At 47.2% G+C, this 144,179-nt stretch overlaps 5 protein-coding genes across 6 annotated transcripts in view; 1 reads left to right on the top strand and 4 right to left on the bottom strand.

Annotated features, from left to right (window-relative positions):
* GTF2H1 (general transcription factor IIH subunit 1) overlaps window positions 1-4,530 on the bottom strand; it is an 18,725-nt gene extending 14,195 nt beyond the window's left edge. The window contains exons 1-3 of the mRNA XM_040409775.1: window positions 4,395-4,530; window positions 2,671-2,843; window positions 1,501-1,693 (exon numbers count right to left, since the gene is read on the bottom strand). Coding sequence (XP_040265709.1) covers window positions 1,501-1,693; window positions 2,671-2,824 — 347 coding nt within the window. The 5' untranslated portion in view covers window positions 2,825-2,843; window positions 4,395-4,530. The remainder of the gene's footprint in view (window positions 1-1,500; window positions 1,694-2,670; window positions 2,844-4,394) is intronic.
* Window positions 4,531-35,266: 30,736 nt separating this feature from the next.
* Window positions 35,267-44,295, top strand: LOC120980599 (L-lactate dehydrogenase A chain). Its single transcript, XM_040409774.1, has 8 exons — window positions 35,267-35,420; window positions 38,487-38,618; window positions 38,707-38,824; window positions 39,671-39,844; window positions 40,056-40,229; window positions 40,604-40,721; window positions 42,658-42,781; window positions 43,657-44,295. The coding sequence occupies exons 2-8, from the start codon at window positions 38,493-38,495 to the stop codon at window positions 43,819-43,821; spliced, it is 999 nt and encodes a 332-aa protein (XP_040265708.1). The 5' UTR covers window positions 35,267-35,420; window positions 38,487-38,492; the 3' UTR covers window positions 43,822-44,295.
* A 5,758-nt stretch (window positions 44,296-50,053) lies between these two features.
* On the bottom strand, window positions 50,054-74,717 carry TSG101 (tumor susceptibility 101). The gene is made up of 10 exons (XM_040409773.1): window positions 74,565-74,717; window positions 68,307-68,391; window positions 60,088-60,153; window positions 59,214-59,377; window positions 57,782-57,905; window positions 57,494-57,554; window positions 56,961-57,064; window positions 52,724-52,926; window positions 52,162-52,401; window positions 50,054-50,904 (listed from the first exon to the last, which is right to left on the bottom strand). Exons 1-10 carry the CDS (start codon window positions 74,604-74,606, stop codon window positions 50,815-50,817), a joined length of 1,179 nt encoding a protein of 392 aa, XP_040265707.1. The 5' UTR covers window positions 74,607-74,717; the 3' UTR covers window positions 50,054-50,814.
* Window positions 74,718-81,160: 6,443 nt separating this feature from the next.
* Window positions 81,161-93,639, bottom strand: UEVLD (UEV and lactate/malate dehyrogenase domains). The gene is given in 13 exon segments (XM_040409771.1): window positions 81,161-83,106; window positions 85,580-85,703; window positions 85,781-85,871; window positions 86,103-86,276; window positions 86,412-86,582; window positions 87,474-87,582; window positions 87,743-87,843; window positions 87,920-88,055; window positions 90,449-90,556; window positions 90,558-90,613; window positions 91,321-91,386; window positions 91,769-91,853; window positions 93,498-93,639. Coding segments are annotated over 13 exon segments (1,431 nt in total). The 5' UTR covers window positions 93,540-93,639; the 3' UTR covers window positions 81,161-82,938.
* Window positions 93,640-98,851: 5,212 nt separating this feature from the next.
* SPTY2D1 (SPT2 chromatin protein domain containing 1) lies at window positions 98,852-111,018 on the bottom strand. Of its 2 annotated transcripts, none has more exons than XM_040409769.1 (7): window positions 110,820-111,018; window positions 106,741-106,855; window positions 104,444-105,745; window positions 104,078-104,347; window positions 101,250-101,403; window positions 101,028-101,105; window positions 98,852-99,334 (listed from the first exon to the last, which is right to left on the bottom strand). In XM_040409769.1, the coding sequence occupies exons 1-7, from the start codon at window positions 110,874-110,876 to the stop codon at window positions 99,226-99,228; spliced, it is 2,085 nt and encodes a 694-aa protein (XP_040265703.1). In that variant the 5' UTR covers window positions 110,877-111,018; the 3' UTR covers window positions 98,852-99,225. The 2 variants fall into 2 exon arrangements, with proteins under 2 accessions (XP_040265703.1, XP_040265704.1); XM_040409770.1 differs by having other exon boundaries at window positions 104,078-104,362; window positions 104,459-105,745.
* Window positions 111,019-144,179: the final 33,161 nt, after the last annotated feature.

The following is a 144,179-nucleotide window of genomic DNA, read 5'->3' as shown; positions in this document are numbered from 1 at the left end:
AGTCTCGCGAGACTTCGCAAAGCAATAACTTTGGCTCATCAGAGCCCATACATTATAATACTGTAAATACTGTACGGAGCTCCTGCTCCATACAGTATTGGAACAAAGTTTTATGCGAATTGACTTCGGATGTTTCATCCAAAGTTGATTCGCTCATCCCCAACGTAGACGTTCTTGTCTCCTGCACAGTCAGGTAAAAACATATATATATTTTTTTTGGAATGGAACCTCTATGGTGAACGGATGCCACTGTACGGCATCAGTCTGAGGCATCCGTTTAACGTATACGTTTTTTGTATATGTTAAAAGGATGGGAAAAACGTGACGTGAACCCAGCCTTAACCACTTTGCGACATGCACCATATGCATTTGGCACTGTCACCAGGGACCATTAGGAGATGATCCCGCACCGGGAGTCGACTAATATACAGCCAGGCATCAGCAGCAATGGTGATAACTCAGATCCTGGCCTTTTAACCCCTTACGTGCAGTCAGTTTATTACAGAGGAAGCTGTCTCTCTCTGTCACCCAGTCACCCCTCCCCCTAATGTAATCAGAGGTGGACTGGTCATAGACCTTGCAGAGAAATTTCCCAGTGGGTTGATGCCTAGGGGGCCACCAGTGCCCACCTCACAGCTGCTGCTTGGGTACATAATGATCTGATGCTCTAAGGGTACTTTCACACTAGCGTTTTTATTTTCCGGCATAGAGTTCCGTCCTAGGGGCTCTATACTGGAAAAGAACTGATCAGTTTAATCCCCATGCATTCTGAATGGAGAGCAATCCGTTCAGGATGCATCAGGACGTCTTCAGTTCAGTCGTTTTGACTGATCAGGCAAAAGATAAAACTGTAGCATGCTACGGTTTTATCTCCGGCGAAAAAAACTGAAGACTTGCCTAAATGCCGGATCCATTCTTCCGGTCTGTGCATGCGCAGACCGGTAAAAAATTTGAAAAAAGATACAAGATGGATCCATCTGTCCGCATGACAAGCAGAGAGACGGATACGATCTTGCAATGCATTTGTGAGACGGATCCGCATCCAGATCCGTCTCACAAATGCTCTCAGTCACAGCCAGATTGGCGGATCCGGCGGGCAGTTCCGACGACGTAACTGCTTGCCGGATCACACTGCCGCAAGTGTGAAGGTAGCCTAAGCGTTATAAGGGGAATCTGTCAGCTCTGAAGTCCGGTTATGTAATCTTTAGCTTCACACTCACTCGAGCTCCCACAGACCAGCAGTAAAATGCATTGAGAGGACTCCTGAGCTCACGCACATAATGGGGAGGACTCAAAGAGGAGTTGTGTTTTGGAGCTGACAGATTCCCTTTAATTATTGCTAGGAGCATCAGGTACTCACACACCTGGCCAATGATTGCAGGAGCCATGAAAAAATAAAATAAAATAAAACCAGCAGAATAACTGCTTTAATAGAAAGCTGCAGAACCTGACTGGGGGCCCCGCGCAGAGTGCAGTCCGTACGCTATTTAGGGCCCTCACCTGTTCTTTTCCTCCAGTTCCTTGTTCGCCTTTCGCTTGAACTTGGGGAGCAGCTGCTGCAGCAGCTCTTTCACGGCGTCCCTCTCCTTTATTGCTGTGCTTTCATTGGAGAAATGTAAGTTTGTGTTCTCTCCCGTGTGCAGGACGAGCTGGAGCTGGACTTTTGCTTTGCCATCGGGGCTGATCTTCTGACCTGGAGAAAGTAAACAGGGGAAAGGTCGCATGTGAGAAGAAAGATGGACGTCAAGATCTTAAAGGGATTGTTCACTTTCAGAGCTTCCAATTTTCTAAAGGCCTCATTCGGTCGGCCGTTTTCAGATTGGCAAATTGCGGATCTGCAAAACAACGGATACTGGCACAGATTTGGAACGCACATGGCCCCAACCATAATGCCTATTCTTGTCCACACTTGTGGACAAGAATAGGACATGCTCTATCCTTTCTGCGGAGCCGTGGAACGGAACCACAGATGCGGACATGGTGTGCTGTCCTTATCTTTTGCGGCCCCATTGAAATGAATGGGTGCGGACCCGTTCATACAGCCATCTGAATGGGCCCTAATGTGGAGGTAAAAGGGAGGGCGGGAGCAAAGCCTGAGGCTGCACTACTGATTCTGCCTCCTTCTGGAGCAGTATGGAAGCAAAGCATGAGGCTGTACTACTGATTCTGTCCCCTGCTAGGCTCGTGTGGAATCAAATCCTGATATCGCCTCCTTGTACAGTAGAAAGAGATGAGACCCTGAGGCTGCACACCTCATTCAGTATCTTTCCAGAGTAAGGTGGGATCAATGCCTGATGCTGCACTACTGATTCGGTCTCCTTCTAGAGAAGGGATCAGCAACCTCTGGCATGCCAGCTGTTTTGCAACTACAACTCCCAGAATGTTCCATTCACTTTTATGGGAGTTACAAAACCAGCTAACCAAGAGTGCATGCTGGGAGCTGTAGTGCCAAAGGCTGCTGACCCCTGTTCTGTAGTATATTGGGATGAAAGCCTGAGGCTGCACTATGGATTCTGTCTCCTAGAGGAAGATGGGCCCAAAGCCTGAGGCTGCACTACTGATTCAGTCTTCTGCTTCTACTCACAATACATCAGCGACAGACGCAGCAAAAGTCTTAACAGTGGCCCAATCCGGACACAATGACCACAGGACCCTCCGTCACCCACTCACATTTGATATCTCCGTACATGTGGCTCACAGTGAACCGGTCCTTCCCCTCAGGGGCCCAGGCAATCCTTTCCGCCATCAAGTAAAGGGCCCCATCTTGTTTCTTCTGGCGCACCTTCTTGACAATCAGTAACACTTCTTCGGATGACGTAGCCATGGTGGAGATGGCTCGGGCGCTGCGGACATAAGGTGACAGTGACGAGACCGATCACACGGAGCGGATAATCTGATGAGTCACATCACAGTAAGAAGAGGGGATAAGAGCTGCGTCAGCAGGAATGCAGGCAGGATGGTGGGAGTGATGGGTCAGGAAGTATAATGGTCTATTAACCCTATAGGCGCTATCCTAATTGTACCTGTTCAATACTTCTGGGACTACAGCTCCCATTGGGCTTATCACCCAGCATTCCCAAGCTCCTGGGTGGCAAATTTACCACGTTACTCATCCTCTACCCCTTGACTGCTGCCTTAAACTAGAGCATTTTGTGACTCCCCCCCCCAGCCAGAAAATAATGACACCCCCACAGGAAAGCTTTGTGACCACTACCTAACCCCAGAAAGCAGAGTGATCTGCATGAGGTAGGCAATAAATGTTAGACCTATGCCTCGGGGGGTCCCGTGGGTGAATTAACCCCCCTCCATTCTAACATTTCTAAATGCTAATGGATGGAATACCCCTTTAGCCATGACGCTGCACTGATGAGAGACTATCGGTGGCCTGGATCCAGGTACATTACTTATAAATAAAGCAAATCCTAATCGCCGCTCCCTATTTTCTGGCCGTACGTCAGTGCCAGCGATGAATGAATCACAGGCACGTGATGAAGTGAACGGAGAGGTTTATAGGCAGCAAGTGCTGAGTAACCACCATCTATATATCCGTCTGTGCGGCAGGATCCTCTGGGAAGGAGGGCAGAAATGGACTAAAAACGGGTGTAAGGCAAAAGTGGAGCAATCGCCTATAGCAACCAGTCAGATCCCAGCTGACTGGTCGCTATGGTGACAACTACAGATACGGATCATTTTTAAAGATCTCTGCTTGCTGTCACTTTTGATTATACAGACCACTAACTCTGACAGCCCGGCATCTGTTACAATCGTATCCGGCCTAGACAACCTGGCCTTCAGGCTGATACATTGTTGCAGGCTCACAGACTGGAAACAGAGTAACACAGGATGGGGGTTTTGAGCCTTTGATTGTAAATGGTCTGATTCACTGACAGCAAGCAGAGATTCTCAGAACTGGGGAGGGGGGGGGCGGGGGGGACATAAAAGCAACATGCACGTCAATTGGTGCGGCCATTGCTCCGGCGGTTACATCTATGGCGCCCTACTAATATTTGGCAGTCAGCAATGTTGCAAAACTAAAATTTAGGGTCTCCGTTGCATATGCATAATTCTCACCCCAGCTACACAAAGGCTGGTGTATTAGTATATATACGGTATGGAGGACTCTGTAGTATTAGGGTACAGAGCTGACAGGTGTAGGGGCCAGTCTATTACCATATATAAGGGAGGGGTCTGCACTGTATAAGGGCACACTGCAGGTGTATTCCAATATATAAGGTAACAGGGGCTTCTGAGGTGTTGGCAACGTAAAGGTGCAGTCACTGAGCACAGAGGTGTGTGTATTAGCGTATATAAGGTAGGGGTCACTATGGATACATATGTACACGGTGGGTCTCTAGGTGTGTACACGCAGGTAGGTGAGGAATGGAGACACGTACCGCTCCGGTTAGGCGCACACAGGCAGCAGCTCCATGCTCCCAGGCGGCCCCGCTCACCGCTTCCTTTTTCCCTTCCTTTGGCTCTAGCTACGGAGCTTCGCGCAGTCCAAACTAGCCCGTGCGTAGAGCAGTTCACCCTCGACCACTGATTGGCTCGATAGAGTCACATGGGCCCCGGTGACAGCCGGCGGCCGCTAATGGAAGCTTATTGGTCAGTTGGCAAAGGAGTTTCAGATTGGTTGTTCCGGGTCACGTGGTACGTGCCACAAACGCGTCAGTGGAATCCCTTGAGCAGAGGAGGGATGGGCTAAAAACGTAGTAACGTATGACGCTTACTACGGAAGCCGATCCCACCAACAAAATGGCTTCCTATTCAGTACTTACTGGTAATACGTCACAGCAGTAAACTTCCCTGCCTTACGAATTACACTAATTTTTAAATACTACATTGTAATGTAATGAGAAGTGCTGTGCTTCGCATTGCTTCTTTTATTTTGTACAAAGAAAACTTTATTTGTAAACTCCACTTTAGACAACGTTGCACGTCCCATCTAGGCTAGGGCTACGTGGTGCGCCACGTAAGGTCGCAATGTCGTGCTCCTAAACTCGTAACTAAACCCGGCAGGTTTGGACTTCCGCTCAATGTTGTGTCGTGGTAATTGCGGGGACCGCGTTTGGTATTATCAGTTACGTTGTAGCAGTGCGTCCTTGCAGGTCGCCATGTCACCCTACCTCATCATGAAGATGGGATCCTAGAAGGACGAGCGGTCCAGATCCAGTATTGCCCCTCACATTAGGGGAGGGTGGCGGCCGTGGGTTTTATGGTTTCTTTTTTTCTGGATATTGTGCATATTGACCAACATTTACAAAGTCAAAATCGTGACTTTTAAGCCGCACCCAAAAAACCTGGGCGACCCCCGATGACAACCACTTTTGGGCAAGATTTGCGTCTCGTGAGATTTTCCTGGCAAAATTGGGATAGTTGGAAAATTTGATATGGTGCAGCATTGGGTAGTTTGTGGTGCCAGGCTGGATTTACATTTACAAAATGGGGGGAAGGAGACTCACTGGGGAGCTTACTATGGACTATATATACAGCTGCCAGAGAGGGAAGGATACTGACTAGGCAACTTAGGGCTGTTTCACACGAGCGAGTCCATTGCGGAATCGCGCTCCGTGTGTGAGTGTGATCCTCCGCTCTGGACTTGCAGGAGCGCACGGCATTATCATGATTTATAATGCTATGTGCCTCTGCTTGACCTTATTTCTACAGAATCATACTGACAGCTTTATGTCACTATGATTCTGTTGAAAAAAGGCCATGCAGAGACACATAGCATTATAAATCATGATAATGCTGTGCGCTCCTGCAAGTCCAGAGCGGAGGATCATACTCACACACGGAGCGCGATTCCCGCAATGGACTCGCTCGTGTGAAACAGCTCTTACTGGGGACTATATTTAGTGGGGACTATACTTACAGGAGGGGGAAGGAGACTGACTGGGGGACTTACAGAGCACTATATTTACAGCCACCAGAGGGGGAAGGAGACTGACTGGGGGACTTACAGAGCACTATATTTACAGCCACCAGAGGGGGAAGGAGACTGACTGGGGGACTTACTGGATACTATATTTACAGCTACCAGAGAGGGAAGGAGACAGACTGGGGGAATTACTGGATACTATATTTACAGCTACCAGAGGGGATAGGAGACAGACTGGGGGAATTACTGGATACTATATTTACAGCTACCAGAGAGGAAAGGAGACTGACTAGGGAATGTACTGGATACTATATTTACAGCTACCAGAGGGGGAAGGAGACTGACTGGGGGACTTACTGGATACTATATTTACAGCTACCAAAGGGGATAGGAGACAGACTGGGGGAATTACTGGATACTATATTTACAGCCACCAGAGGGGGAAGGAGACAGACTGGGGGAATTACTGGATACTATATTTACAGCTACCAGAGGGGGAAGGAGACTGACTGGGGGAATTACTGGATACTATATTTACAGCTACCAGAGGGGGAAGGAGACTGACTGGGGGACTTACTGGATACTATATTTACAGCTACCAGAGGGGATAGGAGACAGACTGGGGGAATTACTGGATACTATATTTACAGCTACCAGAGGGGGAAGGAGACTGACTGGGGGAATTACTGGATACTATATTTACAGCCACCAGAGGGGGAAGGAGACTGACTGGGGGAATTACTGGATACTATATTTACAGCCACCAGAGAGGAAAGGAGACTGACTGGGGGACTTACTGGATACTATATTTACAGCTACCAGAGGGGATAGGAGACAGACTGGGGGAATTACTGGATACTATATTTACAGCCACCAGAGGGAGAAGGAGACTGACTGGGGGAATTACTGGATACTATATTTACAGCCACCAGAGGGGGAAGGAGACTGACTGGGGGAATTACTGGATACTATATTTACAGCTACCAGAGAGGAAAGGAGACTGACTAGGGAATGTACTGGATACTATATTTACAGCTACCAGAGGGGGAAGGAGACTGACTGGGGGACTTACTGGATACTATATTTACAGCTACCAGAGGGGATAGGAGACAGACTGGGGGAATTACTGGATACTATATTTACAGCCACCAGAGGGGGAAGGAGACAGACTGGGGGAATTACTGGATACTATATTTACAGCTACCAGAGGGGGAAGGAGACTGACTGGGGGAATTACTGGATACTATATTTACAGCTACCAGAGGGGGAAGGAGACTGACTGGGGGACTTACTGGATACTATATTTACAGCTACCAGAGGGGATAGGAGACAGACTGGGGGAATTACTGGATACTATATTTACAGCCACCAGAGGGGGAAGGAGACAGACTGGGGGAATTACTGGATACTATATTTACAGCTACCAGAGGGGGAAGGAGACTGACTGGGGGAATTACTGGATACTATATTTACAGCTACCAGAGGGGGAAGGAGAATGACTGGGGGAATTACTGGATACTATATTTACAGCCACCAGAGGGGGAAGGAGACTGACTGGGGGAATTACTGGATACTATATTTACAGCCACCAGAGAGGAAAGGAGACTGACTGGGGGACTTACTGGATACTATATTTACAGCTACCAGAGGGGATAGGAGACAGACTGGGGGAATTACTGGATACTATATTTACAGCCACCAGAGGGGGAAGGAGACTGACTGGGGGAATTACTGGATACTATATTTACAGCCACCAGAGAGGAAAGGAGACTGACTGGGGGAATTACTGGATACTATATTTACAGCCACCAGAGGGGGAAGGAGACTGACTGGGGGAATTACTGGATACTATATTTACAGCCACCAGAGGGGGAAGGAGACAGACTGGGGAATGTACTGGATACTATATTTACAGCCACCAGAGGGGATAGGAGACAGACTGGGGGAATTACTGGATACTATATTTACAGCCACCAGAGGGGGAAGGAGACTGACTGGGGGAATTACTGGATACTATATTTACAGCCACCAGAGGGGGAAGGAGACTGACTGGGGGAATTACTGGATACTGTATTTACAGCCACCAGAGGGGATAGGAGAATGACTGGGGGACTTACTGGATACTATATTTACAGCTACCAGAGGGGGAAGGAGTCGGAATGAAGTTCTCGTCTCAGTTCGTTCTCCACAATTTTTCCACCAGTCTCTGGAATAAGAGACGACTCATTATCAGCCATATTAGCTCCCGGCTCCCAGAGTTACGAGCCCCAGCATATCGTGTCTGCTGTGACATGCTGGGAGTTGTTTTACATTAGCTAGAGAGCCCCAGGTGGCAGAGCAGTTTTTTAACCCTACATAGAACAGCATTTTTTCCTGTGACCACAAGATGGCGAGCACACTCCGTCCTGTCACATAGGGACAAGACAAGCTCACCCAAGGCAGGGGTTTGATATTGGGCTCCTGAAGTTCAGCATGATAGCTGTCCGATCAGTCAGTCCGGCGCTATCAGCCCGGATTCACCCAAAAAAGGCCCAGTTCACACTGCAGTTATTTGGTCAGTTATTGTGAGCCAAAACCAGTAGTGAGGTCTACTCAGAGGTCAAGTGTAATGATTTCATTTAGACTTGTTCTGTGTTTATGACCCGCACCTGGTTTTGGCTAACAACAAGGCCTCGTCCACACTAATGTTTTTTACGGACAGCATACTGATCCATTCATTTAAATATATGTTTGTCCACATTTCCGTGATTTTTTTTGCGGTCTGTGTGCCCACAAAAAATCCACGGATGCATGCACTACTTTCATCCATGCCCCGCACTGCACATGTCCATTGAAGTCTACGGGTCCGTGAAAATCCCGGACACAACACGGACACAGCATCTGCGTTGCATCCGTTTTCCACAGAAGCCAGATAGAAAATGTTAATGAAATAATGTTCCATCTGTGCAACGTCTTTGGATTACGGATGCCACGCGGAGAGTAAAAGCTGACAGACGGACCAACCACAGATCCTTCACGGACATCTTCCCGGATTATATAAGGACATTTTAATTCGCATATGTCATACGGACACGGAAGCGTGGACGAGGCCTAACTGATGGAAATAACTGAAGTGTGAACTCTGCCCAACGTGGCACATACATAGAATGTCTATAGACTCGAATCATAGACAGATGACAAAACTGGGACCTTCTGCCGTGCACCTTTTTTTTTAAATAAAAAAAAGCAAAAAAAAACAACAACATAGGAACCCTGTTGTTCTCCCCTATAAAGCAGCACCCCGCAAGAAAAGTGTACTGTGCAATATACAATGGAAACCTGGGTATACCGGGGCAGGACATGGGAGGCTTTCTCCTACGGTACATGCCTAAAGTCTAAATTTCTACTAAATGCTAAAAACACCCCCCCCCCACCTTACATGTCGCTCGCCCCTGATATCAATTTACTAACTCGGCCATGTAATATGGAGAGTATTGAACCACCAGATGTATACATGTATCCAGACACTTTTCTGGTACCCCACCTATTACATTTTTTTCCATGACCCCCCCCTAAGGCCCAAAATACCCCAGTCCTTAACAGGTAGATGATTGCCTTAGCCCTCTATGGGACATTTCCGCCGCTGTCTGCCAGCACAATGTACAAAATCGGATGGCGAGCTGATGTGGCGGGCGAAGCCCCTTCCGCTTGTTATTTTTCTCCTTCATTAGAGGAATAAAATTAACATTCCTGACTAAATCCTTCCAACGAGGAGAAAAGGCGGAGAAGCGAAGCTGAGAAAACGTGCAGCCAGGCGTCTAATCGTATTATCTACACGAGAGCACGGAGGGGCCCCATGCCCGCCAGGGGTGGATGCTGGACGCTGTAGGACGAGAACACAAGGATGATGGGGATTGTTGTTGGACATTTTTGCTACACCATCAGATGCAAAGTCCTAGCAGAATACAAAGTTCTAGAAAAACATGGCTGCTTTCTCCGTGACACAGCGCCACTGCTGTCTACAGGTTGTGTTTGGTATTGCGGCCTGGTTGCAATCTCCTACTTGTGGTCAGTGATTGGCAGAAGTAGCAGTTGCAACTGAGGGGGCCCAAAGTCACCAGCACTTGGCAGGTGGGGTCCCTGGTACAAATTTTGAACTGTGGCCCTTCTGTGAAATGTTGTTATGATATTGGTGCAGTTGGAGGAGACTGCGGTTCTACGTGTGGAAATCAAGAAAACCGTGATGTTAGCTATAGGTGGGTCTATAGAACAACCCATACCTATGGTTGACCACCAGGGGGAGATGTAACAGGTCGATTCCCATTTCTTACTAGATCACCATGGTATCAGAGATCCCGGAGATACATCTTTGGGATTTCCCTTCCCTGTGGCGGCGTGCACTGCTGATGGCAGACCTTCTGATCGCTATTAAAAAAAAAAGTGTATGTACTCAATGACTGGAGGCACTACTTGTCTGGCTCGGCGTGGCGCTTGTGCAGCTGGGCGTGCAGTGACCTTTGGGCTTGGTGCTTGTGTTAGTAATTGGGATTGTGCAAAGTCCATGTTGAAATCTTGGGTGAGATCCAGGGGAATCCAGCGCCGATGTTAAGCGCAGAGGACGGAGCTGTTCCTGTGTCGGCCGACGGCAGTATTATATGGACCTTGGGATCATTTTATAGGGGTCTGCCACAGACACACACTGGGGGTTGTAGTACAGTGCGGCAACAAATCAGAACCATTAACCCCTTAAAGGGGTTGTCTCACTCCAGCAAGTGACGCTTATCATGTAGAGGAAGTTAATACAAGGCACTTACTAATGTATTGTGATTCTCCATATTGCCTCCTTTGCTGGCTGGATTAATTTTTCTATCACATTATACACTGTTCGTTTCCATGGTTACGACCACCCTGCAATCCATCAGTGGTGGTCGTGCTTGCACACTATAGGAAAAAGCGCCAACCTCTCTGGTAGCTGGGACCATGGGAGCGCACATAGGCTGGTGCTTTTTCCTATAGCCTTGAAGCAATGAAGTCCTGACTGGATCCAACGAGGACATCGGCGCAGTCTGTATGTTCTGTGGGGGCTTGGATTTCCTTTGGGTGTTGAGAAGATGATCCCCCCCCCTCCCCCACCTTTCACTGCGTCTCAGGGTTTTATTAAATGAATTATCAGCGTAGTGAATAATGTATGAGGAGTACAAGTAGTGGAGGATGAATAGTATGAGAATCATTAGAATCACATTAAAGTGACTTTGGAATTATATTCTGTTACTTATCCTATAGAGATCACCAACAGAATAGTGAGTGCAGCTCTGGAGTATAATACAGGATGTAACCCAGGATCAGTACAAGGTAAGTAATGTATGTACACAGTGACTGCACCAGCAGATTAGTGAGTGCAGCTCTGGAGTATAATACAGGATGTAACTCAGGATCAGTACAGGATAAGTAATGTATGTACACTGTGACTGCACCAGCAGAATAGTGAGTGCAGCTCTGGAGTATAATACAGGATGTAACTCAGGATCAGTACAGGATAAGTAATGTATGTACACTGTGACTGCACCAGCAGAATAGTGAGTGCAGCTCTGGGGTATAATACAGGATATAACTCAGGATCAGTACAGGATAAGTAATGTATGTACACTGTGACTGCACCAGCAGAATAGTGAGTGCAGCTCTGGAGTATAATACAGGATGTAACTCAGGATCAGTACAGGATAAGTAATGTATGTACACAGTGACTGCACCAGCAGAATAGTGAGTGCAGCTCTGGGGTATAATACAGGATGTAACTCGGGATCAGTACAGGATAAGTAATGTATGTACACAGTGACTGCACCAGCAGAATAGTGAGTGCAGCTCTGGAGTATAATACAGGATGTAACTCAGGATCAGTACAGGATAAGTAATGTATGTACACAGTGACTGCACCAGCAGAATAGTGAGTGCAGCTCTGGAGTATAATACAGGACGTAACTGAGGATCAGTACAGGATAAGTAATGTATGTACACAGTGACTGCACCAGCAGAATAGTGAGTGCAGCTCTGGGGTATAATACAGGATGTAACTGAGGATCAGTACAGGAGAAGTAATGTATGTACACAGTGACTGCACCAGCAGAATAGTGAGTGCAGCTCTGGAGTATAATACAGGACGTAACTGAGGATCAGTACAGGATAAGTAATGTATGTACACAGTGACTGCACCAGCAGAATAGTGAGTGCAGCTCTGGAGTATAATACAGGATGTGACTCAGGAGCAGTACAGGATAAGTAATGTATGTACACAGTGACTGCACCAGCAGAATAGTGAGTGCAGCTCTGGAGTATAATACAGGATGTAACTCAGGATAAGTACAGGATAAGTAATGTATGTACACAGTGACTGCACCAGCAGAATAGTGAGTGCAGCTCTGGGGTATAATACAGGATGTAACTGAGGATCAGTACAGGATAAGTAATGTATGTACAGAGTGACTGCACCAGCAGAATAGTGAGTGCAGCTCTGGAGTATAATACAGGATGTAACTCAGGATCAGTACAGGATAAGTCATGTACAGTAATTCTATATATAAGTGGAATGTACTCCTTGTGAAAAATATAAGACAAATATTTCTATCACCTACATATGAAGGATATAAAGCTGCTGCAAAGCATAGAATACTTCCCATAGTTTGGTCTGTATGAGCGGTTAGTAAGGTCATGTGTTCTTCGCTGTCACTTGAAAGGTTACATAAGCCCCTTTTTGGCCGTGTCCTCGCTCAGTCTCTGAGGAATGTCGGGCATGTCACTTGTATTTTTATAGCTGACGGGCTGTATGGTCAGTTTTCACAGATGCCTCCAGATCCCGGCTGCATTTTACAGACGCTGCATTAACATCTAAATACATTACGCTTTTTACTTGCATCATAGGCCCTACTATGGTCATTGCACACGGGTCAAACCATCAATGGGTTAATTGGAGATCACCCAAAGGTGAAGAACTCCTGCAGGGGTGAAGGCTGGCTGCATGTCTGGATTTTTTTGCGATTGTCGTGTTGCGACACCATAGAAATCATTACATGATATGTCGCTGGGCACATGTCACTGTGTCGCCGTACCCTTAAGGCTTGTTCATACGACCGTGCCATGTTTTGCGGTCCGCAAATTGTGGATCCGCAAAACACGGATTCCGCCCGTGTGCCTTCCTCAGTTTGTGTAACAGAACAGGAGGCCCATTATAAAAATGCTTATTCTTGTCCGCATAACGGACAATAGGACATGCCTCATAATTTTTGCGGACCACGGAACGGAGCAGCGGATGCGGACAGCACACAGCTACATCACTGGTATGACATCAGTTCTAGATTCGGCATAGCCGGATGATGTTGCGTGCCCGCTGGACCACATAGACTATAATGGGATCTGGTGGGAATCTGGCTGCTCGTCGCCATTTACGTTGTCCGGATGACCCCTGCATGTATGCCAGCGGCAGCTCCCATTACAGTCAATGGGCTCCGGCAGTGAACAGCAGTATCCGGCTACACTGGATCCGGAGAACCCCGGCAGAATGTTCCTCTTCCGGATTGCTCTGCCGCTTGTCTGAAACTAGCCTTAGCAGATCCACCTCACCACGTGAGGACACGGCCGGATAGGCAATAAATGTCTGATCGCTGAAAATCCCGAGAACAGAAGGAGCGCTATGCACGTGTCAATAGCAAACACCGTACTCGTCAGTCCCATAGCGGCTTAGACTACTGGGTTTGTCCTACCGCCCCTACATGGAGCTGAGGCATGTGAGGAGGTCCAGGGGTCAGTCAGTGACATTTGTAGGAGATCACATTTGGCACCAGAGACTCCTATCTGACCTTAGGAGATTGACCTTCCTGCGACTTCCAGTGGCCACCAAGCCTCCCAGTCCCATCAGTCTCGGTCCATCAGCTTCGGACATTTCAAGGAGATAAAGGTCATGAAAAATCATTATAAAATAGGGCTTTTCCAGGAATGATCAGCAGCTCAACCTATAAAGGGAGCTACAAGGTATCTGTTGTGAATACATGTCAGTGTGTCAAAATGTGACATCTACTGCGAATGGCAAGAATTACACCATAAGACAATATTTGAACTGTAAGGCTACTTTCACACTTGTGGCAGAGGATTCCGGCAGGCAGTTCCGTTGCTGGAACTGCCTGCCAGATCCGGCAATCCGGATGCGGATCCGTCTGACAAATGCAGGTCCTTTTCCTGCACACAGCTAAGATGAAGACAGAAGAGAAGACAGGCTGCGCGAGCAAGTGGATTAAGGTGAGTTAAATTATTATTTATTTATTTTTTAACCCCTCCAGCGCTATTGTACTATGCATTCTGTATTCAGAATGCTATTATTTTCCCTTATAACCATGGTATAAGGGAAAATAATACAATCTACAGAACACCGATCCCAAGCCCGAACTTCTGTGAAAAATCGCGCATGTTCCCGCAACGCACCCGCACCTTTTCCCTCAACGCCCGTGTGAACTTAGCCTAAGAGTATTAATCTGTTATATCTCATGGTATGCCGTCATGGAGGATGAAAGGGAAAAACCAAATTACTTACCGGTAATTCCCTTTTCATGAATCCTCCATGACGGCACGGATTTCCCACCCAAAAGTACGTATATGGATAAATATATGCAGGGATATGTATATAGAGACACACATATAGGTCAATAAATAGGTGAAGGAGTGTGTGGGTGTGAATGTAAAAAAATAAAATAAAAAAATGTACGTAGATATATAATAATCCTTTTATATGAGGATGAGACTCTCTAGGCTGTCGGTCCAGAAAGACACTGAGGAAGAGCTGAAGGAGGGTCTAATTTATACTTCCCGTCCCTACCTGGTTGGAGACGGGTCATCTCTCATGGTATGCCGTCATGGAGGATTCATGAAAAGGGAATTACCGGTAAGCAATTTGGTTTTTCACAGATTTAAAGGTCTGCGCATGCGCGGACCGGAAGAATGGATCCTTCAATTGCCGGATCAGGCACTAATACATTTCAATGGAAATGGCCAAAAAACGTAAGAGGGACTGAACTGATGCATCCTGAACAGATTGCTCTCCATTCAGAATGCATTAGGATAAAACTGCTAGGACGGAACTCAATCCCGGAAAAGAAAAACGCTAGTGTGAAGGTACCCTAAGGTCCCCTGCACACCAACGTGTGCTTCCTGTTGCCGTATTGCGGCCCGCATTTGCGGATCCGCAATACACGGATGCCGTTCCGTGGGCATTCTGCATCACGGATGCGGACCCATTCACTTGAATGGGTCCGCAAATCCGGAGATGCGGAATGGTGCGGAAGGGAACGGTTTCGTCCCGTACTTCCGTTCCGCAAAAAGATAGAACATGGTCCTATCTTTATTGTGGGACGGCCGGATTGCGGACCCATTCAAGTGAATGGGTCCGCGATCCGCTGCGGCTGCCCCACGGACTGTGTTCGCGAATTGCGGCCAGCAGCACGACCACGGGGTGCACAGATTCTGCAATTGATTTAATCACCTGCAGAGATTGTCTTCTACAATATGTAGGTTACACTACAAAACAAATAAAAAGCAGAATACGCAAACATTTGTCAGATATACCATATTATGAAACAATGTATCCGCAGCCGGTTTTCACTTTGTCCCTGTGCGTTTTCTGTTCAGTGAGTGGAAAGGGTTACTCTTCCCATTAGAGGAGGAGATCACAAACGAAAGCTCCTCAGCCGTCAGGCATATTGGATGTTTGAATTTGGAAGTTGCTTTCTCACAGGTCTGAACAGAAAACACAATCTGATTTTACAATATCTTTGGGTGTTGGTTTTTGGTGTCTGATTAGTTCTCCTTCCCCTTTGAGCCTGTGATGCCGCAGTTTTGATTACCCGCTGCACCACGTGTTTAAAGAGAGGTGAACATTCACTTTTCTGTAAGGACCGAGATTGTGGAGTCCGAAACGCGTAGACATTGTGGATCTTGTATGTGATTTGTGTTTGGATAACAGTTTTTTATTGTTATTAATAAAGCTGCAAGTTTTTATGGGAAGCTGGACCACCAGCTTTTTCTTTGGAGTAAGTATACGTTTCTTGTGTCCAATGAGTGGTTGGTGAGCGCTGCGCGTGTCTTGTTTCTGACGGATATCCATGTAGGTGTAAATTCTGCCACATGTATGTTTGTGCATTTTACTGTGACTGTCCGCCATCATACTTCATCTGCAATATTTCTGTTATCGCTGTAAGTGCTGAACACGACCGCTGGATGTTTTGCAGTCTGCAAATTGCGGATCCGCAAAACATGGATACCGGGTGTGTGCATTCCACATTATGCGGAACGGCCGGCCTCTAATAGAACCGTCCTATCCTGGTCTGTAAGGCCGACAATAATAGGACACGTTCTATCATTTTGCACAACAGCCATGCGGACATACAGACGCAGAATGCACACTTTTTTTTTTTTTTTGCGGCCCCATTGAAGTAAACAATACAGACATGGGAGAAAAATAAGTTATTGTGCAGGAGCCCTAAGGTGTGCCCCCAAAATCAGTTACACTGGTGGGCCATAAGTACCCCAGTCCGACACTGAGTGTGAGCCAGAAACACAGAACAGGAGCAGATCTCCCCATTACACCTGATCTCTGCGGAGGCTTCACTACTGGTTTTGGCTCCCAATGACTGATGGAAATAACTGAAGTGTGAATTGGACCTCACATTGCATCAGAGCGCTCCAGCTGGACATTATCAAGACAGGTTTTCAGCTTCTGGATAGAAACAGTGTTTTTATTCAGAGACAGCAAGACATCTTGAAACTGTCTAATATCCCTACCTTAAAATTCTGCTCCATTCTTCGGTAATCTTTTTTTTTTGTCTCTGATGTTTACCTGTCTTAAAGGGGTTGAAAGGGATTAGAAAATAGTTGCTTTTTTTCCCACCTGTCCCTGGTTTTGGGCGGTACTGCAGCTTAGCTGCCTTGAAGTGAATGGGGATGAGCTGCAATACCTCGTACAACCTGCGGACAGCTGTGGCACTGTCTTTGGAAGAAAGCAGCCATGTTTTTGAAATCCTGTGCTACAATTATAATAACATTGTATCCATGTGACGGTTCCTCCAGATGATACATTATTATTTATGACGTCGGCGCCGCACACCGCAAGGTCACACAATTGATTTTGTCGACCTTCAGCCGGGGTGCAGCAGAGAGGATTCTCTCCTCCTATCATTATCCATTGCTGGAAGATGCTTCTCCCCTAATTAAAGCAATTTGTGCATCGCTCATCAAGTTGGGCGTCCCATTTGAATCCCCCCTCCCCCTGGACTGTCTGCAAAACAGAGAAGAGGTGGGGTTTATACAAATGTGTGCAAAAGGGGCGTGTCCTGTGACAATACTGGTAAAGGGACCCTTTTGTTTCTATGGTAGCGGGTCCTGGGGGACGACAGAAAATTACAGTGGTTCTCCTTGTTGCAGTGGTTCTGCAGTGGATAATTACAGTGGTTCTCCTTTAAATCAATTAGAATTTAATTACTTAGTTACTTAAAGGGGGTCTCCACTGTTAGTGGAAAATATAGGTGGTTGTCGGTTCCCAGAATGATGGGGGCAGTAATGCACTGAGCCCTCGGGTACTGGATGAGGTGTAGGAATCGTACCCATAGTGCAGGTACAATGAGGCTTCATGGAAATTGACGGATCTTCTGGAGCAGCCGCGAGTCAGATGAAAACTTACAGATTCTGAACAATAAAAAAAATATTATTGAGGGAAGTGGAAAAACTGACGGGCGGATTAAGATGGAAACCAACAGAGATTTTCCAGCTATGACCAGTAATGTGACCAGTACATGACCACTATGTGTCCAGTAATGACCAGTATACAGCTAGTATGAGTCCTGTAAATGACCAGTATGTATACAGTACATGACCAGTATGTGTCCAGTATATGTCCAGTATGTATACAGTACATGACCAGTATGTGTCCAGTATATGTCCAGTATATACAGTTGAAACCAGAAGTGTACATACACTATATAAAAAGACACATCTGCATGTTTTTCTCAATATCTGACATGAAATCAGAATAAACCTTTCCTGATTTTGGTCAATTAGGATTACCATCATTTTATTATTTGCCAAATACCAGAATAATGAGAGAGAGAATGTTTTAAGGCATTTTTATTACTTTTTGCAAAGTCAAAAGTTTACATACATTTCATTAATATTTGGTACCATTGCCCTTAGACTGTATGACTTGGGTCAAACGTTTTGGATGTCCTTCCACAAGCTTCTCACAATAGTTGGTCGGAATTTGGGCCCGTTCCTCCTGACAAAACTGGTGTAGCTGAGCCATGTTTGTTGGTCGCGGCCTTTTCAGCTTTGCCCATAAATTTTCATTAGGATTGAGATCAGGGCTTTGTGATGGCCGCCCCAAAACATTGACTTTGTTATCCTTAAGCCACTCTGTAACCAGTCTGGCGGTATGCTTCGGGTCATTGTCCATTTGGAAGACCCATTTCCACCCAAGCTTTACCTTCCTGGCTGATGTCTTGAGATGTTGCTTCAGTTTTTCCACATAGTCTTCTTTCCTCATGATGCCATCTACTTTGTGAAGTGCGCCAGTCCCTCCTGCAGCAAAACCACCCCACAACATGACGCTGCCGCCCCGTGTCTCACAGTTGGGATGGTGTTCTTCGGCTTCCAAGCTTCTCCCTTTTTCCTCCAAACGTAACGATGGTCATTATGGCCAAAAAGTTACATTTTAGTTTCGTCAGACCACAGGACATGTCTCCAAAATGTACAGTAGGTCTTTGTTCCTGTGTGCATTTGAAAACATTAATCTGGCTTTTTGGAGTAATGGCTCCTTCCGGGCAGAGCGGTCTTTCAGCCCATGTTGATACAGTCCTCGTTTCGCTGTGGATACTGACACAATCTCACCAGCTTCCGCCATCATCTTCACAAGGTCTTTTGCTTTTGTTCTTGGGTTGATATGTAGGTGTCGGACCAAAGCACGTTCATCTCTGGGACACAGAACCCGTCTCCTTCCTGAGCGGTATGATGGCTGGACATTCCCATCTTGTTCGTACTTGCGTATAATTGTTTGTACAGATGAACGAGGCGCCTTCAGGTATCTTGAAATTGCACCCAAGGTTGAGCCAGACTTGTGCAAGTCCACAATTCTCTTCCTGATATCTTGGCTGATTTCTTTAGACTTTCCCATGACGCTGCAGAAAGAAGCAGTGGGTTTCAGGTGTGCATTTAAATACATCCACAGGTGTGTCTCTAATTAACTCAGATGTTGCCAACAAACAGAAGCTTCCAAACACTTGACGTCACCATATGGGCAGAATTGTATAAAGGCTCAGTAATCTTAGTGTATGTAAACTTTTAACATTGCAGAAAGTAATAAAAATGCCTTAAAACATTCTCTCTCATTATTCTGGCATTTGGCAAATAATAATAATTATGGTAATCCTAATTGACCAAAAACAGGAAAGATTTATTCTGATTTCATGTCAAACATGCATATGTCTTTTTATATAGTGTATGTCAACTTCTGGTTTCCACTGTAACCAGTATATGAGCTGTTTCTGCCCAGTATGTGTCCAGTGTTGCTGCAGCTCTTGTAATTGATCTGTTCTGATTAATCCGCAGACCAGTAATGTGATTACTTGAGCTGCTTTCTGTCCCTTATCACCATGGCCACACAATTCCAGAAAGATTAGGGCCTGTTCACTCTACTTCTTCGTCTGTCCAGGCAGGGACCCGTGTACAACCATAAGATGGGTCTATTTTATGATGAGATAGTAGAGGAGCTTAAAGGGAACCTGTCATCAACTTTACGCTGCCCATACTAACAGCAGTATAAAGTAGAGACAGGCGAGTTGATTTCAGCGGTCGGTCATTTATAAGTTAAAAGTAAGACCTCTTTCACACGGGCGAGTATTCCGCGCGGATGCGATGCGTGAGGTGAACGCATTGCACCCGCACTGAATCCTGACCCATTCATTTCTATGGGGCTGTGCACATGAGCGGTGATTTTCACGCATCACTTGTGCGTTGCGTGAAAATCGCAGCAAGCTCTATATTCTGCGTTTTTCACGCAACGCAGGCACCATAGAAATGAATGGGGCCGCGTGAAAATCGCAGGCAAGTGCGGATGCGGTGCGATTTTCACGCATGGTTGCTAGGTGACGATCGGGCTGGGGACCCGATCTGTATTATTTTCCCTTATAACATGGTTATAAGGGAAAATAATAGCATTCTGAATACAGAATGCAAAGTCAAATAGTGATGGAGGGGTTAAAAATAAAAATAAATTAACTCACCGAGTCGACTTGATCGCGTAGTTGCCGATCTCTGTCTTCTTCTGTAATGTTGAGCTGCCGGCTAACGACCTGTGGTGACGTCACATCACATGATCCAATCACATGGTCCCTCACCATGGTGATGAACCATGTGATTGGACCATGTGATGAGCACAGTGACGTCATCAAAGGTCCTATTCCTGTGCACAGCAAAGAAGAAGACAGAAGAGAAGCCGGCTGCGCGATCAAGTGGATTAAGGGGAGTTAAATTATTTTATTGTTTTTTTTAATCCCTCCAGCCCTATTGTACTATGCATTCTGTATTCAGAATGCTATTATTTCCCCTTATAACCATGTTAAAAGGGAAAATAATACAATCTACAGAACACCTAACCCAAACCCGAACTTCTGTGAAGAAGTTCGCGTTTGGGTACCAAACATGCCAATTTTTCTCACGCGCGTGCAAAACGCATTACAATGTTTTGCACTCGCGGGGAAAAATCGCGCATGTTCCCGCAACGCACCCGCACCTTTTCCCACAACGCCCGTGTGAAAGAGGCCTAAGCGGTTGCCGAGAACCAACATCACAATCATGGCAGACTGGGCCTGAAAAAGAGTCACGGCCTCCTGAGAAGAGTCATGATAATTCATGAATTCCTGCTCTCCCTGCTGATGATTGACAGTCTAAGGGCTCGTTCACACGAATGTGTGAAGCCCGTGCTGAGGACCGCAAATTGCATAGGCACCGTCCGTGGGGCAGGTGCATGGGGATCCCATGTTCTATCTTTTTGCGGTGCGGAAGCCTTGAACGGAACCCCAGAAAGCACTCCGTAGTGTTCTGTACCGTTCTTCCGTTCTGCATCTCCGGATTTGCGGACCCATTGAAATGAATGGTTCCACATCCGTGATGCGGAATGGCCATGGAACAGTACGGGCATCACACGTTCGTGTGAACGAGCCCTAATACTGAGTTTTCTCTCTTTCTCTCTAGGAGAGAACTGCCAATCATCAGCAGATGGACGGGAGAGCAGGAGATTATGGATAACCAGGACTCTTCTCAGTTAGATTTGACTCTTTTCCAGTATCGGGCTGCAATGATTATGATGCTTGTTCTCGACAACCACTTACTTTTAGCTCATGAGTGACACACCGCTGAAATCAGTGCATCCGTCACTATTTTATGCTGCTCTCAGTGACATCAGCATAAAGTTGATGACAGGTTCCCTTTAACCCCTTAAGGACCTAGGACGTACCGGTACGCCCTATTTCCCGAGTCCTTAAGGACCTAGGACGTACCGGTACGCCCTATTTCCCGAGTCCTTAAGGACCGAGGACGTACCGGTACGTCCTGACTTAAAATCTGTATTCCGGCGCCCCAGGGGTTAATTGGAACGGGATTTCGTCTGAAATCATTCAGCCGGCATCCCGTAACAATGCAGGGGGGGGTCATTTGACCCCCCCGTATCGGCGATCGCAGCAAACCGCAGGTCAATTCAGACCTGCGGTTTGCTGCGCTTTTTGCAGTTTCTGATCGCCGCGGTCCCTGACCGCGGGGATCAGAAACTTTAGAGTGGCTAAAATCATTATTTTTCACCCCCCCCTGCACCCCTGCACGATTTTATGCCGGAGGGTGGTGCGGGGGGGGTGTCGCAGGCGGTGGGGGCGTTGCGGGAGGCGGGCGGTGCGGCAGGCGGGATCGCGATCCCCCGCCCGCCTCCCCATGAACGATCGTTGGCTTCTAGTGGGTATACCAGGGTGCCAGCACATTGCTGGCACCCTGGTATAAACGGCTGACATCTGTGCAGATGTCAGCCGTTTAACCCTTTCCATACCGCAGTCCGTACGGACCGCTGTATGGAAAAAGTTAACTGTCATCGGTCAGGGAGCTCCCTCCCTCTCCATCGGGGGGCTGCTGTGGCTTTGCAGCCCCCCGATGGAGAGGGAGAGAGCCCCCAGAGAGCCCCCCTCAGCCCCGTGCTTACCCTTCCCCGTCTGCGAAGTTCTGAGCAGACGGGGAGGGTTCCCATGGCAACAGGACGCCTGCTCAGGCGTCCTGCTGTCCATGGTGCTGAACAGATCTATGCTGAAAGCACAGATCTGTTCAGTGTAAGTAAAATACAGTACAGAACAATATATATTGTTCTGTACTGTAGTATACAGACATCAGACCCACTGGATCTTCAAGAACCAAGTGGGTCTGGGTCACAAAAATGTAAAAAAAAGTGAAAAAAGTTAAGATAAAAAAAAAAACATTTATCACTGAATAAAAATTAAAAAAATAAAATAAACTACACATATTAGGTATCGCCGCGTCCGTAACGACCTGATCTATAAAATGGTCATGTTACTTTCCCCGCACGGTGAACGCCATAAAAATAAAAAAATAAAAACTATGAGAAAATTGAAATTTTGCCCACCTTACTTCCCAAAAAAAGTAATAAAAGTGATCAAAAAAGTCGCATGTACGCCAAAATAGTACCAATCAAACCGTCATCTCATCCCGCAAAAAATGAGACCCTACTCAAGATAATCGCCCAAAAGCTGAAAAAACTATGGCTCTTAGACTATGGAGACACTAAAACATGATTTTTTTTTTTTCAAAAATGAACTCATTCTGTAAAACTTACATAAATAAAAAAAAAGTATACATATTAGGTATCGCCGCGTCCGTATCGACCGGCTCTATAAAAATATCACATGACCTAACCCCTCAGATGACCACCGTAAAAAAATAAAAATAAAAACAGTGTAAAAAAAGCCATTTTTTGCCATCTTACGTCACAAAAAGTGTAATAGCAAGCGATCAAAAAATCATATGCACCCCAAAATAGTGCCAATCAAACCGTCATCTCATCCCGCAAAAAATGAGACCCTACTCAAGATAATCGCCCAAAAACTGAAAAAACTATGGCTCTTAGAATATGGAGACACTAAAACATTTTTTTGGTTTTAAAAATGAAGTTATTGTATAAAACTTACATAAATAAAAAAAAATGTATACATATTAGGTATCGCCGCGTCCGCGACAACCTGCTCTATAAAAATACCACATAATCTAACCTGTCAGATGAATGTTGTAAATAACAAAAAAAAAAAACGTGCCAAAAAAGCTATTTCTTGTTACCTTGCTGCACAAAAAGTGTAATATAGAGCAACCAAAAATCATATGTACCCTAAACTAGTACCAACAAAACTGCCACCCTATCCCGTAGTTTCTAAAATGGGGTCACTTTTTTGGAGTTTCTACTCTAGGGGTGCATCAGGGGGGCTTCAAATGGGACATGGTGTCAAAAAAAACAGTCCAGCAAAACCTGCCTTCCAAAAACCGTATGGAATTCCTTTCCTTCTGCGCCCTGCCGTGTGCCCGTACAGCGGTTTACGACCACATATGGGGTGTTTCTGTAAACTACAGAATTAGGGCCATAAATATTGAGTTTTGTTTGGCTGTTAACCCTTGCTTTGTAACTGGAAAAAAAATATTAAAATGGAAAATCTGCCAAAAATGTGAAATTTTGAAATTGTGTCTCTATATTCCATTAAATCTTGTGCAACACCTAAAGGGTTAACAAAGTTTGTAAAATCAGTTTTGAATAGCTTGAGGGGTGTAGTTTCTTAGATGGGGTCACTTTTATGGAGTTTCTACTCTAGGGGTGCATCAGGGGGGCTTCAAATGGGACATGGTGTCAAAAAACCAGTCCAGCAAAATCTGGCTTCCAAAAACCAAACCGCGCACCTTTCACTCTACGCCCTACTGTGTGCCCGTACAGTAGTTTACGGCCACATATGGGGTGTTTCTGTAAACGGCAGAGTCAGGGCAATAAAGATACAATCTTGTTTGGCTGTTAACCCTTGCTTTGTTAGTGGAAAAAATGGGTTAAAATTGAAAATTAGGCAAAAAAATGAAATTCTCAAATTTCATCCCCATTTGCCAATAACTCTTGTGCAACACCTAAAGGGTTAACGACGTATGTAAAATCAGTTTTGAATACCTTGAGGGGTGTAGTTTCTTAGATGGGGTCACTTTTAGGGAGTTTCTCCTCTTGGGGTGCATCAGGGGGCTTCAAATGGGACATGGTGTCAAAAAACCAGTCCATAAAAATCAGCCTTCCAAAAACCATATGGTGCACCTTTCACTCTACGCCCCGCTGTGTGGCCGTACAGTAGTTTACGGCCACATATTGGGTGTTTCTGTAAACGGCAGAGTCAGGGCAATAAAGATACAGTCTTGTTTGGCTGTTAACCCTTGGTTTGTTAGTGGAAAAAATGGGTTAAAATGAAAAATTTGACAAAAATATGAAATTCTCAAATTTCCTCCCCATTTGCCAATAACTCTTGTGCAACACCTAAAGGGTTAACAATGTATGCAAAATCAGTTTTGAATACCTTGAGGGGTGTAGTTTCTTAGATGGGGTCATTTTTGGGTGGTTTCTATTATGTAAGCCTCGCAAAGTGACTTCAGACCTGAACTGGTCGCTAAAAATTGAGTTTTTGTAAATTTCTGAAAAATTTCAAGATTTGCTTCTAAACTTCTAAGCCTTATAACATCCCCAAAAAATAAAATATCATTCCCAAAACAATTCAAGCATGAAGTAGACATATGGGGAATGTAAAGTCATCACAATTTTTGGGGGTATTACTATGTATTACAGAGGTAGAGAAACTGCAAATTTGAAATTTGCTAATTTTTCAAAATTTACGGTAAAAATTGTATTTTTTTATGCAAAAAAATTAACTTTTTTGACCCAATTTTAGCAGTGTCATGAAGTACAATATGTGACGAAAAAACAATCTCAGAACGGCCTGGGTAAGTCAAAGCGTTTTAAAGTTATGAGCACTTAAAGTGACACTGGTCAGATTTGCAAAAAATGGCCTGGTCCTTAAGGTGAAAATGAGCCTGGTCCTTAAGGTGAAAATGAGCCCGGTCCTTAAGGGGTTAAGCTCTTATCTATACAGAATAGTGAGTGCAGCTCTGGAGTATAATACAGGATGTAACTCAGGATCATATACAGGGTAAGTAATGTATGTACACAGTGACTGCACCAGCAGAATAGTGAGTGCAGCTCTGGAGTATAATACAGGATGTAACTGCATGATTTTCCTAGTCTATGACGTAAAGTCATGGTTTTATTAAAGACACGGAGGCTCCTATTGCTATCCCTTTCTTTACTGTCCACCAATAGCAGCGAAGAACTTTACATAAAGAACAATGTAACCATGGTAACAACAGTCCCTCCCCAGACAGCCCCTATAACAGGCCGCTCCTCCTCTGGACCTTCCTCTTTCTTTGTAAACCTGACACCACAGCTGGCAAACGAACTTGAACCACGAACTGGAACCTAGAACCTGGAAGCGATCATCTCAGCTCCATCCGAACTCCACAACCGTAGCCAACGTGGCTAAAACGTATGAAGAGAAAACAGAAGCTCATCGCCCTTCTTCCCAGCCAGAAGCGGCCAGTGGCGCTCCAGATCCTTCAGAGGAAATCCCAATTACAGGAGACCTTTCGGTAAGTCCTCCCCCAGTGGGGGATTTTTCGCATCATTGCATCGGGGGCAGACTCCGTCATTTTTTCCATGCCTGGTGAGCCATCACGTCAGACCCTTGGGTCTTGACCACAGTCAGGGGTTTCCACATCGAACTCGTAGACTCCCCAAGCCTCCTCCCCCCCTCCCCTATTGTGCTGTCAAGGCCCGACTGTGCCCTCGTAGATCTGGAACTCATGTCCCTTTTCTGCAAGCAAGCGATAGAGAGGGCTCCCCCGTCTCCCAGGGGAGTCCTCAGCAATATCTTTCTAGTACAGAAGAAAGGCGGTTAGATGCGCCCTGTTATAAATCTTCGGGCTCTGAATGCCATGGTTCGCTATCGCCACTTCAAGATGGAGGGGATTCACCTCCTCCGAGATTAGCTACTTCCTGGGGACTGGATGGTGAAATTGGACCTCAAGGACGCTTACCTGACGGTTCCGGTTTCTACACCGTCCAGGGACTTACTCAGTTTCCTATGGAGAGGGGAGATTTGGCGCTTCACCTGCCTCCCGTTCGGCCTGTCGTCGGCGCGAGAATACAAATTCTCATTGTCCATACGTAACCTGATGCACTCGTGGGCTATCCCATTGGTGAAGCTCCGAATAGCAAAGGAACCGGCCAGAAGCTCCAAGGCATTGATGTGGAGACGTGTCTGCGTCTCGCCCGTAGAGATACCATTGCAAAGGGCCCCCCAGCCTTGGAGGCTCGCATCCTGCTACTGCCGGCGCTGGTGAAGACCCGTCCCTGAAATACTCTACGCATACAGGATTGGGCCTTGTCTAAAGCTGTAAATGCCCCCACAAAGCGACTCAGGTCCTTGAAAAAACGAGTCACCGAATAAAAGACCCTGTGCATCCTTGGCAAGGTTGGCCAACTTGGGGTCGATTTTGAAAAGAATGGCCTTACGCTGTTCTATAGCCAGGGACGTATTGGCATTCCCTGCGATACATATCGCTCTCTGGACCCAGCCTCGCAGCTCCTCTGGATCTACCGGAGAGCCCTCTGATCTGGCCTTCTCGAACAGCTGGTCAAAGGGCCGAATACATCAAGGAGCTTGTCCTGGCAGCTCCTCAAAGCGGAATCCAACCCTTTACGGGGGTTCCAGCCGGTCTTAGACAGAAATTGTTGGGGACCAGGGGCCTGGGGGACTCAGATCTGAGCTTGTTGCGTGCCTCCTTACTGAGGGGGTGATGAACCCAGTGCTCGAGGTATTTACCCACGTGATCCGCCGGAAGCCACTCTGCCGATCTCGGATGGTGGAGGGCATCTGGGTCGAACATGGGTTCGCCCGAAGGGTCCACCAGGGAAGTGGCTAAGTTAGTATTGGAGGATGAAGAGTCCTTGACCAAAGAAGTCGAAGGAGTGGGGCAAATGGGGTCTGACGCCTGATTAGGGGCATCCTCCTCAGAATGAAAACTAGCTTCCGCAAAAGCCTCCTCATCTGAACCCCTTTCGGAGTCAGAATCACTACAAGGTTGTGCTCTAGCACATTTCCACATACGCGCCCATTCTGCCTGGCGCGGCAAGGTTCTTTTGCGTGATCTCAGCACGCTTTCATGGGTGGCAGTGTGCACACCAATCACAGTCAGGAGGGTCTAAGTTGGTAGGCTGCGGATTATTCAATGGGGCCGTCTGCAGGGCCTCTCTAGGAGGATGGGCAGTCAAGGCCTGTGAGATGCTCTGGGAAAGAATGGAGGACATTGAGCCCATAGCCGCCATAATGGCGTTGGATACAGAACGCTGCAGTGCCAGCGCCTGAGCATCTTCTCCTATAAGCCTAGAATCCTCAGGGGAGGATGGGTGGCTAGCATGAGTGGGTGGCAGGTCTGCATTAGACATGCTGGCAGATGACCCCAGTAAACTATAGGGAGGAACGTTGACCCGGGAAAGAACCAACAAACAGAAACCTACTGAGCCTGAAAACTAGGGGGGGGGGGGGGGGGGGGGGGGAACAGGTAAGGGGTTAGTCACCCCGATGACGAGCAGAGCGGGAGACCGGGAGTCCGACCTGACGAGCCGCGCTGTAGGGAGTGAAGATGGCGGCCGAAATCATGCGATAATAGAGAAAAGATGCGAACCCAAGATGGCCGCCGAGATCTCGCAACCGCCGGGGAAGTGAGGAATGGAGCGCGGGCCGCGCAGAGCGCCAAGTGAGAAAGACTGAAGACACAGGGGGTAAGAAAAGGAGTTGGGCACTAATGGAGATACAGAGAATGGACAAAACCCAAGTGGTGGCGAACGATGGTGGCCGGGGCGGGGGCGGGATGGGGGGGTTATGTGGGGTGACGATGCACGTAATAAAGTGGGGAACAGAACACCCGAACAGGGTAGAAGGGTAACCAAAAGGAATAACCCAAATAAAATGACAATAATGAAATATACAGCTAGATCACCAACAGAAACAGTATAGAGGAGCACTTATCTGGTGGCAGCAGCAAAGAAAGAGGAAGGTCCAGAGGAGGAGCGGCCTGTTATAGGAGCTGTCTGGGGTGGAACTGTTACCATGGTTACATTGTTCTTTATGTAAATTTCTTTGCTGCTATTGGTGGACAGTAAAGAAAGGGATAGCAATAGGAGCCTCCGTGTCTTGATGTAAAACTCTGGATCAGTACAGGATAAGTAATGTATGTACACAGTGACTGCACCAATAGTGAGTGCAGCTCTGGAGTATAATACAGGATGTAACTCAGGATCAGTACAGGATAAGTAATGTATGTACACAGTGACTGCACCAGCAGAATAGTGAGTGCAGCTCTGGAGTATAATACAGGATAAAACTCAGGATCAGGACAGGATAAGTAATGTATGTACACAGTGACTGCACCAGCAGAATAGCATACCTCCCATCTTTTGAAAAACACAGAGGAACAATAGGTGCAGAAATTGTTTTCATACTGGACCATGCCTTTAACTCTGCCTGAAACATAACTGTACAGTCGTGGCCAAAAGTTTTGAGAATTACATAAATATTGGAAATTGGAAAAGTTGCTGCTTAAGTTTTTATAATAGCAATTTGCATATACTCCAGAATGTTATGAAGAGTGATCAGATGAATTGCATAGTCCTTCTTTGCCATGAAAATTAACTTAATCCCAAAAAAACCTTTCCACTGCATTTCATTGCTGTCATTAAAGGACCTGCTGAGATAATTTCAGTAATCGTCTTGTTAACTCAGGTGAGAATGTTGACGAGCACAAGGCTGGAGATCATTATGTCAGGCTGATTGGGTTAAAATGGCAGACTTGACATGTTAAAAGGAGGGTGATGCTTGAAATCATTGTTCTTCCATTGTTAACCATGGTGACATGCAAAGAAACGCGTGCAGCCATCATTGTGTTGCATAAAAATGGCTTCACAGGCAAGGATATTGTGGCTACTAAGATTGCACCTCAATCAACAATTTATAGGATCATCAAGAACTTCAAGGAAAGGGGTTCAATTCTTGTTAAGAAGGCTTCAGGGCGTCGAAGAAAGTCCAGCAAGTGCCAGGATCGTCTCCTAAAGAGGATTCAGCTGCGGGATCGGAGTGCCACCAGTGCAGAGCTTGCTCAGGAATGGCAGCAGGCAGGTGTGAGCGCATCTGCACGCACAGTGAGGCGAAGACTTTTGGAAGATGGCCTGGTGTCAAGAAGGGCAGCAAAGAAGCCACTTCTCTACAAAAAAACCCATCAGGGACAGATTGATCTTCTGCAGAAAGTCTGGTGAATGGACTGCTGAGGACTGGGGCAAAGTCATATTCTCCGATGAAGCCTCTTTCTGATTGTTTAGGGCATCTGGAAAAAGGCTTGTCCGGAGAAGAAAAGGTGAGCGCTACCATCAGTCCTGTGTCATGCCAACAGTAAAGCATCCTGAGACCATTCATGTGTGGGGTTGCTTCTCATCCAAGGGAGTGGGCTCACTCACAATTTTGCCCAAAAACACAGCCATGAATAAAGAATGGCACCAAAACACCCTCCAACAGCAACTTCTTCCAACAATCCAACAACAGTTTGGTGAAGAACAATGCATTTTCCAGCACGATGGAGCACCGTGCCATAAGGCAAAAGTGATAACTAAGTGGCTCGGGGACCAAAACGTTGACATTTTGGGTCCATGGCCTGGAAACTCCCCAGATCTTAATCCCATTGAGAACTTGTGGTCAATCCTCAAGAGGCGGGTGGACAAACAAAAACCCACTAATTCTGACAAACTCCAAGAAGTGATTATGAAAGAATGGGTTGCTATCAGTCAGGAATTGGCCCAGAAGTTGATTGAGAGCATGCCCAGTCGGATTGCAGAGGCCCTGAAAAAGAAGGGCCAACACTGCAAATACTGACTCTTTGCATAAATGTCATGTAATTGTCGATAAAAGCCTTTGAAACGTATGAAGTGCGTGTAATTATATTTCACTACATCACAGAAACAACTGAAACAAAGATCTAAAAGCCGTTTAGCAGCAAACTTTGTGAAAACTAATATTTGTGTCATTCTCAAAACTTTTGGCCACGACTGTACACACCCAGTCCCCTTAATGCCCCCATATAGTAATTATTCCCCCTTTGTGCCAGCACACAGTAGTAATGCCAACACTGTGCCCCTTTCACAGTTGCTACACCCAGATATGTGCCCCCTCACAGTAGTTATACCAGATATGTGCCCTCTCACATTAGTTATACCAGATATGTGCCCTCTCACATTAGTTATACCAGATATGTGCCCTCTCACATTAGTTATACCAGATATGTGCCCTCTCACAGTAGTTATACCAGATATGTGCCCTCTCACAGTAGTTATACCAGATATGTGCCCCCCTCACAGTAGTTATACCAGATATGTGCCCCCCTCACAGTAGTTATACCAGATATGTGCCCCCCTCACAGTAGTTATACCAGATATGTGCCCCCCTCACAGTAGTTATACCAGATATGTGCCCTCTCACATTAGTTATACCAGATATGTGCCCTCTCACAGTAGTTATACCAGATATGTGCCCTCTCACATTAGTTATACCAGATATGTGCCCTCTATATGTGCCCTCTCACATTAGTTATACCAGATATGTGCCCTCTCACAGTAGTTATACCAGATATGTGCCCCCCTCACAGTAGTTATACCAGATATGTGCCCCCTCACAGTAGTTATACCAGATATGTGCCCCCCTCACAGTAGTTATACCAGATATGTGCCCCCCTCACAGTAGTTATACCAGATATGTGCCCCCTCACAGTAGTTATACCAGATATGTGCCCTCTCACATTAGTTATACCAGATATGTGCCCCCTCACAGTAGTTATACCAGATATGTGCCACCCTCACAGTAGTTATACCAGATATGTGCCCTCTTACAGTAGTTATACCAGATATGTGCCCTCTCACAGTAGTTATACCAGATATGTGCCCTCTCACATTAGTTATACCAGATATGTGCCCTCTCACAGTAGTTATACCAGATATGTGCCCTCTCACAGTAGTTATACCAGATATGTGCCCCCCTCACAGTAGTTATACCAGATATGTGCCCTCTTACAGTAGTTATACCAGATATGTGCCCTCTCACAGTAGTTATACCAGATATGTGCCCTCTCACATTAGTTATACCAGATATGTGCCCTCTCACAGTAGTTATACCAGATATGTGCCCTCTCACAGTAGTTATACCAGATATGTGCCCCCATCACAGTAGTTATGGTCAAATATGTGTCCCTTCACAGTAAATTTAAAAAATAGAAACCAGTAAATACTGACCTAGTTCCCCCGATGATCATCGCTCTGCTGCAGCAGGATACAGTCACACATCGTGCTTGCTGTGTAGGAGGAGCGGAGGCTGATTCCCGGCTGGCGCGCCCCTCCTCCACAGCCCCGCAGCGCCATGTGTGAGGGCATCGTGCTGCTGGGGAGCGCGGCCTCTGAATGGCGAAACGGAGAGAGGACGGCTCCTGCTTCACCTTTACAATCAGCTAAAGTATCAGAAAAGTAATGTCCCAGGGTTGGTATAAATATAATAGACACGGGCAGGACACCATTGGCATACAGACGTGTCAGAGGTTACCACTGGAAATCATTAGTAGCCGGAATCTCTGGGTCTCCATTATTCACTGGTGTGGAATTTACAACCACTTCACTCGTCAGTAGCTCCTGCCCTCCTCCTCGGTGTACACACCGGCGATTGGTCAGTGAATGGGTGACAGGGTGGGGTGATGAAATACTTGCTATGTGCCAGTAACTGAGGGCAGGAAATGAGAAAGCAGAGGCTGGTGTGACATTTCTCCATTATTGTCACTTCCTCCTGACAGTAATGAGTGTGAGGAGCGCGTTACGTCCTGGTGGTAGAAAGTGGTCACTTAAAGGAACAGCGACATGTTGCACGACAGTGCGGGTCTATGAAAAGTTTATAATTCCGCACCATAATCAGTCACATCCTTTGAACATACAGATGTATATATGTATATGCATGCAATTGAGCAGTTAAGTGCACAGAGGGCGGGCCCAAACCTCTCTGTGCACCTTTGCACCCCCTGCTTCCTGATAGGGTCAGGAGAGATGACTATGCAGGAAACTGACCCTGTCAATCAAGAAGGAGGGGGCGGGAATGTCAAAGGGGGCAGGAGGAGCTAGGGTGCACAGAGAGGTTGGGGCCCGCCCTTGGTGCACTTTACTGCTCATTTGCATGTGGATTAAAATTCCTTCTCCAGAATGAAGCAAATGTATCACGATGGGGGTGATGGCGATATATAACTGACTGTGGTGATTGCTGGGCACTGTTGGGCTGTGTGCACACTAAAGAGTTAATTATCTGCACAATGCACATTCATCTGCTATGACTCTGCCATATGATGAAAGACTCCTATAGGCGAGTGCAATTCATGGAGGACGTGATACGGGGTCGGCCGCCCCTACTTCCTCATAGATTGTAAGCTCTTGTGAGCAGGGCCCTCACTCCTCCTGCTATGTCTTCTGTACGTGTATCAGCTGATTGTACGGGGCTGCAGGATATGTGGTTATACCGCATCACCATATGTTCTGGATGCAGATTGTATCACATCTATCCCTGGCCTCAGAAGCTCACAACCCATGGGGCATCTGTGGCTGACGATGGGGGATCTGGGCCGGGCAGATTGTTATAGGGCCCATACACAGCATCTTTGGCTGGCAGTGCCATGGAATATATGTGAGGGGATCTGTGCCCAGCACACTGTTATTGGGGATCTGCGCCCAGCACATTATTATGGGGGATCTGTGCCCAGCACATTATTATGGGGGATCTGTGCCCAGCACATTATTATGGGGGATCTGCGCCCAGCACATTATGGGGGATCTGCGCCCAGCACATTATGGGGGATCTGAGCCCAGCACATTATGGGGGATCTGTGCCCAACACACTGTTATTGGGGATCTGTGCCCAGCACATTATTATGGGGGATCTGCGCCCAGCACATTATTATGGGGGATCTGTGCCCAGCACATTATTATGGGGGATCTGCGCCCAGCACATTATGGGGGATCTGCGCCCAGCACATTATGGGGGATCTGAGCCCAGCACATTATGGGGGATCTGAGCCCAGCACATTATGGGGGATCTGTGCCCAACACACTGTTATTGGGGATCTGTGCCCAGCACATTATTATGGGCGATCTGTGCCCAGCACATTATGGGGGATCTGAGCCCAGCACATTATGGGGGATCTGTGCCCAGCACATTATTATGGGGGATCTGTGCCCAGCACATTATTATGGGCGATCTGTGCCCAGCACATTATGGGAGATCTGCGCCCAGCACATTATGGGGGATCTGTGCCCAGCACATTATTATGGGGGATCTGTGCCCAGCACATTATTATGGGGGATCTGCGCCCAGCACATTATGGGGGATCTGCGCCCAGCACATTATTATGGGCGATCTGAGCCCAGCACATTATGGGGGATCTGCGCCCAGCACATTATGGGGGATCTGCGCCCAGCACATTATGGGGGATCTGTGCCCAGCACATTATTATGGGGGATCTGCACCCAGCACATTATTATGGGCGATCTGAGCCCAGCACATTATGGGGGATCTGCGCCCAGCACATTATTATGGGCGATCTGTGCCCAGCACATTATGGGGGATCTGCGCCCAGCACATTATGGGGGATCTGCACCCAGCACATTATTATGGGGGATCTACGCCCAGCACATTATTATGGGGGATTTGCACCCAGCACATTATTATGGGGGATCTGCGCCCAGCACATTATTATGGGGGATCTGCGCCCAGCACATTATTATGGGGGATCTGCGCCCAGCACATTATTATGGGGGATCTGCGCCCAGCACATTATCATGGGGGATCTGCGCCCAGCACATTATTATGGGGGATCTGCGCCCAGCACATTATTATGGGGGATCTGCGCCCAGCACATTATTATGGGCGATCTGCGTCCAGCACAATATGGGGGATCTGCGCCCAGCACATTATGGGGGATCTGCACCCAGCACATTATTATGGGGGATCTACGCCCAGCACATTATGGGGGATTTGCACCCAGCACATTATTATGGGGGATCTGCGCCCAGCACATTATTATGGGGGATCTGCGCCCAGCACATTATTATGGGGGATCTGCGCCCAGCACATTATTATGGGGGATCTGCGCCCAGCACATTATTATAGGGGATCTGCGCCCAGCACATTATTATGGGCGATCTGCGCCCAGCACATTATTATGGGGGATCTGCGCCCAGCACATTATTATGGGCGATCTGCGCCCAGCACATTATTATGGGGGATCTGCGCCCAGCACATTATTATGGGCGATCTGCGCCCAGCACATTATTATGGGCGATCTGCGCCCAGCACATTATTATGGGGGATCTGCACCCAGCACATTATTATGGGCGATCTGCGCCCAGCACATTATTATGGGGGATCTGCGCCCAGCACATTATTATGGGGGATCTGCGCCCAGCACATTATTATGGGGGATCTGCGCCCAGCACATTATTATGGGCGATCTGCGCCCAGCACATTATTATGGGCGATCTGCGCCCAGCACATTATTATGGGGGATCTGCACCCAGCACATTATTATGGGGGATCTGCGCCCAGCACATTATTATGGGGGATCTGCACCCAGCACATTATTATGGGGGATCTGCGCCCAGCACATTATTATGGGGGATCTGCGCCCAGCACATTATTATGGGGGCTTTTACAGCTGGCAGTTTGTTCTGGTATATATGTGTCTGGCATGTTGTCACTAGTCTTTGGACGGCTGGCACATTCTCAATTAGACCTTTTGTGAATTGTTCTCTTACGCAGGATCATCTGCCCATATTCCAACACCATCTCCATGCCAGCCTGTCACAGGTACCCCTGGACTCCTCCATGTCACAGGTCCCCCCGGACTCCTCCATGTCACAGCTACCCCCGGACTCCTCCATGTCACAGGTCCCCCCCCGGACTCCTCCATGTCACAGGTCCCCACCGGACTCCTCCATGTCACAGGTCCCCCCCGGACTCCTCCATGTCACAGGTCCCCCCCGGACTCCTCCATGTCACAGGTCTTCCCCCCGGACTGTTACGCGCTCTCACTACTGTATCACCTCCTTAGATCCTTCCGCTAGACGCAGAAGAACCTGAGCCCGGGCACGTCCGCGTGCTATGCAAATTTTCTCGCATCACCGCTGACGTAGTGGAGAGCCGGTTATAAAAACTGTATCCCTCCGCCAGAGCTCCTACGCAGAGCAGAGTGCAGCAACAGCGAGAGGAATACACCTAACAGGCATCAGGTGAGCGCTGTAGTCCCTCCTCCCTGGACCCCAACATTACATTACATTACATTGCTGCATCACTTGTAGCTTTGAAATGGTACTATACAATGTATTAATATCATATATCAGGAGCGGATGTGTTTATATATTCACTGCCCTGGTGGCTGTACATCTATATACTGCACTGGTGGGTGTGTACATCTATATACTGCACTGGTGGGGGTGTACATCTATATACTGCACTGGTGGGGGTGTACATCTATATACTGCACTGGTGGGGGTGTACATCTATATACTGCACTGGTGGGGGTGTACATCTATATACTGCACTGGTGGGGGTGTACATCTATATACTGCACTGGTGGGGGTGTACATCTATATACTGCACTGGTGGGGGTGTACATCTATATACTGCACTGGTGGGGGTGTACATCTATATACTGCACTGGTGGGTGTGTACATCTATTTACTGCACTGGTGGGTGTGTACATCTATATACTGCACTGGTGGGTGTGTACATCTATATACTGCACTGGTGGGTGTGTACATCTATATACTGCACTGGTGGGGGTGTACATCTATATGCTGCACTGGTGGGGGTGTACATTTATATACCCTGCCCTGGCGGGGCTGCACATCTATATACTGCACTGGTGGGTGTGTACACATATACCCTGCCCTGGCGGGGCTGCACATCTATATACCCTGCCCTGGCGGGGCTGCACATCTATATACCCTGCCCTGGCGGGGCTGCACATCTATATATCTGTTTGCACTCTTTCTCCATTCTTCGCGGGGCCGGTCGCAGTATTTCTAGCCAGGGTTTCAGTTGCAGAAGCGTCTGTGACACAAGTGGGGGCTGCAGGGTCGCTCTTGTCAGGTTGGCGCGGTGCCCCTCGTCCTCTGCATCCTTGCAGTGAGTCAGTCCTTGGGGGATGTGCAGACGTGACGGGTGGGGCTGCTGCTTGGTGGAAACAGTTTTCTGTAGAGTATTAGAAAATATTAGCCAATCCTCCCCCCCCCCCCCCTCTATTCACTTTGCTTGGTGGAACTAGAAATGCGAGCATGCCCACCTAGTGGGTCACCCCCCCCCCCCCCCTCTGTTCCATGCATCACAAGTGACAGGTGCACTAAACATGTCGCCTGCTGGTGACCCGAGGCCTAAACCCTTCTGATCTGATTACCATTCAGCCCAGCGATGGGTCGTTAACAGGGATCCTCAAAGGGACTGCGCCATCTCATAATAACCGTGCAGTGGGGGGTTGGCACTGTATGTGGGGTCTCATTGTACAGTGGGGGGCAGGGCTCGCTGCACTCTGTAGAGGTCGCATCACTTGACCTCCAGTCGTTAATGGATGCCAAGGCAGTTCCTCAAAATAGCCTCAGCCTTTTTGCAGGGATGTCTTCCCGGGGTCCGGGCTCTGATCTATAATTCAGTGGCCACAAGTCCATGTAGGATGAAGCATCTATTTGCAGCGTCCTGGACCATGTGATGGGGGAGGGGACCGACTGCATCCCTGTGTCCTTGACTACAAACCTCCCGTCTCCTGCTGCACCCGAGACGTCACCGACTGTGCCTCTAGGAGGACAGCAGCCAGCTGGTTATGTCACATCACGTAGAACATGGAAAACAATGGAGCTGAGTACATCTGCCTGTTCAATGTTATGATGATCCTTAGATCAGCGATGTCACAAACAATGAGAAGTCCCCAGAGGAGAAACCTCCATCTAGGTGACCTTGTCAACCGGTTTCCAAGGTGTCAGAAGATGTAGATCTATTTATCGCCGTCGGATATATATGATGTATATGTTGATCCTCTGCCTTTAGACCCATCCCCCTCTTCCCAGTATGGCGGCTATCGCACCTACTCTGTGGCGAGTCGAGGCCTGTACGCCGCCTGTGAATAGAACGAACTTTAACTCCCCGTCCTTCACTTCCTGCCGTCGTTTGGGTGAAGTCCCAGCTCTTCTGATGCAGAGGAAACGCCGCAAGGAGCCGTTATATTAGAACATGAGGCCGGCAAACACATAGCAGAGCTGAGTTTGTAATGTGGCACACATGGTGAAATTGCACAGTGGTCAACCAGACTAAAAAAGCCTCATTTTACATTTGCTACATATTAAAACATAACTTTTATTGTTGCTTTTATAATTACTCGTCTACTGACTAAATAAAAAGTATTTAAAAATATCAGCTGTCGGGCTACTTTCACACTTGCGGTTTGGGCGGATCCGTCATGGATCTGCAAAAAAAGCTTCCGTTACAATAATACAAAAGCCTGCAACGGTCATGAACGGATCCGGTTGTATTATGTCTTCTATAGCCATGGTCTTGAACACCATTGAAAGTCAAAGGGGGACGGATCCGTTTTCTATTGCGTCAGAGAAAACGGATCCGTCCCCATTGACTCAGGCTCTAGTCACAAGTCCGTAGTGCGTTGCACATCCGCAATACACCCGGCCGGCACCCCCCCATAGAAATGCCTATTGCGGACAAGAATAGGACCTGCTCTAGTAAATGGTAGTGGTACATGTAAAACTAGGCTTTTTTGGTCTGACCACTTGTAAATAATGCAATTAACTAATAAGCCTTAACATGTGCTAGGGGTCAGTATTTATTGAGAACGATAACAAAGTCAGCTCTGCTTCATCTTCACATTTTCTGCACTGCTCAAGGAACGCCCTATCATTATTGGCACTTCTATGGGGTCAGGCCGCGATGGGTTTGTACCGGTCCTGTTTATAATAGGAAGTGGCGTCCTACACAGACTGCCTCCCAGCTTTTCCCGGACTCCGAATGGCGGTCCTGCCTGGCTATACAGGAGCCTGGGAAACTGTGGTGACCACCATTGCGGCCAAATGGGTTGTCGTCCAGCTTTCCCAGATTAATAGATTTTTTAAAAGGTGGAAATGCCCTTTAACTCCAGTAGTCTAGACGTCTGCTGACGTGGGTCACCTGATCGGGTCCGTGGCTGGGTTGCGTCATCGTCTGGATGTTTACGGGCTCCGATGTGGAGGCTGCGTGTTAATGTATAACGTGCACGTGACCTCGCCGCTCAGTCTGCTCTGTGCATGTTTCTACAGGACAAGATGGCAAGCACCAAGGAGAAGCTGATCCACAATGTGGTGTGCGAGCCGTCCGCCTCCCAGAACAAGGTCACCATTGTCGGCGTTGGCGCAGTGGGCATGGCCTGCGCCATCAGTATCCTGCAGAAGGTGAGGCGGCTCTGACCGTTGCTCCCCGGAGGTCTCTGTAGGATCCTGGCTCTGCTTCATACGTCTCCCTCTTACATTCGCCCTGCAGGATCTGGCCGATGAGCTCGCCCTGGTCGATGTGATTGAGGACAAACTGAAGGGCGAAATGATGGATTTACAGCATGGCAGCCTCTTCCTACGGACTCCTAAGATTGTGTCTGGCAAAGGTAAGTCCACCTCTGCAGTCCTTTTTGGGTCACAGTAGTGGTCACCAGCCGGCCTGTGGGAATGGATATGCATAGCAAAGGGCCCTCCTGATGGCTTTAAATGATCCCTGAGCCATCCTACCCATCAAGAGCTATTGATTTCCTCCAGCTGCTCTTAAAGGGCACCCAATAGTAGGAACAAAGCTATTAAATTGGTCGTACCACCTGGTAGGGTTGATCCTGTTGATCGTTATGATACCTGTTTTGTGAAAATCGGTTTTGGCTTTCCATAGAAAAAAGACTTTTATTCCTTAAGCAAATAAAGACTTCATTGCACTGAGGGGCGGGGCTTGGACCCTCAGTTATCCAGGGCTGGCCCCTCCCCTCAGTGCATGGAAAGCCCATATTTATGTAAAGAATAAAAGTATTTTTTTCTCTGGAACGCTGCATCCGATTTTCAAAAGACGGGTATCCTTTTGTTCAGCAGGATAAACCCCATCAGGCAGTATGTCTGGTTTAATAGTGTTGATCCTGCTGGCACGTGTTCTTTAGAGGATCATCTGACTTTATAGAGCTAAGGGTTCATTGAAAGTTCTACCAACTTCGTTTCATTTCCTCCGTTTTTGAAGATCTCTGCTTGCTGGCAGTGAATGGTAACCATGATTGTTTCCATTCAGGCCAAAACCTGTCCCGATTGGTTGCGTATCGGAGCTTTCTGTAGCAGGGTAATGTGCAGTTGTGTGAGCAGGACGTGATCAAAATTCAAAAACATTTTCATTTTATTAGCAGCAAGCAGAGATTTTGAATATGCGCGTGGCATCACTGGCGCCATACACTCAGTGGATAAACAGGTGTTTTTTATTGCAGATTACAGCGTCACAGCCAATTCTAAGCTGGTGGTGGTGACAGCCGGAGCCCGTCAGCAGGAAGGGGAGAGCCGCCTGAACCTGGTGCAGCGCAACGTCAACATCTTCAAATTTATCATTCCCAGTATTGTAAAGTACAGTCCTAACTGCATCCTGCTGATTGTCTCCAATCCTGGTGAGTCCCTGGATGTGACGATGCACATTGTGCCCCCCTGGGGGTCAGGTAGTCCTATTCAATGAGGATGCTGCACTAATGGAGGCAGCTGGTCGGCCTCACCCCGGACCTCTAGTCCCAGTACAGTAGATGACGGTGCAGTAGACTGCAGGGGGTGCATATCCTGGGGGCCCCTTTTATTTTCTCTAACTTGTGTTTTCTTCTTTGTCAGTCGATGTCCTGACTTACGTGGCCTGGAAAATCAGTGGCTTCCCCAAGCACCGCGTCATTGGCAGCGGCTGCAACCTGGACTCTGCTCGTTTCCGCTACCTGATGGGAGAGAAGCTGGGCATCCACCCCCTGAGCTGTCACGGCTGGATCATCGGTGAACATGGAGACTCCAGTGGTGAGACGAAACCTCACGTACCCTTAGACACGCTCTATATATATCTCCTCTGAAAGGTCACGGCGGTAACACAAGTAGGTCAGACGCCGCAGCCTTCACCCTGCAGGCTCCACAGAGGTTATATCACCTCTGCGCTGAATGTCAGATGGCGAAGCAGTGGCGCCGCCTGCTGGTCGGCTCTGCTGTGTACAGGACGGTTCTGGAGCACTGGGCGCTCATTGCCGTGAGGTCCTCGTTGGTTCTCTCTGCTTCATCTTCCGCTCTTACAGTAGAACATGTGCAGTCCTTGGGTGTCAGGGCGTACATAGAAGTGCCATTCAGGGGTCTGGAAAAGCAGGGTGAAGCTGATCACTATATCCTTCCTCTTCTTCCAGTGGCCGTCTGGAGCGGGGTGAACGTAGCCGGCGTCAGCCTGAAGACCCTGAATCCTGACATGGGAGCGGACAACGACAAGGAGAACTGGAAGGAGGTTCACAAAGAAGTGGTTGACAGGTAAAGCTTCTGTGTGGCGAAACTACAACTCCAGTCAGGCATGCAGCAGTCAAGGCATGATGGGAGATGTAGTTTGATCACCGCTTTAGACCTTCTGTGCATACAGACGGGATAGTATTCCAATCCTGTCCTGGTTTAAACTCTCCACTATTCTACTAAATGCAGAAAATCTGGAAACCATCAGCAAGTGACTGCTGACAGATCTTCTTCTGGCTTGCACAGATTCCTCCACTTAGAACACATGAGAAGCCCAGCTTGTCCTCCATATGAGTATCTGCTATTTGTCTTCATCAACCCAGTGCGGGGGGGGGGACCAATACATAAGTGAAGCAATTCAAAGGTTTGGATAAACATGGCTGCTTTCTTCCAGTAACGGCGCCTCACCTGTTCATGGGTTATCTGGTATGTTGTAATACCACACATGGCCTCTGGACAGGTGTGGTGCTGTTTTTGGAAGAAAGCAGACAAGCGGTTCTAATCCTGGACAACCCCATTAGGGTCCATTCACACGTCCGTTTTTTTTTTCTTTCCTGATCTGTTCCGTTTTTTGCTGAACAGATCTGGACCCATTCATTTTCAATGGGTCCTGGAAAAAAAAGGACAGCTCAATGTCTGATTTTTTTTTTCAGGACCCATTGAAAATGAATGGGTCCAGATCTGTTCAGCAAAAAACGGAACAGATCAGGAAAAACAACGGACGTGTGAATGGACCCTTAATAGAATAACAGATGTGTTGGCAGCTAGTTAACCCTTTTCACTCCTTTTGCCGGCCAAAAACCGTCAACAAGCTGCTGACAAATGTTCTATTTAGTAGTGCTCTGACCAGGCTGTAGATCAGACTGGGTGGAGGCATCAGCGCCACGTATTCATGTGCGGATTGGGCTACACTGGGTCCTCGTACATAAATAATAAAGTCCGTCAACAGCAACTTGTCGGTTTCCAGGTAGCAACAGATTTTATTTGCAATGTGGAGAAAAAAAGTACAATAAGTGAAAGCAACAGAACGTGTAATGAAGATGTTACATAAATGGCAAGTTCTACATTTAGGCTCTGATTTATCAAACTGGTTTGGGGTAAATTGTGTCTTTTCTGTAATTTTACTTGTAAAACAAATGTATCAATAGTCTGTGACAGGCCAAACGCTTTGCTCCTGCAAAGTCAATGTCATAAATCCAGCAGTTTGTGGGCGTTCCTACAGAGCGTGTTGGCTTTATCAGAGATTGGGGGTCTCGCTGATAACTGGCTTTTTCCAATGGTCTTTGACGCCCCTTTTGCGTTGGCTGTACTTGATTTATGATGAGGCGTGCTTCAGCAACCTGCACCTGGTTGGATTAGGTTTTTACCAATTGGTAGATTTGTTGGGGTGGAATTCCCCACCCCCAACCCCCCTCGACACTTAATGCCGCACAAAAACAATCGCGCAACATTTTTACGCCAAACAAACTGGTGTGAAAATGTTCGTATATGACCTCCATTGTCTCTCCTGCTCTCCCCTCCTGACCTGTCCGAGCCGTGGCAGGTGAAAATAAGTCCGAATGTGATGGTTTGGCCAATGCTAAATTTAACAAGTGCTGTGGCCGCTTCCAGAAGTTTGGCTCGTTACCTTTACACCAATAGACTAATGTGGAGACTAACTTCAGATCCTCCTGTTGACATTTATGGCTCGGATTTGACTACAGAGCAATGCTGATCAAAGGTGGAGTCGCGTTAAATTGTAGGGAATTCCAGTTCATGCGCCTCCATGACAGAAGTAACTCTCTTGTAATCTGGATATTAAAAAATACACCAATCCCATCTATTAATGTTATACATTGTCAGAAATGTGAATGACCTGTTCTATATTATACCCTGGTTCATATGATTTACACTCGCGTTATCATTCATCTGCTCTACATGGTGGAGAAAGTTACTGACCGAGAATCTGCATTTCTTGTAGTGCCTATGAAGTGATCAAGCTGAAGGGATACACGTCCTGGGCCATCGGCCTCTCAGTCGCAGATCTTGCTGAAACCACCCTGAAGAACCTCAGACGTGTTCATCCCATTTCCACTATGGTGAAGGTACATGATTCTCACTGGACTGGTGTCTACTTTATAAAAGGGGCAACTATAATACTGCCCCCTATATACCAGAATACAACTACTATAATGCTCCTATGTACAGGAATATAACTACTATAATACTACCTCCTATGTACAAGTATATAACTACTATAATACTGCTCCTATGTACAAGAATATAACTACTATAATACTACCTCCTATGTACAAGTATATAACTACTATAATACTGCTCCTATGTACAGGAATATAACTACTAGAATACTGCTCCTATGTACAAGAACATAACTACTATAATACTGCCCCCTATGTACAAGTATATAACTACTATAATACTGCTCCTATGTACAGGAATATAACTACTATAATACTGCTCCTATGTACAAGAACATAACTAGTATAATACTGCCCCCTATATACCAGAATACAACTACTATAATGCTGCTCCTATGTATAAGAATATAACTACTATAATACTGCTCCTATGTACAAGAATATAACTACTATAATACTGCTCCTATGTACAAGAATATAACTACTATAATACTGCTCCTATGTACAAGAATATAACTACTATAATACTGCTCCTATGTACAGGAATATAACTACTATAATACTGCTCCTATGTATAAGAATATAACTACTATAATACTGCCTCCTATGTACAAGAATATAACTACTATAATACTGCCTCCTATGTACAGGAATATAACTATTATAATACTGCTCCTATGTACAAGAATATAACTACTATAATACTGACCCCTATGTACAAGAATATAACTACTATAATACTGCATCCTATGTACAAGAATATAACTACTATAATACTGCCCCTATGTGCCAGATATTCAGTATGTACGCCTCTTTTTCAGGGAATGTACGGTGTAAAGGAGGACGTCTTCCTCAGCATCCCATCCGTCCTGGGTAACCAGGGCATTACAGATGTGGTGAACATGACCCTGAAGCCTGGCGAGGAGGAGCGTCTCAGGAAGAGCGCAGACACACTATGGGGTATCCAGAAGGAGCTGCAGTTCTAGGCCGTTCTCTTCCGTTTACGTGTCCGTTGTCTTTTCAATGTGTTTAAGTTGCACTTTTTGCGTAGGTCAATTCCCTTGTGTTGTAATCATCTGTATTTGTGAAATTGCCAATAGCGATGTTCCAGTCAGTACAGGCAGCCGCGGTGTAGTACCGCGTCTTATGGTAGCGCATGGCACTAGGTTACAGAAAGGGTGAGATTAATAATCTCTGGGATTAACCAATTATCATCATCATCGTCTGAAATTCACATTTACGTGTCCATTACAAGCATCTTCCTGGCCTGAGAAAACAAAAGGAATGAAGGCAGCGGCTGTCCACTTAAAGGGGCCCTCCACCAACCTTGTGCTTTCCTCTGTTGGCGGCCTAGCGCCTATACAGTTTGAGTCAGTCTGGTTGCTATGGATACACCACATAACTAGAGATGAGCGAATCTCCTATTTTGAAATTCGTTCACGCTTCGTTTGGTGGTAAAAGCAGAATTGTGTTATGGATTCCGTTACTACGAACCATAACGCAATTCTATGACTGAACGCCTTTAGAGGCATTCCGTTATTCATTCTGTCATAATAGAAGTCTATGGGCTGCAAAACGGGACGGATCCGTAGACTTCTATTATGAAGGAATAAATAACGGAATGCCTCTAAAGGCGTTCAGTCATAGAATTGCGTTATGGTTCGTAGTAACGGAATCTATAACGCAATTCTGCTTTTACCACCAAACGAAGCGTGAACAATAACATCTCCTCTCTAACAATAGGGTTGTTAGGTCGCCCCCTTCCTTAGCAGCCAGCCTGACCCCGATTAACCCTTTAACTGGAATACTGTACTTCTACAACATGGCCAAGCAGGAGAATCCTGTGACAACGGAAGATCCGGAAGGGTCCGGATGATGTTTACAGCGCGGATATGATTTCACATTAGGTGTTCTGTTCCCATCACCAAAGAGAGAATCTATAGAAGAGTATATAGTGTATATACGTGTGTGGCTCGTATGTTGTCTTCACTTCCATGAGAGGAAAGTTTAATGTGTTTACAGCTGAAAATCTGAGAAATTGAGGCAACATTTATTGGCAACAATAAAAAAAAAAAAACTAATTGGCGTTTTTGTAACTTTTTATTTTAAGGAATTTCTTAAAGGGCATCTGTCAGCAGTTTTGTCCCTATGACCCCGGCTGACCTGTTACATGTGCGCTTGGCAGCTGAAAGCTTCTGTGTTGGTCCCATGTTCATATGTGTCTGCATTGCTGAGAAAAATGATGTTTTATTATATGCAAATGAGCCTCTAGGAACAACGGGGGCGTCGCCATTACTCCTAGAGGCTCATTTGCATATATTAAAACATTTCTTTTCTCAGCAATGCTGATGCATATGAACACGGGACCAACACAGATGCCTTCAGCTGCCAAGTGCACATGTGACAGGTCAGCCGGGGTCATAGGGACAAATCTGCTGACGGATGCCCTTTAACTATTAAAGGGACACGAACCTGCAGTGCATTAGTTAGTTCCAGCTCTATCATTCTAGTCTTAAAGGGCCACTGACGTCAACAGCTTATAATGGTGTAGCAGTGTTATAAACAAGCGGCTGATATCAGTCACATGATGTAAATGTCTCTGGAGGGTCTCGGCATCAGACATGACAGAGAAGTAATTGTGGGGGGGGGGCACAGTTATCTGGACCATCCAGCTAGACGGAAATGGCTGATAACAGGGAGTAATGTTATATTCAGTCTACATAATGGAGACCAGGGAACAGAGTAAGGGTTCATGCACACGACCGTATGCCGCTCCAGGACATATGGCCCGCTCAGACTGTATGTCTCGGAGGGCATACGGTTGTGTGCACGAGCCCTAAAGCTACTTTCACATTTGTGTTTTGTGCGGATCTGTCATGGACTGATCCATTCAGAACGGATCCGTTTATGATCTTTAACCTAGCCAAGACGGATCTGTCATGAACACCATTGAAAGTCAATGGAGGACGGATCCGTTTTCTATTGTCAGTGAAAACAGATCCGTCCCCATTGACTTACATTGTGTGCCAGGACGGATCCGTTTGGCTCAGTTTCAGCTGCTTTCCAGCGTTTTGGTGTTAGTCTCCAAAGTTGAATGGAGACTGAACTGATGCAAACTGAGCGGATCCTTTTCTATTCAGAATGCAAACTGATCCATTTTGGCCCTGAAAGGATCTCACAAACTGAAAGCCAAAACGAGAGTGTGAAAGTAGACTAAGGCTAGGTCTACACGATGACATTTGTCGCGCGACAGATAGGGCACAGCTACACTACAACATTTTGTTGCACCAATGTCATGCGACAATTTTTATAATAGCAGTCTATGGTGTCGCACTAAAATCCATCTCAAATGGATTTTCTGCGACTGTTGCGTTGCAGCATGTTGCAGTGCGACACCATAGACTGCCATTATAAAAATTGTCGTGCAACAAATGTCGTCGTGTAGACCTAGCCTAAGAGTTCAAGTCTTAAACAATGGGAGGCAGAAAACCCTTCATGGCTGCTCCAGTTTTAAAAAGCTGTACTCGCCAATCCCCCTGCTGGTCTCCACTTCCTGGTGCAGACACAGGAAATGCTGGCTGAGCGGGTCAACTCCCTGTGGGTCGGACCCTGGACCAGGAAGCAAAAAGTGGGAATGGCAGAAGAGCGGTGAATTTTATTTTTATATATATATATATATACACATATATACACAGTACAGACCAAAAGTTTGGACACACCTTCTCATTCAAAGAGTTTTCTTTATTTTCATGACTATGAAGGCATCAAAACTATGAATTAACACATGTGGAATTATATACATAACAAACAAGTGTGAAACAACTGAAAATATGTCATATTCTAGGTTCTTCAAAGTAGCCACCTTTTGCTTTGATTACTGCTTTGCACACTCTTGGCATTCTCTTGATGAGCTTCAAGAGGTAGTCCCCTGAAATGGTTTTCACTTCACAGGTGTGCCCTGTCAGGTGTAATAAGTGGGATTTCTTGCCTTATAAATGGGGTTGGGACCATCAGTTGCGTTGAGGAGAAGTCAGGTGGATACACAGCTGATAGTCCTACTGAATAGACTGTTAGCTGCTTTTTTCTTGCCATAATACAAATTCTAAGTAAAGAAAAACGAGTGGCCATCATTACTTTAAGAAATGAAGGTCAGTCAGTCAGTTGAAAAATTGGGAAAACTTTGAAAGTAAGGGCTATTTGACCATGAAGGAGAGTGATGGGGTGCTGCGCCAGATGACCTGGCCTCCACAGTCACCGGACCTGAACCCAATCGAGATGGTTTGGGGTGAGCTGGACCGCAGAGTGAAGGCAAAAGGGCCAACAAGTGCTAAGCATCTCTGGGAACTCCTTCAAGACTGTTGGAAGACCATTTCAGGGGACTACCTCTTGAAGCTCATCAAGAGAATGCCAAGAGTGTGCAAAGCAGTAATCAAAGCAAAAGGTGGCTACTTTGAAGAACCTAGAATATGACATATTGTCAGTTGTTTCACACTTGTTTGTTATGTGTATAATTCCACGTGTGTTAATTCATAGTTTTGATGCCTTCATAGTCATGAAAATAAAGAAAACTCTTTGAATGAGAAGGTGTGTCCAAACTTTGTCTGTACTATATATATATATTATTATTTTTTTTTCCTTTAACCCATCCTACCCCTTACATAATTCCCCAGACCCCCTGGTGAATACCCCTTAAATCACAGTAGAGTGACAATAAATGCTGGTTACACACCAGGACTTCTACAACGACATGGCTCATTAGTGTATTAGAGCTCTAAGAGGTTGTGTTCATTTACAGACAGTAAGCAGAGGTTTTGACAATGGCTGGGAATGAAAGGAAAAGCGCAGAACTTCTCAGTACACGTATTAGCATTTCATCACTTCTGCAAATGCTGTGATTGGGACATTTTTCAGGAATGGCAGAAATGTTTCTAATGGTCTTCAGTCACTTCGCTCCACGCAGCCCAGCTTTTACATTACTGGGCACTTATCTCAGTACTTGTACCTTCCATAAACGCCTGTTTTCTTGGCACACAATCAAGTCTATCATTCTGTCTTTATATCCATGATGCTCTGCAGAGGCTAAATAACAAATCTCTGTCCACACGCCTCCCACACCGTTGCGCTCTCAATGACAAGCTAGAATTTCCATCCTTTTACATCTTCCTGGTCATCAGATTTTTGCTGACACAAAGCACCAGAGTGAATCTTCAGTGCCCACTAGAGGGAGCCCACTGTGTACTGTTTATACATTGAGCTCCATAATAAAGAGGTATGCAGGAAGCTCCCCCTAGTGGTGACTGCAGGTATCAGCCAGCCACAACCCTGGACTACGCTATTCTAACTGAAAAACCAGCAAGTCTTAATTATCATATAAAATGTCTAATTTCATCCTATACAGAGCAAAACCATCTCACAGCTGAGGGTTTGCTACACCTGTATCCAGTCCAGAAAATACTTTGTGAGCTAAACCCACCTCTTTCACATACAGATACACTGCCTGTCCAAAAAAAAAAAGATTCTCAATGGGGTTAAGGTCTGGACTCTGTGGTGGCCGATCCATGTGTGACAATGATGTCTCCTGCTCCCCGAACCACTCTTTCACAATCTGAGCCCGATGAATCCTGGTATTGTCCTCTTGGAATATGCCCGTGCCATCAGAGAAGAACAGATCCATTGCTGGAATAATCTGGTCCTTCAGGTGGTCGCTGACCTCATTCTTGGAGCACATACTGTTGCCGAACCTAGACCTGACCAACTGCAGGACCCCAGATGATAGCACGGCCCCCACAGGCTTGTACAGTAGGCACTAGGCATGATGGGGGCATCACTTCATCTGCCTCTCTTCTTACCCTGATGCGCCCATCACTCTGGAACAGGGTAAATCTGGACGCATCCGACCACACAACCTCCTTCCATTGCTCCAGAGTCCAATCTTTAGGCTCACGAGCAAATTGAAGCCTTTTCTGTTTTTTCTCACTGATTAGTGGTTTTCTTACGGCTACAAAGCTGCTCAGTCCCAATCCCTTGAGTTCCCTTCGCATTGTGCGTGTGGAAGTGCTCTTACTTTCACTATTAAACATAGCCCTGAGTTCTACTGTTGGTTTTCTAAGATTTGATTTCACCAAACATTCAAGTGATCGCCGATCACCATCATTCAGGATTTTTTTTCCCGCCACATTTCTTGCTTGTATACGATGGGTCCCCACTATCCTTCCAGTTTATAATAATGCGTTGGACAGTTCTTAACCCAATTTTAGTCGTTTCTGCAATCTCCTCAGATGTTTTCTCTGCTTGATGCATGCCAATGATTTGACCCGTCTCAAACATCTTTTCCACGACCACAAGACGTGTCTTTCGCCGTGGTTGTTTAAGAAATGAGAAGTAACTTATTGCACCAGTCGGGGTTAAATAACTTGTTGCAGCTGAAAGATGATCGCCCATAAAGTAATTATCCAATAGGAGGCTCAGAACTATCTGCTTAGTTAAATCCAGGTAGAGACTTATTTTGGGGGACAGGCAGTGTAGTTTGTCACAATGTGTCTGTGCAGTTAAGGCTGTATTCTCACTGCGTAGTTGGAGAATACACTCGGAAAGTGCTCCAGATGTATAGGCCAAAAGTCTCCACAAGAATGTCTTATTTTATACAGTCTATATACTGTCCTCAAAAATTGCCGCACCAAGAAGGACAAGCCATAAGGTTATGTAAATTGAAGAGGTAGCAGGTGTTGCTCAGATCTGCAAATAATACAATTTTCAGCACCTAGCTCCAATTTTTGACGTGTGGGAGGGACCTAAAAGCCAGGCTGAAAACAAAGCTTTTAGCCATATGAAACCTCATGCAGCACTGATTGGATAATGTCAGACTGTGCAGGGATCTCCCCACCCCCACTGGTAACACCAAACTGCTGTAAGTCATTCATAACTTCTAGCAGGAATAATAGAGGAATGGCACAACATAAGGTCATAAGAATAGATGCTCCAGAATTATTATATGGGGGATACATGTAGTTACTAAAACAGACGTGTCAGGAGAGGGGACAGCTCCTCTTTGAATCTTGGCACAACCCCTTTAAGCTCGGTTAGCCGAAGCCCCTGTACACGTATCAGTCCGGCCACTTTACCTCGCATACATCTAAGTGCACAGACGTCTCCCTGGGATGAGATCACCCACAGAAAATGTCCTCTCTGCTGCCTTCTTAGTATAAGCAACAAAAGAGAAAGAATTAGTATTTCTTTAATACATATTAATAAAATTATTCACATACAGGTGGATTTAATGCTGCGTCCGCACAGCAAGAACTTCCCGGTGCACTGTACAGCGGCTTCACATACAAATATAGACAGGGCAAAAATGCTCAAATTACAGGCAAATGAATCCCGACGTACGGCCTCCTCTGCAAAGCCAGCGTTTGGTGGAAAAACCGTCCCTCCGCTGAGATTCGCAGCGCGTCACTTGCTCCTTAGCCGTCACTTTATCGGCAGTGTGATAGTTTAATGCTAACGAGCAACTGACAAGATCCTAAATGTCAGGCGGCAAATCTCAGCAAAGAGACCTTTTTTCCTATAAAAAAAAAAAAAAAAAAAAAAAGAAAATATATATTTGTACAAATAGGACCTGTATAGTGGGTCCCCTACATAAAGATCTATGGGGGTAACCAGAAAATCTAGTAGGCTATACAGAAGTAGGAGACATCGCTGCCCCACCTGTACAAGATTTATGCCGCCCCCTCTCCTCTTTTTTTTAAGGGTCTGTACCGGCCACAGGGGGCGCCGCCGGCATGATAACGGCTGCCGCTCTCCTGGTTACCCCTCTCGTAAGTACGATCTAAACCAAGGACAAAGTGCATCGCTCAGAGACAGCCTCCCCCCACCAGCAGGAAACAAACGTCATCATCTTTACAATAACTTAACCCGAATCTCTAATGATCAAAAGGAAAAAAAAAAAAAAAAAAAAAAAAAAGGGGGGTGGGGGGTTGATGTTAATACAGATCGCTCAGTCCTGCCGTCTTCCTGGCTTTCTGCATCAGTGCCCGGAGCTGGAACTGCTTGCGGGACAGGAGCCGGACGTGCTGCAAAACAGAAGAGACTTTGATGACTGAACGTATGCAGCACAAGCCAAGGGCACAGCAGCGGCGGATCTGCACATACCACATGGGCTGGTACCACATTATGCTGCAGATTTACCGCATACAAATCCAAACATAATATGCACCATGTGCATGTGGCCTCATATTAAAAATCCCTTGATTTTTTTACTGTATTAACTATTCAAATATCCAGGAATACATGTAGCTTTACTCCCCAGCCAGAAGTGGCTGATAACAGAGAACTAAGGATTATTGTAACTTAAAGTGGTATTATACCTACTATAAATAAATAAAAATAGAAGCTCTTTGCGCACATTTTTGATCAAACGTGTGTCGGGCCCATGTACCAGGCGTCAAGGTGGCTTCTGCAGATGGGTCCTGAGCAGAGTATACATGTAGCTTGGTTCCTACACTGCCCAGAATATTGTAGGCTTAGTTAAGCCCAGGAGTTAGTGTTAGGGACCCATCTGCAGAAGCCACCTTGACGCCTGGTAGATGGGCCCGACACACGTTTGATCAAAAATGTGCGCAAAGAGCTTCAATTTTTTTATTTATTTATAGTAGGTATAACACCACTTAAGTTAGAATGATCCTTATTACTCAGTTTTATTGTTTGTATGTGAAATATTGTGCTGCCATACCTTTTTTGTTTGCATCCTGCATGTTCGCTTTCTGGATATGCATCTGCGATTATGAATGTGCTAGTCTAAATTTTCTTGTAGTGATAACAGGGAACAGTAGCTCTCACTAAACTTTAGAAATCTTTTAAAGGGGATTTCCTCTCTTCTTATATTTACAGCCTACCCTCAGGATAGGTCATCAATATCTGATCGGCAGGGGTCCAACACCCCGCCGATCAGCTGTTCTGCGCTAGCTCTGGGAGTCGGTGCTGGAACTGCAGCTCTGCCCATTGTGTGGAGTGGATGGAGCTGGGGACGGCATCACTGTTCCCGTTCACTTCAATGGGACGGCAGGGGAAATCAATCTTGTTATATTGAATGTTGTGACTTTTAGGGCTGTGCTGGGTCTCCTCAAGCCCAGCAGCCTCCAGATCACATGACGACCAGGACCAATAAGCATTACTGGGTCCCCAGCGGGCTATGACTGCTAGGCGTCTGACATCCGTCTGCCTGATCACTATGTCAGCTGGCCTAAATGGCACAGGTGTAATGGCCCGGGGTTGTCTGCCGCATATATATGTACCAAAGGCAAGTCTCAATGGGTTAATATGGGACACACCTTGAGAAAGACGTCCAGGTCTATCACGCCACGTCTTAGTGCTTCTCCCAGGTAAAAGATGGTGTCTTCTATGGCGTTCTCCTCGGCGTACAGGTTGAGGATCTGCTTGTAGAGCGGGGCCGTCGGCACAATGACCTCATCAATGTCTCTGTATTCTGACTGGCTCTCCATCTTCTCCACCACCGCTCCCAGCTCCTCATCCTTCTTTCTCAGGGTTTCAATATTTTTATCCACTTCCGTCTGATGGAAAGACAAAAAATAAAAATAAAATAAAAAAATCGTCAGGACATGAATGCAGAAGCTTCAGCATCTGCCACCAGCTGGCAACGTGCGGCCCTAAGAATGGGGCATTAAATGGAGTGTCCAGGATTAGAAAAATATGGCTGCTTTCTTCCATAAACAGTGCCACGTCTGCCCACAGGCTGTGCATGGTATCGCAGCTCAGCTTTATTCACTTTAACGGAGCTGAGCAGCAATACCGTGGACAGGTATGCCGCTGTTTCTGGACGGAAGCAGCCATATTCTGGACCCCTCCCTTTAAGTCTAGTACATCATGAATTACCACTTCCTGGTCCAGCCGGGTGACCATCTCCTCCAGCTTCTGGTGCCCTTTCTTCAGATCCTCCTCTGTGCGTTTCAGGGCGTTCAGCTCCGCCTGAGCACGGTCTATTTCTTCCTTCATCCTCCATCTTAACTTGTCGCTTACAGCTGATATAAGGGAGGCGCGGATTGTGTCTTCACCAATGGTGCCGTCTCGGGCTGGACCTGAGGAGCCGACCACGGAAAGTTCATTATCTGCATAACTATAAGCATTCTTACCAGATTCACAAATAATTATATCCTCATAAAGCAATGGGGTGCAGGAACCCGATACATGACCACGCATTGCTCTGCTGTCTGGCTGAGGGGGGACATCGGCCCCCTCCAAAGGCATGGAGGTCTGCAGATAGGTGAGCTGCTTTCTCTATGCAAAAACCATACATGAAGTAAAAACTAATGCGAACGGACCCTAAATGAACCCATACACATTAGTCTAGAGTGTAACATGTAACAGGTCAGCCAGTGTCATAGGGACAAAACTGCTGACAGATGCCCTTTAAGAGAAGAGGCCAATGAATGTACCTGGAGGGTCTGTACACAGGGATGTGGGACAAAGTAGTGATCCTGGGGGCACATACTTTCCTGAACTTTCTCTCTCACACGCTGCTGTAGACAAATCTGTTTTTCCTTATTCTGTGTCTGTATTTGCAGACTCTCCTCTGGCCTGAATGGCTGATAACAGGGAATATTAGATTGCACTTAACTACAAGAGAGATAAGAGGGAGACACTGGGCCAGATAGCAGATCCTGCAATCTAATCAGCGGCTGGTTTTATACAACCCATAACCAGGTTGTAAAATACCAGGCGACCTCGCCTGTCGTCATTGCATCACCCGGCGAACACATCCTGCACAGGAGGTCAGCGATTCCTGGACACGCACCCCGCACGTGGCAGAAGACCTCACTTCCTGCACTCACAGGGAAGGGGGGTGAAGGGGGCACCCGATGCAAGCAAAGGGGTTCACTCGTCAGTAAAGGGAATGGAAAATATGCTAACAGCTCATCTGCACTTCTCATTCACTGTAATGGTGGGCGACTGCCTGCAGGGGCCCCAGGGGTCTGGATTAGAAAAACATGGCAGCTTTCTTCCAAAACAGTGCCACGGCTGTCAATGGGTTGTGACTGGTATTGAAGTGAATGCCGCAATACCGCACCAAACCTGTGGACACCGGTTGCGCTGTTTCTGGAAAGACAAGTCAGCCTTGCTGTGGTAAATCCTGCACAACCCCTTTAAATTAACTCATTCAGACCAGCTTGACCTCATAAGTCACAGTTTAGGCCATAGGGTTGCTTGCTCATCTAAATTCGGATATTAAGAACCGCAAGGGGTACATATGTTTTGTAACCTATCACTATACCATTTTTATCTCGGCTGAGAGGGCTTCATGCCATCTGGGCTGCAATCGGTCTTAACCTTTACAGCAAAGAGTGTCAGGTTCCCACGAGTCCCGTAGTGCAGTACCAGGGAGGCCGCTGAACGGATGGGCACAGTAAGCCTGCAAATAATCAAGGGGTCCTGCAACCAATACTGTGTGCAAGGGATACCACAGGTCTGATACCAGACCAGCTGAACTTCTGTTACCTTGTGGTGCCTGGTATGTTCGGTGGCAGTTTATCACTCCCTATTGAACATATGTGTGCTCTAAACAGAGGTGAAAATGCAAGCATGACAGCCGAGCGTGCATGTGTTTTCAATGGGGAAAAGACTTCTGCCAGACACCTCTAGTAGTGGTTGGTCTCCGAGAAGAAGAAAAGGATTGGGGAACATTAAAATTCAGGAGCTCCCCATTCACATTGAGCCTCATGCACACAACCATATCCAGTATGTGATCTACAAAATGCAAAATATGGCTGCAGTCATGTGCCATTTGCATTTTTTGCAGACCCACGGACTTCAATGGGTCCGTGGTCTGCATTTTGGCAGAATGGACACACGTAAGAGGAAAGCAGACCGATGATTTGTGTGCTTTTCACATCCAAAAAAGTAGAACATGTCTTATACTTGTCCACAAAATGCGGACCACGGACTCATTGAAGTCAATGGGTCTTCAAGTGCAGATGCAATGCAGACAGTATCTGCAATTGAAAAAATACTAACGGTTGTGTGCATGAGGCTTTAGATTGATGGTGGGATCGGCTGACGATAGTCTAATGTGTATTGGGGCCTTTAGTCTGCCGTGTACCTTGTTATACCTCATTAGTGGTTTCCTCCAACGCTGCGGCCCTACTACACAGGTAAGAGGAACCTTCCCCGAATCTTTGAATCCTTGTTCTATCGCCCTTAACGAAATCAATAAGATTGCCTGGATCCATACCTGGCAGAACATCTGAAATGCCGATATGAATGGCCAATGCACTTTAATCCCTGTGCTCAGGTTACGAAATCTATGTAGAACTTGCACGGCCGCAGACAACTAAAGTCCTCCTTAAGAGCACAAACTGTTTCCAATAAAAATCATACAATAAACCAGCAGTATACAGCACCTCAACCCACGTGACGCCCTTTAGTGGCGTACAAGCATAAAATTAAGGTGTGCTGCCATCTAGTGGCACCAACAATTTCCCAACCAAAACAGCACAAATACAGGAACAAGGTTTAGTGCAAATGATAAATGTTCACAGGGTTTATGTTTCCGCTCCTGTCCTTGCTGGAACGGAAGTGGCGAGGGGCTGTATACATGCACAGGACCTCTGCCAGCCCATCAATGGCCTCAGCGGTGATGTGTGCATGAACAACACCGCGCACTGTTTGTGCACTCGTCATCATCACTGACTGGCCAGGAGCGGTCATTTACATGGCACTAGGGGTGCACCGAAATGAAAATTCTGGTCCGAAACCGAAACCGAAAATTCAGGATGCCCTTGATCGAAAACCGAAACCGAAACTGCCTTTTTGCCCAAATACTTTTAAAATACTTTTTTTTAAATGATTGGCGCTGTTATGGAGAGGGGGATCTGTGGGTGGCGCTGTTATGGAGAGGGGGATCTGTGGGTGGCGCTGTTATAGAGAGGGGGATCTGTGGGTGGCGCTGTTATGGAGAGGGGGATCTGTGGGTGGCGCTGTTATGGAGAGGGGGATCTGTGGGTGGCGCTGTTATGGAGAGGGGGATCTGTGGGTGGCGCTGTTATGGAGAGGGGGATCTGTGGGTGGCGCTGTTATGGAGAGGGGGATCTGTGGGTGGCGCTGTTATGGAGAGGGGGATCTGTGGGTGGCGCCCTCCGCTCTGCCTGCAGAGTTCTTACTGGAGCGTCACGATTGTAAGGTAAAATAAAGATGCAGTAAACCGCCCGCCCGCAGATGGTGGGTGACAAATCCCACACCCCATATTTTCGGCCGATATGTAACAATATCGGCCGAAATGGATTAGGTACATTTTCGGCTGCCGGAATTTCGGTGCACCCCTACATGGCACATTACCAGTGCTGGTCCGGTCGGGACGGCAGCCGCACAACTGTGATAAGGGGATTTTATACGCAGTCCAGCCCCCTAGGAAATTTATTTCACTGCCTGACAACCCCTTTAACCCTTTCGTAGCCAGGGGTTTCATACCATTTTACAGACTGCGGCAAGAAGGGAGCAATTCATGTTCTATACGAGTCATTTCACACTGGGTCTGTGGTGTATGTTTATCACATGCCTGATGCATAAGACAGCGCCCACCATACAGACGGAGGCCAAGAGCATTCTTTTTGCCCATGACTGGCAATACCCACCAGGGTGTCTGTTCTTACTGTACGGAATAGCGCAGCAGACTGCATCCAGGAAAGAAAAAGGAATATCACGTGGTATACTTTTGTTGAACATGGGTGACGAGCACCACTTGTCTGTTAAATGCATGCACCCAAGATTTCAGTCGGGAAAGGCTCCCAAAGAAAAACCTGTAAGGACGCTACAGATGCCGTGTGAAAAGAACCTATGACTGGTAAGAGGGGCAACTAAAAAGGCCGGACGGTGGCAGAAACGAGATTATTCCTGCTTTCCCCGGCAGCTCCCCATCCTTACACGAGCACAGAACAAGGAAGAAAAACTTGTCATCTTCTCTCCGACATAAATTAAATTCTGCTACAGCTACAGACTGGATCCTGGTATCACCTTGAAAATTAATATTTTCAAGATCCAGCCCTTACATCATAGTTGTTTAAAGTCATTGCACACGTCCTTGGCACAGCAGACCAAAATCATGATCATTAAGACTTACCAGAGCTGTTAACCTGAGGATGAGGTGCAGGTTGCTGAGGAAACATCTGAGGACCAGAAGTAGGGGGATAGGGCCCACCAGCTGGATAGTAACCAGGATAGCCGCTGTGAATAGAAACAAAAGAAATACTTACAATAGGAGAATTTCACCAGAGAGGAAAAATTAAGTATGTACTGGTTTTAGTTTATAACAGGAAGGCAGCAGGGGATCACAGCGATTATTCCCTACTAAACAGAAGAAGCCTTCAGCTCACTGGGATATAAATCCTGTGTCCATGTACATTACAGAACTGGGACGGCACAAGTGATCAGTGAGGGTCTACGGTCAGTGGGATTTAGTGAGGTTTCTGGACCTCCTAGCACTGACTTCTGAGCCTGGTGTTATGTGTACAGAAGGGTGAATGGATTCGCCAGCCCATAGAAAACTATAGAAAGACTGATTCAGTAATACTAATGGTTGACGAACTGCAGAACAATCTGAGAAATTTACCCCGATGGCTCACCTCCCCTTATGTTACATGATGTCTACTATACCTTGGGTTAGACGGGTGACCTGCAGATGGGTACGGGGGGATAGCACCTGGCATGTATGAGGCTGAAACACCAATGGAAAGTAGTTAGTGGAAAATCTGACAAGCGAAAACAAGCTACTACACAAAGCTTTGTCCGTAAACATCTACTATTGAGATCTAGCGACTCATGGCATTCCGGGAACACAGCTTACAAAGTTATTACAACGGGGGTCGGCAGCAGGTAATGACTAGCTTTGTGTATCTCCTATCACAATGACGATGCTCATTACCAATCAGAGTGTATACTCACTGTTAGGAGGTCCGGTGGCCGGGTACATGTATGGGGCTGGTGCAGAAGATCGAGAGAAAACTGGTGGCTCGTCTCCAAATACGACAATCAGGATCTGAATTAAGCCCAGCAGGTCTGATGGAGGCTGTGGAGAAGGAATACAGCAATGACTTCACTGTGCTGCTTCTATACTATATCTGCAGCCTCCAGCACATTCTCATTCAGTCAGGATCACATTGTGCTGCTCTTCTGACAGCACAGATTTCACCACCAAACATTAGTAAAGCACAGAGCAACATGGAAAAGTAAAAGGACTGGATGGCAGAAATTAAAGGGGTTCTTCAGGATTTAACAATTGATGACCTATCAATACGATAGGTCATCAATATCATATTGTCGGGATCCGACATCCTGCACCTACACTTAGGGGATAAGTTATGATCAGCAGGGATCCAACAGCTCGGGCCCCAAACAATCACCAGAACTGAGATTCTTGAGCTTACCTTGAGAATGGAGCAGTAGTGCTTATGACCGACCAACACTCCATTCACTTCTCTGAGACTGATGGAGACAGAGCTGAGCGGTCTCTTTGTCAGTCAAACTAAGGCCGAATGCACACGGCCGTGTTCCGCGGCCGAGAGCGGTCCGTGGTATGCCGGGCTGGATTCCTGTTCAGAGCAGGAGCGCACGGCGTCATTGGTTGCTATGACGCCGTGCGCTCCATGCCGCCGCTGCACTACAGTAATACACTCGTATTACGCGGAACACGGGCGTGTGCATTCGGCCTAAAGTGAATGGAGTGGTGGTAACTCATGATCACTGGGGGTTCCAGCATATGTCAAAGGCAGACACCCTGGTCTGTAACCATGCACTGCATCTAGAGTAAAGAAGGCTTCATCGTCAGCATAAGGGGGTTCCTCTCTGTAAGAGCAGTCAGATTATGGAATGGGGTGCATTTGGATTTGCTCAATGATTTCAAAAGAGGTCTGGGTGTCGCGATTGATACACACATTATAATAACATATACCTCCAGCTGTGATCTCCTGCAGAATCTATCTATGGCTGCAGCAATTGTGGACCCTCAATACGTATCATGCATAGGTCCTATTCTAATGAATGGGAACTGTGCACCATAGTCTTTGGGTGTCTGTCATATGGGTTCTTAGGTAACTGTAGTGCGAGATAGCAGCTGAAGGTACTCTCATTTATCTGCAGTAGATGCCTGGATCAATAATCTGCATAAAGCAACTATGACACCAATACCCTTTTCTCTATGATGAGGTAGAAACCTTCTCGTCTCCAGACAGAGCATGCACGCTTGGTCATGGTTTCACCCCTGGGCACTGGCTATGGAAATATCTGTACACAGATGACCCCAGCAGAGACCAGACACACACCTTAGGACCGGCCACCGACCACCGACCACGCACCTTCTGCAGGTGACTGTACTCACGTGTTTCCACTCGTGCAGATACGGGAGGTAGATCTTGCCGTTAGCATCTACATGTTTTCCGGTTTTTATGGTCATCGTACTGGTAGGTTTAACAAAGCAGATTGGGGGGTTGTATGGGTAGGTGTCCAGCAGCCACAGACATATGGGGATATTGTATGTGTTACCTAAACAAAACAGAAATCAATGAGAGCTCAACAAGGTGCAAAATGTCTAGAATGAGACTAAAACTCCCAGCATGCCCTGACAGCTGCTTGGAGTCGTAGTATCACAATCACCAGAGTCTCAGTTTGGGAGCTCTGGTCTGCAGTATCAATGATAAGTCCTGCCCAGAATACACAAACTGATACTTCTCACTGTATGAATTATGCTTCCCCCATCTCTGCATTGCTGCCATGTTCTTTGTTGGGCTGGATGACGCTTCCTATATCTCTGTCTAAAGGTCCCTTTACGCGGGACGACAGAGCAGCAGATTGTCGGGAAGGAAGTTTTCCTTCGCGACAACTGCCTGCGCGTCAGCAGAGGATACCGCTGCATTTACATGTAGTGATCTCCTCCATAGTACAGACAGGAGCGACCGCTAATGCCATCGCTCATCCCCATACTGAATCACTGATTGCCGGCAGTAGAGCGCGATTACACAGCATGATCTGCTGCCAGTAAATTAAAAATTTTGCGTGTGCGCAAATGATCGAATTACCCAATCAACAAACGTTTTGCTCATTCATCAGGTAATCGTCGGTACATTTACACCGCCAGATAATCGCTCATTAGCGATTACCGTTGGGATTCTCAGCCCGTGTAAAGGGCCCTTAAAAGTGACTGAGCCATGAGGAGTCTCAGATCGGACTGTAGGTGATATCTGTGAGCAACTTACCTTTATATGGTACAGGAATGGTGCCCGAGAGGCTCAGGAGCTCCCTGGAGGTGCCATCATTGAAAACTGGGGAAGGAAACAAAAATGTCAACTAGTCTGTAAACAACCCAACCCACAAATGTGAACAGAGAAGACACAGAAGATCTCGTAACCACTGATGTCACAACTGTAAGATAATCGTCTGTGGAAGTTATGGAAACAGCTGAGCCTTTAGTGGAGGCCACATCCATGTGCAGCGACCTCCTCATTGTGGAGCTGCTGGCTGACTTCTGATGCAAATCAGGGATCTGAGAGAGCCTTCACATGTGGCAGATTGGGTTGCAAATAATTGGATTTTTTGTACTCACCGTAAAATCCTTTTCTCGTAGTAGGCATTGGGGGACACAGCACCATGGGTATATGTCCAACTACCACTAGGAGGCACTAGACACAAAAAGTGTTGGCTCCTCCTAGGTGGGCTATACCCTCTCCACAGGCACAAGGCTATTCAGTTTGTACAAAAAGCAGTAGGAGAGAGAAAAAAAGCAAGGAACCAACAACTCCCGTACCGGGAAAGATCAAGAGACCAGCCCGGAAAATCGGAAGTAAAAACATAGGGTGGGATCTGTGTCCCCCAATGCCTACTACGAGAAAAGGATTTTACGGTGAGTACAAAAAATCCAATTTTCTCGTGCATGGCATTGGGGGACACAGCACCATGGGACGTCCCAAAGCAGTCCCCGAGGGTGGGAAAAGAACAGCCATGCCACCGGTTGGGTATACAGGTGCAGGAGAACCATGTGACCCAACAGTAGAAAACACGGAATGGGCAAGAGGTTCCATAACAAGGAAGAAACCTCAAGGAAGAATCAGAGAAGACTGTCAGCACCCCAGGAAAAATGCCTGGAAGAAAATCCCAAATGCACGAAGGTGGCAAAAGGGAACACCGAGCTCAGCCAAGGGCTGGAGAAAAAATTAGGACAGCACCGCATGTTGGGACTACCTAACGCTCTAAATTGTCTCAGACCTAAAGAGCGAAAAAACCTGTGGCCAACCCTTGACAGGCCAGGGGAGAAAGGAAACAAGTACTGGAAGCCAAACGAGTGAGTGAAGCCGTAGCAAGGCTCACATGTGAAGGGAGCAGGTCTCCCCTCACCGCAAGGCAGATGATGAAGTTATGCGCCCTATTTAAAAGGCGAAAACCCAAGGCTGCTAGAGGAAACCACCAACCCTTGGAGAAGGAGGGGGTTGTAGGTAAAAGCCAGGAAAAAAGAGTAAGACCTGCGTCCCAAAAACAGGAGATGAGGCCCGAGCCTCGGAAAACAAGATATCACTGTGAAGCGTAAGACCAGAGGAAACTCTGGGCATGTGAAGCATCAGGGAAAAAAGGAACCAGATACAGGCCCAGGAAATCTCAGCAGGACACACTGGACTGAAAGACATGGAAGTAGAAGGAGAGTACTCCAACCGCCTAAGGAGGAAAGGTTCTACAACAGGAGGAGGTCCCTCCCGAAGGAGACCATACGGCGGAATTGCAAACCGTTGTGCTAAGCCACTCAATACCAGGTACTTGACGTGGGAGGATGGGAAAAGAGACACGAATCCCAAGAAGACCACAAGGTTATTGGAACCCATAAAGGGAACAATCAACCCAGGCCCCGATCCCCCCAAAAAAACGATTGCCATGCAGAACCTGAGTGGTCAAACAAACGGGGACCAGGGACTCCAGAAGGAGTACCCGGGATGGGCTCACAAGGAACCAGGAGCTGAACCACCAGAAGACAACGCAAGCCAGAATATCCAGGAAAGGAGAGATGAAACTACCATAGGGGAAGGGACATTGGCCATGGACAACTACCCGTTCCAAGAACAGTGACTAGCAAACTGTATACATTGTCCCAGAGAGGACAAGTACAGCAGCTCGGGATGTACCACTAAATTGACAGACATCCATATGCATAAGGAATGCAGAAGTCGCCATGAAAAAACCGGGTGAGACTACACAGAAATGTAGAAACCAGCCGCGACCGGCGTACTGAAAACTCCCAGGGGGGAGAAAGTACCTGACAGGTGCAAACGACGGCAAGGTCCAAGGGGACTGCCCCTCTGTCATGAAGTACAACTAAGCAGAGAATATAAGGGAATACCGAGAACACCTGGACCCAGAAGGAACTACGGGACCCTGTCCGATGCCAGAGCAACCAGCTGAAAAATTACCTACCAGGCAGGTGTGTGGCGCTCAGTGGTCCTGTCCCTGACCCGTCAGGGAGGACGGCCAGCGATGAAAAATGCTGATGACCCCAGAAGGATTCCATGTGGCAGAGGACATCCAGCGATGACCGAAAACTGCTGCAGCGGCCGATGCTCACCAGCTACGTGCCCCAACAAGGTAGAAGATCCAGTGGAGATCCCTGTACTCCACCAGGAATAGGCCACTCTGTAATAGGAAACAACGCGAGTACTCCTCTATAACATGGGGTAACGCGAAGCGCAGCAAACTGTAGTACCTTATAGAGATGGCAAGAGCAACCCTAGCACAAAGGCCAACAACCACCTGGCCATGGTGTAGGGAGCATGGTTGTATGTGGACCACCCGCCAGATCAGAACAGATCAGCCATATACTGGAGCTACAATAAGTAGCACTAGACCGACAAGGTGGGGGTTGGGCTGGCCCACCCCTGCCAGATATGGTAACCATGCACATGCAGAACCAGGATGGCCTGTTGTAGACAGTGCCCTGAGAAGTACAAGGAGACCATTGAGCACGACAGAAACGGAGTGGAGATGTATGGGAGAACCAAAAGGATGGAACCAACATCCGCAGCACAGATTAGAACCTGGGGGCAGAAAGCACCCAGTAATACAGAAACTGTATGGGCCACAGATTGCACCATAGGGCCCAGCACCTTGAGTAATACAACCACACGCCTAAAATATAGGGAAAGTGGCGGCATGTCTAAGGAGAGTGGAAACATAGCCACAGAATCTGGGAATGCTACTGCATTTGGAGGGTACAGGTACTCAACCTGTAAAGTAGAAATATGGCTGCGTAGTGCAGAAAACGACCAGAAAGGTGTAATGGGTACAGCATCTGGAGATGGTAGAGGTACTACCTTTAAGATCGGAGCAATGTGGCCACAAGGTGCACCCTGGAACCAGAGAGGTGCAACAGCACCGCGTTAGCAATGGTACCTATATTCCGCCCGGGAAGGGGAAAATAGGGCCGCACGGTACCACAAAGAACAAGACAGGTGCACACTACAATCAGGTAGGTGAAATGGCAACTGAAGGAGGCCCTCTATTTCGCCTGAAAAAAAGGGAAACAGGGCCGCATAGTACACCATAGAGCCAGACAGGTGTAACGGCTGCAGCATCAGAGACGGTGCAGGAACTCTACCTATGAAGGGAGTAAGATGGCCGTTTGGTGCACACTATGATGAGGTAGGTGCAATGACCACGGCAATTGGAGAAGGCCTCAATATCTCGTCCGGTAAGGGAGAGAAAATGCCACATGGTACACCATAAAGCCAGACAGGAGCAACAGCTACAGCATCAGGAAATGGTGCAGGTACTCTACCATGAAGGGACCAAGGTGGCAGCTTGGTGCCGACTAGAACCAGACAGAGGCAATTCTACGGCAATTGAAAGTGGCCTCTATATCTCGCCCGTAGGGAGAAATGTTGCCGCATGGAACACAATAGAGCCCGCCAGGGGTATTGGCTACAGCATCGGAGATGGTGTAGGTACTCTGCCTAAGAAAGGGAGCAAAAAAGTCTGGGAACAGACAGGAGCAATTGCAACGGCAATTGAATGCGGCCTGTATATCCCGCCCGGAAGGGAAAAATAGTGCCGCATGGAACACCATAGAGCCAGCCAGAGGTATCGGCTACAGCATCAGGAGATGGTGTAGGTACTCTACCTATGAAAGGAGCAAAGTGGCTGGGAACAGACAGGTGCAATTGCCAAGGCAATTGAAGGCGGCCTGTGTATCTCGCCCGGAAGGGAGAAATAGTGCCGCATGGAACACCATAGAGCCAGCCAGGAGTAATGGCTTCAGCATCCGGAGTAGGTGTAGGTACTCTACCTATGAAAAAGAGCAAGGCGGATGGAAACAGCCATATATAATTGCTTTTCCTTACCAACCAACAGGAGGCGCTTGCCAAGAACAGGGACCCCCTGTTATGAGGTAGAGTGGCGAACACCAGCACCAGGATGGGGACCCGGTGGAAACACTCTCAAATGTGTAGAGCATAGCCCCTGGTATAGGGGAACCAGGAAGGCTTGTCAGGTACAGCCTATGGCAGTGGTGCAGGTACCCCCCTGTTAAGGAGAAGGCGTACGTACCAGAGACACCAAGTAGGTGACTCATTATGCTAAACACGGGGACGGCTGCCTTACCTGTGCGGTTGAATACCTGTGCAGTCAGGGGAGCGCCATCCGAAAATCCACTAGAGGGGATACCAACCCTGGGTAGGAGAGGTTCCTCCGTGCACGTTAGTCTTGACCTCCCAGAGGCTTCTGTATGGAGGAAGACCGCCTGATGCTCTGTTCCGAGGGAATCGGTGCAGAGGTGTCCCCCGAGGCAACGGATGGGGTGACGGGAAAGGATTCGTCACCAGCCTCAGGCCTGTCCTGGGGAGGACCCGAGGATGCCGAGGAGGGGTGGAATCCTGTTGAGACCACCCGAGGTTGTACTGTGAGCTACCCCTTGTCGGACCCGGTATCTGAGCATGCCTCATCTGCAGGGAGGACCCTGGGAGGGCATAGGTGGCCGCAATTGGGTAGGTAGCGGTCCAGCAACTCCGCCAGGATTGGGAGAGTCGGACAAGGTTCCCATGGCTTTGACAAAGAGGGAGACCATTCAGAAGGGACCTACACAAAAGGATTTGGTCAGGGGACACAATGGGGTCTGGAAAGAGGTACTGCACACAAGCAGGGACAGGCCGACCGCATGGCAGCCTTCGTAGACAGCGGACGCACGTGAAAAGACGTGGCGATCCGAGGAGAGGCGACCCTCATAGAGCAGCCAGCAGAGGCTGTCATATCTGGACCCGGATGCCATGTTCCCCAAAGAGGTGCTGCAGCAGCTATAGAGGCTGCAGGAGAAATGAAGCAATTGAGAAGGGGTGGGGGGGAACCTTGAGTGATCCCTATGTACAGCATTAGCTGCCTTCACACAGTACATAGGACAATGACCTAAAGGGGGTCTGCAGTTCTTTTAAACTGAGGATCTATCCACTGGAAGGTCTCCCCTCACTAGATAACCCACGTTAGACCAGTAAAGGGTGGAGGAGATAGCCCCTCCCGAGGGCCGGGCGGGGTCAGAAAAGCCCGGTAAGCAAGGAGGAGGGGCCGGGAAGATCGCGGCCTAGCAGGCCCAAAAGCCGGGGCCTCGATTTATGAGGCGGCCGGGAATGGAGAGAGGGGGGCGGGACGAATCGCGGCCGACCGAGGGGCCTCCGGACCCACAAAACTAGGTGAGGGGGGGGGGAGCGACGCCTGGGGGTGGGCGGAACAGGGCAAACAGAGCACCTGGGAGCCGGGAACGGGCCATGGAAGATGAGGCCTAGTCCCTGCAAAAGCCGGGGACTAAAGTAGCGGGGAAGGCCCAGGAGAAGCGACGCCTGGACTGTGTGGCCAGGGAGGAGAGAAAAGACCAACCAAGGGGGAAAGGAATATGGAAGCTTCCCAGGACCCCCAGCTAAGGTGGATCCCACCCCCCTGGCCACAGGAGGGAACCTAACCCTGGGGCAGGGACAGGGGAGTATACTCACTATACTCACCATCTGATGTCTTCGGGCGCCGCAGGGTCACCCCTTCGGCAGACTCAACACGGGAACCGTGGGAATGCCGGCAAGCCACTGCGGATGCAGTCTGTGGGGACTGGGTGACCGGCGATGGTACAGAAGTACGCGCCCGCAGGGGGGGGCAACTAAGGTGGAACACGATGGAGCCCCAGCCTGCAGCAGGTATAACGGTGGAGATCACCGAGACCTGCAGAAGAGAGAAAAAAAGAATAAAGAATAAAATAAAAAATAAACAGCCCAACGGGGAGGAGCCAACACTTTTTGTGTCTAGTGCCTCCTAGTGGTAGTTGGACATATACCCATGGTGCTGTGTCCCCCAATGCCATGCACGAGAAATTTCCTCTGCTTGCTGTCATTATATGTGAACAATGGCTAAATCTAAAGGCTGAACACCTATCCTGAGATAATACTTCTCACAGCTGTAGATCTGTTACAATTGCATCCAGCCTATACATTCATTGTAGAGCTAGAGCCTGGTTCCAGAAACAGCTGAGTGTGCGTAATCTGCTATGTTCAGAACTCCCATGGTAGTGAATGGAGAGAGCTGAGCACGGACCGCCACCTCTTCATTTACAGCAAGAGGTCATGAGACGGGAGGTCCGTGTGGAAAAGACCCTGATGGGAACACAAACACTGCAGCAATCAGGACCAACGACTTGGCAGGGGAAGAATTATCAAAACTAGTGCAAGCAAAAGTGCAGTCTCCATGATAACCACCAATAGCCCTGATAATGGAAGGAGACCTCCAGTCGTCGTGACGGGTATCAGCAGCCCTATTTTCTACTTGCATTAGCGGTGATAAATCCCCCTTATGTTCTCAGAGATCGAGGGGAGACAAAATTACAGGAGGAGGATACAGAAGGATTGGTGCATTATGATATGAAGAACAGGATGGAGGAGGATGAAGATGATGAGATCGTGGTCAGTGCTGATGTGTAACTTTTCTTCAGATCCTTTAAAGAGGACCTTTCATCTGTTCAGCCCTAGTCTAATTAGGGTCGTACCTTATAGGGCGGCCCCCACTGATGTCATCGCACTTTTTTTTTTTTTTTTTCAAAGACTGGCTATGAGCGGTGCACTCTGATTGGATGCACTTACAGCCAGGGAGAGGAGAACCGGTCCAGTCTCCGCCTAGTATAACCAAGTCGGCTAATTAGAATATAAGGCGCCAAAATCAACAGGGGGACAATAACGGACGGTCTTTGAAAAAAAAAAAAAAAAAAGTGCAATGACATCAGTGGGGGCCGCCCTATAAGGCAAGACCCTAACTAGACTAGGGTTAAACAGATGAAAGGTCCTCTTTAAATGTGCTCCTTTGTGATAGGCGACACCTGGAGATGTGTGAGTCACTGCGGCAGGAGCGACCCATCCGCTGTGAGACAGAGGCCACATTGTCCTACACATGAAAGCACAGTGCACTTCCCCCTCCACGGGATCAGACTGCTGTCCTCTGTGTCTGACTGCAGGGCGTCCCGCAGCACTGGATCACTGTCAGGGGGTGACGATGCCTCATACACCTAAGGCCTCTTTCACATGAACGATACGGATTGGTTCCAGATGCGTTCAGTGAAACTCGCACCGTTTCGCAAGCAAGTTCAGTCAGTTTTATCTGCAATTGCGTTCAGTTTTTTCCATGCGGGTGCAATCCGTCTTGATGCGTGTTTGAAGGTTTACAAACAACATCTCCTAGTAACCATCAGTGACACACGCATTGCACCCGGACTGCATCCAGGTTACATCCGGATGCAATGCGTTTTTCACTGAAGCCCCATTCACTTCTATGGGGCCTGCGTTGCGTGAAAAACGCAGAATATAGAACATGCTGCGATTCTCACGCAACGCAGAAATGGTGCGTGAAAAAAAAAAATGCTCATGTGCAAAAACTCATTGAAATGAATGGATCAGGATTCAGTGCGGGTGCTATGCGTTCACTTCACGCATCGCACCCGAGCAGAAGAATCGTGTGAAGGGGGTCCCAAGTGTGTGGTTTTCCAGAAATTTGATTTTGATGGCCTATCCCCAGGATAGCTAATCAATATCGGATCAGCAGGGTACGACACATGGCACCCGTACCGATCAGCCGCTTGAAGAGGCCACTGCGCCTCCTCACTGCTTATCAAGCGCAGTGCCGTACACTGGATAGCGGTTGTGCTTGGTATTGCAGCTCAGGATTTGAATGGGACCGAGCTGCACCCCCCAGGCCATGTGACTGGTGTACGGTGATGTCACTGGCCTCGGAAGAGGCCTAAGGGTTCACAGAGCACAGCGGTCTCTTCGAACAGCTGATCGGCAGGGGGGTCCTGGGAGTCAGACCCCCACCGATCAGATACTGATCAGCTATCCTGAAAATAGGCCATCAGTATCGAATTCCCCGAGTAAGCACTTATCAATTCAGTCCACAAATTCTACCCAACCTCAAAGTGTTCACGTACCATACTGGTCAGGTAATGGCTTGAGGTCTCTGTAGAGCCCGGTGACATTCAGGATTTCCCGCACTGACAGATCTCTGTATTTGTACTGAAACAAAAGCAGAAAAAAAACTATATTAAATTATAATATACTAGCAGGAGCCGGCTTGGCACGAGTATATTTCATCTATTTAATTTAATGTTTGTGTGTGTCGTTAAAAGATATCGACAGTATCCCCCATAACAGTGACCTCTACAGCACCCCGCCCTTTAACAGTTAACTCCACAGCCCCCCACACCTTAACACTGACGCCCCCACAATGCCCCGCACCTTTAAAATGGGATCTCCAAAGCAGCCCATGCCCTTAACTTTGACCTTCACAGCAGCCCGCCCCTTTAACAGTGAGTTTCACAGCACCCCGCCCCTTTAACAGTGAGTTTCACAGCACCCCACCCCTTTAACAGTGACCTCCACAGCACCCTGCTGCCATAACAGTGACCTCCACAGTACCCCGCTGCCATAACAGTGACCTCCACAGCAGTTGCCCCTTTAATAGTGGCCCCTGCCCCCTTAACAGTGACCTCCACAGTGGCCTGCCCCTTTAATGCTAGAGCTGCACGATGACATGTGTTGCGCAACATTTTGTCTCAACAGTTTTTATAATGATAGGCTATGGTGTCGCAATCCAAGACACATTTTTTCGCGACTGTCGCAGTATGTCACATGTTGCAGTGCAACACCATAGACTATCATTCTAAAAATGGTTGCGTGACATCAATGTCGCACCACACATGTCGTCGTGTAGCCCTAGCTTAAAGCTGACCTACAGCAGTGAAGAAAAATGGCTGGGTTGTTATTGAAACCTGGAGTAAAACTGTCTGTATGTGGAGACTAAGGGCCTGCGAGCTTCTACATGTGACCGTGTGTATGGCAGTTGGGATATGAAGAGAAAGACTTGAATGGCTTGTATTGGCTAATGCAGGTAATTTTTTGGGAATATCTCAGGAACGGTACGTCCTAGAGAGCAGAGACCCGGTCTAAAACCTTCCTGGACACCTGATGTATCTGTGTGCCAAATTTGGTGAAGATCGGTCTAGTCGTTTGGTCGCGCATAAAGAACAGACAGACGTCGGGACAGACAGAAACTCATTGTGTACCGACCGGCATGTTACCTCCACAGTAAGTGATATTTGTACCAAGTTTAGTAGAAATTGATTAATAGGTTTTTGAGTTACAGAACAATATGATTTATGCGCGACCAAACGACTAGACCGATCTTCACCAATATATACGTCCTTCTTTATATATATAGATTTTATCATTACAGAACTTGCACAAAATTTACTGCTGATTCATATTATAAAACATATCTTTAGTGTCTGCAGCTCAGTTTTTCTGATACACAGCTCCAAATCCCCTGCACAGACAAGCTGATAACATTCTGTCTACCAGTAGTCACCACTAGGGGGCGCTCACTGCTACAGACAACCCCATTAACCCCTTCCCGACATCCCCCGTAAATCTATGGAGGATGTCAGGTCTTTAAAGATGGCGCTCGTTCCGGTACGTTTCGTACAGCAGTCACCTGTGTCTAATGTCCGCGATCAGCAGTAATGCCGACCGCAGACATTTAACCCCTCAAATGCCGTGGTCAAGTGTCCCCATTGCCCTATAAAAACTCTCAGAGGCCGTATCTCATCGTGCATCCAGACACAGAGGCCGTATCTCATCGTGCATCCAGACACAGAGGCCGTATCTCATCGTGCATCCAGACACAGAGGCCGTATCTCATCGTGCACAGAGGCCGTATCTCATCGTGCACAGAGGCCGTATCTCATCGTGCACAGAGGCCGTATCTCATCGTGCACAGAGGCCGTATCTCATCGTGCACAGAGGCCGTATCTCATCGTGCACAGAGGCCGTATCTCATCGTGCACAGAGGCCGTATCTCATCGTGCATCCAGACACAGAGGCCGTATCTCATCGTGCACAGAGGCCGTATCTCATCGTGCACAGAGGCCGTATCTCATCGTGCACAGAGGCCGTATCTCATCGTGCACAGAGGCCGTATCTCATCGTGCACAGAGGCCGTATCTCATCGTGCACAGAGGCCGTATCTCATCGTGCACAGAGGCCGTATCTCATCGTGCACAGAGGCCGTATCTCATCGTGCACAGAGGCCGTATCTCATCGTGCACAGAGGCCGTATCTCATCGTGCACAGAGGCCGTATCTCATCTTGTATCCAGACACAGAGGCCGTATCTCATCGTGCATCCCGACAGGGTCCTAGAGCCTCCTTTCTGTTGTAGTTTCCCCCATAACCTCCTCCTTTCCTCTAGCATTATAATCACATTTATCCTCATTAGGGCTCGTTCAGACGGATGGATGTACGGGTCGGCAAAAAGATGTGTGCTGTCCGCATCTGTAGCTCTGTTCCGCAAATAATATAGAGCATGTCCTATTCTTGTAATCTCAGACAAGAATAGCCAATTCTATATAGCGGTAGCCATGAGCGATCCGGAAAATGCGAAACGCACACAGCCGTGTCCATGTTTTGTGGATCCGCAATTTGAAGACCACAAAACACTTACGGCTGTCTGAACGAGCCCTTAGTCACACACAGAACGCTTCATTCCAACAATTTCTTGGTTCGGTATTTTATTGTCAGCGAGTGAGGATTTCATACCACCAGAAGGGGGCGCTGTATTCCAGGTCACTGGTCCCTTTATAACAGGTGGCGCCATAAGCCCAGTAACGTTATTGCGCGGCTTAATCCGCCCACTGTCACTTCCCAGTGAAGATCACAGGGGTCACTGGAGGCTTGTGATGACAGGTAGTGCTGCCCGCCGGTGACATCACCATGACTCATGGCTGTCAGCAGGTGAGAGTGACGCTATACAGGCCTTAAAGTGACAGCAACATATAATGAAGAAATACAATCTGGGAGGACGGTACAGAGGCCGAGACACAGGGGAGGACGGTACAGAGGCCGAGACACAGGGGAGGACGGTACAGAGGCCGAGACACAGGGGAGGACGGTACAGAGGCCGAGACACAGGGGAGGACGGTACAGAGGCCGAGACACAGGGGAGGACGGTACAGAGGCCGAGACACAGGGGAGGACGGTACAGAGGCCGAGATACAGGGGAGGACGGTACAGAGGCCGAGACACAGGGGAGGGCGGTACAGAGGCCGAGACACAGGGGAGGGCGGTACAGAGGCCGAGACACAGGGGAGGGCGGTACAGAGGCCGAGACACAGGGGAGGGCGGTACAGAGGCCGAGACACAGGGGAGGACGGTACAGAGGCCGAGACACAGGGGAGGACGGTACAGAGGCCGAGACACAGGGGAGGACGGTACAGAGGCCGAGACACAGGGGAGGACGGTACAGAGGCCGAGACACAGGGGAGGACGGTACAGAGGCCGAGACACAGGGGAGGACGGTACAGAGGCCGAGACACAGGGGAGGACGGTACAGAGGCCGAGACACAGGGGAGGACGGTACAGAGTAGGGCTGAAATGATTCTTCGAATAATTCGATAAAATCGAGTCCAAAAAATTCTTGATGCAGTTTCCCTGCAACGAGTAATCGTTTACATCACATGATCACGGAGCGGGAGTGAAATTAAGCGTCTCACTCACCGCTCCGTGTCCTCCGGAGTCCAGAGAGATGGCACCGCCCTGCAGGACTTTGCGTGATGCGCAGTTGCGCACATACATAGTCAGCACGCTGGCTAACGATGTGTGTGTGACGTAAGGTCCCAGTGCATGCTGGGATGAAGACGGTCTCGGACTCCATCTGTCTGCGGCTGCGCCCTCCTCACTAGTGCCAGTGCCATTAGGAATTTAAGTTAACAGCACCAGAGGCACGCCAGGGGGGAATCGGGGGCACTCACTGTAAATTGATATTGAAAGGCAGATGGAGAGTGGTTAATGGAGGCACCACCTTGGCATGCATAAAGTTATTGGTTTAGAGAGGGGTTAATGAAGGCACCTCCAAGGTGCTTCCATTAACCCCTACAAATCAGTAACTTTATACATGCCCATTGCCATGGGTATTGCAATGGGTATAGCCGGATACAACCAGCTATATGCTCTGCTCTCATAATCTTATTGACTATAATGTGGTCCAAGGCCATCTTCTGGCATTCATGCTGGATATCGGCCAAACTTAGCTTGAATGCTGTAACAGAGCCAGACCCTTTACACCATTACAGTCAATTGCTGCAGCAGCCGGCAGTATCCAGTTATACCCGATATGGCACATTCTGGCTGTTCTTCTGACAGAACCAGAATGTATATTGCAGCTGTGAAAGAAACCTTATGTCATGTGTGTGCAATTACGTACGTTATTTTAAGGTTTTTCTTATTAGATTACTCAATGAATCGAGAAATATAATCGATAGAATACTCGATTACTAAAATATTCGTTTACTGCAGCCCTAGTACAGAGGCCGAGATACAGGGGAGGACGGTACAGAGGCCGAGATACAGGGGAGGACGGTACAGAGGCCGAGATACAGGGGAGGACGGTACAGAGGCCGAGATACAGGGGAGGACGGTACAGAGGCCGAGATACAGGGGAGGACGGTACAGAGGCCGTGATACAGGGGAGGACGGTACAGAGGCCGTGATACAGGGGAGGACGGTACAGAGGCCGAGATACAGGGGAGGACGGTACAGAGGCCGAGATACAGGGGAGGACGGTACAGAGGCCGAGATACAGGGGAGGACGGTACAGAGGCCGAGATACAGGGGAGGACGGTACAGAGGCCGAGATACAGGGGAGGACGGTACAGAGGCCGAGATACAGGGGAGGACGGTACAGAGGCCGAGATACAGGGGAGGACGGTACAGAGGCCGAGATACAGGGGAGGACGGTACAGAGGCCGAGATACAGGGGAGGACGGTACAGAGGCCGAGATACAGGGGAGGACGGTACAGAGGCCGAGATACAGGGGAGGACGGTACAGAGGCCGAGATACAGGGGAGGACGGTACAGAGGCCGAGATACAGGGGAGGACGGTACAGAGGCCGAGATACAGGGGAGGACGGTACAGAGGCCGAGATACAGGGGAGGACGGTACAGAGGCCGAGATACAGGGGAGGACGGTACAGAGGCCGAGATACAGGGGAGGACGGTACAGAGGCCGAGATACAGGGGAGGACGGTACAGAGGCCGAGATACAGGGGAGGACGGTACAGAGGCCGAGATACAGGGGAGGACGGTACAGAGGCCGAGATACAGGGGAGGACGGTACAGAGGCCGAGATACAGGGGGGCACAGTATAGGAGAGGCCGAGATACAGGGGGGCACAGTATAGGAGAGGCCGAGATACAGGGGGGCACAGTATAGGAGAGGCCGAGATACAGGGGGGCACAGTATAGGAGAGGCTGAGATACAGGGGGGCACAGTATAGGAGAGGCTGAGATACAGGGGGGCACAGTATAGGAGAGGCTGAGATACAGGGGGGCACAGTATAGGAGAGGCTGAGATACAGGGGGGCACAGTATAGGAGAGGCTGAGATACAGGGGGGCACAGTATAGGAGAGGCTGAGATACAGGGGGGCACAGTATAGGAGAGGCTGAGATACAGGGGGGCACAGTATAGGAGAGGCTGAGATACAGGGGGGCACAGTATAGGAGAGGCTGAGATACAGGGGGGCACAGTATAGGAGAGGCTGAGATACAGGGGGCGCAGTATAGGAGAGGCTGAGATACAGGGGGGCGCAGTATAGGAGAGGCTGAGATACAGGGGGGCGCAGTATAGGAGAGGCTGAGATACAGGGGGGCGCAGTATAGGAGAGGCAGAGATACAGGGGGGCGCAGTATAGGAGAGGCTGAGATACAGGGGGGCGCAGTATAGGAGAGGCTGAGATACAGGGGGGCGCAGTATAGGAGAGGCTGAGATACAGGGGGGCACAGTATAGGAGAGGCTGAGATACAGGGGGGCACAGTATAGGAGAGGCTGAGATACAGGGGGGCACAGTATAGGAGAGGCTGAGATACAGGGGGGCACAGTATAGGAGAGGCTGAGATACAGGGGGGCACAGTATAGGAGAGGCTGAGATACAGGGGGGCACAGTATAGGAGAGGCTGAGATACAGGGAAGGACGGTACAGAGGCTGAGATACAGGGGAGGACGACACTGGGGCACAGTATAGGAGACTAGGGCCCGGAGGTGACAAGCTGTATGGGGGAGGGGCATCAGAGTGACAGGGTCTCGTCACCCCGTTGGTTAGACCCGGTGACCCGTTTGTGGGCGGCGCTCTACTCACCTTGCTCAGCATCTTCTTGAGCTGGGCCTCTGACACCGCCATGGTGAGGAGTGTCCCGCCGGCCGCTCACTTACAATCCCCGTACACCCTCCGTCTCCTCTCCGCGGACTTCCAGAACCAAACCCAGCGAAACCGGAAATCCAGCTGTCCGCACTGCGACTTCCGCTCCTGGCACGTACGTCACTTCCCTGGATACAGCAGTATGTTACCATGGCGACTGGAGGCCATCCTGCCTCCGCCATGTTGGATAAGGGCAGCCCTCCCTGACTCCAGCTTTGCAGGAGATATTTTTATCCCTTAAATTATGTGTATAAAGATAGCTGCATTCTGTAGACCTGAATTATTCATTTACTTATGATATTCCTCTCAGACTGGTCACATCTGTTGGCACCATGCAACCATAAATGAAATGTTAGAAACTTCATCCACACGCCGTAGAAGTTTCTGTGAGGAAAATAACTCACAGACCGATGCAGATTTTTTTTTAATACACAATATGTCAATTTCTTTCTGGGATTTTCCCTAATTTACTTCTCTCTTTATTGAGCATCAGTTTATTCAGAATCAAAATCTATATATATATATATATATATATATATATAAAGAAGGACATACACACTCACCTAAAGAATTATTAGGAACACCTGTTCTATTTCTCATTAATGCAATTCTCTAGTCAACCAATCACATGGCAGTTGCTTCGATGCATTTAGGGGGGTGCTCCTGGTCAAGACAATCTCCTGAACTCCAAACTGAATGTCAGAATGGGAAAGAAAGGTGATTTTTTTGAGCGTGGCATGGTTGTTGGTGCCAGACGGGCCGGTCTGAGTATTTCACAATCTGCTCAGTTACTGGGATTTTCACGCACAACCATTTCTAGGGTTTACAAAGAATGGTGTGAAAAGGGAAAAACATCCAGTATGCGGCCGTCCTGTGGGCAAAAATGCCTTGTGGATGCTAGAGGTCAGAGGAGAATGGGCCGACTGATTCAAGCTGATAGAAGAGCAACGTTGGCTGAAATAACCACTCGTTACAACCGAGGTCTGCAGCAAAGCATTTGTGAAGCCACAACACACACAACCTTGAGGCGGATGGGCTACAACAGCAGAAGACCCCACCGGGTACCACTCATCTCCACTACAAATAGGGAAAAGAGCCTACAATTTGCACGAGCTCACCAACATTGGACTGTTGAAGACTGGAAAAATGTTGCCTGGTCTGATGAGTCTCGATTTCTGTTGAGACATTCAAATGGTAGAGTCCGAATTTGGCGTAAACAGAATGAGAACATGTACCCATCCTCTGATGGCTACTTCCAGCAGGATAATGCACCATGTCACAAAGCTCCAATCATTTCAAATTGGTTTCTTGAACATGACAATGAGTTCACTTTACTAAAATGGCCCCACAGTCACCAGATCTCAACCCAATAGAGCATCTTTGGGATGTGGTGGAACGGGAGCTTCGTGCCCTGGATGTGCATCCCTCAAATCTCCATCAACTGCAAGATGCTATCCTATCAATATGGGCCAACATTTCTAAAGAATGCTATCAGCACCTTGTGGAATCAATGCCACGTAGAATAAGGTCAGTTCTGAAGGCAAAAGGGGGTCCAACACCGTATTAGTATGGGGGCACTAATAATTCTTTAGGTGAGTGTATATGTTCCGCAATCAATCAAAAACGCAACCATCGATTTCAACGACACTTGGTATTCACATCCCTTGCTACCTGGAGAGACATCTTGTGGGGGGTCATTCACCCCTACACAGCAGCTGCATGGAGTCTGTATGCTCCGACTGTTTTTGCTGCACACATATTGCTCTGTAACTCAAAAACTCATCGATCAATTGCTACTAAACTTGGTCCACATATCACTTACTATCTGGGAAAGAATATTGTGGAGGTAACATGCCGGTACACAATGAGTTTCTGTCTGTTCTTTATGCGCAACCAAACGACTAGACCGGGAAGGTGTCCGGGAAGGTTTTAGACCGGGTCTCAGCTCTCTAGGATGTACCGTTCCTGAGATATTCCCAAAAATTACCTGTATTAGCCAATACAAGCCTGCAAGTCTTTCTCTTCATATCCCAACTGCCATACACACGGTCACATGTAGAAGCTCGCAGGCCTTTAGTCTCCACATACACACAGTTTTACTCCAGGTTTCCATAACAATCCAGCCATTTTTCTTCACTGCTGTAGGTCAGCTTTAGGCTAGGGCTACACGACGACATGTGTGGCGAGACAATTTTTATAACGATAGTCTATGGTGTTGCACTGTGACATGCTGCGACTGCGACGCGACAGACGCAGAAAAATCTATTTTGGATGGATTTATTGCAACTGTCGTGTCGCAGTATGTCACATGTCGCTGTCCGACACCATAGACTATCGTTATAAAAATTGTTGAGACAAAATGTTACGCGACACATGTCGTCCTGTAGCCCTAGCATTAAAGGGGCAGGGAACTGTGGAGGTCACTGTTAAAGGGGTGGGCATGGTGGAGGTCACAGGTAAGGGGGCAGGCCACTGTGGAGATCACTGTTAAGGGGGCAGGAGCCACTATTAAGGGGCAAATGCTGTGGAGGTCACTGTTAAGGCAGCGGGGTACTGTGAGGTCACTGTTAAGGGGGTGGGGTACTGTGAGGTCACATAATATATCCACATGATTTGACATGGATTTCTGCTGCAGATTTCCTTTGAACAGATTTGATGCTTAAAAAAAATCTACAGTAAATCCATTATGCGTAATTATTAACCCAACTACAAAGGTCACCAAAATGCTTCCTTTTTTTAGTATCCGTTACTGTAATTATTAAATTACAGCTTCCAAAGAGGTTGTCACCAGGGACGTAGCTATAGGGGCTGCAGAGGTAGCCATCGTACCTGATGGGGAAGAAGGGGGGGGGGGGGTCCCAGGGGTGTAACTGCCATAGCGGCAGACCATGCGACTGCTATGGGGCCCAGGGCAAGAGGGGGCCCAGTCTTAGTTGGGATTATCTCCTCTTCTACTAGAGGTGAAAATTTGGTCAGGACTCTACCCTCTAAGGCCCCTTGCAGACGAGCATGTCCAGGTGCGTTCAGTGAAAACTGCGCGAATTCGCAGGCCAAGTCATTCAGTTTTGCCTGCAATCACGTTCAGTTGTTATCGCGCGGGTGCAATACGTTTTGCACGCACGTGATAAAAAACTGAATGTATACAAACAACATCTCTTAGCAACCATCCGTGAAAAACGCATCGAAGCCGCACTTGCTTGTGGATGCGATGCGATTTTCACACAGCCCCATTCATTTCTATAGGGCCTGCGTTGCGTGAAACTTGCAGAATATAGAACATGCTGCTATTTTCACGCAACGCACAAGTGATGCGTAAAACCAACACACATGTACACAGCCCCATTGTAATAAATGGGTCCGGATTCTGTGCGGGCGCAATGCGTTCGCATCATGCATTGCACCCTCGCAGAAACATCGCTCATGTGAAAGGGACCTAAAGGAACAACTTTTAGCAAATGAAGCAGTGGGAAAACGGCCCAAGTGTAATTGAAAGGGGTTTTGGCGGAAACGCTTGTCCTGTGCGGGGGGCCACATAGCGCAAAAAAAAAAAATGGTGCCATTTAACTAATAGAACCGATCAGAGGCCGGGCCTAATAGGCTGCCTGTCAGCAGAATACTACATTGTACCGCCTAATTAATACAGTGTATTATGTACCGTAAGTGCTCAAAGGATCACAGATACAGGCAATACATTTAGGGGCCTGTTCACACTGTAGCTTTTACAGCTGAATTTTGGCATGGACAGCAACGCCGAAATCCCATCGGGGGTTGTGTCCTTTATGCCTCCCATTCTTTGCAATGAGTGGCGCTCCTAAAGCAGTGACCACATTGAGAACGGGCATGTCCCATCTCAGTGTGGCCGGGGCTTTAAACTGCTGCTCAGCGATCTTCAGCACTGCCTCCCACGAATGAGAAAAAGAGGCAGAAAGGACGCAGCCGCCGGCGGGATTTAGATGGAATTTCAGCGTGGCCGTCTGTGCCAAACATTTACAGTAAAAAATGCTGTGTTAATGGCCCCTAAGCAAAAAACAATCCAAGGGAAAAAAAATGTAACAATGAAGATATTAACAATGAAAGATGCTTTAATATGGGTCAAACCGCCATGTTATTCACCCCACACCGTAAAAAGAAAATATTAAAACAATGGCAGAATAGCTGTTTTTGTTCAACCACCTTCCAAAAAAATTAATAAAAAACATTCAAAAAGTTTGGAAAATTTGGGCTAGTCTCACAGAAATCAAGCCCTCGCCCAATGATGGAAAAATACAAACGTTACAGCTGTCAGAATATAGAGACACAAAAACACATGATTTTTAAGCAAAGTGATTTTATTGTGCAAAAGTAGTGAAATGTGATCACACATGTCCGCTGCCGCTCCATTCAACCCCGTGGGAGTACGATCTCTGCCTGTGCCGAACACAAGCATGTCCACTGAATGTCGGATCAGACATGGCTCGGGATGAGTATCGTTCCTGGGAAAACCCCTTTAAGGGGTTAAACAATTGTCAAGCTGCATCATCTCTGTTTTCACGTGATTTTCTACGTTTCTGTTCCTCATAGGGTTGGAGTGGACTGGGCATCCGGTGTGACTTTATGCAAAGTTCATTTTTGTCATTGCAGCTCTTCTGGCTTTATGGTCTTGTTTCAGTAAGGCTGCTTTCACATAAAAAAAAAATTGTGTTTTTTTGGAGAGGTAAAAACAGCAACTGCAGATGTTCGCTGAAGATCAACTCGGAATATGAAGCGCAGGACACACAAGCGTTTTTTTTTTTTTTTGCTCCTGGTGTTTAGCTTATTAGGTGGCGTTTTTGTCTTTCTCGCTTTATGCTGAAGCTCTTTTTTCAGGACTTTTCACATCACCTTCGCTATAGGGGGGGAAATATGAAGAAACCGCTAGTGGGCAAACACCCCTCATCATCCCCATATGCCAGAAAATGGCATTATAAAGTTCCAAACCCCAGGTCTGCGACTTTTTAACTGCCATTTGCACAACATTTTTTGTGCAAAAGGGGTTTCACCGCCACTTTCCGAAAAGGGGCTGTAGATCTCTTTCCAGGCGGGTGGACTACTGGAGGATGCACTTAATGTATGATGAGGTGTGTGCCTCATCATAAATGAAAGGGGTATTCCCATCTGAGACAATGGGGACATATCGCTAGGATAGGTCCCATTGTCTGATAGGTGCAGGTCCCTCCTCTGGGACCCGCACTTACCCTGAGAACGGAGCGGGGAAGGTGGTGGCCAGAGGACAATGGGTTTCCCAGGGTCTGACCACCACCACCAAGTGCTCTCCCCATAGTACTGAACGGAAGTGCACCGCGCTTGGGCAGCCACCGCTCCCATTCATTTCTATGGGGCCGCCGGAAATAGCCGAGACAACCGATATGCCCCCATTGTCTGGTGCAGGTCTCAGCTCTGGGACCAACTCTTATCTCCAGAACAGGGCCCCCAAAGTGAATAGAGAGCAGCTGTGCATGCACGACCACCCTCTGTTCACCACTATGAGCCAGGCGCGCTCGTTTTTTTTCGGGAGCATGGCAGTGAATGGTAAGGACGCCTCACACATGCAGTCTGCTCTCCATTCACCGCTCCTGAAAATGGCAGAGAAAGCATGCTCGGCTACTTTCAGAATTTCCAAAGTGGTGAACGGTGGGTGGCTGTGAAGGCATGGTGTCATCTCCTTCATTTCAAGGGGTCCCATTCTGGAGACATAAGCGGGTTCCAGAGGTGGTACTTGCACCTATCTGACATTGATGGCATATCCTAGCAGTGGCGTGCCAAGGGGTGGGGGGGTGTCTGCCTCGGATGCAGGCTCTCAGGGGGGTGCCAGAAGCAATGAGCGCTTCCATCAATACAGATTGGAGCGCAGGGAGCTGATGTCCTGTCACTCACCTCTCAGCTCCCCGCGCTCCTCCCCTCCTTCAGGCCGGCAGCGCACAGAATGGTGAAGCAGGAAGACTTCTCCCCGCTCCACCATTCATCCTGCGGGCACAGATTGCGCTGCCGGCCTGTGTGGGCGGAGCCTGCAGCCCGGTAATCTGCATAAGCTCCGCCCACACCGTGCTGCAGAGCGATCTGTGCCAGCAGGGAAGAGAGGCATGTGAGCTTCAGGAACGGGACAAGGTGAGTAGTTACTGTGTGTTGTTTTTTTTAATACAGAGAGGGCACAGAGGTCTTTATTACTGTGGAGGTGGCACAGAGGTCTTTATTACTGTGGAGGTGGCACAGAGGTCTTTATTACTGTGGAGGGGGCACAGAGCCAGAGGGCATTACTACAATGAAGGGGGAACAGAGGGCATTATTACTGTGAAGGAGCCACAATGGGGATTTTTACTATGAAGGGGGCACAGTGGGCATTACTACTATTAAGGGGGCACAATGGGCATAATTACTGTGAAGGGGCACAATGGGCATTATTATTGTGAAGGGGGCACAAAGAGGGCATAACTACTGTGAGAGGGCACACATCTGTACAAAACTACTGTGAAGGTTGTACAATGAGGGCAATTACTGTTAAGGGGGTAAAAAATTTTTTAAAGTATTGGGGGGGTGCACCAGAGAAAGGACCCGCCCCAGGTGCCAACACCTTAGGCATGCCACTGTATCCTAGTGATGTGCAATCAATGTCCCAGATGGGAATGCCCCTTAAATTACATTTGCCCTAGGAACCAGGATCTTGGCCAGTGTTGAAAATGCCGGTCTTGATAATATCATCTCCCCCACTATTTGCAAAAACCAGCAGAAAGAATAAATAATAATAATAAAGCAAAAAATACACGTGCAAGAAAAAATAAAAATAAAATTAAATAAAAAGAGTTTATTCTGGTGGCAAAAAGCACAAATACTAAATTCATGTGGGTAAGGGACCTACCTAACGAAAGTATGCAAGGCTACACTGCAACATAGAGAGCATAGAGAGCAACCATCAGCCTGGAACCCAACTGTGCAGTGGAATATCTACACAGATACATAATAAGAACTGTGTGGGCGAGAACATTTCTATTCGCTGGCAGCAAACAGACTTGTTGAAAATGGTGACTACTGTTCAAACAAAAGTATAATAAAATGTTGCTACAGAAGACAAACAAAAAAAAAAAAAACCTTTAAAGGGTTTGCCCGGTATTACAAATGGGGGTCATTTAATTCAACAAGACTTAATCATATTATACACGAGACCTCAGGGTCCGTGGCTGCACGGAGACAGGACTGCAGACATGGTGGATCTGATGCAGAATCTGCACAAGTGACAGCACAATATATGCAAGAGATTTTCAAAAACCCTACCTAAAAAAAATCTGCAAGGACTGCAGTCAGATTTTACCCTTTACAGTGCAATAAATTGAAATCCTGGCAAATCTGCAAGTAAAACATGTGGATTCTGCCACAGGTTGGCCATCGCTGATATAGTGTATAAATGGCTGCATTTTGAAGAAACCCTGTGTGTACTATTAGAGAGCCCCTTTATCCAGGGTTCACCTTCAAATAAAAGGCAACTTTCGTGCAATACGAGTCGCGCAGCTCTGTTTATCTCCCCCCAAAGATGTGAATGCGCGCCATTTCCATCCATGGACCCCAAATATTGGCGTCAACTTTACAGATGCATTAATATTGAAGATCTATCCTCAGGATAGGTCATCAGTATCTGATCCGACTCCAGGGCGCCCGCCGATCAGCTGCTTGAAGAGACCGTAGCCCTCTGTGAGCGCCGTGGTCTCTTCCTAGGTCAGTGAGCGCCGTGGTCTCTTCCTAGGTCAGTGACGTCACATTCATCAGTCACGTGGCCTAAGCTCAGCTAAGTCCTATTGAAGTGAATGGGGCCGAGTTGCAATACCAAGCACTGCCACTATACAGCGGACAGCGCTGCGCGCTCAACAGAGCATCACGGCCTCTTCAAACAGCTGATCATGGGGCGACAGGCATCAGACCCCCTCCGATCATATACCGATGACCTATCCTGAGGATGCTTGGACAACCCCTTTAAGTCAGACACATTGCGTATGTCAGTGTAGTGCAGAGGAGCCCGCCGCATACCAAGTCATCAACCATAAAAGCGATAGCAGTACAGGCAAAAAAATGAGAATATGATCAGATTTGTAAGTCAGAAATCACAACGTACCAGCCACAGAGCGGGAGCCACGGCGAGAGGCACAAGACAGCGAGTGGCCAGTCCATGGGTCAGCGGGGTCCACAATGGCTGCCGACTGCGAGTGTGGACGACAGTGGAAACGGAAAAAATAGCAGCAGATTAACCCCTTGTTCTCTCTGCACTGCAGAGATGACGCACAGCATCATGGAGTCCAGCTCCCGGGGCAGCTCACAGGCTCAGCTGCCGCTGCAGGTCATATATGGAGGTGGCGCTTTTGTGGAGAGCGTCAGATACGTGATCTTCATGTTGTAGGATCTGGGGGCTCCCAAGCACCCCACCATCTCCCAGCATACAGGGCATGCTCAGAAACACATCCTGCTGAATGTTGAAGAATCCCTAAGGAGAGAACACACAGATCGGGATTTACCGGAGCGAGTCTGTCCGAGTGCCACCAGTCAATATTCTGCTGTACGTATACGAATTTATTGTATTAAAGGGAGTGCTGTACAATGAAGTATTCTGCAATTTTCTAATATTCTTTGTGTTTGTTTTTTCACCATTTTCATTACCTTCGTTTGCTTTCAGTGAATGAAAATATGCTTATGTGCATCCAGAAGCTTAAAACCGGTCCTAAACCATTGAGATGTTTTTTTGTTTTTTTTTATCACAGGGTTCTTTGCTTTGGAGAATACCTACCTGTTAGAAGGGCGTGTTAAAAAATAGGCTGAACACAAAATGTCCCCCTGTTGGGACCCCCCAGTGTTCAGCTGTGGTCTGATAATAAATCAGTAAGTGTTCAGTATCCCTGCAGCGCCCCCACAGAGGAAGCAAAGTATTAGGGCCCATGCACGGGCACCGACCGCGGGGGCGCCGCATGCAGATCACAGACCCATTCACTCCGTAGGGCTTCCGTGCCTCCGTTCCGCACAGACCTTCCGGATTGCGGCCCCCATTCAAGTGAATGGGTCCGCATCTGTGATGTGGTGCCAGAACGTCCGGGGCACACGGCCATGCGCATGAGCCCTTACACAGTGTCCATATCAAGGGCTGTCTGTGTTATACAGGGCAGGTCCTCCAAAGCGAGAGTCCTTGAAGCCAAGACATGAAGATCCTGATGAGGGAAGCCCCCCTCTAGTAACCTAGAATTCCCTAATAGAAAATGCAAATGTGATCGCACACTACATCCAGCACTCTGCCCTCCATGCTGGACGAGACATTGGTTTATATTTTGGCCAAAGCATAGTAAGCCACTCACCGCGTCAAGGTTGTCTCATGAGTGGTCCCTAACTCATGAGTTAGGGACCACTCATGAGACAACCTTGACGCGGTGAGTGGCTTACTATGCTTTGGCCAAAATATAAACCAATGTCTCGTCCAGCATGGAGGGCAGAGTGCTGGATGTAGTGTGCGATCACATTTGCATTTTCCGTTTGTATATGTATTTCGCCATAGTGATGTGCACCTACAGGCAGGTTGTGCTGACCCAACCCCTTATTTAATTCCCTAATAGAGTGTATGAAAATGGGTTTACTAAACTGGACAATCAATTTATGGAAAAACTGTACTGAGTGAACAAGGTCCAAGTGTGTTGGATCTCTCTCAAAGTCTCGTATCCGTGTGGAACACAGGCTCAGGACTGGCTTTAAGAATCTGAGCCCCCATTCACTGGCTGCAAGCAGAGAGCATGAAAATGGGGAGAAGCTGAAATCCCATTTTCAGGAACCTTTTGAATGTGTCATATTAGGGCAGCCAGAGAGCAAACCGAGGGGTGTTGCAGGAAATAACAGACGACTGGTATCATTTATCCAGTATTTATGGGCTACAAAACAGGGCAGAGGGTCCTGCTGCATCCACTTGTCCTACTGTGAGGAGGAGAAGAGGGGACATTGCTGAGATTTATATATATATAATTTTATTATTTATTTATTTTTTCAGTGTTATCTGTAATATGAGAAAAAATTAAATCAAGGGAATTGAAGAGATTAGGGTACTTTCACACTAGCGGTTTTCTTTTCCGTCATAGGGGCTCAATACCGGAAAATAATTGATCAGTTTCATCCCCATGCATTTTGAATGGAGAGAAATCCGTTCAGGATGCATCAGGATGTCTTCAGTTCAGTCGCTGAACGGCGTTTTGGACGGAGGAAATACCGCAGCATGCTGCGGTATTATCTCCGCCCAAAATTCCGGATCATTTGCCAGAATCGGCATCAATTTTTACATTAAAAAACCCCTTAGTGACCAAGCACATTTTTAAAAAATTGCATTCCAGGAGCTAGAACTTTTTTGTTTTTTCATAAATGTACTTGTAGGAGGTCTTATTTTTTGCAGGACAAGTTATAGTTTTTAATGCACCATTTTAAGTACATGTAATGATTGATTAAAGCCAGCCGTTTAGCTAAAACCCCCTTTGTTTACGTCAGTAAAAACACGTATGGGTGGTCACTAAGGGGTTAAAATGTATTCGTGCCAGATCCGGCATTAAAAATATCGCAATGCCGGATCAGTCCTTCCGGTCTGCCCATGCGCAGACCTTTAAATATGTGGGGGGAAAAAGAAACTGATCATTTTGTCCGTATGACAAACGGAGAGACGGATCAGTTCTTGCAATGCATTTGCGAGACGGATCCGCATCCTACAAATGCTGTCCGTTTGCATGCAGATTGCCGGATCCGGCAACAGAACTTCTTGCCGGATCATTCTGCCGCAAGTGTGAAAGTAGCCTTGCAAGAGAAGTTCTGGGGTTGATTATTAGTCCTGTGTGCATTTTCCGTGTTTAGCGTCCCTTTAACTTCTGCCCCATATGGTTTGTATTTGTGTTACAGTATGCTTCTAGGATGCTCACCCTCCACCAGAGATTTGTCATTACCTTAGCAAGTAAAGAAACAGAGTGAACCTTCTTCTTATTTTGCACAATGGTGTCTGTGAGGTCAGCTACAGACAGACCGATAGACCACGACCTCTGACCTTTACCTTTCATGACCTCCAGAGCTCTGTGAGGATAATGGAATATCAATGACTAAGGTAAAAAACTCACACATAGTGACGCTACATATCATTTCACACTCGCCTGTTTGTCAGCTGTTCCTGGAACAGCCTGGGATATAATTTTGCAGAAGGCTTGAGATTATTTGCCGAATCCGGATCACTCCAGGCCGCCACTGAAATAAATCCACAATGTTCAATTCATGTGGCTTTGTTGCACAAGTGTAGTCAGAACCCCCCCATTCTGCGATGGTTTATTCCACAATGATGCAGTCAGTAGGAGAAAATACCATGTATGTTGTGGATCAGACCACTGTACAAAGATGATGGGGGGCGCTGACTACAGTTAAAAAAAAAAATAAACACAGTAAAAATACAATACCTTACAGAACCCCTCACATCCTCACCTTTATCTGCTCCTTGCTCCCCAATGATCCAGCTTGACTGTGATTCTTCCGAAGAATTGGCCAACGTCTGAACGATATGCTGAAACCTTGCAGAGTCCAAGTTACACCCAATCCCTATGACTTGTCTGGAGGGAAGCCCACTGAATTTCCAAGCCACGTAGGTCATTATCTCCACTGCAATTCAAGGGGAAATGTCAATGAGAGGTTATTTACATGTGTAGGAAACAATGGACATGTAATATACAGGATGTTTCAAGGACAGACCCACAACCAAAAGACGTCTTCAAGACCCCTGTGTCCCGCACTTACCCGGCTGGGAGGCAATCAGCAGCACACTGTCCGGGCAGTGATGGGCCACGGCTGGTACAAATCCACGCAGCAGATCCACGTTTCTTTGTAAGACCTCCAGATAGGACTGAGCATTACTCCATGCATTCACCGTTATGATTACGACTTTTGAGTCAGCAACAGAGGACAGATCTGAAATGACGTTCATTAGGGCAAATATGTTCAAGGGGTTTTCGGGGGAGAAAAATATTGATGACTTATCCTCAGATCGGTGGGGGTCTGACTCCAAGAACACCCGCAAATCAGCTGTTTGAAAAGACGCTTTCTGGGCCAGTGACATCACGTTTACTGGTCACATGGCCTGTGCGCACCTCAGTTCCAGTTCAAGTGAATGGCCTGGGCTGCAATACCAAGTTAGGCCACTATACGATGGACGGCACTGTGTTTGGTAAGCTGAAAGGAGGCTGCGCCGTCCTCCAGTGTGCGGTGGCCTCTTCAAACGGCTGATCGGCTAGGTCTCAGACCCTGCCGATCTGATAATGATTTCCTATCCTGAGGATTGGCTTTCAATATTGGACTTCCAGAAACCCCCTTTAAAAGGTTATGTACACCTTTAGGGGTAATTTATGATTGCATTTAACTTATGTTGGGCTCAAAATCATTTCTTCATCTGGTCTTCATTAAAAATGTGCAGTCGTTTCTGAGATACAAGGGTTATAAAAATCAGTCTGTTTGCAAGCTGTGACCTTCTGATCTCAAACACTTATTCTAACTCAATTATTCTCAAACTGATAAAAATCTGGCTTAAAGAAGTGCTCATGCTATCAGAGATAACAGCTACACATGAGCCATCAACTGAAGGGATTCAAAGAAAATAAAGTCACAGCTTGCAAACAGACAGATTTTTATAACCCTCGTATCTCAGAAATGGCTGAAAATTGAAATTCTGGCATATTACAGTCACAATTTAAAAACACTTCTTGAGATTTTACGGTGCCTACAGCCCTTTTTAAAAAGTGGGTGAGGTCTAGCAGAAGGGGTGGGCCTTATCTTGGTGCATACCTTTCTTAACCTTTTACCTACCTTTACTGACTTCCACATTTGGGATGGAGAAGAGCTCCAGGTCTGTGGCTCCTCCACCTTTCGATCCTCCATCACTGATGTCAAGAAGTAGCAGCTTGTCCGCAGCCCTCTGGACATAACATATATCATGTCAGCAAATTCTGGTGCAGATCTGGGCACACAATGGGTCTCTGCCCCAATGATAACACCCTGTGGTGGGCGGCCAAAAATCCAATACTGCAAAATTCCATTAATCTGGCACTGAATGGTCATGAAAACCTGATTCTTACCTTGGCGGATATAGCCAATAGACAAGCCAGAGCCAAATCTCCTCCTCCGATCACCGTGACTTTACTGCTGCTTTTTGTCCTGACATCTACAGCGGACACCCCTGTTAATGTAATGATATAGCGTCACATCAGGGGGCACAGAGTGCCAGTGTCGTCAGGAGGCCCCTCCATCCTTACCGTCAGTGACCCGGGAGATAAAGGACAGGAGCTCCTTCTGTTTGGCGGCTTCTGCAGCAGAGAGGGAATACAGCGGGAGCTCATCCTCAAATGTCGCCGACATCTCCTTGATCAGGCCGAGGATGGTGGATTTGGGCTGTAAGAGGCTGAATGTTACCAGACGACAGCGGAGGGTATAATGGTACAGTAATGGCTGCTTACATACAGGTCTGAGATCATACTGTACATAACCAAGCCCCAGCTGTAATGGTACCACCACACGCAGTGTATACGACGTGGACTGTCAGCGGCAGAACTGTGCGCAGGACATCTACAGTGTATACGACGTGGACTGTCAACAGCAGAACATCTACAGTGTATACAATGTGTACTGTCAGCAGCAGAACTGTGCGCAGGACATCTGCAATGTATACGACGTGGACTGTCAGCAGCAGAACATCTACAGTGTATACAATGTGTACTGTCAGCAGCAGAACTGTGCACAGGACATCTACAGTGTATACAATGTGTACTGTCAGCAGCAGAACCGTGACAGGACATCTACAGTGTATACAATATGTACTGTCAGCAGCAGAACTGTAACAGGACATCTACAGTGTATACAATGTGTACTGTCAGCAGCAGAAGATCTACAGTGTATACAATGTGTACTGTCAGCAGCAGAACTGTGCGCAGGACATCTACAGTGTATACGACATGGACTGTCAGCAGCAGAACTGTGCGCAGGACTTCTGCAGTGTATACAACGTGGACTGTCAACAGCAGAACATCTACAGTGTATACGACATGGACTGTCAACAGCAGAACTTTGCACAGGACATCTACAGTGTATGCAATGTGTACTGTCAGCAGCAGAACATCTACAGTGTATACAATATGTACTGTCAGCAGCAGAACTGCGCGCAGGACATCTACAGTGTATACAATGTGTACTGTCACCAGCAGAACTGCGCGCAGGACATCTACAGTGTATACAATATGTACTGTCAGCAGCAGAACTGCGCGCAGGACATCTACAGTGTATACAATATGTACTGTCAGCAGCAGAACTGCGCGCAGGACATCTACAGTGTATACGACGTGGACTGTCAACAGCAGAACATCTACAGTGTATACAATGTGTACTGTCAGCAGCAGAACTGCGCGCAAGACATCTGCAGTGTATACGACGTGGACTGTCAACAGCAGAACTGTGCGCAGGACATCTGCAGTGTATGCAATGTTCACTGTCAGCAGCAGAACTGGGCCCTGGACATCTGCAGTGATTACAACGTGGACTATCAGCAGCAGGAACATCTCAAATGAAATCTGCCCTAATAGATAGATATAAAAGTCCCAGTAAGAGGACTGAAACGTCGCTTTGGTGAACACTACTTTTGAATCACATCCGTGGGAGTGGCGTGGAATTTCTTTATTTTATTGGATGTTGGATCACCTCCACAGCCGCAGGCACACCGTTACTTTTTTGATCGCTGTGCCGCTTTCATTACTATTTTATAGATAGATAGGAGATATAGATAAGATATTAGAGCTCATGCACACGACCGGTGGCCGTTTTGTGGATCTGCAAAACACAGATACCTGCCATGTGCATTCCATATTTTGCAGAATGGAACAACCCCTAATAGAACAGTCCTATCCTTTTCTGTAATGTGGACAACAATAGGACATGCTCCATTTTTGAGGGCCACGGAACGGACATCACGCGGTGTGCTGTCTGCATCTTTTGTAGCCCAATTGAAGTGAATGGGTCCACATCCGTCCTGGACAGACGCGGGCCCATAATTCTTTGCATCCTCCTCTGAAGGCCAAGACTCCAGGGCATCATTTGGTCAGCCGCAAGTTGTGGCAAAATGGTGGCATTCCAGTGACCTGCTGGTGAATTCTAGAGGGACGGTGGAGACATTCCTCTCCGTATACAGTAATGCTGCGTGGGCGACTCTGCATCTCCTAAACCACCTGATATATAATCTATACGATATAACGTTTGCTCATGGCTGCTGGTGACATCTGCTTCACGTCATCCCAGTCACAACCAGAAACTCCAGTCTGGTAAGTTAATTACGGAGTGAAACCAGTTTGGTCGCCGCCATGTGACCTGTAATACTCCGCAGTTATGTCACCATCACATGACATGATTATGGATCTAATAGGAGTGCTCATAGTGATGAAAGGCCAGGGCAGGGCCAGTAGTCGCCATAGCAACCAGATCCCAGTGCTCATTTTTCAGAGGCCTATGGAAAATGAAAGCAGTGACCTGATTGGTTGCTATGGGCAACTGCTCCGCTCACCGGTTTGTCACTGACGCCTCTCTCTGGCGTGTAGCTCGTTAGGTGTAAGCCTCAACGAGATCTCTCATCACCATGACGATACAGAGAGCTAACAATATTTACAGTTTAAAAAAGTCAGAATTTAAACCCCGCACTGAGAAAGGCCCCAAACGCCCACTTTGGGGTGGGATTTGTATAAGCCCCACCCCTTTTGTGGCCCAGTTTGCAGGACTTTTGGCAGGTATGTGCTGGTACTTACATGGCTCCAGTTCTGCAGGTACGGCAGGTAGATCCGGCCATGATTATCTATGTGTTTTCCAACCCGGATCCCCATGTTCTGTGTGGGTTTCAGAAAGCAGAGCGGGGGGGGCGAACGGGTGAGAATCCAGGAGCCACAGACACACGGGGATATTATAGGAGGAGCCTAGAGGACGGTAAACGGTATATACGGTATATACACATACCCCAATATACAGATATATACAGTCACTGCTGAAACATGTACCCCAAGAGTCATTATCCTGCACCCCAAGTGTCAGTGTCATTATCCTGTACCCCGAGTGTCATTATCCTGTACCCCGAGTGTCATTATCCTGTACCCAGAGTGTCATTATCCTGTACCCAGAGTGTCATTATCCTGTACCCCGAGTGTCAGCGTGTCATTATCCTGTACCCCAAGTGTCAGTATCCTGTACCCCAAGTGTCAGCGTGTCATTATCCTGTACCCCAAGTGTCAGCGTGTCATTATCCTGTACCCCAAGTGTCAGTGTGTCATTATCCTGTACCCCAAGTGTCAGTGTCATTATCCTGTACCCCAAGTGTCAGTCATTATCCTGTACCCCGAGTGTCAGTGTCATTATCCTGTACCCCAAGTGTCAGTCATTATCCTGTACCCCGAGTGTCAGTGTCATTATCCTGTACCCCGAGTGTCAGTGTCATTATCCTGTACCCCGAGTGTCAGCGTCATTATCCTGTACCCCAAGTGTCAGTCATTATCCTGTACCCCGAGTGTCAGCGTGTCATTATCCTGTACCCCGAGTGTCAGCGTGTCATTATCCTGTACCCCAAGTGTCAGCATGTCATTATCCTGTACCCCAAGTGTCAGTGTACCTCTATACTATCAGACATTACCCTGGAATTTCATGGGAACCGTTCCTGAGAGATTCAACAAATCCTTCTGAGATTCGTCTGTAAACGCTGAAAATAAAAATAAAAAATTACAAAAATCAGGATCCTTTAAATCTTTGTTTTCCATCAGGACGCGGAGCCTTAAGCAGTATACAGCAATGTCCGCTGCAGCAGAGAGGCCATGAAGGTAACATGCACTTACCTGCAGGAGCCATCCTGTGCCCCTCGATGTCCTCCCACCATCGGCCTCTGTGTGCTACACTGCAGTACATGTCGCCTTGGCACGGTATGGTACTATTATGTGGATACTCCATAGTACTGCTATTTAGCACTATATGGTGGTATTACATAGATACTATATGGCGGCTTATGATTCCCCTATAGCGCTCTGTCAGCCCCAGGATACAAGTTCAGGTAACATATGCGGTATAAGGATACGGAGGTGACTTACTGTAGGTGTCCATGGAGTAGAGGAAGTTGGGGAAGGCTCGGTGGATGTCCTTTAACTCTTCGATAGTCAGGTCTCGGAACTTATACTGTGGGGTAAAGCAGAGTTATATCCTGAAAGCGGAGCTCACAGACGTCATGATTACAGGGATGAGAAACATTCAGGATGGGTGAAGCGACAAAGTGTCATCGTCTGGACAGAAATCGGCCATGGTTACAATTTTTGGCTGAGATTTGCTAATCTGAGAGTCCCAGGAAAGATCACTCCTAGAACATTCCCAAAAAGATTACGTGCCCTTCCCCCGGAGTCACTGAATAGAATATACATGGAGTAACAGATACGCCATACCGGATATGGCGTAACGGCTTCCAGGCAGTCCTTCATTCAACCACCAACCTACTCCAGTCCTATGTAGTGTATGGGGTTGTCTCGTATTGCCTACTTATAGGAAGGGGGTAGGTGTCTGATTAGTAGGGGTCTGACGGCTGGGACCACCACCGATCACGAGATCCTGTCCCCCCCATATGGATGGAGATGTGGGTGAGAAAACGCTGCCGCTCCATTCATCTCTATGGGACGCAGATAGCCAAGTACAGCGCCCACCTACCTCCTATAGAGGCGCATGTGCGACCTCAGCATGGGGGTCGTGGCCCCCAATCTCGTGATCGTGGAGGGCCCAGTGGTTGGACTCCACCACCTATCCTAAGCTAGCATCAGCCAGATACTGAGCCTGATACTAGTTAGTAATAGTCATGTCATACTGGTATCAGTCCAGTACTAGTTAGTTACAGACCAGCGGGGACCGTACATTGTAGGAAATTATCTGAGAGGGGGGGGGGGGGAGTTAGGTTATTTAATAGGGCGCACACTGGCGCGTGAGCGCTATTACCCCAACTCCCCTGACGAAGCGGCGAAACATGTCGGAGGGGTGGTGCTTGTTGCTGTGCTTTAGGCAGAGAATAGCAGAGGGCATGTATCTGCAATTGGCAGGGAGAGCTCATAGGGACAGTGCGATACTTGTGCAGCGAATTGGGGGGGGGGTGATGAGACTGCTATGTGAATCGATACTTCTATAGTGTATCAAGACGAGTAGCGTGTAGTGTGCAAGGCGGTGAACTGGATTATCTGCTGATAGTAGCAATAAAAATATATTACATATTGTAAGATCAAACTGTGCGCAAAAGCAAATCTATTACAAAAAGGTGTCAATACATCGAGGCGCTGATATAATACAACAACACCAACACAGCGCTGCAGTATAAAGCACTGATCCGATTGCTGCCATTATTAGGAAAACAATCAATGTCCCCGTTAAGATGTAGTTTTATATATACACTAGTTAGGACCCCTAAAGGGATTTTTTGGTCATTTGATCGCTAGTTATTTTGTGAGTTATATGGAGCAGTACTAGTCATGTGATGCTGGTATCTTCCCAGTACTAGTTAATTGGAGCATTACTAGTCTTGTGATGCTGGTATTAGTCCACTACTAGTTAGTTATAGAGCAGTACTAGTCATGTGATGCTGGTATCAGTCCACTACTAGTTAGCTATAGAGCAGTACTAGTCATGTGATGCTGGTATCAGTCCAGTACTAGTTAATTGGAGCAGTACTAGTCATGTGATGCTGGTATCAGTCCACTACTAGTTAGTTATAGAGCAGTACTAGTCGTGTGATTCTGGTATCTGCCCAGTACTAGTTAGTTAGGGAGCAGTACTAGTATAGTCGCTCACCTTCCCCAGCCGCTGCTTCACCTGCTCCCCGCTGAACTCCATGTCTCCCGGGCTCCGGGCTTCAATCTCTTCCTGTTTCCTCTGCTGAGCCCGGGAGAAGCCGGGGAGGAGCCGCCGACATCACTGCAGGCCCGGGCCGCTCCCTCCCCCCGCCGAGGAACGAAAACTTCCTGCACATGTGCACATATATACACTGCAACCCAGAGCTGTCCTCACACTGCACATATATACACTGCAACCCAGAGCTGTCCTCACACTGCACATATATACACTGCAACCCAGAGCTGTCCTCACACTGCACATATATACACTGCAACCCAGAGCTGTCCTCACACTGCACATATATACACTGCAACCCAGAGCTGTCCTCACACTGCACATATATACACTGCAACCCAGAGCTGTCCTCACACAGCACATATATACACTGCAACCCAGAGCTGTCCTCACACTGCACATATATACACTGCAACCCAGAGCTGTCCTCACACTGCACATATATACACTGCAACCCAGAGCTGTCCTCACACTGCACATATATACACTGCAACCCAGAGCTGTCCTCACACTGCACATATATACACTGCACCCCATAGCTGCCCTCACACTGCACATATATACACTGCAACCCAGAGCTGTCCTCACACAGCACATATATACACTGCAACCCAGAGCTGTCCTCACACTGCACATATATACACTGCAACCCAGAGCTGTCCTCACACTGCACATATATACACTGCAACCCAGAGCTGTCCTCACACTGCACATATATACACTGCAACCCAGAGCTGTCCTCACACTGCACATATATACACTGCAACCCAGAACTGTCCTCACACTGCACATATATGCACAGCAACCCAGAGCTGTCCCCACACTGGACATATATACACTGCAACCCAGAGCTATCCTCACACTGCACATACATACACTGCAACCAGGGGCTATACTCACACTGCACATATATACACTGCAACCAGGGGATATCCTCACACTGCACATATATACACAGCAACCCAGAGCTGTCCTCACACTGCATATATACACTGCACCCAAGAGCTATCTGCACACTGTGTGTGTGTGTGTGTATATATATACAAATCCAAAGCTATCTTTACACTGCAACCGAGAGCTATGCTCACACTGTACATATACACTGCAACCAAGAGCTATGGTAACACTGCACATAAATACACTGCAACCACATACTAAATACTAAACTACATACTAAATGGTAAAACACTCGGTTACACTGACATGGAAAAGGACCTAGGAATTTTAATAAACAGCAAACTAAGCTGCAAAACCAGTGTCAGGCAGCTGCTGCCAAGGCCAATAAGATAATGGGTTGCATCAAAAGGGGCATAGATGTCCGTGATAAGAACATAGTCCTACCACTTTACTAATCACTAGTCAGACCACACATGGAGTACTGTGTACAGTTCTGGGCTCCTGTGAACAAGGCAGACATTGTATATATGTGCTGGAGAGGGTCTACAGTGTATATATGGGGTACTACAGGGAACTACAGTGTATATGTTCTGGAGAGGGTCCAGAGGAGGGCAACTAAAGTAATAACTGGAATGGGGCAACTACAGTACCCTGAAAGATTATTAAAATTAGGGTTATTCGCTTTAGAAAAAAAAGACGACTGAGGGGAGATCTAATTACTATGTATAAATATATCAGGGGTCAGTACAGAGATCTATCCCATCAGCTATTTATCCCCAGGACTGTGACTGTGACGAGGGGACACCCTCTGCGTCTGGAGGAAAGAAGGTTTGTACACAGACATAGAAGAGGATTCTTTACGGTAAGAGCAGTGAGACTATGGAGCTCTCTGCCTGAGGAGGTGGTGATGGTGAGTTCACTAAAGAGTTCAAGAGGGGCCTGGATGTATTTCTGGAGCGTAATAATATTACAGGCTATAGCTACTAGAGAGGGGTCGTTGATCCAGGGAGTTATCTGATGCCTGATTGGAGTCGGGAAGGAATTTTTTATTCCCCTAAAGTGGGGAAAATTGGCTTCTACCTCACAGTTTTTTTTTTGCCTTCCTCTGGATCAACTTGCAGGATAACAGGCCGAACTGGATGGACAGATGTCTTTTTTCGTAACCAAGAGCTGTCCTCACACTGCACATATACACACCACAACGAAGAGCTGTCCTCACACTGCACATATCATACAGAACATGCATTATTCACACTGCACACCTCGTAGACTGCTCTAGAGATCTTTTCTTATACAACAGACACAAGCACACCTGATAAACTTCACTGGAGCAGTGTTCTGCATTATACAGGGCTATGCTTCTTGGTGTCACATACAGGGAGCGCAGCTGTCATGTATCCAGGGCCATTGTTGATGAATCGACTTGGTCTATATTTTGAGTATTTCTTGCCAATAATTGTGACTATCCTATTCACCTGCATAGGGTTTCACCTGCTGCAGACACAACCCTATTCACATGTATGGAACAGAGACTTAGTGGCAGACACTCCTGCCGCGTGTGAACATGCCCTGACATGTACAATGTAATGAGACACACTGTTAGTGCAGTAACATGGTTCACTGTCCCTTTATTGAAGAAAGCAATTGGCTGTAAACAGGGGTTTTGCTACATGATCACTTATCTTGACTCCCCCACAAAAAAAACATAATTGCAGTTATGACTGAAAAAAAAAAGGATTTGACCATTTAACTTCACAATATTGTTACACATCTGGTTATGTATCACACAATACAATGTAACGATAGGATAAGCGAGACCCGAGTACAAATGTGATTGTGTCTCCGATAGGTAAACCCTTGTAACCCGTCCGGCCTGCAGCATGGTGCTCAGTTCACTGGCATTTGAAGATTTGGCAAGAATACAACCACATAGTGGGCAAGATGCAGGTTATACATTTCTGCATCTAAAATCCAGAGGATCCCTCATATCCCACTGAACCTAAAATCCAACTTTATTCAAACTGCACCGAGAAATAATAAATATACACAATTCATATTTGTACATTAGAAGCTATACAGTTACAGGTTTACTCATTTTAATGGTTTGCAGTACCACCTTGTAGCCTGCAGAGGAGGCTGCTGCCAGTGTATGTAGTTCTGTATCCCAAGGAGACTTGCCCCCCCCCCCCCCCCCTCTTCCATCCTGAGAATCTGTTTAGCTGACACCCAAATCGTATTGTGTACAGAGTCCTGACAGCAAACAGGAATCCATCAGCACTCTGAATGCAGCTCTGTTTGCTTATGGAACAAGACATGTCACACTAGATCAGTACATTTAAATCTCAGACTAGCCCTGCAATAGCCTGAAAGTGGCAGACCACTGAGGACAGCAAGTGGCTGCAGCGGTCACAGGTCATATACTGGGACATGACCAATGCAGGTTGTAAACAAGAACTGGTCCGGGACCGAAGAAAGACAAGTATAAGGCGATTTATCTATTTTATGCTATTGAAGGGATTGTCTTGCAAATTTTTATTATGTTGGACAACTCTTTTAAAGTATTTGCAAAGTTAAAGGGCTTCTGTCACCCCACTAAAGTCATTTTTTTTTTTTTTTTTTGGGCTAGTTAAATTACATATCCTGGGATATATGAAAATATAATGGTGTTACTTTGATTCAGCAGTTTCTTCTAAAAACGAACTTTTATAATATGTAAATTAGGTCTCCTCATCTCAGAGCGCCTACGCAGAATGAACACAGGTGCGCGATTTTTAAAATGCCGACAGGGCTGGCCGGAGGAGGAGATCCCGGCTGGCCCTGTCAATCAACGCGACGAGGGGGCGGTTTTCTGCAGCTGCTACCAGCAAGTAGCCGCCCTACTTGCTGGTAGAGACCTAATTTACATATTATAAAAGTTTGTTTTTAGAAGAAACTGCTGAATCAAAGTAAGTAACACCATTATATTTTCATATATCGCAGGATAAGTAATTTAACTAGCCCAAAAAAAAAAAAAAAAAAAAAAAAATGACTTTAGTGGGGTGACAGAAGCCCTTTAAGGAACACTGAAACAAAGTACACTACGTAATGTCTACTATAGGACAATTTTTCTGGTATGTTACATCCTATATTACGCTCCAGCAGAATAATGAGTGCAGCTCTGGAGTATAATACAGGATGTAACTCAGGATCAGTACAGGATGAGTAATGTATGTACACAGTGATTGCACCTGCAGAATAAAGTGCTGCTCTGAAGTATAATACAGGATGTAACTCAGGATAAGTAATGTATGTACTTTGCCTGCACCAGCAGAATAGTGAGTGCAGCTCTGGAGTATAATACAGGATGTAACTCAGGACCAGTACAGGATAAGTAATGTATGTACACAGTGACTGCACCAGCAGAATAGTGAGTGCAGCTCTAGAGTATAATACAGGATGTAACTCAGGATAAGTAATGTATGTACACAGTGACTGCACCAGCAGAATAGTGAGTGCAGCTCTAGCGTATAATACAGGATGTAACTCAGGATAAGTAATGTACGTACACAGTGACTCCACCAGCAGAATAGTGAGTGCAGCTCTGGAGTATAATACAGGATAAGTAATGCACTTACATATTTAAAGTTGTCTGTTTTCTTTATATTGATGACCTATCCTCAGGATAGATCATCAATATCAGATCGGTGGAGGCCCCACTGCTGATCCGCTGTTTGTCCATCTCTTCACACTCGTACGAGTGCTGCCTTGTCTCTTCATCGTTTACCTGCTCACTGTTGCAACCACAGCGGCAAGCAGTGTAATTACAAGTAAGCGCCCCATTCATTTCTATGGGACGCCTCCTTCCTATTCACTTGAGCAGAAAGGAGCACAAGGAAGTTAAGGGGACGCCATACCTGCAATTCCACTGCGTGCCGCTAGGGTTGCGACAGTGAGCAGATAAACAATGAAGAGAAGGCAGTGCTCGTATAAACGTGGCTTTCTCTTCAAACAGCGAAATCGGTAGGGGTGCTGGGAGTCCGATCTCCACCTGAGGATAGGTCAATATAACTAAAGCAGACAACCCCTTTAATGTGATTTACTATATGTAAGCTGTAGAATGGTGGGGACAAGCTGGAAATGCAGTATTTCAGTGGTGAGGCGACTATAGAACAGCTGCTGAGCAGAAAACTCTTCACACTGTTCTATTGTCATTTTATATTCCATCAAGTTGCATTTCAGGTTTAGTGACCCTGAGGTTGGTCTACTAACATGCGGTAAGTGCACTTAGGGATTGTAACCAACCCTAGCTATAAAATAACCTCACCTATAAGCCACACGTCACCTGTAGAGATCTACATTATCCCAATATTCACAGATCAGAAAATTCAACATAAGGAGATGGGACAAGTTCATAAATCCTCTTATGATACAAATAATTTATTGATTAATCTGTTCTTAGAACAATATCCATATTTAATATACTTATAAAAAAAAAAAAAATAGAAGCCGAGTTCTTCACCGTGTCCTGGGTGTCCGGCAGATCCAGTTTTGACCTGTGATACGGTAGCAAAAAAAGTTGAGAAAAAAACCCTGACAACTAATATGTTCCAAAAATCCATAACTAGATTTTTAAAAGGATCTTTAATTCATTCTGTATATAGATTTTATTTTTTTTGCAAATAAATGGATAGAAGGCTCTCTTTGTGACAGGGGTCCAGTCTTCACCTGGTGGCTGTGCAGAGAACTGCACTGTAATGGGCTGATGTGAAAATGTCCATGCTTGGCTGAGAATGTGCTATCGCTTTTTCATCTTTTTAGTGGCTTTTTCTAGCTTGGCTTTTTTCTTCAGTTCTTCCTCTTCACGCTTCAGCTCTTCCAGGTCTTCCTGAATACCTAGCCGCAGGCTGAAAAAACCCCATAAAAGACAGGTCAGATCTGCATGCAGTGATGGCCAGTTCGCAGTGTTCGCCGAGGAACACATGCGATCTGCCATCTTTATTCCCAAGTCCGGCGATGCAGAGGTAAGTCCTTACCTGTGCCTGCGCCGCGAGCCGCTCTGAAACATGCGGTCACCGGGAGCAGGCAGTTCCGAGAACAGCCCGATGACCGCATGTGTTTCAGAGCGGCTCGCAGCGCAGGCACAGGTAAGGACTTACCTCTGCATCGCCGGACTTGGGAATAAAGATGGCAGATCGCATGTGTTTGTTGGCGAACACTGCGAACTGGCCATCACATGTCATGACGGAATAATCTACAGCCTTTCCACAGATTATTAAAAAAAATCCACCATAGATGCAAATACTTTCTGTTGATAGATCAGCCTCCTTTCCCCCCTGGCAGCCGACAATATAGTTCCCTCTCTGCAGATGGACTATTTCCAGCTATACTACTCTTCTTTCGCTGACAGGGCTGTTTATATTGGCTGCCCTGCAATGAATAGAGGCTAAATTTGCAGACTCCTGGCTGTAGGGAGAGACTCTTGAGAGGGCATGTCCACCAGCACATCAAGTAGACATGCAGATTACTATACACACTGAACACCAGGTGGCACTATACTATGTATGACCTACACAATATGATAATATTAATTGTGTAGGTCATACATAGTATAGTGCCATCTGGTGTTCAGAGTGTATAGTAATCTGCATGTCTACTTGATGTGCTGAGTGCTGGTGGACATGCCCTCTCAAGAGTCTCTCTCTACAGCCAGGTGTCTTAAAAGGGATTATCCAGGATATTAAATGTCTCCCATATGCCCGGGCCCCTCACAATGAATATATTTACCTGGCTCCCCGCACCGCCGCTTCTTCCTGTGCGCGGATGAAAACATCTGGTGTCGGGGGTAGCAGACAATGGCAGGCTGGGACGAGCCTCCCTAGCATCGTGTGTGATGCTAGGGAGGCTCGTCCCCATCTGCCATTGGCTGCTCCCCCCCGCCCCCCAATGTTTTCATCCGCGCACAGGGAGAAGCAGCGGCGGCGGTGCGGGACCAGGAGCGGCGAAGTGAGCAGGGAGCGAGGTAAGTATATTCATTGTGAGGGGCCCAGGCATATGGGGGACATTTAATACTGCAGCCTGCAAAGGGGAGTTACATGATGTAATTGCTGCCTAGATGTTTACCCATTCAGTGGGAGTTTAGCTTTAACCCTCAAAATCATCAGATTGTCCCTGTTTTGGATTTCCATAGCGACCGGCGCAAGTTTAGGCTCCATTCACACGTCCACATTTTGCGGAACGGAATTGCGGACCCATTCATTTCTATGGGGCTGCACTACTTGCTGCCCGAATCCGGGATTGCGGATCCGCACTTCCGTTCCCGAAAAAAAAATAGAACATGTCCTATTCTTGTCCGTAATTGCGGACAAGATTAGGCATTTTCTATTATAGTGCCGGCGATGTGCGGATCCACAAAACACACACGGATGTGTGAATGGAACCTTAGACTTTCAGACTGGCACTGTACCAAGGATGAAAGAGAGGCATTGAGGCTTGTAGAGACATTTTATTACCATGAGTAAATTTAGGCGAAATCTCTCTTTAAATCAAATATCCAGTAAAGATAATCCCCCAATGTGAAGGTTACTCAGGCGGACTTACCTCCGTGCTTCCTCTTTTTGCTGCTCTCTGAAGCTGCTCTCCATGTAGCGCAAGGCGTAGTCACTCTCATCTTTATACCTGGAATAACAGGACAAAATGACTGCACCTCGGGACACAAACCTTGTGGGGTAGCACAATAACTACACAAGTCCTCCACCATACTTGGCCTGGAGAAGATTACATACCGAAGCAATCGCCCCCCCCCCCCCCCCCCCTGCTCACCTCGATCTGTCATAGCCAAATATTTCACGGATGTGCTTTGAAATCTCGTCTTGCGACTCTCCTCCGTCATCAATGAAATCTTCCATTTCCGAATCATACTCTTCGTCATCGATTCTTCGCTTGTATGAGCTGGTTATGGGAGGCAGCTGGGGACCTGCAAACAGACGACTTATTCAGCATGGAGAAGTCTATAGCTATTGAAGATTTCATTTACGCCCCCTCTGGTGGGTTACATTCCTCACGGGGACCCCTGCTTGTAAAGCGCTCAACCAACAGGTGCCCATATACCTTAGAAGAGGCATAATATCTATAGAAGCGGGACCGGCTGGCCAACTGATATAAGAGAGATAAGCAGCCGTCAGCACCCCGCTTCTTACTGAAAACTCATACTTGAGGGTTGGGAGAAACAGATGTCCCCAGACAAGTGTTCAGCCAACAGCTATTGTGTAGGACCTGCTTTTAAAGTTTAACTTCTTCCATTTCATAGAAATCTTGCACTTTATATCCTACTCTGCAAATCGCACCTCACCGCCTGGTGCGCAATGCAATCCCATTCCCCTCATACCTGACCTTACTTCACTAACCACTGACCTCCTTCCATCATGTTGTGAACATACTACAGTCACACCCATCCTTAAGACACCCTTCTACTCGTCCTTTTTATCCACCCATTTCATTACCTTGCCGCAAAACTCCTAGAACATGCCTCACAAACTGTCCTCCCATCCTATTCCCACTAGTGAAACGGTTCTAACCAAAGCTACAAATGATCTGCGGGCCCCAAAAAGAGAACATTACTCTGCTCCTCCTAGACAGGTGTCCTGCCTTCTACATTACTCGGTTCTCTTTCTTCTAGACCTGTCCTCTGCCTTCTACATTACTCGGTTCTCTTTCTTCTAGACCTGTCCTCTGCCTTCTACATTACTCGGTTCTCCTTCTAGACCTGTCCTCTGCCTTCTACATTACTCGGTTCTCTTTCTTCTAGACCTGTCCTCTGCCTTCTACATTACTCGGTTCTCTTTCTTCTAGACCTGTCCTCTGCCTTCTACATTACTCTGTTCTCCTCCTTCTAGACCTGTCCTCTGCCTTCTACATTACTCTGTTCTCCTCCTTCTAGACCTGTCCTCTGCCTTCTACATTACTCTGTTCTCCTCCTTCTAGACCTGTCCTCTGCCTTCTACATTACTCTGTTCTCCTCCTTCATTACTCTGTCCTCCTCTCAGACCTGTCCCCTGCATTCTATATTATTCTGTGCTTCTCATAGACCTGTTCTCCACCTTCTATATTTTTCTTTGTTCCTCCTTCCAGACTTGTTCTCCACCTCCTACATTAGGCTTGCTCCTTCTGGACATGTCCTCCACCTTCTACATTACCCAGAGTGTCTCCTTCTGCATTACCCTGTACTCCTCCATTAATCTGTGTGCTTCCTAGTCCTGTCCTCCACCTTCTACATTACTGATGAATCAATGAGTACTTTAAAGGATAACTGTCACATTTAGACCCGAATTTCAATTTTCATATATGTAGTTACTAATAACATGATATTCCAGAATCAGTTACTATTAGACTGACTTACCCCATATTTAATCAGATTCAGCCCTTAGCAACCAGTCTGCAATTTCACTATTCAGTTCAGATGGCCGCCACTGCCCTCACCCTGAGGCTAATCCCGCCTGCCCTCACTACCCACAATGCATTGAGTTCCTCACATGCACTAGCCAGTAACAATAGCGCCCCAAAAGTGTCAGTAACCAGAGCCCTCCCCCTAAAGGGTTAATCTCCTGCAGCACAAAGGGGTCCTCTTACCACATGTTGCTCTCATTTATACACTGAGCAGACGGCAGATCTCCCGTCCCTGGTCTGCGCTACTCCAACTCTGCATTCTCCAGCTCTGCTGAGTGAGGGAGCGTCTGCCAAGCGCAGGGACAGGGAGAAGTGCACACAGCCCAGGCACTGTTATCAGCTGCTGGGGAGGACCTGGCATTAAAGCCCCTTACAGTCCCTGTCTGTCAATAATGTGACCCTGCACGCTGCGTGCTCCGTCTATCTGCGGACCATGCCTAGCAACCCTATTTTAAGCACAGGTAAAAATAGGCAGTACAGGGGAGAAAAAATTGGAATTAAGGGGTAATTGAATACACAGTGAAAAGTTGAAATAGGGCCACCAAGGTGATATTAATCACCACAATCCAATACTCCAAAAAAATATATAATTACGACAGTTATCCTTTAAGGGAACAGCCACACAGGGTCAGTTTTCTGTTGCAATTCTGCAGCAGAAGTGCAGGAAAAGATTTTGCTGCAGATTTTACCTCCTGCATTGTAAAAGGTTAAATTCACAGTTTCAATCTGCAGCGTAAAGTGATATGCTGCAGATTTAAAATGCACACAGTAGATCAATTTACCTTGATTGTACTATAAAACTAGATACAAATCCACAGCCCATACGCCCCATATGGATGCACCCTAGACTGAATGCACATGCAGATTTGTTGCAGAAATTTCTGGGACTCTCCTGTTCACCTGAATGAGACTTGTGGAAACCGATGCAGCTGTTGCAGGAACAACCTCTTTTAGATATTCGGAACTCATTTTCAATCACAGCAATTTCAATCTGGGGTATGATTGACATATGCGCCAGGAGCAGTCCCACGCATAGGACAAGCGGACACTGCAAATCACAGCATGAACGTACTCTAAGCAACACCTACAGACATACCATGGAATTGACACAGGACCTTCATGAATCCAAGAGCTGAATTGTAATATCAAATATGGATCCCAAGCAATAATATAAAAATAAAACACTGAAATTCAGCAGTGAATACCTGGAGGACGAGCCATCGGTCTGTGTCCTGGTGGAGGGCCGGGTCTCATGCCATTCACTGGGCCGGGTCTCATGCCATTCACTGGGCCGGGTCTCATGCCATTCACTGGGCCATTAGCAGATTTGGGTACAAAGTTTTTGGATGAAATTGTTTCAGATACCACAGTACATTTGTGCTTTGACCCAGGTCCCATTGTCAGCTGGCTGCTTGGCCTTCCTGGGCCAGAATTAGCTGCAGGTTTAGAAGAACTCAAAGTCGGTCCTCCATTTGGTCGCACTGAGGGTCCTCCATTTGGTCGCACTGAGGGTCCTCCATTTGGTCGCACTGAGGGTCCTCCATTTGGTCGCACTGAGGGTCCTCCATTTGGTCGCACTGAGGGTCCTTCTTTGCCTGATGGGGTACTCTTAGGCTTACTACTCGACAGGGGATTTCCAGTGGCAGGTCGACTAGATCCAGATATGCTGGATGGGCGTGCAGAACCTGAGCTGCTGGTTAAATGTCCAGAACTGCTTGGACGTGATGATCCAGAGCTGCTGTGAGGTTTGCCTGACCCGGAGCCACTAGAGAGCCGGGCAGAGCTTCCAGGAGGCCGGACAGAACCAGGGGTGCCAGAAGTTTTGGAGGAACTTGAGCTAATTGTTGGTCGGGCAGAATGTGTACCAGCTGTACCTGAAGGTCGTCCAGAACTAGAGATGGGTGCTCCAGAAGGCCGTGAAGAGCTTGATACACCAGATGGCCGCGCAGAACTTGTCCCGGTGCTTACTGATGGCTTTCCGGGAGCTCCAGAAGACTTCACAGAACTTGTGCTACTGGGTCGGGTATTTCCTTGAGGTTTTCCATTCATACTCCCATTCTTATCTGGTCTGGAAGATGAATGGTGTTTAGCACCAGGTTCCTTGCTAGATGAAGGTTCCTTGCTAGATGAAGGTTTGTGGTTGCCATTAGAAGGAGCCTTCAATGTTTTACTCTGGGGGACTGACGAGTGTTTATCAGATTTGTGCTTCCCATCAGAATGCTTTTTTATAGTCCCGCTGTCTCCACTTCGAGCTTTGTCATGATGACTACTTTTCGTAGTGGAACTGCTGCTCTTCACCTTCTTGGCTTCGGAATGACTTCCCTTGGAGGAGGAATGTTTATCTGAAGAGCTTTTGCTAACTTTGATAACAATCTGGTCATTTGTTTTTGAATGTTTGTGGTTTTTCCTCTCCAGGAACTCGATCTCTCGCAGTTCTTCAGCCGTTTTTGGTCGTTCATAGTTTTTTTTCACGGGTTTTACAATTTCCACTGGTTCGTATTGTTTTTTTTGTGCAAGCTGTAACAGCTCAGCAAAGTTCATGGCTGGTGGTGGTGGTGGTCTCTTTACATTGGAAAGCTTGGGTTTTTTTGACGGTGGTGGTGGTGGAGGGGGCTCTTCAACCTCCTCCTGCTCGGACTCGCTCTGGGAGTATTCGTACATTTCTTCCTCTGTCAAGTACTCGTTGTTCTCATTATTGCTGTTCTGGTCCGTGTTGGAATTTAGTCGCTTCCTGGGTTTTTCTTCCACTGGAATCCCATTGTAGCCCCTAAAATTGTCCTTTGTCCTGGAAGCCATTGCTCTTGCTTTCTTGTCATGTTTCAGTTCCTTGCGTTTCTCCAACAGTTCCTTTTTTTTCTCTTTTTCTTTCAGTTCTAGAAGGCGATAAATAACAAATGAAGTAAAATTTCCTTTCACTCTATTAACTTGAGGTCAAATAATACAAGGACACATACTAAAGACCTGAAGGAGTTTCCTTTCTTGAATGCTGTGCTTTTGAGGGATCCATGTTCCACCCCCTCACTCAACTGTACACACAATGCATAATGACCCCCCATGCATGAGATCTTGGGAATTGCTCAAGAAGCACCATTATACTTATATGGAAGTAGGAATTGGAAATTACCCGGCTTATGGAGTGATCGCCTTTTCAAACCGGTTTTCACAACCATACATGGAAGGGGTGAAAACTGTGGTGGAACTCCTCAACGTATATTACAGCGGATGTCTCACCTTAGACATTGGGGGCATATTGCTAGGATATGCCTCAATGCCTGAGAGGTGCTGGCCCCACACCGAACTTTAGAACGGAGCCCACAAAAGTTAAGAAGAGCGCTCCAAGCATAAGTAGCCGCCCTCTATTCATTCCTAAGGCTTGGCTATTTCCATCAGCCTCTCAGAAGTGAATAAAGCTATGGCCGCGCTTGCACAGTGCGCTTCCCATTTATTTCAAGAACAGCCAAGTGAACCGCTCGGCTATTTTCAGTACTCCCATAGGAATGAATGGACGGAGGCCGCACGCAGATGCGCCCTCCTTCACTTTGCAGGCTCCGTTCCAAAGATGGGTGCGGGTCCCACCTCTATCACACATTAGGGGCAGATCCCAGCAATATGCCCCCAATGTCTGAGGTGAGACAACCCCTTTAATAGGCGATCTTCATCCCTAACAGCTTACAGGGAATAGGTCAACTCTGCCAGTGAGCTCCTGAGACCAAGTGCGACAAGACCAATATCTAATACGTGCTAATGCCATGACACCTGGCACATTGGGCTTCATAAGACATGGAGGTGGCTGAAATCCACTGTAGATTAAATTTCACCCCAATTTATAATGAAGCTCTTTGGGAAAGACTGTACATAGAACTGATACCTTTCAGACGTTCTTCCTCTTCCCTGCGTCGGAGGAAAGCCTGGACGGCAGCTGACTGCACCCCTTTGACTTTGGGATCTTTTTTTGGGGGTCCCACTGCCAAGCTGTACCTCTTCTGTAAAGGAGGGAAAAAAAATTAAAGCAAACAGCCCAACAAGCGGCATATAAAGACTCTCAAGAAACCCAAATTCCCCGCGCCCCAAAAGTGTGCAACGCAAGTGGACTCGACCCATTGTCATGCATTAGAGGCGTGCAATCCACAGAAATAACGGACATGCTATGGTTTTGTAAATCCGCAGTGTACCCATTATTTCGAGCAGAATGTTTCTCCACCTGCGCAGAGGGCGCTTCTCCGGGGCTGTCGATTTTGACTATGTGATAAACGGGGTCTGGAGGCAGAGATGATTTGGTTGCTACAGTGGTGGATTCTGCTCCCTGGGGGACACATCTGCTCCTACGATGATGATGAAACGCTGCCATCAGCACTGGCACAGTGCACACAGCCACACTGCAATCATGACCCCAGCCATTAACACATGCACTGCCAATGGCCAGGAACAGGCAGATTTACTCTTGTTGCTGTAGAGAGGTTTTTTATCAGTTCATGTCCCAAATGGGGTTTGCAAATCGAAATTCTTACCCCAGACACAGCGAGGACAACATCAGCGGAAACCAATTCACCTACCAGTATATATTTACAGTGTGGGAGGAAACCCACCAAACGCGAGGACAACATAGGAAACGTACAGATGTTGCCATTGGTCAAGCCCCTGGCGCTGCGTGACAACACTGCCGATCACCGAGCCCCAAAACTGTTCAATTCATTGCAGTGAGCATGAGCCGTCACGTAGGGGGTCCCTGCGCCTCCTCTGAAGTACCTACCCCTTTAAGAACCCAAAATAATAAAGGTAAATACAGTTTTTAAGTGTCCGGACTATCAGGTCCCTTAGAGAATCTCAGAAGAGATTTTCATTATCAGTATTGTGATGTTAATGACTTAATGGGACACCCCCCCCCCCCCCCCCCAAAAAAAAAAAAGCCAGTGGCTTTATACAGCCCCCCACCCCCCATTCTTACATAACTAGAAGAATCGCTGTGATGAATATTGCACAGTCCCTACATCAGAGCGGAGGTCGGAGGTCACGGCTGGTCTGCAGGGGCTTCATCATTCATGGACCAGGACTTTCCTCGAGTTCTCGTGAGATGACTACATCCTGAAAGTAACGCACCCCGGGGGTCATATAACATGCGGTGAAATCCCCAGGACTAGACCACAGCACCCCAAATCATAGCGGACCAGCAAGAAATCAGCCGCTGACACCCCGCAGCACCCACATGTAGACATGATGGTGTCATTGTCAACTCTCCGGTATAAACCGGAACGGTTACAGATGGTGGAACTGATACTCCATAAAACTAGAAAACTCCTCGAACCAGCCCACAGCAATAAAAAGACCGGCTTGCTCAGACAGGTCACATCTGCGGTTCCGCTCCTCGGTGCTGGCAACAGAAACTGCACCCAATGAAGTGTAAAACATGAAAGGGGGAACCAAGAGTTAAAGTCTTACAGCACCTACGCTATGCATGCTAGTGCTGGTTTACATTGCGGGTGAAGGGGGGTTAATGGGGTATTCCAGCAGTTACAAGTTAACCCCTATCCTGTCGATAGAGGAAAACTATCACATTAGTGGGGATCCTACAGCTGGGACCCCCACGATCACTAGAAAGGGGGCCCCGGCCCGTACCCCCTGCTGCTCCGGGAGCAGCCGGTCCACATGTGCACAGCCATTCCATTCATTAGTAAGGGAGATCCGGAGATGACCAAGAAGGGGAGCAGCAGGGGGTATGGGGCCCCCGTTCTCAGCGGTAGGACCCCACCTAACTGATAGGGGATACTTGTACCTACTGGAATACCCCTTTAAGTCCATGCAGCTAAGGTAAGTCTTAAAGGGGAATTCCCATCTGAGACAATAATGGGGGCATATCGCTAGGATATGCCCCATTGTCTGATGGGTGCGGGTCTCGCCTACACAGAACGGAGCGGAGGACCCCAGGCCACCACCAAGAGCTCTCCCCATAGTAGCGAATGGGAGCACACCGCGCTTGCGCAGCCGTAACTCCCATTCATTTCTATGTGCCCTCCACAGCTATCGGGCCTCCATTCTCGGTGTAGGTTCCAGAGGTGGGTGACAATGAAGGCATATCCTAGTGATATATACCCCCATTGTATGAGATGGGAAAACCACTTTAAAGCAATTTAACAGGTTCTTATGCCATTACTAATGTAAAGGAGTTATCCCATGAAGACAACTTATCCCATATCCATTGGGGTAGGTGATAAGCGTCTGACCGCTGGGACCCCTGCTGGTCATGAGAATGAGGGGCCCTTCTCTCTCATCTAAATGGAACGCCATTCACACATGTGCGCTGCTGCTCCATTCAGCACTCTGAGCGCATGTACTCTGCTACCAAAGAGTTAAATGGATCGGCGGGCACACGTTTAATGGGGAACACGGGCCCTCATTCTGGTGAATGGCGTGGGACCCCCAGCCGATCATACACTTATCACCCATCCTGTGGACAGGCCTGCATGCTGCCCCCGATGGATCACGACTTTATATTCTATGCAGAGGTATAGTGGAGTCCTCATAGACCTCCATAGGAAAGCTGCGCGCATGCGCCACAGGCTCAGGTCACGTTTTTTTTTTTACGCTACACTCTGTATATGTGCTGGTGCATATGCCAACCAATGCCAGGCAGCATAGTGTGGTATGCGCCAGTGTATATGTTCTACTAATAGTAGCAGACTCCGCTTTCCTATAAATATACGCAGTTAACCCTGTCACTGATGGCCGGCGTTTGCCTCCGTGCACAGCGTCAATCCGTAAGCCTGCCATATAGATGTGAACAAGGCCTCAGAGGCAAAACCGCTCAGTTCTATGGCCAATTACAGAGCTACATGTGCCGCTGAAGTTGCAAACTCCATAAAGCAATGCACTTAGCGGTAACGGCCTCTGAAAACACGTTTACCCTGTCGCCCTTCGTGTTAAATCAGCGGTCCACTGACTTCTGTGACAAGTTAAACAGCGGTGGAGATGGCGGCACTCACACTTTCCGGCGGCGGCATGTCGGAGCCCAGCAGAAAATAACTCGGGAAGCGGCTGCTAACGACAGGTTGCAGGGAGACAGCGGATGATTTGGAGAGTCAGCTGCTGACGAAGCGCCGTCCCCTCCCCCCGCCGAGCCTCGTGTAGTATTAAGGAAACATTACAGCGCAGCCACCAGTGATAATTCCACAGTACCAGGGCCCTGGAATACTACTGCCAACATACTCCTACCTGGAAGATATCCCAGCATGCTCTGCTGTAACCTGGAAAAACCTGGCGAATGTTACATTGTTGCTCATGTAGCAGCTGTTGATGCATTGTTTACACAAGGACGCACAGCCCCTACTTTATCTAGATGGCGGAACACGCGGTTCTTTCTCCTCCCAGAGTATGGCGCTAGACCTGGGGTCAGCGGTCTCTAGCTGCGGCGAGACTACAACTCCCAGCAGGCTCCACTCACTTGGGCATGCTGGGAGTTGTAGTTTCACCACCGCTGGCAGATCCCAGCTCTAGACCACGGCAGACATTCGCTTTACTGTACGGGATTTATTGCGGATACGGATTAAAGATATACGGACCTGTACATGGGGCCCGACCGTGACAGCGAGCCTCAGCCTTTAAACATGGGGGTCTATACGCAATATCTGAACGCAGGTCACCGCCACATGCTGTACTGACCGCAACATAGTGGTCAAGCTCTATAGAAGTCAATGGACAGCAGTGGCAGCAGCCAGACTCCATAGAGAACGCTGTATAGCATCTGACAGTTAGATAACCTCTCCATTAACTTCTATGGTATTGCCAAAAAAAGCTGCAAATTAAAAAAAAATAAAAAAAAAACACACCATGAGGGTTAAATGGCCAAATGCCAACCACACTTTCCCAGCTGTCCCCCTCCCCCACTGACACTCAGCTGTTGCACCCTCTTCCCCCTTACACGGACACACAGCGCCCCCTGCCTCCACCACTTACCGCGACGCCATCACTCGGCTTAGAAGCCGCCACCTTGAGGACGTTCATGAAATCCATGTCGGTACCTCACGGTAGACGGTCTCCGTCAGAGACGGGGATAATCCCGGCCGGAGACCTGCCGACGCTGCACTCCGCTCGGAAGAGTGACGCACAACACTGCCAGAAACTACTACGAAACGCCCCCTTCTGTGACATCATAGGCAACCGCCTACGTCACGTCCGCCCACACTGAAGATGCAGCGGCGCAGCCTTGCCAGCAGCTCGGGTCACGTGGTCGTGTCGGGCGGAAGTGGGTCAAGCCGCGGTGCGGGATATAAAATGAAAAACAGCAGGACGGCTTCATAACCGCAGGGCCGGTAGACGGCCAGGTGGATGCCGGCCCTCAATGTGCGAAAATATTGGGGATTTATGAAAAAAAAACAAAAAAACAGGATAGTGGGTTGTCCACAGCAACCAATCAGTTGCTGGATTCCTTTGCCATTATACCTAAAAGATGGAATCTGATTGGTTGCTATGGGTGCCGATATTTTTCTTCTGTCTGTTGCTATGGACAGCTTCTCTGACAGTTTTCATAAGTTTTCACCATTATGTTTTACACCTCATACCTCCCAAAACACAAAGAGGGACAATATGTACACAGCAGCAATTGTTTGCATACTAGACCGCACCTCTAACTCCGCCAGAAACATAACTGTACTGTACACATATAGTAATTATTCTCCCCTTGTGCCAGCACACAGTAGTAATGCCCACATGGTGCCCCCTCACAGTAGTTATGTCCAGATATGTGCCCCCTCACAGTAGTTATTCCCTCTCTGTGACCCTTTCCCTCCAGCATGCACTTTCTATAATACTGGTGTCTTCTTATGCAGCACAAGGGTCTTTGGACCCCCTCAGGATCCTGGGCCCGGTAGCGACTGCTACTTCTGCACCCCCTATAGCTACGCCAGTGGCTTCGCCAGGGGGGGCCACGGCCCCCCCTACATCACGCTGTGCCCCCCCAACAAAAATGCCCCCTGAGAGTCTGCAGCCGGCACAGGGAGATGAGCGCTTCCATTGCGCTCATCTCCATAGTAGTCATCTGCCTGTGCTGCGGCGGGGCAGGGCAGGGAGAGGCGTGTCCCTTCCCCTTCCTCTGATAGGCTGCAGGCACTAGGCCGGCAGCCTATCAGAGGGCGGCGCGATGACGTTGCGCCGCCTGAGCCATACAACGCGGGACACAGGCCGGAAGAGGCCTGCATCGCATCGCTGACATGGAGGTAAGTATAAGTGTTTTGTTTGTTTTTCACAATAGTTTTACAGGCACATTAGGGGGGCTCTTGTTACTGGCACATGGGGGGGGAGTTATTACTGGCACATGATGGGGGGGCTTATTACTGGCACATGATGGGGGGCTTATTACTGGCACATGATGGGGGGACTTATTACTGGCACATATGATGGGGGGCTTATTACTGGCACATGATGGGGGGCTTATTACTGGCACATGATGGGGGGGCTTATTACTGGCACATGATGGGGGGCTTATTACTGGCCCATGATGGGGGGACTTATTACTGGCACATGATGGGGGGGCTTATTACTGGCACATGATGGGGGGCTTATTACTGGCACATGATGGGGGGACTTATTACTGGCACATGATGGGGGGCTTATTACTGGAACATGATGGGGGGGCTTATTACTGGAACATGATGGGGGGGCTTATTACTGGCCCATGATGGGGGGACTTATTACTGGCACATGATGGGGGGGCTTATTACTGGCACATGATGGGGGGCTTATTACTGGCACATGATGGGGGGACTTATTACTGGCACATGATGGGGGGGCTTATTACTGGAACATGATGGGGGGGCTTATTACTGGCACATGATGGGGGGACTTATTACTGGCACATGATGGGGGGCTTATTACTGGCACATGATGGGGGGCTTATTATTGGCACATGATGGGAGGCTTATTACTGGCACATTATTGGTGGGCACTATAGGGGCATCTACTGAGGCCACAAAGAAGGGGTATTTTATATGGGGGGCTCTGTACAGTAGCATTTTATACTGGGACACATTATGGTGGGTACTATGGGGAAGAGGAGTACTATGGAGTCATCTACGGGGGGCACTAAGAAGGGGTATTTTATACTTGCAAATTATGGGGGACACTGAGGGCATCTACTGGGGCACGATATATTGGGCATTTTATATTGATACATTTTAGGGGGCACTAGGAGGAAGGGGGGAGAGGAGCACTATGGGGGCATTTACTGGGGCACTATATAGGGGTATTTTATACTGGCACATTATGGGGACATTAGCTCAACTGGAGGCATTACAAGGGGGTATTTTTTGCATTGTCACATTATAAGGAGAATTATTTCTACTGGGGGGGGGGGCATTATGGTGGGCTTTATTACTCCCCCATGGTATGACCCCCTAGTAGCAGCACCAGCATCTCCCTGCTCTGCTATCCCTTTGGCCCTTCTCCAAATCCTTATTATGAAATCTTTCTCATTAGGATAAAACACAACATCAGCTCAGCCGAGCCCCCGGCCAAAGTGTGGAAGTGGCGTCCGAGATCCCCAAGGGCCAAGCCAAGTAACTGTAAGTTATTATATGAAATATGTTTGTTATACACATATAGCATACACTGTGCCACACAATATACAGTATACCGCTACACTGTGCCACACAATGTACAGTATACCGCTACACTGTGCCACACAATATGCAGTATACCGCTACACTGTGCCACACAATATACAGTATACCTCTACACTATGCCCCACAATATACAGTATACCTCTACACTGTGCCACACAATATACAGTATACCTCTACACTGTGCCACACAATATACAGTATACCGCTACACTGTGCCACACAATGTACAGTATACCGCTACACTGTGCCACACAATATGCAGTATACCGCTACACTGTGCCACACAATATACAGTATACCTCTACACTATGCCCCACAATATACAGTATACCTCTACACTGTGCCACACAATATACAGTATACCTCTACACTGTGCCCCACAATATACAGTATACCTCTACACTGTGCCACACAATGTACAGTATACCGCTACACTGTGCCACACAATATACAGTATACCTCTACACTGTGCCCCACAATATACAGTATACCTCTACACTGTGCCACACAATATACAGTATACCTCTACACTGTGCCACACAATATACAGTATACCTCTACACTGTGCCACACAATATACAGTATACCGCTACACTGTGCCACACAATATACAGTATACCGCTACATTGTGCCCCACAATATACAGTATACAGCTACACTGTGCCACACAATATACAGTATACCTCTACACTATGCCCCACAATATACAGTATACCTCTACACTGTGCCACACAATATACAGTATACCTCTACACTGTGCCCCACAATATACAGTATACCTCTACACTGTGCCACACAATGTACAGTATACCGCTACACTCTGCCACACAATATACAGTATACCGCTACACTGTGCCACACAATGTACAGTATACCTCTACACTGTGCCACACAATATACAGTATACCACTACACTGTGCCCCACAATATACAGTATACCTCTACACCGTGCCACACAATATACAGTATACCTCTACACCGTGCCACACAATATACAGTATACCTCTACACCGTGCCACACAATATACAGTATACCTCTACACTGTGCCACACAATATACAGTATACCTCTACACTGTGCCCCACAATATACAGTATACCTCTACACTGTGCCACACAATATACAGTATACCTCTACACTGTGCCACACAATATACAGTATACCTCTACACTGTGCCACACAATATACAGTATACCTCTACACTGTGCCACACAATATACAGTATACCTCTACACTGTAGAGTCTGTTCTATAAGCACCCTTGTGTTGTGGTGGCGGACAGAAAATAATCTGGAAGTGCCCCTCCCGAGATCAGGCTCTGGATCCGCCACTGGACCGCTCCCAGGAGTGTACATTTCTTCTAAACTGTAATCCGTATCCTCTGACCTGCAGAAATCAGCACTCGCCCGGTAACAACTAACAGGCAGTGCCTGTAGGCTGTAGCCTGGCCCTGTTACCGAAGCTAGCCGAGTGGTGTAAGGTTAAGGTACTAGTAGAGATGAGCGGCCGCTTAATCCTGATTTAAAGTTAAAGTTACTGCAGGATGTGGATTACAGTTTAGAAATGTCAAATGTACACTCCTGTGAGAGGCGGGGAGGGGGATCTGTGGATGGCACTGTTATAGGGAGGGGGATCTGTAGATGACACTGTTATAGGGAGGGGGATCTGTGGATGGCACTGTTATAGGGAGGGGGATCTGTGGATGACACTGTTATAGGGAGGGGGATCTGTGGATGACACTGTTATGGAGGGGGAAATGGGGATGCCACTGTCGTGGGGTGGATCTGTGGATGACACATATAGCATAAGATGCTATATACGGTATGTGTCATCCACAGATCCCCCCCATAGCAGTGTCATCCACAGATCCCCCTCCCTATAAAAGTGTCATCCACAGGCAACTAGGACATGTTGAAATCTGAGTGATTATTTTATTTTATTTTAAAACCACAGACAGCAGGACTTTTCTTCCCTGTTGCGGTTTTAGGTATTGGGTAAAGTATCGCAGCATTTCTAAGCATACTTGTGTAAATGTATCGTTGTTATAGCTGCCCCCCCCCCCCTACTTTTGTCCTGGCCCCCAGTGTGCCCCCCCCCCCCCCAATTTGAAAGCTAGAGACGCCACTGAGCTACGCCCCTGCCTCACAGTAGTTATAGCCAGATATGTGCCCCCTCACAGTAGTGATAGCTAGATATGTGCCCCCTCACAGTAGTTATGCCAGATATGTGCCCCCTCACAGTAGTTATGGCTAGATATGTGCCCCCTCACAGTAGTTATGCCAGATATGTGCCCCTCACAGAAGTTATAGCCAGATATGTGCCCCCTCACAGTAGTTATGCCAGATATGTGCCCCCTCACAGTAGTTATGCCAGATATGTGTCCCCTTCACAATAGTTATGCCTAGATGTGTGCCAGTAGTTATGCCAGATATGTGCCTTTTCACAGTAGTTATGGCCAGATATTTGCCCCCTCACAGTAGTTATGCCAGATATGTTTCCCCTCACAGTAGTTATGCCAGATATGTTCCCCCTCACAGTAGTTATGCCAGATATGTGCCCCCCTCACAATAGTTATGCCAGATATGTGCCCCTCACAGTAGTTTTGCCAGATGTGTGCCCCCCTCACAGTAGTTATACCAGATGTGTGCCCCCTCACAGTAGTTATGCCCAGATATGTGCCCCCTCACAGTAGTTATGCCAGATATGTGCCCCCTCACAGTAGTTATGCCAGATATGTGCCCCCTCACAGTAGTTATGCCCAGATATGTGCCTCCTCACAGTAGTTATGGTCAGATATGTGCCCCCTCACAGTAGTTATGCCAGATATCTGCCCCCTCACAGTAGTTATGGCCAGATATGTGCTCCCTCACAGTAGTTATGCCAGATATGTACCCCCTCACAGTAGTTATACCAGATATGTGCCCCTCACAGTAGTTATGCCCAGATATGTGCCCCCTCACAGTAGTTATGCCAGATATGTGCCCCCTCACAGTAGTTATGCCAGATATGTGCCCCCTCACAATAGTTATGCCCAGATATGTGCCCCTCACAGAAGTTATGGCCAGATATGTGCCCCCTCACAGTAGTTATGCCAGATATGTGCCCCCTCACAGTAGTTATGCCCAGATATGTGCCTCCTCACAGTTGTTATGGCCAGATATGTACCCCCTCACAGTAGTTATGCCCAGATATGTGCCCCCTTCACAGGGAGAAAAAAAAACCTGTAAATACTCACCTGGTTCCTCTGATGCTCAGATGCTGGCGCTCCCCAGCAGGATACAGTCACACATGGCGCTGTTGTGTAGGAGGAGGAGGAGTCCACAGGCTGATTCCGGCTCCTCCTCCACAGACCAGCAGCGCCATGTGTGACAGCATACTGCTGGGGGCGCTGGCATCTGAGAGGAATAGTGAAACGGAGAGGAGACGGCTCCTACTTCACCATTACAATCAGCTGAGAGCGGGACATACCTCAGCCGCTCCAGGACTGCGAGACAGCCACTGAAATCCGGGACTGTTCCGCTGGATTCGGGGACAGTTGGGAATTATGACGTATTAGTCCTGGAGTCATATTGTAGTCCATATTTATATCTGTTTCTGGGAAAGCTGGGTGACAACCAATATGGCTCCCACTATATGGACTGTACATGAATTTGGCTCTAAGGAAACCCTGAAGACGATTGACCCCCTCAAGGAATATGACCCTCATAGAGGAGGGGGGGGGGGTCTACTGCTCGGGATCACCCCCTCTATAAGCCCCTCACCCATTTCCAAGGTGGGAGAAGCTGATTTTTCCACAATTATTTGTGGAAAGTCTAGTACATTTGAGCTGCTGGCCCATATTAATGGCTGCTCTGTAAGGGTAGGTTCACAAGAGGAATTTTTTCCCGTGACAAAATCCGCCACGTATCCCACGGCAGACACCGATGCAGTTGCTACAGCAGGTTTTGCCTTCTGAATGGTGCTAAACAACAAGCATGCTCCCACTGCGGCTTTGCAAGGTGTCCATGCGTTAACCGCGCCAAGAATGGACCTGTACGTTCTTTGCCGCAGTCTCGAAAACCCCAAAATTCCCCGGCCGCATGAACTGTGGCGCAGCCTCGCATTGAAAACTACGAAAGGCGGATTCAGCACAAGTTCAGCCTTGTTTTTTGAAACCTGCGCCCAAAATTGGACTTACCCTAAGGGCTCATATATGATATGTGTGAGATTGCATCGCACGTGGCCTCATATGTTAGACCAGGCCACCTTGTCAGTGTGCCGTGCCCACATTCGTGCAACGCCCTATCCCCCCCCCCCCCCCCCTCAGTATCCAGAGGGTCTTGGAGCCTCCCGGACATTCTGGAAGAGTTGACTCCGAATCATCAGCGAATGCGACGCCATATTTCTAAAGCTGCTCTAAAGGCCAGTTTAAAATTTCAACACATCTGCCCCTATGTGTGTAAACGTGTCCGGTGAAAGCCATGCTTTGCATACATCAGGGATCAACAGCATCCAGTCGTGGTGAAACTACGACTCCCAGCATGAACACTTGCTTAGCTGTTCTTAGAACTCCCATAGAAGTGAATAGAGCATGCTGGGAGTTGTAGTTTCACCACATCCGGAGCGCCGGAGGTTGCTGATCCCTGGTATGCATAGCGCCATACTGTGTCCACATGTTGTAGAATAGTGGCAGATGTTTCCAAGATGACATCATAACCACAGGCGCAGAGAACTCCCCATCCCATAGCCGCCCTCTCCTCCTCCTCCTACCCGTTCTAGGCAGAGATAGTGATACTGCCCCCTGCTGGCATCATCCAGTAAATTTAGTCATGACTTTACTAGTCTTGAACTCCTGGGACCTGCCAGATGGGGAAGGAGGACAGCACCTGAACGCCTGGGACCGTCTCCGTCAATCTGCCACACATACCGTCAGAGACGGGGTGTCCTAGCAGCTCATGGCGCGCCGCTGGCAGCAGCTGTGACTAATAGGGACGCGCCCGGCGTCTGTCCTGCTTCACACACCCGTAAATTCTGTATACGTGCTTCACTGAAAAGATATGTGCACTAACAAGATATAGAACGCTCATTATTCCGTATCATAAGCAGTGTTCATGCCAGAATTTTCCAGCAGGGAGTTGTCAGTACTACTACCACCATTTGATCATTCACAGAGGCCACTTAAGTTGGGGGGGGGGGGCAGATATTTTTGGTAGTGATGCTTCCACACCTTAGTTGTGATTATGAGTCCTCGGTGACATGTTGTCTGCTCTTCATCAGGGTCTACGGCTGACCTCGGGGCCCCATGGATAGGCCCCAGCTTTCTATTATACTCTGTGCACCTATTGAGGAGCAGTGGAGCTGCGTACCAATCTGACCTGGACGTCCCAAGGGTCCCTGTTCTACAGAGTAACGCTTGGATGAGATGTAAGGCTTATTGCACACGAACGCGTGCGCTCCGTGGCCATTTTGCGGATCCGCAATACACGGGCACCGTTCCGTGCGCATTCCGCATCATGGATGGGGACCCATTCACTTCAATAGGTCCGCAAATCCAGAGATGCGGAACGGAAGCACGGAACGGAAGCACTACAGAGTGCTTCAGTGGGGTTTCGTCCCGTACTTCCGTTCCGCAAAAAGATAGAACATGTCCTATCTTTTTGCGGAACGGCCGGATCGCGGACCTACTAAAGTGAATGGGTCCGTGATCCGCTGCGGCTGCGCCGCGGTGGGTGTTTGTGCATTGTAGCCCCCAATTTGCGGGTCGCAGCACGGCCACGGGGCGTACACGTTCGTGTGCAAGAGGCCTTAACCTCTTAGTGCTATGTAGTTGGCGCCACCTGCCATGAATGTATGGCACAGGAGCTGTGCCCGCACCATCCGCAGCTGTAAATTATGATGCAGTGGTCGAGATCAGAGATACGGTAACTCTCATCCTGGCATTTTAACCCTGTGAATGCCATTGGCGACCAAAGGAACAAAGTGGTTGGAGGAAAGGGGCTCCCTCTGTCACTCCGCTGATGCCCCTATGATTGCGGGGGGTGCCAGTGGCTTGTTATGTCAGCCAGGGGTCTACCACATAGTACACTGCAGGAGTATTGCATGGGCAAGTCCCATGGTGGCTCTAAAAAAAAGGTAAAACAAAAAAGCTATACACGTACAGCGCTTGGCATCAGTGCAGAGGTGTTGGCAAGGGGTTACACAATGACGTTTGGATTATGAACATTAAAACCACATAAATGATTCATTATTATCCTACATTTCTGTGTATTCTGATTAGAGATGAGCGAATTTCATATTTTGAAATTCGCTCACACTTTGTTTGGTGGTAAAAGGTGAACTGCGTTCCGTTATGCATTCCGTCATAGAATTGCGTTATGGTCCATGGTAACGGAATCCATAACGCGGTTCACCTTTTGCCACCAAACGAAGTGTGAACGAATTTCTTAATTGTGTTCATAGAGTGTCATTGTTTATTCTGACAGCAGAGGGCGCTCACGTAGCACACACTGTGTGCTGTACATGAGCCGCTGTACATTTATATCACGTGGTTTATTATCAGGGGTATAATCCTATAGATCCCTCTCTGGTAAAGGGGCGAGCGCATTTCTGTATTTCTGTAATGGCCATTAATTTCAAGCACTCCAGAGGAGCCTCGCGTCCTGTTAAATATCATCTGTTTCTGAGTGGTATTTAATGTAAAGGGTTAAAACTATCTTCCAATTTTTTAAAAAAAAGTGGCAGAGAGCAGGGTGTGATGTACTTACTGTTCTGCGCTCCCACGACAGGTTCAGTCCCTCACGTCCGAGTGCTGGTGGATCAGGCGTCTCAGTGGCGTCATGCGGATGCTGGGCCAAGCAGATCAGTCACCAGTCGGATACAGGTATGGTATTAGGCGGCATATTTTCTCACCAGCAAATGGCACTTAACATATAGAGAACCTTAATGAGACACTTACTAATGTATTGTGATTCTCCATATTGCCTCCTTTGCTGGCTTCACTCATTTTTCCATCGCGTTATACACGGCTCGTTTCCATGGGTTACGACCAACTAGGGCTGGGTGATTTTGCCAAAAAATAAAATGTTAATTTTTTTCAACCCTATGGACGATTTTTGTTAATTAAAGGGTTTTTTGGGACTTTAATAGTGATATGTATATATATATATATATATATATATATATATACAGTACAGACCAAAAGTTTGGACACACCTTCTCATTCAAAGAGTTTTCTTTATTTTCATGACTATGAAGGCATCAAAACTATGAATTAACACATGTGGAATTATATACATAACAAACAAGTGTGAAACAACTGAAAATATGTCATATTCTAGGTTCTTCAAAGTAGCCACCTTTTGCTTTGATTACTGCTTTGCACACTCTTGGCATTCTCTTGATGAGCTTCAAGAGGTAGTCCCCTGAAATGGTTTTCACTTCACAGGTGTGCCCTGTCAGGTTTAATAAGTGGGATTTCTTGCCTTATAAATGGGGTTGGGACCATCAGTTGCGTTGAGGAGAAGTCAGGTGGATACACAGCTGATAGTCCTACTGAATAGGCTGTTAGAATTTGTATTATGGCAAGAAAAAAGCAGCTAAGTAAAGAAAAACGAGTGGTCATCATTACTTTAAGAAATGAAGGTCAGTCAGTCAGCCGAAAAATTGGGAAAACTTTGAAAGTAAGGGCTATTTGACCATGAAGGAGAGTGATGGGGTGCTGCACCAGATGACCTGGCCTCCACAGTCACCGGACCTGAACCCAATCGAGATGGTTTGGGGTGAGCTGGACCGCAGAGTGAAGGCAAAAGGGCCAACAAGTGCTAAGCATCTCTGGGAACTCCTTCAAGACTGTTGGAAGACCATTTCAGGGGACTACCTCTTGAAGCTCATCAAGAGAATGCCAAGAGTGTGCAAAGCAGTAATCAAAGCAAAAGGTGGCTACTTTGAAGAACCTAGAATATGACATATTTTCAGTTGTTTCACACTTGTTTGTTATGTATATAATTCCACATGTGTTAATTCATAGTTTTGATGCCTTCATAGTCATGAAAATAAAGAAAACTCTTTGAATGAGAAGGTGTGTCCAAACTTTTGGTCTGTACTGTATATATATATACAGTCCTGATCAAAAGTTTAAGACCACTTGAAAAATGGCAAAAAATCATATTTTACATTGTTGGATCTTAACAAGGTTCCAAGTAGAGCTTCAACATGCAACAAGAAGAAATGCGAGTGAGACAAAACATTTTTTGAGCATTCAATTTAGGCCTCATGCACACGACAGTATTTTTTCACGGTCCGCAAAACGGGGTTCCGTTGTTCCGTGATCCGTTTCCGTTTTTGTTTCCGTGTGTCTTCCTTGATTTTTGGAGGATCACCAGACATGAAGGAAAGTGAAGAAAAATCTAAGTCAAGGTTGCCTTGCAAATGATAGGAAAAAAACGGACGCGGATGACAATCTTGTGTGCCTCCGTGTTTTTTCACGGACCCATTGACTTGAATGGGTCCGCGAACCGTTGTCCGTGAAAAAAATAGGACAGGTCCTATTTATTTGACGGACTGGAAACACGGATCACGGACGCGGATGACAAACGGTGCATTATCCGAGTTTTCAACGGACCCATTGAAAGTCAATGGGTCTGCAGAAAGTCACGGAAAACTGAATAACGGACACGGAACACAACAACGGTCGTGTGCATGAGGCCTTAATGAAAATAACGATTAAACTGAAACAGGCTGTTTTTCAGCTGATCCACATTTTAGGACCACATGCCTTTAAAAGGCCAAATCTGTGCAAAGATGTGGATTCATTGTCATCTTCTGTCAGGTAGTCGCATGTTGTGATGGCAAAGGCAAAAAAACTCTCCCTTTTTGAACGTGGCCGGGTTGTTGAACTGCATAAGCAGGGTCTCTCACAGCCGCCATCGCTGCTGAGGTGGGACGCAGTAAGACAGTCATTTGGAATTTCTTAAATGATCCTGAGGGTTATGGAACCAAAAAGTCAAATGGAAGACCCAAAAAATGTCGTCCGTACTGAGCCGGAGGATCCAATTGGCTGTCCGTCAAGACACTGGACGATCCTCGACCCAAATTAGGGCCCTTACTGGTGCTGACTGCAGCCCCATAACCATCAGACGGCATCCGAGACTGAAGGGCTTCAAAAACAAAAAACGTCTTCAAAGACCTCGTCTCCTTGAACGCCACAGAACTGCTCGTTTGGACTTTCCAAGAGAGCACCAAACATGGGACATTCAAAGGTGGAAGAAAGTTTTATTCTCTGATGAGAAAAAAATGTAACCTTGATGGTCCTGATGGTTTCCAACGTTACTGGCAGGACAAGCAGATCCCACCGGAGATGTTTTCTACGCGCCACAGCGGAGGGGGCGCCATAATGGTCTGGGGGGCTTTTTCCTTCAGTGGAACAATGGAGCTTCAGGAAGTGCAGGGGCGTCAAACGGCCGCTGGCTATGTCCAGATGTTGCAGAGAGCATTCCCCATGACTGAGGGCCCTCGTCTGTGTGGTAACGACTGGGTTCTTCAACAGGACAACGCTACAGTACACAATGCCCGCAGGACAAGGGACTTCTTCCAGGAGAATAACATCACTGTTTTGGCCCATCCTGCGTGTTCCCCTGATCTAAATCCAATTGAGAACCTTTGGGGATGGATGGCAAGGGAAGTTTACAAAAATGGACCACAGTTCCAGACAGTAGATGGCCTTCGTGCGGCCGTCTTTACCACTTGGAGAAATGTTCCCACTCACCTCATGGAAACGCTTGCATCAAGCATGCCGAAACAATAACGGCGGAGCTACTCATTACTGAGTTCATGTTTGGAAGTTGGATTTCTGTTTTGGGGGGTTTAGTTTTTTTTTGGAGGTGTGGTCCTAAACTTTTGATCAGCTGAAAAACAGCCTGTTTCAGTTTATTCGTTGTTTTCATTAGATTGAATGCTCAAAAAATGTTTTGTCTCCCTCCCATTTCTTCTTCTTGCATGTCGAAGCTCTACTTGGAACCTTGTTAAGATCCAACCATGATACATAGGAGTTTTTGCCATTTTTCAAGTGGTCTTAAACTTTTGATCAGGACTGTGTATATATATAAATTAACCTGTGCACTGCCAGTCTATATATATGTTTGTACAGTAACAGTATATACAGTAACCCTGCATATATGTAACCTATATAAAGTGCAGAAGGAAATGGCGGGCATGTAAGTGACGCGGCGGGCAGGCGATCGGGCTAGTGACGCGGCGGACGGGCTTAGTATTGCGGGGGGTGGGCTTAGTGACGCAGCATCGATTTGACGATTCTGTAAAAAAACTGAATCCTCAAAGGCCTCAAGGGTGAATTAATCAAATAAATTTGATTAATCTTCCTGCCCCCTGTATGTGCAGTAGCTCCTGTCCGCCTCATATCTGCGCTGGTCATAACCCCTGGAAACGAGCAGTGTATAATGAGATGGAAAAATGAATCAAGTCAGTAAAGGAGGCAATATGGAGAATAATAATACATTAGGAAGTGTCTTTGTATTAAAGAGGACCTTTCATCAGGCTAGCTCTAGTCTAATTATTATCCTACCTTATAGTGCGGCCCCCACTGATGCCATGGCACTTTTTTTTCTCTCTAAAGAACCTCCCGTTTGTCCGCTGTTGGCCCCGTATATTTTGGCGCCTTATATTATAATGAGGCGGCTTGGTTATACTAGGCGGAGACTCTACTTTCCTTGGGAGTGGTTATCTTCTCCCTGGCTGTGACGGCATCTAATCAGAGCGCCCCGCTCTTAGCCAGGGAGAATGAGCTCAAGTTCTCGCGAGAATCGTCTGAGTCTGTTAGCTGCTTTGACCATGCTAAGGAGTAGTGTGAATATGAAGTTTTATTCTGCCAGGTTCTGCTCCTGCAAGTTTTACTTGCTTAGCAGATTAGTTTTACAAATATACAGAGTCTAACCTCTTTTGTGTCTGCCCCCCTCCCCCACCCCCCCAAAAAAATTATAGTGACGGGTATGTTTTTTATCATCGAAGTCTAAGATTTGCTAAGTGAATGATGAATGCGTGATGTGAACGTAGCCTAAGGCACTCCTGTATGTATGAAGGACATGTAGGGGAGACCTGGAAGACAGACACGGGCCCGCACAAGGGGATCTCCAGCCTGATATCTGCTGAGCAGACAGACATGGACGCTTGACAGCTGATGCAAGTATTCAGTATTTTTCCCTAATTCAAACCTCTGAAGACAGCAGTAAATCTCAGGTTTTCTAATAGATCATTGTGAGACTCTTGTTATAACCCTAAGCAAGAATTTAAGGGGAATACCACACTTTATGCACGTGCTCAGAAGAGGAAGTTAAATGAACTTCCGTTCAGCCCGTCTGTGGTTTCCTTATGCTAACCCCAAGTAACACAAGTCAGGCCAGCACACATTGTCTGGTATCGGCTGTACACGGGTCAAACGTGTACGCCGTTATAATAGGGGCCCCACTGAGAGCTCCGCCAGCTTTATTAAAACGTCTGTGCCCTATATATCTTTATACGGGAGCTCATTTTCTGACTGATAAATGATATATTTATGGATGCATGTAGCCACCACCAGGGGGAGCTCACGTATAGATGTATACATATTAACTTTCATCGTCAGCCATATTAGCTAGTGAGGTCCAATGAAGGAGTTTTCAGTGGTGTCAAAGAATATGCATATTACTGATCCTTCTGCCGCTGCCACCGTGATGCTTATCAGGTCCCTGGTGATCTCTATTTTCTGGTCGACACACAGGACACGGCAGGAGATGACGGCTTGGCCGATCAGTGTCCGAAGCCACCGTGTCACTTATAGGCTAGGAAGGTAGAAGGGGCACTGGAAGATTGCAGATTCTGACTACGCAGGATTTATTTGTAGTCTGTAACCATGGAAACACATAGCTCTGCTTTGGAGCTGCATACTCAAAATGGTAACACATTGTCAAGACTCTTTGCAAAGTTTTTTCTTTATTTTAGCAGACAGGAACACTCGGTTGCAAACATGCAGACACCCTATGAACTTTGCACTGAAGCAAGCAGGAGGAACATTTCCTACTTGTCGGTCTGTGCGGTGTCACCTTCTTGTACATCATGTTTTCTGACCACTAGATTTGCAGAATAGAAAGCCACACGTGTTCACCCTGGTCACCCCTGAGATGTAATGAAGAAGAAGCCGCCTCGCTTGTCGTGATGAGGACAGGCGCTGATTTAGCAGGGGAGAGGGGGTCTGATGTTAGATCACTTGCGTGCTCACAACAAGCTCCCTTCTTCTCGTCACCCGCAGTTTTCCTAATGACACAGCTGCTGATGCCGACTTGCAGAGTCAGTTATCTAATTCAGCAGCGCATGATCCTTTGTGCTAGAAAACCCACCACAGAGTCATTGCCCAATTCTGTACACTGCCTGCCCCTGCGCCGGACAATGAGGGGGGCATGTCAGGTCAATGACCCGTAAATGCACCAAGAGTTTAATGCAAACTTATGTCCTGCTCACGGGTGAAAACAGAGCAACTGAACCCTACAGTATACAGATACATCCCCCCTGATCTAGCCATTGTTCTGCACCTAGTCGTTGGTTCTTAAAAGCTGTTTTCCAACACTTTTTAACTGATGTCATCAGTATCCGATCAGTGGGGGTCCGACACCTGGGACCACCGCCGATCAGCTGTTTTAGAAGGCACCGTCGCCTCTGTGAGTGCCGCAACCTTCTCGCAGCTTACTCTCGGCCATTGGTTGCTTGGCCTAGATGCATCAAGTGAATGGGGCTGAGCTGCAATACCAAGCACAGCCACTATACAACCTATGGCGCTGTGTTCGGTGAGCTAAAGGCCTCTTTCACACTGGCGTGTGCGGCCCGTTGCTGTATTGCGGGCCGCAATACACGAGCACAGTCCGCGGGGCAGCCGCAGCAGATCGTGGACCCATTCACTTGAATGGGTCCGCGATCCGGCCGTTCCGCAAAAAGATAGGACATGTTCTATCTTTTTGCGGAATGGAAGTACTGGACGAAACCCCACGGAAGCACTCCGTAGGGTTCCGTTCCGCACCATTCCGCATCTCCAGATTTGCGGACCCATTCAAGTGAATGGGTCCGCATCCGTGATACGGAATGCCTACGGAACGGCACCTGTGTATTGCGGATCCGCAATACGGCAACGGGCCGCACACGCCAGTGTGAAAGAGGCCAAAAGAGAAGGCCGCAGCACTGATAGGAACATCAGTGCCTTCTCAAACAGCTGATCGTCAGGGGGTTCCGGGTGTCGCGCCCTCCACCGATCACATACTGATGAGCTATCCAGAAGAAAGGTCATCAGTTAGAAAAAGTCAGAAATCCCCTTTAAAGGGGCATACACAGCCATATTTTCTGATCATAAAGGAGCACTCCTGCAAATGCGAAGCACATGTAAGGCTCTCTCACCAGCAATATCTTGCACTGCTATTTATTTCTTCCCCACTCATTTGCATCCACATATTTTGAACCCTCTCATTGTGGTCACTTGTGCAATGTGACCCCCGTCCTGACCACCAGTCCAGAGCTTGCTCTTCTGCGCAGACAGTGCTGTGCAAAACATCTCCAAGATGTTCTCCCTGCTGCTTTCCTTCACAACTCAGTGCAAGTCTACCTAGAAGAATTCATGATGTTCAGAAGGCAAAGGGCGGTCACACCGAATACTGACCGGATTTAGATTTCTCTTTAGTCACTTTACCTTTTGTTAATTGATAAAAATAAACTGTTAACCCTTAGATTTTCCCTTAGAGTCCATACAGAGATGAGCTGCATCGTTATAAAACACCCCTGACTCACACTAAGGCTCCATTCACACGACCATATTTTTGTTCCGCACCCTATCCTAATTTTTTGCGGATCAGATGCAGACCCATTTATTTTAATGGGGCAACCGTATGTCCGTGCCGTTAGCCTGCAAAAAAGATCAGTTTTGCAGACAAGTATGGGACATTTCAACAGAAGGGAAAAAGAAACTGCAACACACATATGGTCGTGTGCGTGAGGCCTAACTTTCTCTATTATCTGTGTGTGCTGTGTGCAGACTCTTCAGTGTATCCCAGCCAATCACCAGCAGGGGAGACGCAGAATCACATAGGACTCACTGATTATTTCCTTTCCTTTCAAAGTAAGGCACAGCCTGGAAGAAAGTAGCTAAAAATTGTAGTAAAGCACATTATTATAAAATAATACAGCACTAACGAAACTTGAACAAATGTCACCCGGAAATGCTGAGAAACGGTAAATGAAAAAGTGCAAAGCAGACGTCTGCATTGTGGCGCGGTCATGTGAACGCCTTTGTGACCCTTTGACCTCTAATGTTCTGCACAGAGCAGGGGGATCGCTGGGCTTTGCAGGTATCTACCGATTTTTTTCCCTTCCCCCAGTTCTTCCGAACCATCTGCTCCGTCATTCTTTATTTTACTTGTGGATATTGCAGTTCTTATTTAAAGGGCTATTCCCCTATTGGACATTTATGGCTTCTGTCTCAAGATCAGGACCCCTAAATGAGCATGCCGCGCATGCCCTGCCACCCCTCCATCACCTCTGTGAGACTTCAAAAATAGCCAAGCCCTAGCAGAAGTCTCATAGCACTTATTGGAGGGGTGGCATGTCCTCCATCAAGGCCTCATGTACACGACTGTATCCATTCTGCGGTCCGTGTATCTCGGATCCGCAGAATATGGATGCGACCTGTGTGCTATCTGCATTTTTTTTTTGTGGACCCATTGACTTTAGGCTACTTTCACACTCGCGTTCTGTGCGGATCCGTCATGGATCTGCACAGACGGATCCGTTCAGATAATACAAACGTCTGCATCCGTTCAGAACGGATCCGTTTGTATTATCTTTAACATAGCCAAGACGGATCCATCTTGAACGCCACTGAAAGTCAATGAAGGACGGATCCGTTTTCTATTGTGCCAGATTTTGTCATAGAAAACGGATCCGTCCCCATTGACTTACATTGTGTGCCAGGACGGATCCGTTTGGCTCAGTTTCGTCAGACGGACACCAAAACGCTGCAGGCGGCCTCCGGAGCGGAATGGAGACTGAACGGAGTCAAACTGAGGCATTCTGAGCGGTTCCTTTTCCGTTCAGAAGGCATTAGGGCAAAACTGATCCATTTTGGACCGCCGAGCCCTGAACGGATCTCGCAAACGGAAAACCAAAACGCCAGTGTGAAAGTAGCCTAAATCGGTCCATGGTCCACATTTTATGGATATATGGGGTCATTTATCAAACTGGAGTAAAGTAGAGCTGGATTAGTTGGCCATAGCAACCAATCAGATTTCACCTTTCATTTTGGACAGCTGCTTTGGAAAATTAAAGGATGAATCTGATTGGTTGCAACTAAGCCAGTTCTACTTCAAACCAGTTTCATAAATGCGGGATGGACATACGGACGCTAAAAGCACACGGATGATCCGTGTTCTTTCTGCTTCCATGTGTCCGTTCCTCAAAAAAGATGAAGCATGTCCTAAATGCGGGCCACGGACCTATTGAAGTCAATAGGCCCACAAAAAATGCTGATGCAACATGGACGCTATCTGCATTTCACAGATCTGTAATTTTCGGACCACAGAGTACATACGGCCGTGTTCACATTTTGCAAACTCTGTCATATATGATGGTAAGAATAGCCCTGCATGCAGCACCGCGATCCCCTTGTGCGGTACATCAGGCTCCGGTGGGGTCCCTCAAATAATCCAGACGGCTCCATTCTAAAAGTAAACCGCGATTCAGGTGTGAACGGAGCCTTACCGGTATCCTGCAGTGATCCGCAGACAATGCGTCACCTGTCTCAGCACCATGGACGGGTCATACCACCGCTGCCGCTCATGTCCGTGTTCAGCCTTTTTCACAGCTGAGTTTTTGCTACAGTTGTATGTTACGTCCCGAAGATTTCTGATATACTTAGGCCTCATGCACACGGCCGTGGTTTTGGTCCACATCCGAGCTGCAGTTTTTGCGGCTCGGGTGCGGACCCATTCACTTCAATGGTGCCGCAAAAGATGCGGACAGCACTCCGTGTGCGGTCCGCATCCGTTGCTCCGTTACATAGACCCGCAAAAAAAATATAACATGTCCTATTCTTGTCCGTTTTCCGCAAATTGCGGGAGGCACACGGGCGGCTTCCGTGTTTTGCGGATCCGCAATTTGCAGACTGCTAAAAAAACGGAACGGTCGTGTGCACGAGGCCTAAGACTTGTGATGTTAGTCTAAATAAATCCCGCCCTGTATGTTTCAGTTCCTCAGCATTTCCAAGAACTCTGCTTGCCATTAGTGAATGGAAACATTCTTGTTTATATCCTGAAGCCGGAAACCTGCAATGACCTAATGCCGCTCACGGGTCGTCTACACAATCCGCTGCTGCCTAAGGTTATGTTACTTAAAGGGGTTTTATCCCATGAAAAATGAAAAAAATTTAAATCGGCTATCATATAGTACATGATAATCTCTTTCTAACAAACTGAGAACCAGCCCCGTACCTCAGACGGATCCAGAGATCTCCTCATTCATTGCTCCAATTGCTCTGCTAGAATTATTTCGAGGTGACATCTTAGGGGGAGTGCACTTTCTCAGGGGGCGTGTCCTTTTCTACTGAAGGATAGACCCGAGCAGGTGCTTCCATCTCGGTGAGCAGGGCAGAGAAATTAGAAAAAGAGCCAACAGCAGGTGGCGCTCTACAGATAGATTCCAGTGAAAAACCCGGTGACGATCCTGAATTTTCAATTACAAAAGCTTTCAGATCCCGGAGCTGCTTTGAAAAATGTAGAATATTATTTGCCTTTAAACAAATCCGCTCTGGATTTTTCAGGGAATGCGGGGCAGAAATCTGACAGTTTGCTACAATGTATCAGTGCACATAAGAATGTGTCAGGCTGGACTTTAGCTCACAGAGGATTGTCTAGATTGGATACAATTGTAACAAGTTCCCAGCTGTGAGCATTAGGTCAGGGGTTTCAGTCTGCAGAGGTAGACAAGAATGTTTCCATTCTGTGACAGCAAGCTAATTTCTATTATATTCAGCAATGTTCTTTGAGATGAGCGGTTCATTGTTATTCCACTTGACAACCTGCAAATTGCAGAACGTCCTAACCGTCCGAGGCCTTAGCGCTGGAATCCCCCGCAGGGATCGGCTCTCTCGGAATGGGCCATGTCTCAGAACTTACTGTTCTATGTAAGACATTGTTTCAGCGCGGAGTGTCCGGCCCTGGAGATTACAGATGAATCAAAGCAACATATGACAATGGCCCCCGAGCCGCCAGGGAGACGGTCATTTAAATGGGAAGAGGATGTCCTGGGATTATTCTCTCCCCCTTGATAGTTGCTGGTGTGCAAAATCTCTGCATGATAATTTGGCGACTATCTCAGCCCAAGGACGCGCACACCCCACACAGCCCAGGCTCCAGTCTGATACATTTATACCTGCACTGATACATTGTAACAAACTTTCAGGACAGGAGAGAATTGGGCTAGTGATGTAGGATTGATTGGGCTCCTTTCACATCTGCGTTTTTCATTCAGGTTTTGAAACCTGAATTAAACGGGTCAGTTTCGTCCCCATTCATTGTCAACGTGGGACAAAACCGATCAGGGGGCCTCAGTTCAGTTCAGTTGCGTTTTGGGGCCGGACACAAAACCGCCACAAGCAGCGTTTTTGTGTCCGGTTTGCAAAACGCAACAAACCAGATCCGGCATGAGAATCAATGTAAGGCCTCATGCACACGACCACATGTATCTTGCGGATCTGCAAAAAATACGGATGACGTCCGTGTGCATTCCGTATTTTGCGGAACGGAACAGCCGGCCCCTAATAGAACAGTCCTATCCTTGTCTGTAATGCGGACAATAATAGGACATGTTCTGTTCTTTTGTGGAACGGACATATACGGAAATGGTATGCACATGGAGTCACTTCCTTTTTTTTTTTTTTGCGGACCCATTAAAATGAATGGTTCAGCACACGGTCCGCAGAAAAAAGTGGAACGGACACAGAAAGAAATTATGATCGTGTGCATGAGCCCTAAGTCAGTGGTGCCAGATCAGGTTTTGACTTGCAGTGATTTTCATACGGGATCCGGTTTGGTGCTTTTTGATTTAATACAACTGGATCTGGTGTTCTGCCAAATCTCTATACCTTGCCAAAAGTCTATACCGGAAGTGACGCGGCCGATTTGTGGGCGCCTGCACACTCAGGGGTAGGGAGATCTGATGAAACATTTTGCGCTGCAAAATCTCTATACCCCTAAGTGCGCACGTGCGGTGTACAAAGTACTTCTATCGCGGCGCTGCAATAATTCTTTGCTGAGCCGGTGGATGTGCGCTTGCGCAGCGCCGCGCACACCCTCCTCCAGCTGATTCCTTGGCGATCTCGTCACTTCCGGTATAGACTTTTGGCAAGGTATAGAGATTTGGCAGAACACCGGCTTAAACGGAACCATCTGGTTGTATTAAGTGCAGCAGATCAGTTTAAGGGCTCGTTCAAACGAATTTTTTTGCGTTCCATATACGGGCTGTTTTTTGCGTTCCGTATACAGTCCGTATACGGAACCATTCATTTCAACGGTTCCGCAAAAAAAAAAAGGAATGTACTCCGTATGCATTCCGTTTCCGTATTTCCGGTTTTCCGTTCCGTTAAAAGATAGAACATGTCCTATTATTGCCCGCAAATCACGTTACATGGCTCCATTCAAGTCAATGGGTCCGAAAAAAAAACGGAACACATGCGGAATGTATTCCGTATGTCTTCCGTATCCATTCCGTTTTTTATGAACCATCTATTGAAAATGTTATGCCCAGCCAAATTTTTTCTATGTAATTACTGTATACTGTATATGCCATACGGAAAAACGGAACGGAAAAATGGAACGTAACCGGAAACACTACTGAAAAACGGCCTGCAAAACACTGAAAAAGGCCTCATGCACACGACCGTATGTGTTTTGCAGTGCGCAAATTGTGGATCCGCAAAGAAAAACGGATGACGTCTGTATTGCATCAGTTTTTTTTTGCAGATCTGTTATTTTTGCGGATCCATTGTAATAATGCCTATCCTTGTCCGCAAACTAGAAAAATATAGGACATGCACTATTTTTTTTTGCGGGGCTACGGAACGGACATACTGATGCGGACAGCACACGGTGTGCTGTCCGCATTTTTTGCGGACCCATTGAAATTAATGAGTTCGCATCCTATCAGCAAAAAAAAGCGGAACGGACAAGGAAACAAAATACGGTCGTGTGCATTAGGCCAAAGATATACGGTCGTGTGAACGAGCCCTAAGGCTAATTGCTGATGATGTCCGTATGGTATCTGTTGTTTTTTTTTGCGGATCCATTGTAGTCCTAGTGTTTTAACGCTGTCTGTGTGCGGCCGGTCTGTTCCCTGACTCCTGAAATGTCCATTTCTCCTATTGGACTGCTTCCAGTCTAAATCTGGTCATTGGAACAATTAATCAGTTCAGATAAGGAGCTTCTAAGCCTTTCAGCAGTGTGTGCACATACCTCTGATATGGCTCCTTAATATACCGCTATATAAAAAACAAATATATGACAGGGTAACTTGCTTATTATCTTTCAATAAGCGCATCACAGTGCTCTGGGTTATAGCACCCTTGAGATGATGGTAAAAGCCAGTGCTTGTAGGGTGCAGTCAAAAAAGTTTCTGAAAATATAAAAAACATTCAAATCACCTCCATTTCCTCATATTAAAAATAATGCAAAAATCAAGATCATTAGCCCATACTATAAAATATATAAATATTTATCCCGTAGGGTAAAAAAATGGCAGATTTTCAGTTTTTTATTCAAAGGGTGCAGTGGTGCAGTGATTAGCACCGCTGTATCTGGTAGTGTTGGTTTCTTCCAGGTTCTATAGGCTTTCTACCTATATACTTCAACACAGGGGTCACTTGCTAATTATCTTCCAACCACTAAATCACAATGCTCTGGATTATAATACCCATGAGATCATTTAAGAAACCAGTATAGGTGATGCAGTGGTTAGCATTGCTGTCTGATCACACGGGCTTCCTCTAGTTTCCTCTCGCAGTCCTGCAACAGATTCGCTTGCTAATTATCTTAATTATCTACATTATAGCACAGCCTAAACCATGGAAGAAGCCAGTACAGGTAGGTTGGTGCAGTGGTTCAGCAGTTAGTACTGCTATCTCTGATAACTTTGGTCTTCACCAGGTTTTCTCCCATAGATCAACAGGTGGGTCACTTGCTAATTATCTTTGAACTACTGCATCATGATTATCTGACTTGTAGCAACACTGAGATGATGACAGAAGCTCCTTCAGGTAGGGTGGTGCAGTAATTCAGCAATAAGCACTGTACTCCAGTATCTGTCCATAGACCGAGAGATGGGTAATTTTCTACTTATCGAATGCTCCGGCTTCTACCTTTTTAGTCACTTCATATAGGGTCACCCAGTGGTTTTCTTAAGCTTCTGTAGTGTCATAGTGCCATACTAGAGTCACTTGCTAATTACCTTTGAAACACTGCATCACTTACATGATGCAAGAAGCCACTGTGTAGGGTGGTGTCGTGGATAATGTGTATTATTTTACTGAAAAAAATCATTTTAGTGATCTCGGACCGTGCATAGAAAGTTTCTCCAAGGGGAAGAGTCAGCGGGCGGTCAGGTCAGCAGGGGGGCAGAAAGCATTGACAAACATGATGAGAGCTCGGAGAGATGCACTCCTTGTCTTTAAGGTGACATTACAAGAAGACAGGTAACAGAACTCAAACTCACGGGGACGAGGCATGAATAAGTTATAGAGATCAGTGACATTTTGTTCTGTTCCAAAGGGATCTGTCATCGCGGAAGAGATCATGCCAATAAGATGGCCCATTTGTGTGTTCTAAGGACTAGCAAAGAACATGGCAGGGCCGGCTTCCTGACTTCAAAGCAAACATTATGCTTTTTTAAATTTAAATGGATCCAAAATTCAGTGCTGGTTAATTTCTTTAAAGGGTTGTTCACCCCTGGGGATCTTTTCTGCAGATTCTCCCCATTGGGAAAGCGGTGGGGATCATACTTACCTGATCTTTGCCGCTCCATTGCTTCCCCTCAGGCGCCACAAGTTTTGGGCTTCCCTGTGTCAGCATCCGGTTTAACGTGGGCCACGTGGCCGATGCAGCGATAGAGCTGGAGCCTAGTGACGGGGATTATAAAAGTACCCCAAGAGTGAATAGCCCCTTCCCGACCTTCACTTCGCCAATGTATGGCGAAAGTCAGAGGCCTGCCGCACAACATACACCTGGGAGCAATTTCTGCGAACAGCAATAAGGCTCCATTCACACGTCCGCAAATGGGTCCGCATCAGTTCCGCAATTTTGCGGAATGGGTGCGGACCTATTAATTTTCTATGGGGACGGAATGGATGCGGACAGCACACAGTGTTCAGCTTGCGGACAAGAATAGTCATTTCTATAGGGGTGCCGGGCGGGTGTGTTGCGGATCCGCAATTTGCGGGTCCGCAACACACCACGGACGTGTGAATGGAGCCTAAGACAGATATGACAGACTTTTAACCCTGGGAGTGCTGCACTCAATCGAGGGAGCCAGTCAGTTGCTATGGCAGCTTCAATCCTTCTAAAGGCTCCGAGGCCTGTCACAGCGAAGTTCCTATAGGGCCGTACCGAATCTCCAATAGACTGCAATGTTACATCATTGTAGTCTAAGGTAGAAGTGATCAGACTATGGCATTATAAAGTCCCCTAGGGGGACTTAAAATAAGTGATAAAAGGGTGAAAAAAAAGTTTTTGAAAATATAAAAAAATTCTAATCACCTCCATTTCCTCATATTAAAAATAATACAAAATAAAGATCATTAGCATCACGACATCCAAAATGCCCATACTATTAAATATAAAAATGTTTGTCCTGTAGGGGGAAAAAAATTAAAATGGCAGAATTTCTGTCTTTTAATTAAAAAAATGGAATAAAAAGTGATCAAAAAGTCATATACACTCCAAAATGGTGTCAATAAAAACTACAGAAACTACAGTAATCGTACTGACCTGGAGAATGATGGGAACAGGTCAGTTTTACTGCATATGGAACGCCGTAAAAACGAAACCCGTAAACCTGTTTCCCGCTACATACCATGCAATTTTAAATGGTGCCACTAGAAAGTACAACTTGTCCCTCAAAAAAAAAAAAAAAAGCCCTCATACGGCTATGGGAACGGAAAAAAATAAAAATTTTATATATATATATATATATGGCTCCGGGAAGGCAGGGAGTAAAAAACTAACATTAAAAAAACTGAAAATCGTAGGGACAGGAAGGGGTTAATACTTATCATTATAGCAGAAATGCATACAGCGCTTCAATCCTCTTTATATTTATATCTATCTCTCTGTCTATCTTATGGTCAGATCTTGAGTAGGGATCTTTTTGGCCCGTGGGAGGCATACGTGGCTATGTGGCTCCCCACTCAAAAATGGTGGAAGAAATGGGGCCAATATCAGGACACTGGTTGGATCTGTGTATGGCCGGCTTTAGGTTACTTGATCACTTATTGACTACAAGCGTAAGCGAGGAACCAGAGGACCCCCCCCCCTCCCTCCTCTATAAATAACATAAGAGTTCCTAATGATTGCGACTTCCAATACCTTTAACCAGGAATGGCCGCGGCTGGGCTTTTAAGCCCCGCAGCACTTTATCTCTCTATCGATTTAAATGTATTCCTGCTCGTTAGCTATATATAGGGAGGTCCCTCCTGTGCCAGAAAGTGCAGAAGTATTTTTAAGATGAGAGATAATAATAATAAAAACTTTTTATTAATCCGTGAGCCGGTGTCCTAGGGAGGGAGGAATCTGGTGATGGCCTAATAAGTCCTAGAGCCTCCGCTCTCACATCTATGCCCTAAAAGGCACAGGGATAGGGGTTGTCGTCATGAGAGGCCCCCTTTATTAGATACAGCCAGGTCCAAAAATATTGGGACATGGACACAATTCTAACATTTTTGGCTCTATACACCACCACAATGGATTTGAAATGAGACGAACAAGATGTGCTTTACCTGCAGACTGTCAGCTTTAATTTGAGGTATTTACATTCAAATCAGGCGAACGGTGCAGGAATTACAGCAGTTTGCATATGTGCCTCCCACTTGTTAAGGGACCAAAAGTAATGGGACAATTGGCTTCTCAGCGGTTGCATGGCCAGGTGTGTGTTATTCCCTCATTATCCCAATTGCAATGAGCAGATAAAAGGTCCAGAGGTCATTTCCAGTCTGCTATTTGCATCTGGAATCTGTTGCTGTCAACTCTCAAGATGAGATCCAAAGAGCTGTCACTATCAGTGAAGCCATCATTAGGCTGAAAAAACACAACAAACCCATCAGAGAGATAGCAAAAACATTAGGCCTGGCCAAAACAACTGAAGGAACTCACCGGCGAGCTCAGCAACACCAAAAGACCCGGAAGACCACGGAAAACAACTGCGGTGGATGACCGAAGAATTCTTTCCCTGGTGAAGAAAACACCCTTCACACCAGTTGGCCAGATCAAGAACACTCTCCAGGAGGTAGGTGTATGTGTGTCAAAGTCAACAATCAGGAGAAGACTTCACCAGAGTGAATCCAGAGGGTTCACCACAAGATGTAAACCATTGGTGAGCCTCAAAAACAGGAAGGCCAGATTAGAGTTTACCAAACGACATCTAAAAAAGCCTTCACAGTTCTGGAACAACATCCTATGGACAGATGAGACCAAGATCAACTTGTGCCAGAGTGATGGGAAGAGAAGAGTATGGAGAAGGAAAGGAGCTGCTCATGATCCTAAGCATACCACCTCATCAGTGAAGCATGGTGGTGGCAGTGTCATGGCGTGGGCATGTTTGGCTGCCAATGGAACTGCTTCTCTTGTATTTACTGATGATGTGACTGCTGACAAAAGCAGCAGGATGAATTCTGAAGTGTTTCGGGCAATGTTATCTGCTCATATTCAGCCAAATGCTTCAGAACTCATTGGACGGCGCTTCACAGTGCAGATGGACAATGACCCAAAGCATACTGAAAAAGCAACCAAAGAGTTTTATAAGGGAAAGAAGTGGAATGTTATGCAATGGCCAAGTCAATCCCCTGACCTGAATCCGATTGAGCATTTCACTTGCTGAAGACAAAACTGAAGGGAAAATGCCCCAAGAACAAGCAGGAACTGAAGACAGTTGCAGTAGAGGCCTGGCAGAGCATCACCAGGGATGAAACCCAGCGTCTGGTGATGTCTATGCGTTCCAGACTTCAGGCTGTAATTGACTGCAAAGGATTTGCAACAAAGTATCAAAAAGTGAAAGTTTGATTTATGATTATTCTGTCCCATTACTTTCGGTCCCTTAACAAGTGGGAGGCACATATGCAAACTGCTGTAATTCCTGCACCGTTCACCTGATTTTGATGTAAACACCTCAAATTAAAGCTGACAGTCTGCATGTAAAGCTCATCTTGTTCGTCTCATTTCACATCCATTGTGGTGGTGTATAGAGCCAAAAATGTTAGAATTGTGTCGATGTCCCAATATTTATGGACCTGACTGTATGTGCGCTAACTTGTACATCCACAAAGCGGCGTGCTTCACGTAAATGCATTTGAACGTGAATTCTCAGGAGCTCATCCGGTTGGGTAATCAGCGGATGAACCTGCAGCTAGTCCAGGTGAGCGCAGAGAAGATGGCGGTATCGGCGGAGTTACAGAGGGGTAAGTACTGCTGAAACAAGATTGCTTCCAAAGGTGAGCAGATAGGGATTATAATAAAAGCCCAGCAACCCCTTTGAAATAATTGGAGTTAATGAAATAGATTTTGGGGGGTCATTTATAAAAAAAGAAAAACGCCTATATTAGGTCCTCTGCGACTTTTCCCTGATCACGCCTGGTCTAAAAAAGTGGCCGTGGCAGGGAAGCGGGCCGATCTCATTTACCATTTTCTACGCCTGGTTTAGGCGTAGCTCACATGACAGAAAACCCCTTAAAATATAACTTTTATTATTATCTGAAAATAAAACGTACCCCCACAATTTTTATTTTAAGATAAAATGCATAAATGCCCACCAAAACTAGTGTGAGTGGATATATTATAATAATTACACAGGCTTAACGTCGGGCACTGTGTGTATGAAGTCATATGACACACAGACATGAGGGTCAGTATACATTGTGATACGATGGTAGTACGGCTTGCTGAGATTACTCACGGTTCCTGTGGTTAACGACAATGCCCACCGGGGTATGATGTCGCCAGAGAAGTGTTGTCGGAGAGATGACCTGTCCCTGGGTGTCCCTTTCAGGCTACCCCTTTCTAAAAGCGGAGCACCCGCCCCGAAAGGGGCAACCACCCCACTTCTCGGTGGCTAAACCCTCAGAAAATGCCCTAAGAAGCCCTAAATGAAGTTGTCAAGTTGAGTCCCGACGCGTTTCCCCATCAATGATAGCGATGGTTCATCAGGGGACACCAAAAGATGAAGTCACAGATATGGCTACCAAAGATGAAATAAGCGCCTATCATTGATGGGGAAGCGCGTCGGGACTCAACTTGACTGCACTTTTAGGCAGGGATAGCCTGAAAGGGACACCCAGGGACAGGTCATCTCCCCGACAACACTTCTCTGGCAGCATCATACCCCGGTGGGCATTGTCGTTAATTATACATACTGACCCAAATGTCTGTGTGTCATATGACTTCATACACACAATGTTAAGCCTGTGTAATTATTATAATATATCCACTCACACTAGTTTTGGTGGGCATTTATACATTTTATCTTAAAATAAATTGTGGGGGTACGTTTTATTTTTATATAATATTAAAAAATATATTTTAAGGGGTTTTCTTTCATGTGAGCTAATTTCGATAACTCTTTCTGTAACCAAGTTATGAGCCGTCCTAGTTTAGGCGTAGGAAATGGTCTAAATGTAAGAGAGCTAGGAAGCTGGCTCACATTTAGGCCTTGTTCACACCAGTTATTTCCATCAGTCATTGTGAGCCAAAACCAGTAGTGAAGCCTCCACAGAGATCAGGTGTAATGGAAAGACCTGCACCTGTTCTGTGTTTTTGACCTGCACCTGTTCTGTGTTTTTGACCTGCACCTGTTCTGTGTTTTTGACCTGCACCTGGTTTTGGCTCATAATAACTGATGGAAATAACTGATCAAAAAACTGACGTGTGAACTCAGCCTTAGACCGGCGCTGGATGCGGCAGTTATGTAGAGGCCGGCATTTCATCATAGCTCAGATGATCCACCTCCAGTGCAGGGCTTTAATAAACGTGCCCCTTTATTTTATTTTTTCAGAATCGCCAGAGGCGTAGCACACGAATCCCAGATACAGTGCTAAACGCTGACTGCACAACGAGTGGTTAACAGGATGCAGATTTGCCCGTGAAAGTTTCCTTGAAATTCCTTCTGCCTGAGTGTCAGACGGGAGGTAAATGGTTGCAGACAGTCACAAACACTTTTTCTAGCAGCGCCACGTTGTTCGGAGGAATCTGTAGGTTGCAGCTTGTCTAGGAATGTAAAGCTTTGTGACACCGTGTGTGACAAAGTATCAACAGCACAAACCATGAAAGGGACGCTATGGGTGACAGGGAGATCAGCACAGACATGTTTAGCGAGATGATCGTGGTGGCGGCCCGTGGCTGCCGCTGTCCTGCTCCTCAGGCAGCCACGGGCGTCATGTGACTCCCCCCTCTTCTCCTTCTGTCCCGGTGCCCCAGACCTGCTCACACTCCACTGTCTACCAGCAGTGGATCCAGCCACCGGCGTCCAACATGTCTACTACATGCCATGCAATCCCCGGCTCTTAAAAGGCCAGCACGCACACACCCTAGTTTCCTCCAGCCTTATGGTATTTAAGGCACATTTCCCTATGGGAGGGTGCCTGAGCTTTAGGTTATCTAGCATCCTAGTACCAAGTGTAGGTGTGCTGTTCTGTTTGGCTGCCCATGTACCAACCTCAGCCTGTTTATCGACTCTGACCCTCCAATGCCTGTCCAGACTTTTGTCTGTTTACTGTATTGACCCTCTGCTGCCTGCCCTATATTCGCACTAACCCTGCCTGTCCTGACCTAGGACTTGTTTCATGTATTCGCACTAACTCATCCCACTCTGACATTGGCCTGTTTCCTGGCTATGAGTATTTACTGATCCCTTGGTGCTTTGCATCAGTGTCTCCGACCCTCATGGGTCAGATGCCAACTACACCTGGACTATTCCAAGAGGAAGTGGCCTGATAGCTCCCCTGCAGTGAAGACCAGATCCCTGTATAGGGTTTAAAGGGTGAATACCAGGGGATCGCCAGAATAACACCTTTAGGTCAAGCCCAAAGTCAATCCGGTTGGTTGGTGCAGTGGTTCCACACTGACTGCCTGTAACAGCAGATGGTATTGTTTACATATCTCTTTCATGTCCAGCGCCCTGGACTCTCTGCTCACTTCCCAGAGCCTCCCCTCTGCGCTGAGTGACAACTCAAGTGTCCATCTGAACAGCAATGGCAGGGAATCGGTGAGGGGGAGTATTCAGAACTTTTTATTTTTAATCTATACCGACCAGTTGTTTTTTTTTTGTTTAAAGTAAAAACAAAACATTTCACTGGAATAAGGAAGCTGCACACTGTGCCTGGCATCCAGCTGAAAAGGACATGTTATTTATCAATCAGCTGCTTATAGTCAATCAGCCTCACTAGACGTATCTCAGCAATGCTAACTAGGTGAGGGCAAGTGACAGGCAAGGCTCTCTTCACAATGTTGCACCAAAATGTCCATTTCAGTCGGATGCCACTAGGTCCAGTCAGCAGTTCCCCTCTTCCCATACACTGGTTCTGGGAAACAGAATTGGACAGATTGTAACTAATTTCATCATACCTGACAGTACAGTAATTTCCAGGGGAAAGTAGAGATTTTGGGGACATGGAGAGGTGTGACAGTGAATGGGTGGGGGGCAGTAATTCAGAAAGCCTAGGCTTGAGCAGGTCCACCTGGTCCTAGGGGCAGGGGTATCACAATACACCCCTCACTCTCGGCTAGGCTTCCCTTCATCCAGGGCAAAAGATTCAGCTCACTAGTCGTGTATCTCAATACCCTGGCCATGGCTTGGGCACCTCAACCTTGGGGCAGCCCCCAAAACTATTCCTCCGCAATCCTGTTAGGGGTCCATCCTGATGACTGCATTCTTCCTCCAGTGCCTGGCTCTTTCCATGGCCCCTACTTTGCTTAGTCGGTGACTACTTGTCCTCTGCAGGAGGTAGCCGTGGATGAAGGAGACGGCAGGATTGGATTACGGAGGGTGTTGCCGTGAGGGGATTCGCCGAGGGCTCATTCTCTGCAGTCATCATATAAGGAGTCATACCCAAGGGAAATCTTACAAACCAGGTAAAGCAGGTATTGATCTCACCAGCAGAACATCCACAGATGACACTGTAAGCAGAATATGACCCGTGGTCGCTGCCTTATTAAAAGTGCAAATCTGCAGAAGTGGAGACTGAAGGTTACAGGCCTTTGTCAGCATTTACAGTCGGGCATCTCTGCAGAGTCACAAGTCCTGTAAGTCCAGGGAAGTGACAACTGCTGCTCCGAGCAGTAAATCTGCTTACAGTGGTTGTCACTTCCCCACACAGTGTTTTCCTATCCCAGGTAGAAGTTGGGCCTCATGCACACGACCACATGTATTGCAAAATCTGGATCCACAAAATAAAAATACTGTCCGTATTGCACACCCCTGGCCTGCAGTGGGTCAGTGGTCCACATTCTGCGGTGCAGCCAGGTATAGGACATGTTCTACCCTTGTGCGGAGCGGACATACAGATGCAAAAAGCCACAGATCACCCATGTGCTTTCCACATCCGTATGTCTGTTCTTCAAAAAGATAGGATAAGTCTGCAAAATGTAGACCACGGACCCATTGACGTTAAAGGGGTTATCCGAGACTAAAAAATGTCCCCCATACGCTGTGCCCCTCACACTAATTCTACCTACCTGGCTCCCTGCGCCGCGCCTGGTCACCCGCGATGCTCGGGAGGCTTGTCCCCGTCACAGCGTGCAATTGGCGGCTTCCCTCGACACCGGACGTTTTCATCTGCGCACTGGGAGAAGCAGCCGGGCCGGTGCGGGGACCAGGAGCCAGGTAAGTAGAATCCGTCTGCAAAGCCACATAGTCCCAAGGGTGAGTATAAATGTGGGGTACTAGTCTGGGGGGAATTTGTCTTGGTTAATTAAATAGGAATTCGACATGTGAGGGGAGGACCGCAGATGTCCGAGATGAATGCACGCTGCTTCCAGGAAGAATTCATGAAATATATTAAAATAATAGGGATTTTGGCATCAGACTCACTTTGTATGGCGGAGTGCCTTAGCCCCTTTAAAAGCACCACCTCCCTTTGTCCTGGCAGTGCAGCCGCCCATCAGCGGAGCCTGGCACCTCACAATGTGTACAAGGACAAACATGCAATAAGGTTCAAGTATTTTTGGTCAAGAACACAGAAAGGAATGAAGGACTGATATTTTTAGACTGGCCGGCCGACCATCCCCCATCTTCCTAATCATCCATTCATGGCCAGTTCACGTTTACAGTCCCATAGGAGCCGGTACTTACTGTATACAGGCAGGGGCAGGGGTAGGTCATGTTGTCTCATCTTTGGACTGGATCTTCGCCCCTTTGTCTGTAGAGAAGAATATTACATGACCAGGGAATGGCACTGACCAGGAATGGGGTCCCTTGCTCCAAAAGCACCATAACAACCATATGATATATACGCCCTCGAAAAATGGGGGTTAAAGAGTCAGTCAGAGAAATACCGAAACCTCTCAATCAGCCAAAGAGTGGAATATCTTATAAAGTCTAGAGAACCAATGGTCTCCGTATTACATAGACAATGTGGAGGAAATGTGAGGCCTCCTGCTGCTGTCCCTAGAGTTTTCAGGTGATTGCCAGGGTGGACTCATTTTAAGTAAAGGTTGTCTTGGTGAGAAAACACTTTATAGTCTGTATTAAATTCAGAGCTGTATTCACAATTCTGCAGGTTTCAGCATTCTCTGCAGGATAAGTAATGTAGTGTATGTACACAGTGACTGCACCAGCAGAATAGTGAGTGCAGCTCTGGAGTATAATACAGGATGTAACTCAGGATCAGTACAGGATAAGTAATGTATGTACACAGTGACTGCACCAGCAGAATAGTGAGTGCAGCTCTGGAGTATAATACAGGATGTAACTCAGGATCAGTACAGGATAAGTAATGTATGTACACAGTGACTGCACCAGCAGAATAGTGAGTGCAGCTCTGGAGTATAATACAGGATATAACTCAGGATCAGTACAGGATAAGTAATGTATGTACACAGTGACTGCACCAGCAGAATAGTGAGTACAGCTCTGGAGTATAATACAGGATGTAACTCAGGATCAGTACAGGATAAGTAATGTATGTACACAGTGACTGCACCAGCAGAATAGTGAGTGCAGCTCTGGAGTATAATACAGGATGTAACTCAGGATCAGTACAGGATAAGTAATGTATGTACACAGTGACTGCACCAGCAGAATAGTGAGTGCAGCTCTAGAGTATAATACAGCATGTAACTCAGGATCAGTACAGGATCAGTAATGTATGTACACAGTGACTGCACCAGCAGAATAGTGAGTGCAGCTCTGGAGTATAATACAGGGTGTAACTCAGGATCAGAATGAACAGC

This window comes from Bufo bufo, chromosome 10 (genome assembly GCF_905171765.1).
Source record: "Bufo bufo chromosome 10, aBufBuf1.1, whole genome shotgun sequence".
Lineage (NCBI taxonomy): Eukaryota > Metazoa > Chordata > Amphibia > Anura > Bufonidae > Bufo > Bufo bufo.
The sequence above is the reverse complement of the archived record's forward strand: the minus strand, read 5'-3'. Positions and strand labels throughout refer to the sequence as shown.

Excerpts from the sequence above, each read along its gene's own strand:
- LOC120980599 (XM_040409774.1), top strand. The coding sequence starts at position 38,493 with ATGGCAAGCACCAAGGAGAAGCTGATCCACAATGTGGTGTGCGAGCCG. Across the intron at positions 38,825-39,670 it reads TAAGATTGTGTCTGGCAAAG|ATTACAGCGTCACAGCCAAT; the intron begins GTAAGTCCACCT and ends TTTTTATTGCAG. Across the intron at positions 39,845-40,055 it reads GCTGATTGTCTCCAATCCTG|TCGATGTCCTGACTTACGTG; the intron begins GTGAGTCCCTGG and ends CTTCTTTGTCAG.
- TSG101 (XM_040409773.1), bottom strand. The coding sequence starts at position 74,606 with ATGGCGGTGTCAGAGGCCCAGCTCAAGAAGATGCTGAGCAAG. Across the intron at positions 57,065-57,493 it reads GGTCACCCGTCTAACCCAAG|CGGCTATCCTGGTTACTATC; the intron begins GTATAGTAGACA and ends TTCTATTCACAG. Across the intron at positions 50,905-52,161 it reads ACCTGGACGTCTTTCTCAAG|CACGTCCGGCTCCTGTCCCG; the intron begins GTGTGTCCCATA and ends TCTGTTTTGCAG.
- SPTY2D1 (XM_040409769.1), bottom strand. The coding sequence starts at position 110,876 with ATGGATTTCATGAACGTCCTCAAGGTGGCGGCTTCTAAGCCGAGTGAT. Across the intron at positions 105,746-106,740 it reads AGAGGAAGAACGTCTGAAAG|AACTGAAAGAAAAAGAGAAA; the intron begins GTATCAGTTCTA and ends ATCGCCTTCTAG. Across the intron at positions 101,106-101,249 it reads TTTGGCTATGACAGATCGAG|GTATAAAGATGAGAGTGACT; the intron begins GTGAGCAGGGGG and ends CTGTTATTCCAG.